Source organism: Bufo gargarizans, chromosome 3 (genome assembly GCF_014858855.1).
Source record: "Bufo gargarizans isolate SCDJY-AF-19 chromosome 3, ASM1485885v1, whole genome shotgun sequence".
NCBI lineage: Eukaryota > Metazoa > Chordata > Amphibia > Anura > Bufonidae > Bufo > Bufo gargarizans.
The window spans coordinates 397,918,900-398,063,078 of NC_058082.1; the positions used below are offsets into that span (position 1 = coordinate 397,918,900).

Genomic DNA, 144,179 nt, shown 5'->3' on the forward strand with positions numbered 1-144,179 from the left:
TGCCAGTGAACTCTCCTGGCCGGAGGAAGCCATAGAAACTTAGGAACATGACCGCTTGAATTACCGTGCTGGTGAGGGGCCCAAAAGGGTTGCCGTCCAGGGCGGAAGACAAGTCCCTGAACAACTCGCTGGATACTGGCTGCCTGCCAGTGGGAGCCTGTTTGGCACTTTTTTGGATTCCCCTAGGAGCCGCCTTGATGGCCTGGTTTGAAAAAATGGAAAAGTGACCTGGGTTACTGAGGATGAAGTGATGTTGGAGACCTGCTAGGTATAATTTGATGGTACTGTGTGAAAGTTTATGTTGGGAGTGACAGAAGGCTATGAACGCCAGAAGGTAGGATATTTCATCCCGGCCGTCCTGAGGATAGCGATGCTTAAATTGATCGAACGCTTTCAACCCCGCTCTGTAGTTGGAGCTATAGACTGGCCCATGAGGTGTTTCGCCATTGAAACCAAAGCTTCCAACCCATGACTAGGGTGTGGTATGCTGGGACTGAGGCTCCCGTGGGATCCGCGGCGGGCATTTTCTGAAAGAAAACCGTAAAATTAAATCTGGACAGTGCGTCTGCTGCTACATTTTTTTGGCCCTGAATGTGTTCACCTGAAAAACGGAAATTGAGGGAAAGGGATAGCCATACTAGCCTGCGCAGCAAAGACATGATCCTGGGTGACTTGGCTCTTTGTTTCTCCAGGATGTCAACCAACGCCTGACTATCCGTGACAAACAAGACGGAGGCGACTATTGGATATAACTCCAGGAGAGGAGATGACTTTAAGGCTTCTGTGTCTGAGCTCAGTTCTAGGGGCCACCCACCTGCCAACCAGTGGTTGCCGAAAATGGCTGCAAACCCGGCTGACCCTGCTGCGTACAAAAAAACTATGGGTGAGAGGGAGGTTCTAGGGGGGATGAATAAAGCAACACCATTCCAGTCCGCTAAAAAAGATTCCCACCTTGACAGGTCTGCTCTGGCATGACTATCTAGGGGAATGGTGCTACCTTGATCTCGAGCTTTGGGGAGAAGCTGAAGCAACCTCGACATGAATGATTTGCCTTGAGGCATGACCCTGGTCTCAAAGTTGAGCATCTCCAGAAGAGACTGGAGCTCCGTTTTGGTGACAGAATTTGCGAGTCTGGCTTTGGTTATGGCTGTTCGGATCTTGGTCAGTTTTTCTGCTGGGAGCCTGGCTTCCATCCGGAGAGTGTCCAGAATGATGCCTAGGAAGGTGACCTGGGTGGCTGGCCCTTCTGTCTTATTTAAGCTATCGGAACCTGTAACTGACTGAAAGTTTCCTTTACCGTGACTAGGCCGGACGGGTGAGGATGTTGTTTTTCGACTATCAGGAAGTCGTCTAAATAGTGGATAACCATTGGCAAGTCACCGTGGTGGACCAAGATCCAGTGGAGCGCTTTTGCCAGCTGGTCATAAATCCAGGGACTGCTTTTGCATCCGAAAGTGAGATGGTTTGCAAAGTAAAATTTGTTGGACCATCTGATGCCGTAGTAGCCCCAAAGCTGCGGCCGAACAGGCAGCAGCTTGAAGGTGTCGGCTATGTCTGCCTTCGTGAGCCAAGAGCCCTTGCCTGAGAGCAAAATGAGTTGTACTGCCTGGTCGATGGAGGAATAACGCATCGAATACTTGTCTGAAGGTATCAGGGAATTCAGGCTTGGGGTGGAAGAAGCATGTGGAGCTGGACAAGTCGTAGATGAGACGTTTTTTATTTGATGACTGTTTAGACACAATGCCGACTGGATTAATGCGCCAGTGCTGGAAGGGAACATCAGAGAAGGGGCCCAACAAAAAACCCTTAGTGACCTCCGCTTGGAGCAGAGATTCGACCGTTTCCGGGTCCTGACTAGCGGATAGTAGGTTACGATCCTCCCAATTGGTTTGTGGAAGGGCAATTATCCCTGTATGAAACCCTTCTTGGAAGCCAGATATCAGGAACTCCACGAAGGCTTGGTCATGGTGGTTTTCGAGGAGCCCCGACAGCAATTCGACATTGATGTTGGTTAGTCATAGCTGTTTGGACTGTCTTCCTAGGGCACGTGGAGCGAGGGTGGGCTCTGAAACATAGTGAACAAATGTGGAGGGCCCTACATGCGTTGAAGGCACAACTTGCCAGATTAAAGTTGTTGCATAGTTGGCTCTTGCCGAGGTACACTATGGGTCTCCCTAGTTTGTCAATTGTGCTGGAGTTCCCCTGGGTTCCAGAGGGGCCGGGCCACGCCCCTTGCGGAGTAGCAGGGTTGGAGTTCGGGCACCATTCGGTGGAGTGGAATATGGATTGGCAGCTTGCGCATGTGGGAGCCCGGAGACCCGCGAAGTGCCGGCAGAAAAGTTCCATGTCCATCTCTGCCCAATTAGTGACAAACTGGAATTGAGCGAGCGCTGCTGCTGCTTTGGCGGAAAAGGACCGGTGGAAATCGTAAAAAGCCGATCCACCATATTTCTGGCCCAGGTCGGTGACCCGATATAGGTATTTGTCCAGTTCCTCCCTCCTGTCTAGCTGGGCTGAACATACCACATCCCTGTATATGCTGAAGGCCAGTACGAATTCGGGGATGGTCAACTTTCTATTCATGCGTGCGTCCTTTGCTTTCAGGACTATTGACACGTCCCCGCAATTAATCACTCACCTTTTTGGGGTGTCTTGGGACGCTATCAGGATCGATGCTAGGTTTATATCCCTCCCTGCCAAGATATCTGTCACGGCCTATGGTGTGTTTTGTGACACTTTCCTTCACTTAGTTGCCCGTGGCAACATGTGGTGTTGTGTGCATGTGGTGGCAGTGTCTCAGCCCTATGACTGATCCCCAGGACATAGTTGCCACGCATGCCGTTGCCCGCGGCAACAGGTGATGTGTGGGTTTATGTGTGTACTTCCCCTTTAAGTGGCCGTCTTCCCTTGCCTTGTGTTTGAAGGGTTAACTCCCTTCTGTGTGTGTGATCACTGGGTGTGTCTGTGTGGGTGTGGCTACATGGGCTATTTAGCCTCTGATGAGAGCAGTAGTCTGTGGGGTACTTCAGCTATGTAAGCTGGAGTCATCCGCCTGTGTGTTACCATCTGCCAGTGGTGTTCACGTATGGTGTTTTGAAGATTGTTTGTTCTCCTTGTTATTTCAGCATATGGTTCCCTGGGTTCCCGTGTGATGTCTGGTGTGTGCTGTGTCCTTTGTGTTGTTTGTGGACAGCAGCACTTGTACATGGGTTCCAGGTTGTGTGTCTGTGGCAGGTAGGTGTGGTACTAGTCTCACTTACCTGTCATTGCCATATGTCTGTTTATGTCCCCCTTTCTATGTGGCTTGGCCAGTGAGACTCTTGTTCCTCCGTGTCTAGGAGGAACAGGTCGTCTTACCCTGCTCCTAGTCCAGGGCCACCCTCCTACCATCAGGGTCGGCTCATACAGGCTAGGAGGCAGGGTCAGAATTAGGGATTGTTAGGAGGTGACCTGCTCCCTGATTCCTGTCCTGGCCATGCTCTGACTATCCATCTGCTGATACTGCACGGCTGAGGGTTTTCCCCATCCTCAGCCGTGATAGTATGACCACAATGGCTCCTCACATGGCATTCCCTCGAAAGAGGGTGCAGCATGTACCGCCATCTGCGGATGGGGTTCATGCGTGTTCTCCAGAGGAAGAGCGTTATGGGGGTTTCACCGTTTACGGCGTGGTGAGTGGCATTCCCCGCCATTCCTTTTTCACCGTTGTCTGTGTTGGTGTCCCCTTGTTTGTCATTCCCCTCCCCCCCCCCCCCCATTGTTTTTTATGCCTCACCAACTTTCCCCTTTTGTTGTTTGGAGGGGCTTTGAGGGGTGGGAGTATCCCGCCTTCGGAAGAGGGCACAGCATGTGCTGCCTGACGCTTTCTGGCACACATGCTTATCCTCCGGAGGGAGGGTGAAAGGGGAACCCTGATACTGTGCAGTTCTCTGTGGCTGCAGTGTGTGTGAACTGGCACTTGTGGTTGGGTTTCTCCTCGTCCACTTCTCAGAGGTTCGCTCACCTGTGTCGGTGTGGCTGGCGGCAGTCCTCGTTGGACTGGCTGGATTGTGTGCTGGGAGTGGATGCATGCTGGCAGCGACTTGGTGGAACCGTTTACTGAGAGTGGACGCAGCGTTCAGTGCGGTCTCTCCGGGCTGTTTCTTTGCTGGTCTCTGGTCCCTGTGTGTTGTTCCAGAGGCTGGCAGTCAGCACCCTGGTCCCTGTGTGTTTGTTCCAGGGGCTGGCAGCAGTCCTGGGGAGACTCGCTGACACTGATTCTGCTACCCTTTTCCCATATCCCTTCCCTGTTTTGGGTCCCACACTGGTTTTCCCTTTTTGTGTTGGTAAGGGGGCTTTGAGGGGTGAGAGTGTCACGGCCTATGGTGTGTTTTGTGACACTTTCCTTCACTTGGTTGCCCGTGGCAACGTGTGTTGTGTGCATGTGGTGGCAGTGTCTTAGCCCTATGGCTGATCCCCAGGACATGGTTGCCACGCATGCCGTTGCCAGCAGCAACAGGTGAAGTGTGGGTTTATGTGTGTACTTCCCTTTAAGTGGCCGTCTTCCCTTGCCTTGTGTTTGAAGGGTTAACTCCCTTCTGTCTGTGTGATCACTGGGTGTGTCTGTGTGGGTGTGGCTACATGGGCTATTTACTGGGGTACTTCAGCTATGTAAGGTGGAGTCATCCGCCTGTGTGTTACCATCTGCCAGTGGGGGCCACTCTTGTGGTCATAAGTTCACGTATGGTGTTTTGAAGATTGTTTGGTCTCCTTGTTATTTCAGCATATGGTTCCCTGGGTTCCCGTGTGATGTCTGGTGTGTGCTGTGTCATTTGTGTTGTTTGTGGACAGCAGCACTTGTAAATGGGTTCCAGGTTATGTGTCTGTGGCAGGTAGGTGTGGTACTAGTCTCACTTACCTGTCATTGCCATATGTCTGTTTTTCCCCCTTTCTATGTGGCTTGGCCAGTGAGACTCCTGTTCCTCCGTGTCTAGGACGAACAGGTCGTCTTACCCTGCTCCTAGTCCAGGGACAAACTGAGGGCTAGCAGGAATATCAGGTTCCGGAGTATGAGCCCTCCTACCATCAGGGTCGGCTCATACAGGCTAGGAGACAGGGTAAGAATTAGGGATTGTTAGGAGGTGACCTGCTCCCTGATTCCTGTCCTGGCCATGCTCTGACCATCCATCTGCTGATACAGCACAGCTGAGGGTTTTCCCTATCCTCAGCCGTGACAATATCCTTTTTGAGGCTATCTGGTAAGAAATGAGATGGGGCAATCTGGGGGGGGGGGGGCATGAGTGTACCTGGAAGAAGCTGTGGGAGAAGCAGGGATGGTGCTGGTGCCTGGGTCTGACCGGACACTGACGTCTAAGATTCCAGGACCCCCACCCTGGACTGGATGTCTGAGATGGAGCTGACTAAGCCATTGATGGAGGACTGGAGTTGGGCCAATGAGAGTTGAATGGACGGAAGGGAGGTTTGTTCCTCTGAGGGCCCGGCCTCTGTTGTCATTAGCCTATAAAGTTCGGCTTTCCTGGCAGAAGCTGGATACCAAATCCCTCTTTTGTTCAGCTCCATGATCAGTCTTGGGATGGTCCAGCTCCGGAGGGACCCGTTGTTGGCTTGGCACAAAATCGAAGAGTCTAGCATGGAACCATTGTCCTCTATGTCGGACACCTGTGACATCGTGGACCAGTCTTTTAACTGGACCAAGACCCGCTCCTGGTTTGCCACTATCAGAAAATCCAACAATAAGAACTAACAAAGTATATACAGACTGGGGTATGCATGGATAGAACCTACCGATGCTTTTACCCTTATTGCGCATTTCTTACCTTGCGGGGCTTTTCCTGAATTGGAGACGATGGTGGTCGGTAGACACTTCTAGGAATCTGAGGGGGAACATTAAGTAGACTGAATAACGTAGCCGTGGAGGCAAGATGCGGACCGTGAGACCCTTCGCCGTACGGGGGGCTCTTAATTAAAGGCGGGTCAGGATAGCGTGCGGGAGTGTGGAGGGCTCCGCCTGACATAGTGTGGTAGCCGGGCGGCTGGAACTGACGGTCTAATTGTCGGCCAAGCGGTTAGTTTGTCTTGGGGAACCCGGGAGACAAAATAAATGACATGGTGCAGTCAATGGTAGCTGAACCTGGACGATCCAAGTGACGTACAACATTTAACGTGGCCTGGACGTTCCAGGTAATGAATAATAACATCACGGGTATCTGTGGAGGCTAGACCTGGGAGAATTAGGTGACATACAAGATTCAAAACTCGGCCTGGACGATCCAGGTAACAAACAACTGACATAGTTGAGGTCTGCAGCAGCTGGCCCGGCGGGGTCCAGGTGACGTGCAACATCGAACTCGGCCTGGACGATCCAGGTGACATGCAACATTAAAACTCGGCCTGGACGATCTAGGTGGCATGCAACATTTGAACTCGGCCTGGACAATCCAGGTGGCATGCAACATTTGAACTCGGCCTGGACGATCCAGGTGGCATGCAACATTTGAACTCGGCCTGGACGATCCAGGTGGCATGCAACATTTGAACTCAGCCTGGACGATCCAGGTGGCATGCAACATTTGAACTCGGCCTGGACGATCCAGGTGGCATGCAACATTTGAACTCGGCCTGGACGATCCAGGTGGCATGCAACATTTGAACTCGGCCTGGACGATCCAGGTGGCATGCAACATTTGAACTCGGCCTGGACGATCCAGGTGGCATGCAACATTTGAACTCGGCCTGGACGATCCAGGTGGCATGCAACATTTGAACTCGGCCTGGACGATCCAGGTGGCATGCAACATTTGAACTCGGCCTGGACGATCCAGGTGGCATGCAACATTTGAACTCGGCCTGGACGATCCAGGTGGCATGCAACATTTGAACTCGGCCTGGACGATCCAGGTGACATGCAACATTGGATTTGGCCTGGACGATCCAGGTGACATGCAACATTTAAAACTCGGCCTGGATGATCCAGGTGACGTGCAACATTGGATTCGGCCTGGGCGATCCAGATAACATGCAATATTACACTTGGCCCGGACGATCCAGGAGCCATGCGACATTGCACATGGCCTGGACGATCCAGGTGACATGCAACATTGGGTTCGGCCTGGACGATCCAGGTAACATGCAACATTTAAACTCGGCCTGGACAATCCAGGTGACATGCAACATTTAAAACTCGGCCTGGACGATCCAGGTGGCATGCAGCATTTGAACTCGGTCTGGACGATCCAGGTGACATGCAACATTGGATTTGGCCTGGACGATCCAGGTGACATGCAACATTTGAACTCGGTCTGGACGATCCAGGTGACATGCAACATTGGATTTGGCCTGGACGATCCAGGTGACATGCAACATTTAAAACTCGGCCTGGACGATCCAGGTGACATGTAACATTGGATTTTGCCTGGGCGATCCAGATAACATGCAATATTACACTTGGCCTGGACGATCCGGGAGCCATGCGATATTGCATATGGCCTGGACGATCCATGTAACAAAACAGCTGATATTTCAAACTTGGCCTGGACGATCCAGGTGGGAGACCTAACGACGTGGCCAGTATCCGCGGGGCTGCATATGGACGGCCCAGATAAGCTATGGGCCTGTTCGACTGTTCGTTCATTGCTGTCCCCTCCGCCTGGCTGGGACATGAGATGAAGCGGTGACGCTTGTGAAGCGCAATCGGGGCCCCCGGTGCCTACTGCTGCCGTGGGGCCCCGCCTCCATGTTATGCGGCAGCCCTGGCCTGTGTGTTTCAAATGGCCTGGACTGACCCGCGACTTGGCAGGGTGATGGGTGTGTGGGTATGCATCCGTTGTGTGGGATGTGCCTCCCGATACCGGTTGGCAGCCGGGCTGCCCGTTGCCGGCTCGCCGGCGGTGCCTGATGTGCCCCTGCTGCCTAAACGTGCCGCCTCTGCTGTATAGCACATGCTCCTATGTTTGGGGAGAGGATCTGGTGGCTGTGCGGGCGGTGCGCGGCGCCCCTGAGTGCTTCAGAGGTGGGTGGGTGGTGGTGGGGGGGACCCTGAACCTGTGCCCTGCTGCGGAATGCTGTCCCCCGTCGCTTGCTCCGTCCCTGAAGGAGTGGGCGGCGGACGTGTGTGTGGGGAGTCGCTCAGCGCTCTGCTCGAAGTGCCTGGAGCGCCGGCGGACATACGTGTGTGCCACCGTGGCCCGCACGCGAGGCGTGCGGACTTCTCGCAGGAAGAGATCCCTGGCAGGGGACGGAGAAGAAGCTGAGGGCTCCGAGCTCCCGGTACTTACTTGGGGCCTGAAGAAATCTGTCCGGAATGGTAGCGCTCTGCGATGCGAGGCTTGCCTGGAGACGAAAGGTGGCTTGCTTGTGACGGCAGCTAGATGTGGCTCCTCCTACTGAAGTAAGTGAGACACACCACTAGAGAACGGGGGAGGCAGGTATATATAGGGTGCCGACGCCCTGCCCACAAATACAGGCTGAGCTCAGCCTTAATACTTGTGTCATGCTCAAAACTTTTGGCCACAACTGTATGCCTGTTCCTGCAGAAAAAAGACACTGTGCAGTACTGGTGTTAAAGGAGCACTATAGTGCCAGGAAAACAAACTCATTTTCCTGGTACTATATAGTTGTTAGGAGTGGGGCACCCTCGTGTCCCCCTCCCACTGGGCTGAAGGCGGCTGAAGGGGTTAAAACTCCCTTCAGCCACTTACCTTTCTCCAGCGCCGGCACTGGAAAATCTTCTCCCCGATCCTCCTCTCAGCTGCGAATGTGCATGCGTACACATTCAAAACTATGTTCCGCGTCTTCCCACTGTAATTTTAACAGTGAGAATCGCGGAAGCGACTCTAGCGGCTGTCAGGGAGACAGCTACAAGAAGCTTGATTAACCCTGAAGCAGGCATTGGCTATTCGTTCAGTCCTATAAGCCTACCCATCCCAAAAACCCCACCCCTCACCCTAACCCATATAAATAAACACACCAGACCACTGCTTGGATTTAATCGGCCACAGCAGCCGTTTATTAAATAAATACAACATAAATATAACATGAGTTAACCCCTGACGAGGGAGGTCCTAGAAGCCCCAATAACTTTATAAACACTGGAACACCTGCGTCTCCATCTTGCCCCCAGCCGTTGAACCGAGCTCGGAGGCAGCAACTGATGGACGCGTAATTAGTTCCTATCAGCTCCTCAATGAGAGTCCAGCCCCTCCCGCGGGGCCCTCCCATCCTCAGGTACCACCATATTTCACCACTTCAAGGACCTCCCCCGCCTCCAAGAACGCGCAGCTTGACTACCTCAACCCTGCGCGTCCCTCCACATCCGCAAAGCTATCTCCACTCCACTCTGGAGCCCCAGAGCCCACAAATCCGCACCCACCGCATTCAGGTGCACTCCATCTGCTCTCCAAAACGCACCCTCACCCTTCTCCAATACCTCATGCCGCACCACCACACCACCATTCCTTGCCATAAAACGGCCCACCGCTCTGTTTACCTTTATCCTAGCCTTATTCAGGCTCTCTACTGACCTCGCACCTCTCCACACCTTCCGCGGCACAATATCAGACCAGACAATGATCACCCCCGGAAACAACGCCCAAATCCTGAGTAAGTCAAACTTGACATCCCGAACCAATTCCCTAAACGGACGCTTCCCTAAATCATTCCCCCCCCCCACGTGCAACGCCAACACATCAGGAGGACGATCTAAACGAACGAAACGATGCACCTCCCTCAACACTCCGCCGCACAACATACCTCTAACGCCTAACCACCTGACCGTAGCCAACTCCGGACTCACACCCAACTGCCGCCCACTCGGCCTCACATCCGCTGTGATCGCACCCCAGAACACATAGGAGTGCCCCAAAATCCACACCAACGCCGCCATCATCCGACCTGTGAACACAAAAGGGACAAAATCAACATCACCTCCCACATCCTTACTCTACAACAATGCAGGCCGCACATACGATTTAAAGCGAACCGACTCCCAACGCCCAATCCGCCTAATCACCTCCTCACTGGCGCCCAACCTGGCTGCCTCAGTTGCCGCACCAATTCTGAATGAATGCCCAGAATAATCCTTGACCGGCACCCCCAAAACCTTCAAACATTTTCTAAAGACCGCCAGAAACTGAAACCTAGACAAAAAGGAACCATCCTCATGCCTCAGAAACGGGACCTCGTCCCTCTGCAGCCTCGCGCCATACGATTCCGCACACCTCACCGGGCACATACTACACCCCGGCACTGCAAACAACGTAAAACGCAGCCCCCTACCCTCCTGATCCGTTTTCGACCTGCGAATCCGAATATGCAACCTATCCCCCACCCACTCCACATCCTCGCTCCTAAGGCCCCCCGCTCTCCTGACACTCTCACACACCAACTCCCCCAAGCGAAAAGCCCCAAAGAACGCCAAAGCAAACGCCGCCTTAAACAGCCCTAGCTCCCACCCTGAACTACAAACACCACTCAACCTATCCCCCATTTGCACCAACAACTCAAAAGACACCGGCCTCCGACAATCCGGCACCCTGCCCGCACCCCTACGCCAACCCTTCAAAACCTGTCGCACAAAAAAACTCTTAGTCAAATCAGGTAGCCCCCGCCACTTAAAACCAAACGCTATACCTGAAACAAGATGATTCACCTTGGACACCGACCACCCCTCACTCTTCAACTGCCCCAACAACATCAACAACCGCACCTCACCATCCACTCCGCCAGGTCCCCAAGTCCCATTCCACGCCTCCCAGGTCGTCCACGCCTTACCATACTCCCTCCAAGTACCCGGACTCAACGAATCCCTCAACAACCCCATCACTTCTCCTCCAGGATCGCCCACAGCCACGCCGGACACTCCAGACCCTCCGCCTCCGCTTCTGGCGCAAAAAGCCGGAACCGCTCCCACTGCAAACGAGAAAGAGAATCCGCCACCAAATTAGCCACTCCAGCCACATGTTCCGCCACCAACCACACGTTAATCGACAAACACCGCAATACCAAAAACTGTAACAGCCTAACCACCGGCGGGGAAGATGCGGACAAACTGTTGATAGCCTGAACCACCCCCAAATTGTCACAATGAAAGCGCACCTTCCTGTTTTCCAATTTCTCGCCCCACAACACCACCGCCATCACAATGGGAAAAAGTTCCAACAAGGCCATGTTTCTTACCCACCCACGACTTACCCACGACTCTGGCCACACACCCGCACACCATTGTCCCTGGCAATAGGCACCAAAACCCACCCCCCCGGACGCGTCTGTATATAACTCAAAATCCACGCTATCACACAACTCCGCCATCACCAAAGACCTACCATTGTACTGACCCAAAAACTCCGCCCACACCCTCAGATCCCCTTTTAACTCTTTACGTAACCTGATAAAATGATACGGCACCGACACCCCCGCCGTAGCCGCGGCCAATCTTCTACAAAAAATTCTACCCATAGGCATAATTTGACACGCAAAATTCTATTTACCTAACAATGACTGCAACTCCCGCAACCTAATCTTCTCCCTCCCAATGGCCCTATCAATCTCCTGATGCAAATCCACCAACTTATCCTGGGGAAGCCTACACTCAGTTCCGTATCTATCACAATCCCCAAAAAACACAATTCCGTCACCGGACCCAACGTCTTCTCCTGCGCCAACGGAACCCCAAAGCGTGCAAAAACCGACTGCACTGTATGCAGCAACAAAGAACAAACCCGTGAATTTGCCGGCCCTAAACATAAAAAATCGTCTAAATAATGGATAACGGATGAACAACCGGAAACTTCCACCACTACCCATTCCAAAAAGGAGCTAAAGGTCTCAAAATATGCACACGAAAGAGAGCAGCCCATCGGCAAGCACCTATCCACAAAATATTCCCCATCCCAAAAACAACCCAATAATCACATGCTCTCCACGTGTACTGGAAGCAGGCGAAAAGCCGCCTCCACATCAACCTTAGCCATCAATGCCCCCTGCCCCAACCGCCTCACCCACTTCACAGCCGCATCAAATGAGGTGTAGACCACCGAACAAAGATCAGGATCTATACCATCATTGACCGACGCACCTTTCGGGTAAGACAAATGATGAATGAGCCGAAACTTGTTCGGCTCTTTCTTCGGCACTACCCCCAGCGGAGACACCCTCAACCCCCCAATCGGCGGCTCTTTAAACGGACCCGCCATCCGCCCCAACTCCACTTCCTTCCTCAACTTCTCCGTCACCACATCCTCATGAACAAGCGCAGACCTGAGATTCTTATGAACCACAGGCCCCGCCGTAACAACCGATGGAATCCGAAAACCAAACCTAAAACCATCCCCCAACAAACCAGCCGCAACCCGATCCGGGTATCTATCTAGGAACCCCTGCATCTCTTCCACCCGCACCGGCGTCCGTCCCTTTTCCAGAACCATCCCCCCCCCCTTATTCCGTCCCCCTTTGAAACAACGGTTAGCTCCATGAGCTCCCCCACACCCCGTGCACTCATGCTTAAACTTGCACTTGGCCCCAAATCTGCAATTTCCTTCGTTGAAAAGGAAACACAACCCTTTTGCCGATGCCGCTGCCAACGCCCCCGGGGAAGATCCCCCGGACTCCCCCCGAAAGGACTGCCCAGCCCTAGGAGGCACCGTCCCCCTTAACCACAACCCAATATCCTTATGATCCCACCGGATATCAGGCCTCACCGCCTTACGCTGCCGGAACTGCTCATCGTACCTGAGCCAGCCCACCCCCCCATAAACTCTATACGCCTCCCCAATAGCGTCCTGGTAGCAAAAAAGCGCCGAACAACATTCTGGAGCCCTTTCCCCAATGACACTTGCTAATATGGCAAACGCCTGAAGCCAATTAGCAAAAGTACGTGGGATCAAACGGTGCCGCCGCTTCTCCTCCTCCTCCTTTTTTCCTTCGTCCTTCTTACCCCTATCCAAATTAAACCTTTCTAACAGGAGCAGCGAGAATATCTCCACGTACTCCCCTTTCCAAATCTTTTCCCTCACCTCTTGCTTCAAATGAGCCCCCATCGGCCCCTCAAAGCACACATACACCTCACCACGAGCCCTATCATCTAACCTCTGCCCCTCCCCTTCTCCACCCGCCTGCGTCTCCACAGACACCGACCCCAACCCCGCCGCAACCCCCTGCGCACCAACCCCCGACCCCGGCACCACTCCCCACCCAGGCGCCGGAGACCCCCCACCAGCTCCCATACCTGACAACCATCCCGCCAATCCCCCCAACAATTGCCCCAAACCCTTACCAAACTCCCCCATGGTCCCCCCCCACCCACCGGGAGACCCTGCCCTAACATGGAGCCCCAAGCAATCTCACCAGGCACCACGGGCGCTGCGACTCCCGCTGCCGAAGGTCCTGACTCCTGCCGCACGGACACTGCTCCATCATAGCTCCTGGACGTCGACGGCTGCTCCTTTTGGACCACTTGCACGACCCTCTGCACCACACTGGCCGGACACCGGGACGAGACCGCGGCCTCCGCCACTGCAAGGGAACCTTCTTCCACGCTGCTCAAATCTTCTCTGGACCTGCGCCGGTATTCGTCCTCCACCATCGCAGTCCGAGGGATCCGATCCTCATCAAACAGCCGAGTGGACCGCCCGCTAAAGGAGGGACTGGGCCGGTCCACCGTACCCAGTCCCGAATCCTGCTGCACCGCCGCAGGGAGCGGGGGAAGGGGCGTCCCACTCCTCAGAGGGCCCCGCCGCATATAGGGATTCCTCCCACGGTGGGAGCGGCTCGCGGAAGGCCTAGCGGCCGCTCCCCGCCGCCGAGGGTCCACAGAGGGGCTCCCTACTCGGCGCCGGGCCCGGGGGGTGACTTCAGGGCTTAGGCGCGCCGGCGGAATACCACGCCGCGGCCGGGCAGCCCGAACATTAGGGGAAGCCACAGGAGCAGGTGAAACTATGCAGGCACCAACCTGCTCCTGCAGCCAGCCAGGCCCCCTCACCTCCGCTTCTCTCCTCAACCTCTCCAACATCTCCTCAACTGACAGTACAGGCGCCGACATGCTGCCGTCCGTCCGATTCCGTCTCCTGGCCAGACTGCTCTCACTTCCGCCTTCTTCCTCCTTCTCTCCTCTGGCCATGCCCCCCGTCGCCCCAGCAACTCGCGCCTCACCTCCGCTCCCGCCCCCACTCCCCACTGACCCTTTCCTCACCAGTCCTGCCCAGCCAAGCCTCTTCATGGACGTCCTCCCCCACCGCTGCGCTCCTTGTCCGGACTGACTTAAGGGAAACATAGCAGTTATTTTCAATTTAAAGAAAGGGGTGGAACATATGTGATGTCATGATATGGGCAGATCATCTGAAGGTGGGGGGGTGGCAATTTTTATCTTGCCTAGGGCTTCAAAAATCCTTGCACCGGCCCTGGGCGCGGATAATTTAACTGTCCGCATCGGCCTATTAAACGCTATTTAGCGCAGGATACGCAAAAATATATATTGCTGATGTCACTAAAAGGACTTTTGGGTCTCTGAAAAGTTTTTCTAATAAAAATCTTCCGGGGGCGGAGCCTAGCAGCAGAGCCGGATGCAGGCGCTTTAGAGAGCTCTGCTGCTAACCGGGTGAAACCGAGCCTTAAACAGCGTCTTTTTCGCTTCAAAATGGGGAAAACTGTACGAGAAAAGTCCAAGGAGACCCCAGGGAAGTTGAAACAAGCCCTGAGTCAGGAAGATTTGAACAAATTTATAAAGAAAGCCGGAGTTCGTTATGATCCCAAGATGGCCGCCGCTCGACAAGCTTCTCTCCCGGTAGGAACAGATGGAGAATCAGAAGCAGAGGAGGACAGTGAAAGAGAAGATTTCACAGCACAAGCGGACTTACCTTTGTCCAGAGGCTTTATGAAGTCCCTGCTAGCTGAAGCGCTGGAACCTATACGCAGCGATCTAGCAGATATCAAGAGAGACATGCATCAGCTAAATGTCCGGATGGACGATTTGGAAACCTCGCAACAGGCCTCACTGGACTTCCATGGCCGGGTCGCAGGTAAGCTAGATAATGCTCAAGCGCATGTAAATTATCTGTATTCACTGGTAGAAGACCAGGATAATAGAGCGCGGCGCAACAACATCCGCATGAAAGGGATCCCAGAAGCGGTCACGGCTGAATCGCTGGAACAAGAGGTACTGCGGGTTTTCATGTGTTTACTCCCGGATTTGCCAGATGAAGGGTTCGAAATGGACAGGGTCCACAGAGCGCTCAGACCGCTTCCAAAACCGCAAGAACCCCCTAGGGACGTTATATGCCGTCTCGCGAATTTTCAAGTGAAAGAACAGCTAATGATTGCGGCGCAAGCAAATCGATCGGCGGAGATAGAAGGTTCCCCTGTAGCCTTATTTCAGGATCTATCACCAATGACATTAGGAAAGCGGAGGCAACTAAAGCCCCTTTTGGAAGTCTTGAACCAGAAGAAAATTACATACCGGTGGCTGCACCCCTTCGGTCTTCTGATTAATACGCCCAACCGAAAGCAAGTGATTAGATCCCATGCAGACTTACCTAGGGTCTGTGAAGTCCTTGGAACACCTAAGATGGACATTCCGGATTGGTGCACCGCTCAGAACATCGGAACGCTGCCGTCCATTCCAACGTATGACTCGTGGCAAACGAGTTATTCTAAGTGCCACAAGAACAAAAGGCATCAAGCGAATACGGTGGCCAGACCTGAAATGTCGGCTAACGGAGTGCCAGACCACTGAAAGATACAAGATGGTAGAATTTGCAGTGCCTTATCGTTATTGTGTGGACTGACAGGTTTTCTTTCATATTTGTCCAACTTTCTTTAATTGTTAGCAATGTTTGCTATTGCACACTGGTTCTCATCTATACCAGGAAGGGTTAAATCTGTCTGTTCATGCCGACTTTTCCCTTGTATTGACATCCTCTGGTATTATGGCGACACCTAGTGGAGATATTAGGTTATTACTTTATGTGAGATAAATGCTCATTAAGCTGATTACCCATACTTGCTGGCTCGGGTGACCACTTGGTCCCTCGGAATAGCTCCCCTCTCCGAGTTAAGGAGTTATTTACTCTTACTACTATTTGATTAGTAACATAGTACATAAGGCCGAAAAAAGACATTTGTCCATCCAGTTCGGCCTGTTATCCCGCAAGTTGATCCAGACGAAGACCCCTCTCTAGTAGCTATAGCCTGTAATATTATTAAGCTCCAGAAATACGTCCAGGCCCCTCTTGAATTCCTTTATTGTACTCACCATCACCACCTCCTCAGGCAGAGAGTTCCATAGTCTCACTGCTCTTACCGTAAAGAATCCTTTTCTATGTTTGTGTACAAACCTTCTTTCCTCCAGGCGCAGAGGATGTCCCCTCGTCACAGTCACAGTCCTGGGGATAAATAGCTGATGGGATAGATCTCTGTACTGACCCTTGATATATTTATACATATTAATTAGATCTCCCCTCAGTCGTCTTTTTTCTAAAGTGAATAACTCTAATTTTGATACTAATGTTTTTCATACCTCATATGATTATCTGTATGAGTCCGTGGAAACGGATCAAATGTTCTCCTCCCCCTCTTTCCTTGCTTTTCCTCCCCCCCCCCCCTCCCTTTAAACATACCCAGTCTCAGGGCTTTTTTCTCAAAGAAAATGTGGTGGAACTCACCCCCCATCCCCTGGCCACGCCCCGACCCACCCCTAGGACCGCCCCCTAAACCCGCCCCTTTAGATAACAGGGATGCAAGTAAAATTTGGGGGGGGGGGGCTATAAAAGTCCAGCCCAGCAAAGAAACCCCCCAGATGGGGATGGCACTGTTAATGGGGGATCTGGGGATGGCACTGTTAATGGGGGATCTGGGGATGGCATCCACAGATCCCCCATCCTATAACAGTGCCATCCACAGACCCCAAACAACCCCATAACAGTGCCATCCACAGACCCCCCCCCCCCCCCACCCCATAACAGTGCCATCCACAGACCCCCCACCCCATAACAGTGCCATCCACAGACCCCCCACCCCATAACAGTGCCATCCACACACCCCCCCACCCCTACTGACCCTTGATATATTTATACATATTAATTAGATCTCCCCTCAGTCGTCTTTTTTCTAAAGTGAATAACTCTAATTTTGATACTAATGTTTTTCATACCTCATATGATTATCTGTATGAGTCCGTGGAAACGGATCAAATGTTCTCCTCCCCCTCTTTCCTTGCTTTTCCTCCCCCCCCCCCTCCCTTTAAACATACCCAGTCTCAGGGCTTTTTTCTCAAAGAAAAGGTGGTGGAACTCACCCCCCATCCCCTGGCCACGCCCCGACCCACCCCTAGGACCGCCCCCTAAACCCGCCCCTTTAGATAACAGGGATGCAAGTAAAATTTGGGGGGGGGGGGGCTATAAAAGTCCAGCCCAGCAAAGAAACCCCCCAGATGGGGATGGCACTGTTAATGGGGGATCTGGGGATGGCACTGTTAATGGGGGATCTGGGGATGGCATCCACAGATCCCCCATCCTATAACAGTGCCCTCCACAGACCCCAAACAACCCCATAACAGTGCCATCCACAGACCCCCCCCCCCCACCCCATAACAGTGCCATCCACAGACCCCCCCACCCCATAACAGTGCCATCCACAGACCCCCCACCCCATAACAGTGCCATCCACACACCCCCCCACCCCTACTGACCCTTGATATATTTATACATATTAATTAGATCTCCCCTCAGTCGTCTTTTTTCTAAAGTGAATAACTCTAATTTTGATACTAATGTTTTTCATACCTCATATGATTATCTGTATGAGTCCGTGGAAACGGATCAAATGTTCTCCTCCCCCTCTTTCCTTGCTTTTCCTCCCCCCCCCCCCTCCCTTTAAACATACCCAGTCTCAGGGCTTTTTTCTCAAAGAAAAGGTGGTGGAACTCACCCCCCATCCCCTGGCCACGCCCCGACCCACCCCTAGGACCGCCCCCTAAACCCGCCCCTTTAGATAACAGGGATGCAAGTAAAATTTGGGGGGGGGGGCTATAAAAGTCCAGCCCAGCAAAGAAACCCCCCAGATGGGGATGGCACTGTTAATGGGGGATCTGGGGATGGCACTGTTAATGGGGGATCTGGGGATGGCATCCACAGATCCCCCATCCTATAACAGTGCCATCCACAGACCCCAAACAACCCCATAACAGTGCCATCCACAGACCCCCCCCCCCCCCACCCCATAACAGTGCCATCCACAGACCCCCCACCCCATAACAGTGCCATCCACAGACCCCCCCACCCCATAACAGTGCCATCCACACACCCCCCCACCCCATAACAGTGCCATCCACACACCCCCCCCCCCCCCATTGCGGCTCCAGTACAGACTAGTTGTAAATGTGTACAATTAATAAGGATTCTATTCATGAGGCCCCCTCTGTAGTAGAACATTCAATGTAGCCATCCTACTCACAGGGCTGTTATCTTAATGCAGGGCGGCCGGGCAGACGAGCGGCAGCGGCACTGACTGACGTCACGTGCCTGCGCCACCTACTTCATTCATAAAGTAGGCCCACAAGACTTATCAGAGGTTGGATTATATATTCCTGAAAGTCCAATATCTCCAGTTTTGCGTCTCTTCAAATATTGGATCTATTTTATTATCTGACCACGCTCCGATTTTTCTGTCATTAGTGATACCTAATATGCCAAAGTCAGAATTCCGTTGGCGACTAAATGAAACACTACTTGGCAGCTCTAATATCCCGAAACTATCTCAGATTTTGCAGGAATTTTTTCAGATAAATAATACTGGTGATATTTCATTTATGTCTCTATGGGGGGCTCATAAACTGGTTATAAGGGGTCACTTAATAGCTTTAGGTGCGTTTACAAAAAAGCAAAAACAAAAGAAAATTGAAGACTTAAATGAGAAGATTGAGCTCCTAGAGAGACGCCATAGGCAATCCCAACAAGAGAGTGTACTAGCACAGTTAAATATTCTCCGCTCAGAAATGAAAAACCTACTAAACGCCAATACGGCAAAGTTATTCCTTTCCACAAGATATAAATTTTACGCCCACGGTAAAAAAAGCCACCAAAGTGCTGTTGTCCCAGATAAAGGAAAAGGAAAGTATCCTCATATATATCTAAGATTAAATCGCCCAATTCTGAGGTTGTGCGCAGGACCGATCTGATTGCTCAACAGTTTTGTGACTTTTATAGCCAGCTATATAACCTTAGGGGCACACTTTGCCCCTCTAGGGATGAACACTTAAAATTAGCAACAAAACGATGGCTAGATAACCTAAACTTACCCGTTTTAACTAAAGAACAGTCAGCTTCTTTGGAAGTCCCCTTTTCATTAAAAGAACTGCAGATAGCACTGAAGGAGTCTCCTGTGCTTAAAAGTCCAGGGCCAGATGGCCTACCAGTCTCATATTACTCTTCCTTCAGAGAGATTCTATTGCCATTTTTTTTTAACGCCTGTAATGAGGCAAGGGAGGGAGGAGCCTTCAACAGTGACAAGCTGCAGGCACAAATTTCCATTATTCCTAAACCAAAGAAGGATCACTCACTTTGCGCAAATTATAGGCCTATATCGTTGCTCAACAACGACCTTAAGCTCCATGCAAAGATGTTAGCTAACCGATTGAAAAAATTCTTGCCAAACCTGATTTCCCCGGAACAAGTGGGTTTTGTTCCAGGCAGAGAAGGCAAAAACAATATCATTAGAGTAATAAACCTTATGCAGCTAGCAAAACGCACATGTACGCCTTTAGTTCTGCTCAGTACGGATGCCGAAAAGGCGTTTGACAGAGTGGACTGGCAATTCATGTCCCAAACATTGGCCCGGTTTGGTGTCCCTCAGTCCTTCATTGATGGAGTAATGGCAATGTATCTGACATTCTACAGCAAGGGTCCTGGTGAATGGTACTCTCTCCCCTGCCTTCAAAATAGCAAATGGTACTAGGCAAGGCTGTCCCTTGTCGCCTTTACTGTTCATATTAACAATTGAAACCTTGCTACAGGCCTTCCGACAGAACGAAGAGATAGCGGGGATGAAGCTAGGGAGGACAGTACACTCAACAGCCGCTTTCGCGGATGATGTTTTACTCATAGTCACAAACCCAAAAGAGGCATTCCCAGTGATTATGTATATACTGGGACAGTTTCATGAAGTCTCAAATTTCTCGGTTAACCTTGCAAAATCGACAGTTTTTAATGTGTCCTTATCGACACAGGAACAAGCTATTTTGCAAAAAAATACGGCCTTTCAATGGACGTCAAAAGCAATTACCTTTCTAGGAATAGAACTTACACCCGAGTTCAGTCAATTATATAGTGAAAACTTTTTATTGATCCCTCGACAGTTGGAGGATCTGATTAGTAGCTGGGATATCCCCTTTGTCTCTTGGTTCGGCTGCAAATCTCTAATAAAAACAATACTTCTCCCTAAAGTGCTTTATTACCTGCAGGCATTGCCGATCCCTATCCCCCTAGAGTTTTTTAAAAGGGTTCAAAAGATCTTTCTCAAATTTTTGTGGGGAGGGAAAAAAGCGAGAATGCCCTCTGCATATGTAAAACGACACCCTTTGAGAGGGGGGTATGGGAGTACCGGACGTTTATACTTACCATAAGGCGATCCTTTGTACCAGAGGCTTAGATTGGCTACGCTCTTCTCCAGGTCGACTGGATATAATGGTGGAAGAAGCGATGTCAAACCTACCATTGAGGTCTCTACTATTAATGGATCTGTCAAGGGTCAACAAGATGCTTATTACATATAGCTCGATTGCCAAACATACAATAACTAAATGGTGTGCGCTGAATATGCTTCAGAAGCTGATGCCAAATTATGCTTTACTAATGCAGGTAAGGGACGTTCTGTGGCAGTCAAATTTATGTTTCTGGACCACGGTTAAAGAAGGCGAAAAGAACAATAGGACACCAATTCTGTCCTTGTGCCAAAACGCTGATTTGCCACCATTGGCAGCACTGCAGATTCACTCTGCTTTAAAACAATGTACTATGTTCCAAATTATACACTGTTACCATACACTTAAGAAATTAACTAGAGCTCCAATATGGTGCACTGATCACACGATGTTTGAGAAGATGGCCTTGCAAAGGCATGAACCTAAAAAGAAGATCTCCCTACTTTATTCCTTGATTAATTCCTCCAGCGATACAAATAGGTGCAGATTTATAGATAAATGGGAAGAGGAACTAGACATTCAATTCGATAACAGGGAGTTACCGAAGCTATTAACAGCTCCAGTGAAGGTTTCTAGGTGTGTAAAATTACAGGAGAATAGTTACAAAGTGCTCACCCACTGGTATTATACGCCACAACGATTACACATTATGTAGGTCAGCTCCGTCTGTTAGAGATGTGAGAAAAATATAGGGACTCAGAGCCATATCTGGTGGTTATGTCCTAAAATCCAACCGTATTGGCAAGGAATTTGTGAAATTTTATCCAAGGTGTGTAAGGTGACAATACGAGCGTCACCAAAATTGTGTTTATTTGGTTTGGTGGGAGAGTTAACAAATATGAAATCGAAAGTAGCCCCTACTTTGTGTAAAACATTATTAGCTGCGGCCCGCCTCCTAGTGGCAGTATACTGGTGGAAGACAGATCCCCCTCCATTGCAACACTGGTTTATGAAAAGTGACCAGATTTATAGATTGGAACAAATAGCACATTGGGATTCTAGGACACCTCAACGTTCCAACGATATATGGGGTCCGTGGAAACAGTTTAGAGGGTTCGCTGAATGATCTAGCAGTCCCTTGGAGAATATTGAGACCAGATACATGCTGTGATAGAGTGTAAGAGTATGAAATGGAATTACCCTTTACCCTCAACCCCTCAGACCCCCCCCCCCCCTCGTTTCTATTCTCCCCCCTCCCCCCTCTTTTTGGAGTTGTTCTCCAAAACATGTTTTATACCAGTTATTGTAATCTACAGATTGTATCTATATCTGTTTCTCTAATATATTGGCTGATGTAAAGGCTTGCCGAGGTATTTTTGCTTTGGAAATTGTTAATTTTGTCATGCCTATCGGTGTATACTCATATGTCTATGAAAGCAATAAAAAACATTTTTAAAATAATAAAAATCTTCCAATAACACTCCTTACACTGTCTGTCCCTTCCTATGCTCAGCTCTCCCTGACTAAGGGCTCATGCACACAAACTTTTTTTGCTTTCCGTAAACGGGCCATATTTTCATTTCGTATACGGAACCATTCATTTCAATGGGTCTGCAAAAGATGCGGACAGTACTCTGTGTGCTGTCTGCATCTGTTGCTTCGTTCCGTGGCCCTGCAAAAATGATGAGGCTTGTTCTATTCATTTCTATAATGGGCCTGTGCCGGCATACATACATAATTCCTCTGGGTAGCCATCTTATATGCTTCTGGCCTATGTAAAAAGCTGTGAACTCTCATCTTTCTGAAGCCTGGGTCGCCTATGATATAGATGGACACTTTTATTACCACTACTCTGTAAGGCCAGCAATAAAAGGTCATAAAGGCTATACCAGGCCCAGCTCATCCTATAAGATAAGATCAGCTCGCTGTCAAGCCTGGCTGGAGCGTGACGTCATTAATTTCCAGGTCTGGTTTGAGGAGAGCTAATAGCCCTTAATTAGCTCTGGGCATAAAACCAGTCCACTTTCATATTTCATTTAGGAATCAACTTATGCCCTTTCTGACACCAGATCCAGGCTCTACAGAGTATTGTGGTTAATTGGGTATCAAATATGACTAGAGGATGTGATTCCTTAGCTGACCTATGGGTGGTAGAAGAACTACAGGTCCCAGCATTACCGTGTGTGGTCTCATTCTGTAGGTAAATAAATAAGGATCGCAAATATGTATTCTGTATAAAAATATGCCGATGTATCAGGGAGATACGGGCTTAAGTATAATCCTCATTGTAGGAACTGAACTTTGATGGGGTCATAAAACACTTGGAGGCCCTAGGATTCACAGTCACTCTGCTGCCATTGGCTGACAGGAGTAAGTCTCCTGCCCATGGGAGAGTTCATAAAAATCCATGCACAAGGACAGAGGAGAGAGACCCATGGAACATCACCAGACACTTAATTGGACATTGACGGCATATCCCTGTATCAGAAGAACTTTGAGGGTCTCCCCTGATACATACTGAAAAGGGGTTTGCAAGGATTCAAAAAGGACATATGAACGACCATCTGAAACCCTCCAGAGAAACTAAGTATTCTTTCATCTTTTTCCCTTTCATTTGAACTGTCGTGATTATTTATATTGTTATTATTATTCTGTAGATTTATAGTCATTTTCCTTAGACTTGTATGCACTGCTTTTTACCTCTTATTAAAGATTATAAATTCTAAGTGGCCAAGTCTTCCATATTCTAAGCTGCTGAACAACGTACCTTGCCTTTGAAGAGACGTTACCAGGTAGTTAGTTAAATTGCATTTAGGAATTGTAGCTGGGGGTGATTGACTGCGGTTGGTCAGTAAGTGATATCCGGTTCATCCACTGATCTGTGTGATAGTGAATGACCCGGATAGTCGGCTCGTGGACCGGGAACCCACGTGGTGGCAGTTACCGAAGTGTAGTGGGGGTGTTAGCCGGATGGTAATACCCCGGTCACGTGAGGTCTCTGTGTGTGCGCAGACTCCGTCACAGACCACTACGTCAGAGCTGTGGGATCCGGAGCGATCGGATCCATAGTTCGTGACATGGCCTCCTGTTCCGTTCCACAAATTGCGGAAGGCACAAGGGTGGCATCCAGTTTTTTGCAGATCCTGCAACTTGCGGACCGCAAAAAATGGCACGGTCGTGTGCATGAGCCCTAAAACTGAGCCGAACACGTGTCATGTGTCATCGTATTCCGGCCAGCCAATCATTGAAATGCCAGTAGCCAACATGGTTACAGCATTACAGTGCATGCCAGTACCACACTGCATGTTTATTGGCTGCACAGCAGCCAAGAAACATGCGGGGAGGAGACTCGAGCACTGCGCTCAAGCACATGCGGTACTCGGCCAAGTACCGCCATGTGCCAAGCATCGAGATGCTCGAGCCGAACTGGTGTTCGGCCAAGTTTGCTCGATCAACACTACTCTTGACCATCTGCTATAGGGCATGGTAGAGTTGTCTTGGCATTTTTTGGGAAAAAGCGAGGCACCTTACTAGGAAGGGGCAGTGAGAGCACTCCAGTAAATTACTTCTCTGGGGGCTGCACGGAGTAGGAGCAAGAGGAATGCTGTGAACCTGGCTCCAAGGCACAGTGTCAAACTCAGAAGTCAATACCACATAATTGCGCTGCGACTAAGAGTAGTAGTGAGTGATCCAATCCACAACCTCATTCTCTTTCTCCTCCATGATAAAGTTATGCCTTTCCAAAGCCATGGACAACTGCAGCCTACTACAACTACTTCTGACCAGATAGAAGTTGCTACTACTACCTACATTCTAGATTTGGTAGAACAAGGCCTGGTCCTGGGTATTTCATTTGGAAATCTTCTGTATTCCTGACATGTTTTGGCCTAATGTATACAGCACACAAAGTATGGAATGGAATTATTTTCTGGAACTTAAAGACAGAGAGGCGCAATAAAATGTCCTTTTCTTTCTACAAATACACTGAAGACTTTGCTGTTTCACTAGCAGATTTTGGCCTAATGTCTTATGTCCGTTCAAATATGCAAATTCTGAAAAAAGCTTTTTTGGAGGTTCTGCTGCAGCTGAGGTATAAGACAGTAATTGTAGCTAGAAGGCACAGCCAGGCACAACCAGCCTCAGCTTCTCACTGATTTCCTGGCTCAAAACTTTTTCTGCCTTTCTCTATTGTACACAATTCTTCTTCTTTCTAGTTTTTGCCTTCACTGTCCTTCACACTAGGATAGAAGCCTGATTATGACTGTACACTGTCACTAAAATTGTTTTCTGTAAGACACTGCTGCAGCCATCCACCTTCCTTCACAGACTAATACAGAATGAGCCTGTCATGGTTTGCCTTTTTATTCTGTGTGTCCCTTCTCTCTTTGTTCTGTCCCCACATGAAGGCGAATGAAGGTGTAACTGATGATGACCTTGTGACTGTCCTACCTTCGTATCCAAGCAGTGGAGCAGACCGGACCGGCAGATGCTCAGGTTAGATGGACCCAGACGTAGACATGAGGATGCAATCAAACGTGGGTTTATTTGATCCAGAGCAGTGACATACAGTGATGCAGTACTGTAATGCGGTAGTAGAGTAGATGCTGTTGTGTAGATGTCTTATTCTGAGGCTAACTGCTGAGGCAACTGCTGGTCAAAAACTGATGCCTTCACAAGCCAAGGTGTGAGTCTCTAGTCACAAGGAGTGCAGCACTTAAAATGGCTACAGGAAGTGACAAGAACCAAGGCTGCTAAAACCACGCCCAGCAGAGAAAAACTTTATAGATAAGGAACAAGGCGTGCAGCATACAAATTCCGGCCAGCAGATGGCAGCAGAGAAACAATACGTAGAAACAACATAGTAAAAGGAGATATAATAATACAGTGCATTAATTAAATTTGAAAGAAACAGCACACTCCCCGTCTGAAATTCACTTTGGGGATTTCACTATGACGAATGTCCATAAAATATAAACAACCTGTAAAAAAAACATGTTAGAATGCAAAACATAGATAGTCCTGTTTTCAACTTGGAATGGAGAAGATCTGCGAAGCTAGATACAGTCCTGTTCACCCGTCAGGGACGTTCTCGATGGGTAGTATTAAGATGAGTTCATTGATTGGTCTTGAGAACGTTTTAAGCTCGCCTTTCCTGAAGATCTTCAACTCCACCTTCCGGACCTTACCATCCTTGCTAGGGAAAACCTTTGAAATTAGCCCAACAGGCCAGTCAATCCTTTCGGTTTGTTGCTCTTTCATCAATACAAGGTCTCCTTCCTTCAAGTTTGGTTTGTGGTGTTGCCATTTTCTTCTTCCTTGAAGAACACTGAGGTACTCCTTTCGCCACCTGTTCCAGAAGTAATCTGCTAGATATTGTACACGTTTCCAGTGTTTTTGATAGATGTTCGCATGAGTGAATTCTCCACTAGGAATAAGCGTACTCTCAGTTTTTTGGGTAAGTAGAATAGCCGGAGTCAATATGGCTGGTGTCTCAGGATCCATAGACACTGGCACAAGGGGTCTTGAATTGATAATGGCTGAAACTTCAGCGAGAAGAGTAACTAGAGTCTCATGTGTGAGTCTAGACGAGTTTACATCCATCAACATAGAATTTAAGATGTTGCGTGAGATGCCGATCATTCTCTCCCAGGAGCCCCCCATGTGGGAACTGTGAGGAGGGTTGAAAATCCAGGTGCAACCCTTTTCCGCCAACTGATCTTGAATGGACTTGGTGTCGATGTTAAGTTCTCTACAGGCTCCGATGAAGTTGCTTCCCTGGTCAGACCTCAATTGTTTTACTGGTCCTCTGATTGCGAAGAACCGTCTTAAGGCATTAATAAGGCTGGATGTGTCCATAGATTCTATCACCTCTATGTGAACTGCTCGCACACTCATGCAAGTAAATAGTACGGCCCAACGCTTACTGTTTGCGTGACCGCCGCGGGTCCTGCGTGCGGATACCATCCATGGCCCAAAGACATCTAGGCCAACATAGGTGAAAGGCGGCTCTGTACATAGTCTATCTGCAGGCAAGTCGGCCATTTGTTGGTGTAGTTGTTTTCCTCTTGCTTTACGACAGTGCACACACTGATGCAGTACTTGGGCCACACGTTTTTTCATACCTATAATCCAAAGGCCTGCAGACCGTAATTTGCCCTCAGTAATTTGCCTGCCTTGGTGTTCGGCCCTTTCGTGGTAGTGTCGGATTAGCAAGATGGTGATATGATGTTTGCTGGGAATGATGAGAGGATTTTGTTCTGCAATTCCCAGGTGGGCTTGATTCAAACGACCACCAACTCTCAGCAAGCCAAAACTGTCGATAACTGGATTTAAGTTGGCGAGAGGACTTTTTAAAGGAATCTGCTGTTTGTTGTACAAGCACTTCCATTCTATGTTGAAATTTTCCTGCTGGACATGACGTATTATGAGGTACTCACTATGAGAGATGTTCTCAGCAGAGAAGGGTTTATGGCAGGCATGCCAACCATGACAATCTTTATCTTGGTGAGTATTATGATAACATCTTGCAATGTGCACTAACCTTGCAATAGTTCTGACGAGTCTCATCCAGCTGGAGAAACGCTCGAAGCGCTGACAACCGAAGCTGGCGGTTTGCTTTGTTCCAGTGACTAACGCACTAACTTCAGCGCGGATTTCTGGATCGTTATCCGGATCCTGGATGCTGAAAGCTTCCTGTACACATTTGTCCGCCTCTCCAAGCAGAAACTCTGGACCTGTAAGCCAAGTAGAGTTAGTAACGGAACCTATAGACATAGGCCTAGTGGCGTGATCTGCTGGATTAAGTTCGGATGGTACATAGTGCCATTGTTCAGGTTTGGAGGATCTCCTGATTCTCTCTATGCGGTTACTAACGTACACATAAAATCGCTTGGTCCGATTGTGGATGTAACCCAAAACGACCTTACTGTCGGTGTAATACTGGACTTCAGCTATGTCGACACCCAGTTCTTGTTGTATGAAATCCGCAATCTCCACTGCCAACACAGTCCCACAAAGTTCCAGTCTGGGAATAGTATGATCAGGCTTGGGGGCTAACTTAGCCTTACCAAAGACGAATCCAACGTGATTTTGGTTGTTGGGTTCTGTCACCTTCAGATAGGCAACCGCTGCGATGGCCTCCGTGGAGGCGTCTGAGAACACGTGGAGTTCTTTCTTTATGCTAGAGGAAAGTGAGGTTTTAACATAGCATCTCGGGATGTGGATCTCATCCAAGGCGCACAAGGATCGCTTCCAGGCTTCCCATTTTTGCTCTTTCTCTGAGGGAAGTGGGGTATCCCAATCCTTGACTGTTTCAGAGAGCTGTCTCAGTAGAGATTTACCTTGTATGGTGATGGGCGCTACAAATCCCAGCGGATCAAATAGGCTGTTTACCACTGATAGGACACCTCGTTTTGTAAATGGCTTGTCTGCGCAACTTATCTGAAAACCGAAGGAGTCAGCAGAGAGATCCCATCTGAGGCCCAAGCTCCTCTGCACAGGTGGACTGTCCAGTCCCAAGTTAATGTCCTTGAATCCTGGTGCATGATCACCTGATTCGAAGGCCCTCATAACGGCCAGGCTGTTCGAAGCAATTTTGTGTAGTCTAAGTTTAGCTTGGTACAACATACTTTGAGTCCTTTTGAGCAGATCGATGGCCGCTTCTTCAGTCGGTAGTGATTTGAGTCCATCGTCTACGTAGAAGTCCTTTTCTACAAAGTCTCTGGCGTCTTTACCGTACTCGGATTCTCCCTCTAATGCAGTGCGCCGAAGGCCTGTAAGTTGCCACGGCAGGTGAAGGGCTGTTTCCAAATACGTGTACCCTCATTCGATATTCTGCCATCTCTGCATTGGTGTCATTATTCTTGTACCACAGAAACCTGAGGAAATTCCGGTGGTCCTCTCGGACTACGAAACAGTGGAACATCTGTTCAATGTCGGCGGTGATGGCAACAAGCTCTTTTCTGAACCTCATCAGCACTCCAACTAGGTTATTCGTCAGATTAGGACCTGTGAGAAGGACATCATTAAGAGATACACCTTGATGTTTGGCGCTTGAGTCGAAAACAACCCTAATTTGATTAGGTTTCCGTGGGTGATACACTCCAAATGAAGGCAAGTACCAGCACTCGTCGTTCTTCCCTAAGGGCTGGAGCTGGTTCTGCATGGTTGTTGCGGAATATTTTGTCGATAAAGGCAACAATGTGTTCTCTCATCTCAGGCTTACTGTTCATGGTACGCTGAAGAGAGTTAAATCTAGACAGAGCTTGTTCTCTATTGTTCGGGAGTCTCACCCTGGTAGCTCGGAAGGGTAATGGAGAAACCCAGTGATTGGTTTCGTCTTTAAGGAACTCATTGTCCATTATCTTGATAAATTCTCTGTCTTCTACTGACAAAGCTACTTTATCATCGTCCTTGCTTGTGTGAAAGACTAATCTTCCCAAGTTGTCGGCAAAGAAGGGAGGAATGTCGTCAGGTGGTTGTATGAGGTCTGGAGGCTTCTCTTTCACCTCGTAGTGATGAGGGCAAGGCTTAATGCAAGTTGTGCGTCCATCTCCACGCACGTACGTTTTGAAAGAGTGGATTCTTGGTTGATCCAAGCATACATTTCCTATGACTACCCATCCCAAGTCCAGTCTCTGGGCGTATGGTGCATAGTCGGGACCATTACACTGTTGACGCACCTTGTGTACCCTTAGATTGTCTCTGCCAAGCAGGAGTAGAATCTCGGCGTTGTTGTCCATAGGTGGGATAACGTTGGCTAGGTGCCTTAGGTGTGGTTGGTGAAATGCAGCTTCCGGGGTAGGAATTTCATCCCTATGGTTGGGTATTTGATCGCATTCGATCAGCGTCGGTAGAGGTATTTCCGTATTTCCACTGACGGAACAAGCGATTAATCCTTGTGCCCTCCTGCCCTAGTCTCTATGCGACCCGAGCAGGTGTTTAAGATGTAGGGTTCTGACGGTCCCATTATTCCAAAGGCTTCAAAGAATTTAGGTCCTGCTAGGGAGCGGTTGCTTTGGTCGTCAATGATGGCATACATTTTTACTGCCTTTTCTGGTAGCCCCTCCAGGTAGAGCTTGATTAGGCATATACGGGCACAACATTTCTCACTCTGGCCCTCCCCACATACGTCCAAGCATGAGCAGGAAACAGCAGTGGCTGTGTTAGCGTTGTTCTGGGGCTCCCCGCCATGACTTGGAGCAGGGACTGGTGGTGACAGCAGCCGGTGAATCCCTTGTGAGTGGAGTTGGGTGCATAGCTGAGGCGTGTCTTTCACTATGACACTCCTCACACTTGATAATGGATTTACAGTCCTTAGCCATGTGCTCCAATGAAGCGCAGCACCTGAAACATACCCCAAGCTCGGTGAGGACTTTCTTGCGCTCCTGTATGGTTTTGGATCTAAATCCTCTGCATTTGTTCAGCGAGTGTGGTTTTTTATGAATGGGACATTCACGATTGAAGGCCTTGTCTCCTGATGAGGTAGTGTACTGTTTACCAGTGGGTACTGCAGATGATGGTAGGTTAGTCTTTCTAACATTCACGCTGCTCTTAAAGTCTCTGTGTTTATGCACAATACTTTCATACCTTGATGATGGCATCACTGAAGCTGTAGTATTGAACTCCAGGAAGTCGAGGCTGGGGTCATTCCTCATCTGGGACTGTTCATCGATGAACCTACAGAAATGAATAAATGGGGGAAAAGTGACGTCATGCACTCTTTTGTACCTTGAGAATGATGCCGCCCACTTCTCTTGCAGCCTGTATGGTAACTTCACGACAATTGGGCTCACCCCATGGGCTGTATCCAGGTAGCACAGCCCGGACAGACGAGGGTCTCTTTTGGCGAGCTCCAGTTCCATGAGCAAATCACTTAAATCCTGAAGCTTGTGGACATCCTTGAGACTGATCTTGGGAACGTTCTGCAGTCTCCTGAATAGTGCCTTCTCTATTGCTTCTGCACTGCCAAAGGTGCGTTCGAGTCTCTGCCAGGCTGCAGCGAGACCTGCTTCTGCTTGTCCCACATAGACAGTTCTAAGGCTCTTGATGCGATTTGTGGAGCCTGGGCCCAGCCAGTTGATCAAGAGGTCGAGCTCCTGCTCTGCGGTTAGGTTGAGGTTGGCGATGGCGGCTTTGAAGGTTGCCTTCCAGGCTCTGTAGCTCTCTGCACGGTCATCAAATTTTGAGAGACTGGTGTTAATTAGCTCTCTGCTCACCATAAACCTGGCAAACTCAGACATATCTGATCTCTCACTGCTTGTTGCCATGACAACTTGTGATGCCCCTGGGGCGTATAGGCTGCGTGGCGTGAAAGGGTGAGATGCTTCCGGGTAGAATGATGTTGCTGCAGGGTTGAGCTGTGGTCTAGCCTCTGTAGATTCTGATGACTGCTGCTTGAGCTGTGGAGGTAGGCCAGGAAACACCTGGTAGCCATCTTGCTGTAATAGCTGTCCTTGAGAGGGCGCATCTGGGCGACTGTTATTGGATTGCTCGGGTGCTGTGGGTGTCACTGGCACTGCTGGGTAGAGCTGGCTTGGAGGTTTCAGTGTTAGTTGGCTTGGACAGTACTGCACACTGGGGGTGGTGCAGATAACTGTTTCAGTACATAGTCGCTGGTGCGATCAACTGGATCGTCTATCTCCTCTGGTGGTAAGCAGACTGAATCAAGGCCTTGGCTCAATGCTTGCTCAAGTAGTCTTACTTTTGCTAATGCAATTTCCTCTTCCCTCTCTGATTCAAGGATCTTTATTCGAGCCTCTGCTTCTGCCCTCTTGGCTTCTGCCTCCGCTTCTGCCCTCTTGGCTTCCGCTTCTGCCCTCTTGGCCACCGCCTCTGCTTCTGCCCTCTTGGCTTCTGCCTCCGCTTCAGCCCTCTTGGCCGCCGTCTGTGCTTCTGCCCTCGCAAGGACTTCTTTTTCGGTGAAGGAACGCCTCACTTTGGATTGCTCTGCGTTTATGCGGGCCTCTAGTAATCTGCCGCTCAGGGCGGAGCTTCTAGAGCATGATGATCTGTAGGACCGCAAGGAATGTTTGGATGAATGCGATCTGTGTGATCTAGTTTCTTGCAAATGAGAGATGCGGAGTTCCACTTTATCTTTAGCATCCAGCACCATGGCGTCTCTTTGTCTGTCTATTGATTCTGCCTTGCACAATTCTGACGGGGCTTCTTCAATATTAGAGTCTTTTAGAAAGGTTATATACCTTGTGGACAGTCTCTTGTATCTTTCGTGGGCTGCGTTCAGCCGCCCGACGGCAACTTGTAGGCTGGTGGCATCGCCTGAGGAGGACTTAATTCCTGATATGAGGGAGGAAACTCGTTCCCATAGCTCTTCCAGGTTGTCACATAGCTCATCTTTCCTGGTGTGATAATTTTCCGTGATCTTTATAGTTGGTTTGAGAGAGCGCCTTGGTCGTGTGACTTGGTCTGCTGGAAGTGTGAGTTCTACCTCCAGCTCTTCATAATGATCAGTATCAGGTTGCATTTGCTTTGTTTCATCACTGGGGAACTGTACGAGGTCATTTTCGGCCATTTTGATTTAAGGTGCGCTGTCTCTTTAAGAAAATGAACTTTCGAATTGGGGGCTGAAAATTGCAGTGCGGCTCAGATGAGGCACCCCAATGAGGTTCCTAAAGTGTTATGAGTAAATTGCGGGGTTTTGGTTTGAGGGAGGGCCCGCGTGCGTGAACAGTTCCTATATCATGCGAGCAAGGGTTAACATAGGATGTAGAAAATGGCTTGGCGAGTAGTGGAGGACTTCCAAGCAAGAGTATATCTACTGCGGACACACCGTGCTTCCCCTTGGGCTTGTGGGACGTGCACTGTTGCCGGGCAGATTTGCTGCGAGTGGGCCTGTTGCAGGGGAGGTTCCTGAGTGTGGCACTGGGCTCTGAGGGAACCTGTAGCCGGGCATTGGACTTGAGACGGGTATTTACTGGGGTATAAGGCTTTAAGGCAGTTTTTGACTGTTCTGTCCCCACATGAAGGCGAATGAAGGTGTAACTGATGATGACCTTGTGACTGTCCTACCTTCGTATCCAAGCAGTGGAGCAGACCGGACCGGCAGATGCTCAGGTTAGATGGACCCAGACGTAGACATGAGGATGCAATCAAACGTGGGTTTATTTGATCCAGAGCAGTGACATACAGTGATGCAGTACTGTAATGCAGTAGTAGAGTAGATGCTGTTGTGTAGATGTCTTATTCTGAGGCTAACTGCTGAGGCAACTGCTGGTCAAAAACTGATGCCTTCACAAGCCAAGGTGTCAGTCTCCAGTCACAAGGAGTGCAGCACTTAAAATGGCTACAGGAAGTGACAAGAACCAAGGCTGCTAAAACCACGCCCAGCAGAGAAAAACTTTATAGATAAGGAACAAGGCGTGCAGCATACAAATTCCGGCCAGCAGAAACAACATAGTAAACAATACGTAGAAACAACATAGTAAAAGGAGATATAATAATACAGTGCATTAATTAAATTTGAAAGAAACAGCACACTCTTCCCCTCTCTCCCTTGCATTATGGCTTCACTCTTCATCTCAGCCACATTTATCCTGTTAGCTGCTCACACCATGATTTTTTTACCTATTTGTTCATCGGCGTATGATCTGCACAGTTTGGAATAAACTTCTTCACGATTTACAAGGTGTTGTTTGCATCAAGTCACTGTCAATTCAGCTAAGATTGATGGCTACCGCTATCTCATCACAGCTGTAAGTTTTAGAGAGCACATTTCAATGCTTAGATTGGAGAGGCAGAACAGTCAAAAATCCAGTGAAAGGATCTTAGAAGATCATCCAAATATCTTTCAAATGATCTTTGCTAGCTATGCATTTATAGTGAGATGTGTATGGACACTGCAATATAGCAGCAAAGCACAGTGCAAGCCACAGCAAGCAAATCTCAGCATAGGATTCATCCATTTTCAGCACAGATTGATCGGAAGGTCTGTTCATGCAACTGTTATATAATCAGCTTCTACACTGTCTGTGTATTGCCACATGCATTTCTACCTGCAAGTGAATCTAAGCTCTGTATTAGTGATGTCCGGATCATGAACGAATCGTTCTTTTGAACCGATTCAGTTCACTGATCCGGAAGAGTCGGTTCCTCTGACTGAGCCGATCCGAATGAAACGGCTCAGTCAGATCAGCATAGAGGCAGCAGCAGGCAGTGAAATAGGAGCCGGCAGTGGACGCTAGCCCCGCCCCTCCCCGCCCTCCAACCAATCAGAGGCAGCCAGCACTGCCTACCAGCACAGGGGGAGTCGCAGGGACTCAGAGAATCGGCTGAGTCTATTAGTTAAAATAATCGAATGAGTCAGAGACTCATTTGATTCTTTTGAGTTAAAAGGACCGTGAGTCACCGAGTCCCTGCCAGGCTCCCTGCTCTGCGGCTCCCTGTAAGTCCGTCCGGGGGGAAGGGGGGGGATTAATCTAGCATGTAGCAGAGCTGTGTGTGTACAGGGTGCATGCAGCAGTGTAGCATCATGCTACACTGCTACATGTACCCTGTACACACACAGCTCTGCTACATGTAGCAGAGCAGGAAGTCTGGTAGGGACTCGGTAGCACGATTCTTTTAACTAAAACTCTCAGACAATTATCACAGTCTGCTTCACAGCAGCAGAGCTGTGTTTGCCAGGAACAAGTCCCTCCTGACCTTCGGTTCACTTGAGAGCCGACTCAGCAAGTGAACCGAAGATTTGATGAGCATGCGCATTGATCTTCAGTTCACTTGCCTCTGCCGACTCATGAAGTGAACCGAAGATCCGATTCATGAATCGGTTCATTTGAATGAGCTGATTCAAATGAACCGATTCATGTGAAAGATCCGAACTTCCCATCACTACTCTGTATGCAAACGAAAGTAACTTTGTAGCAGCCATTACTATACTATTCCTTCTTGCTTCTCTCACCACTGGTGGAAACCCAATCCTCTAGCCAGAACAGTGATACATATCTATGCAAACACATACTTTGTAATGTAACCCTCTGCTTATTATCACAATGCACCAGCAAGGCAATGTACAATCTGAGGAGCCTAATGCACAACAAGAACCTGAACTTCCTTCAGATCAGTAGTTAGATCCTATAAGCCACATAAAACAAAAAAGTTTAGTAAAACCGACTTGGAAAGTTCAACAGAACTATGAGGCTGACAAAGAGGAACTGCTGTGTAACATCTGTCACTTATGGCCTAACCCTGTTGAATGCATGTCAGCTCTGTCTCAACCAACTCATGAGGTATTGCACCTAGAGGACGCTGTTAAGCAATTAAATGCTGCTTATGAGAACTATCAAAGACTGTCTGCCAAATATGCTGATCTCTTAAAGCGGTACAACAGAGAGAATTCCTTACAAGAATTGAAGGAATTGAATGAGCTCAATCTTGTAAGAGACGATTTAGTAATACAAACAAAGACAAAAGCAGAAAGTAAAAATCGCACATCTCCATGAAACCAGATCCCATCTCTCCACAACTTCTAGGTGCTCCACGAGATCTTCCAAATCCTTATGATCAGCATCTTCTACTCTCAGCCAACAACTCATCAAAGCCTGCGCTGATGCAGAAGCTTCTAAAATCCAGGCAGCCTTCGCCCAAGAAAAAGCAGAGATGGAAGCTGAAGCTGCACGGAAGAAAGCAGAGATGGAAGCTGAAGCTGCACGGAAGAAAGCAGAGATGGAAGCTGAAGCTGCAAGGAAGAAAGCACAGATGGAAGTTTTGGAAAAACAATGTGAGCATGCCAAAGACATGGCAAGACTAAAAGTCTTATAGAAGGCTGTAAGTGATAATGAGAGAGGTATCAGTAGCAGTCACTCTGTTACATCTTATACATCAGATTCATCACAGACCTCTTCAGAACTCCAACACTCTGTCATGGCAGCCAAAGCACTCAACCAAGGTATTTTCTCTGCACCTACTGCACTTTCTCAAGCAGCGGAAACTGGTAAGGATAGAAAATACTTTCTACCTTACTATGGCACTAACCAGCTACCTCCTAACAAACCCACTCCTATACAGCTGCAAACCAACACACCCATGGACTGTACGCCAGATCCAGTGTTGAACACCTTAGCACCATCCTATGTGCCCAAGTCACTTAACATCAGTGTACCAGCCACTGCAACTAACTCTATCCCACCTGCAACTGTATACCCAAAGTCTGAAAACACAGACATGTCACAGTTTGCTAAATTCTTGCTTCGCAGTGAACTCACTATGACGGGCATCACTACATTTGATAACAAACCTGAAAATTACAGAGGCGGGAAATTCACCTTTAAAGCCAGAATCAGCGAGCTAGACATTACTGCTGCAAAAAACTGGATCTACTCATCAGGTGGCTAGGTCCCCAGTCTGCCGAACGTATCAAGAGACTCAAAACAGTTTACACTTCCAATCCTGCTGCAGGTCTCGACGCTGCTTGGGACAGACTTGAATGTAACTTTGGCAGCTCTGAGGCCATCGAAGATGCCTTATTCAAAAGGTTGCAAGGCTTTCCAAAGATTACAGCTAAAGACAATCTAAAGCTGCAAGAACTCAGTGATCTACTAGAGCTTCAACTAGCTAAGGCTGACACCCTCCTACCTGGACTTAGTCAACTATTGTCCTTAAGCTACCATATGGCATCCAATAAAAATGGGTTAGTCAGGGATCTACTTACAAGAAAAGGTACGGAGTTGCCTTTCCTCCCTTTTCCTACTTCTGTGACTTCATAAAGGAAATTGCAGACTCTAAGAATGACCCAAGTTTATTCTACGGTGACTGTAACCTTCTCCAGGACTTGCAAACACACGCATAATGCACCGCAGGGGTCCAGCATCAGTAAAGGGAATTGATGTTCTACCTGCCCCTGCTACGGTTCTTCAAAAGACTGGGCAAAACAAGAAACTTGAGGATCCAAATCGCCAATGTCCCATACATAACAAGCCACATCCACTTAAGAAATACATCGGCTTCAGAAAGAAACCTCTACAAGAACATAAGGAACTTTTAAGGGGATTTGGATTTTGTTTTAGATGCTTTGCCTTCACAAAACACCTTGCAAAACACTGTAAGGCTACTTTCACACTAGCGTTCGAGCGGATCCGTTCTGAACGGATCCGCTCATATTAATGCAGACGGTGGCTCCGTTCAGAATGGATCCGTCTGCATTATAACTTAGAAAAATTGTGAAAGTAGCCTGAGCTGATCCGTTCAGACTTTACATTGAAAGTCAATGGGGGACGGATCCGCTTGAAGATTGAGCCATATGGTGTCATCTTCAAGCGGATCCGTCCCCATTGACTTCCATTATAAGTCGGAACGGATCCGCTCGCCTCCGCACGGCCAGGCGGACACCCGAACGCTGCTTTCAGGTGTCCACTCACTGAGCGGAGCGGAGGCTGAGCGCTGGCAGATGGATGCATTCTCAGTGGATCCGCCTCCACTGAGAATGCATTAGGGCCAGACGGCTGCGTTCAAACGGAGCTCACGAGCGAACACCTGAACGCAGGTGTGAAAGTAGCCTAAGGCTGTCATTAAATGCATGGAATGTGGTAGTGACAACCACGTACAAGCCCTTCATCTGTACCAACACAGCTCTACTCCATCCACAGAAATCGCTCCCGGGGAAAAGCGTGGCAGGGAGCACACTGAACAAACAGCTGCCTTCACCCCAGTATTCTCTATATGCACTGAAGTCTGTGGGGAAGGACTTTGTGAGAAATCCTGTGCAAAGATATGCTTTGTTCGTGTATACACAAAGGCCAGCCAGAAAAGACCATAAGACTGTATACCATTCTTGACAATCAGAGTAACCGATCTCATGCAAGTACAAGGTTCTTTGATCTGTTAGGCATAGCAGGAGATGCTCTTCCTTATACCCTAGGTACTTGTGCAGACATTACAGAAGTCTTGGATAGAAGAGCCAGTGGCCTCGTAGTTACTCCTCTCAATAGCAACTTGGAAATACCCTTTGAGTGTAATCAGATCCCAACTAGGAAGGATGAGATCCCCAGTCCTGAAGCTGCCTTGCACTGGTCTCACTTGAAGGACATAGCTAACCAAATACCAGCCTTTCATGAAAATGCTAATATCCTGCTGTTACTCGGGAGAGACATTTTAAGGGTGCACAAGGTTCGCCATCAAATCAAGGGTCCACATGATGCACCTTATGCCCAGCGTCTGGATCTAGGCTACGTCATCATAGGCAATGTCTGCCTTAGCAACGCCAGGAAGCCTTTCTCAGTTTCTTCCTTTAAAACACACGTTCTGCCAAATGGACGCACTACTTGTTTTGCATGACGACAACATCACTATAGTGTGAAAGAAAAGCTGTGTGACAAAGGTACGCAAGAGTAGTAATGGACAAATTTCTGCCGGGATGGTTTGCGAATGCGTTCACGCAAACTCGATCAAATGTTCGCGAACCGCAAGTTCGTGGCGGGTCCAATTCATTTTAATGGCAGGCGAACCTGAAAAACCTTCAGCTCATAATTGCAGCCAAGAAATAATACTAGAAGTGCACAAATAGTCCCACAACATGGACAGTGACATACCAGATGTATTATTCGTATTTGATATCTCCACTTATTATTTTTTCAATGCAAAATATCGGCAATATAATTTTTGTGTACGAGCATGCGCAAATGCACTATGCGGTACCCAAATGCACTATAAAGAAAGTATATTGGTTTATAACACCCCGCTTCAATCAGTTTTTTGGGGGAGGTGACTGGTATATCGCACCAGTAGAAATGATTTGTTCCAATAACGCTTGTCCCTCTATATACCTGCAGTATCACAGCAGAACCGCACGCAACTGCCGCACAATACAAATGCACTATAATATACTTTAAATGTCAGTTCTTGTTCCTCTGTCCATGGCATCTAGGATTGCTCCAAACAACATTTCATTATATTGTACATTGTATTACATTGTATTGTACAGTGACAATAAAGGCATCTTATCTTATCTATAATATACTTTCTAACATAGAAAGTATATTATAACATTGTACAAAGAAGGCAATCCATTGGAATATACATAAAACGTAACCATTAATAATTTTACTATGAGGGTCCATTCACACGTTCGTAAGTGTTTTGCAAATCCACAAAACATGGACACAGGCAATGTGCATTCCGCAATTTGTGGACCGCACATCGTCGGCACTATAATAGAAAATGCCTAATCTTGTCTGCAACTGCGGACAAGAATAGGACAAGTTCTATTTTTTTGAGGAAACGGAAGCACAGATGCAGAAGTGTGGATCCGCAAATGCGGATCCACAAATGCGGATTCGGACAGCACATTCCGGCCCCATTGAACATGAATGGGTCTGCACCCGTTCTGCAAAATTACGGAATGGATGCAGACCCAGCATCTGATCGGCGGGGGTCCGACAGCCGGGACCCCCACCGATCAGCTGTTTGAGAAGGCAGCAGCGCTCCAGCAGCGGTGTGGCCTTCTCACTGTTTACCGCTGGCCCAGTGACGTCACGACCAGTATCAACTAGTGGGGCTAAGCTCCATTCAAGTGAACAGAGCTTAGCCCCACCCACGCTAGTTGATACTAGTCATGACGTCACTGGGCCAGCGGTAAACAGCGAGAAGGCTGCGGCGCTGCCGCTGCCTTCTCATGCAGCTGATTGGCGGGGGTCCCCGGTGTCGGACCCCCGCTGATCAGATGCTGATGATCTATCCAGAGGATAGATCATCAGTTAAAACAAAAGTGCAGAACCCCTTTAAGCAAAAAGCATAGATGTGGTAGGCAATAACAAGTGCTCGGCGGCACCAAATCAGAAACCATATCTCCTACCACAATCCGGGGGGTTCCAGTGCACATCCATGAATCCCGGAGGGAAAGCAAAAACCATCTATCCCTGGGCTAGATGATGATGTGGTATTGAAGGACAGGGTGGGCAAAGAACTGTCCTTGATATTGCCCTACAGGGGGGTGCTATTCTGGACCTGATAGCCTAACCACAGACCACCCACCCTGATAAGAGCAACCCCAGTCCAGAACCTTACCCTATTTAAAAATCGCCCTAGTAACCCCCTAGCCCCTAGGCCCCTGACTTCCAGGTAATCACTATATAGAGCTATGTGTTTTTGACTCGTTATAAAAGTATAAGTATATTGCACCCCTCTGTGTATCACACATATAGATAGCACACCTATACTAGTCCTTAAAATGACTTTTGTGGCCCTATTAGCTAGCGTTTGGTGTCCCTAAGGCCTCTTTCACACGGGCATCATGTTTTTTAGCCGGATGCGTTCAGGGTGCGTTCAGTGAAAAGCTTGCGATTTTTCAGGCGAGTGCTGTCAGTTCATTATGCGATTGCCTCGCGTTCGTGCGTTTTTCCCGTGCGTGTGACATCCGGATGGCATGCGTTTTTTTCCACGCGCGTAAAAAAAAACGGATCAATCCACTACATTCACCTGTAACTGCAAACACCATATAAATACCCCCAGCATGCATTGTTTTGTTGGACAGCTCCATTTTTGGGTGGAGTGGTTTGTGTGTTGATTGGTGTGTGTGTTTGTTACTGGATTATCCTTTGCAGGATGTCCACTTTCACCCTGTCATCCACTGACCATGTGTTTTTGCACTGGCTGGTCTCCCGCTGTTTTGGAGAGCAGCCAGAAATGATTGAGGAGGAGCCGCGGAGGAAGCGCATGTGGGTGCATCCTATACTTTCGCAGTGTGCCAGCAAAGGTATCTTTGTTGGCTTGTACGCTGAGCTCCGTGCGCACCCTCCAAAGTTCTTCAATTATTGCCGCATTTCGGTGTCTACGTTTGATCGTCTGTTGGAGGAGTTGAGGCCTTCCTTAACTTTTCAGGACACCAATATGCGGCGGAGTGTGTCACCTGAAGAACGGCTTATTATTACTTTAAGGTAAGACTATATATATTTTCAAACTAAATACTTTAATGCCACCCTGTTTTCCAATACATAGTTGTTAGGTCAATGGCCTATGTATTATAATTTTTTAATATTATATGCCTGAGTGCGTAAATGAAGTAGACCTGTATTTAAACTCCCTTATTTTTAGTGAGAAACTGTGTGTGGTTAGATTAGTCACACCAGAATCCAGTTCCGCAGGGGTTAATTATTCAAATGCAGCCTGTAATGATGAGGACACTTCACCTGTGTGTATATGTTAATTGTCTTAAACTTTATGAAGCTTTCAATGCTATTCCTTATTTAGTTTTATATCAGAATAGAAATCATATGTTTTAAAAATATACTACTATGTGCTTGTTTCATATATTTATCAGCTACTTTTCCATTAAATAATGTCAAATAATGTGCTAGATTTAAAAACATATGCTATGAAAGTATCTAATTCTATTTTATTTTTTTATTTTCAGATATCTGGCGACTGGTAATTCTTTTTCGTCTTTGCAATTTTTTTTTCGATCGGGCACTTCCACAATTGCTGGCGTGGTACGGGCTACATGTGCCGCCATTTGGTTGACACTGAAGGCTTCAGTGCTGCCACAACCAACCAGGCAGCAGTGGCATGATATATCCTATGGCTTCCAGGAAAGGGCTCAATTTCCTAATTGTCATGGTGCCCTTGACGGGAAGCACATACGGGTTAAGAAGCCACCGAACTCAGGGTCCCAATACTATAATTATAAGCAGTTTTTCTCTGTAGTTTTGTTGGCCTTGGCTGACACAAACTACAGGTTTATAATTGTAGATATTGGGTCCTATGGAAGTTCTGCAGATGCTCGCATCTTCAGGGCTTCCAGAATGGGCCGCTGGCTTCAGTCCAACCAACTGGACGTACCACAGCCAGCAAACCTTCCTGGCTCTACTGGGCCACCTGCGCCTTATGTGGTTGTAGGGGACGAGGGATTTGCCCTTTCTAGCCACCTGATGCGTCCTTATCCTTGACGCGGTTTGGATGCCAAGAAGAGCAATTTTAATTATCAGTTAAGTAGAGCCAGAAGGTTTGTGGAGTGTATATTCGGCATTTTTTCAAATAAATGGCGGGTTTTCCAGTCGTCAATACAGCTGGCACCACAAAATGTCAATGTGGTCATCAAGGCATGTGTAGTGCTGCATAACTACATACGCACCTATGAAGCCACACCTGATGAAGACGCCCAAGTGTACAGTACACCATCACCCAGAGACACTTTACTACTTGGACGATCTGGATATGCTGGACTCAGAGTGCAGGATTTTTTTTCGGATTATTTTATGTCCCCTATCGGTTCTTTTCCTTTTCAACAGTAGTCCTCAATGCATGGACTTTTGTGTTTGCCACTCTATTTTCATAACCAGGATGGTTTGTTTAGTTCAGTTTTGATTTTTTTTTTTTTGTTTAGGGACTCGCAAGATAATGAGGACCCTTGACGTGGGTTGCGAGCTTACATATTTTGCTAATAAATAGTCTAATCTACATGGTATGTGAAATATGTACTAATACCTCATTTCTCTATTACCTACAAGATGTGGCAAAATTACTCAAATTTGTAAAAATGTTTTTCGGTATAATACAGAGTTAAACAAATGTGTTAATATTGATTATATGGTGTTGTAGGAGTATAGATTTGTTGGTCTAACATGTTTTGTATGTATGTGTAATAAAACAAACTCATTTAAATTTATTATGACCTACATTTTGATGTAAGAACCCCTAAAAATAAAAACTATTGAACGTCAGTGTTTGTGTGCAAAATTAACATTTCATATGTGTCCTATGTGGTTACTAATGTCTAGTACAAATGTACTATCTATATATTGTGGTATGTGTATGCACAATAAAATAAAATCAGACACATTAGAAGCTTGAAAACAAAAATCTGTTTTATTGCACACAATAAGAAAATAAAATCTCTGGTATATGAAAATAAATAAATTTTTCTGGCAAAATTACTACAAATTAACATATTGCCTTGATGGCGAAGAAGATCCCTGATAAGGAGGGGCAGAATATTGTGAGGGTCCAGGCTGATTTTGAGCTTGTCCCTCATAAGGACCTCTTGAATATTGGCCCTGTGAAGGGGGGCCGGAATATTGGCCCTGTGAAGGGGGGCCGGAATATTGGCCCTGGGATGGGGGGCCGGAATATTGGCCCTGGGATGGGGGGCCAGAATATTGGCCCTGGGAAGGAGCCCTTGAATATTGTGCCTGGGAAGGGGGGCCAAGGCATTGTGGTGGCCCAGCTCGACTGGGCGAGGGTCCCGGAGGCCCATAGCTGGGTTCACCCAGAATCTGGGGAACATATGGCTCCATTGGTGGCCCATAATGATCCCTTGGGGGGGGCATTTGTGGTTGGTCGGGTAATGGCTGGGAAACAGTGGGGTGTTTGGGGACAATTAGTTGCCCATAGCGGCGTAAATTTTCAAGGGCGTCATGCATGACCAAGGGATCAGGAAGGGAATTCGCTAGCTCCAGAACGATTTCTACGGAAGTTCTTGTCTGTAATAATCGTTCTGGAGGTATGGGCCAGACTACGGGCAAACATATCGTGATGATCCTCCTGCCGAGCCCGAGATAAATAATCCAAAACTTGGACATTCACGTTGGACTCCGCAGGAGGATTTGCCCGTCGTCTGGACCTGATGGGTAGAGCCAGGGGAGGGGGGATCAGCTCCTGATGCTGCCGGAGGCTCGGAAGGTGCTGGTGTTGGTCTCGGAAGAGTCTCCTGCTGCCCAGCTGTCGTCTCCTCCTCACAAGCACTCGACAATTGTGGAGCCGATTCTTCTCCTTCCTCCTCTAGGTTGTCCTCCGTTCTACAAAATGATTAAAATATATAAACATGACGATTCGAAAAATTATATTAACATATTCCTGTCATGAGCTACACAATCTACATTTGTCACATAGTACTAACAGGCCCAGCAAATCGAGGTTTCATTATGGCAAAACATTCAGGGCTTGTGCCCCATATGTTTGGTCCAGTGCCCTGAATGTTATGCTGGATTGCTGATAGAATGTTAAGGAAATATTCAAGTGAATTTTCCATTGATTGGAACTGGGCAACCCCCTGATCACCCCCCTTGTACTAGTTCCGCTACTTATTTGCTGCGATTGAGCACCGATGGCACAGAAGTGACTGAACTCATGCCAGCGCAACAGATAAGTAGCGCTACTAGTACCAGGGTGGATGGGGGGTGATCTGGGGGTTGCCCAGATGGCTAGTCCCTTCGCAGTAGTTATTAAACCATTTTCAGCACTCCCCCATTCACTGAAGGGGGGACTGCTGAAAGGGGTTAATAACTACTGTGAAGCCCCCCTCCCCCCCGGGGGTGGCGACATAGCTTCATGGGTGTAACTTTGATTCACGGGAGCGTTGTACAGTGGCCTTGTGCCCCAGATGTTTTCACACACTAGCAACTCCCCTGCCAACCAAAAATAGACATATGTGGTAATGGGGGTGATCTGGGGGTTGCCCAGATGGCTAGTCCCTTCGCAGTAGTTATTAAACCACTTTCAGCACTCCCCCATTCACTGAAGGGGGGACTGCTGAAAGGGGTTAATAACTACTGTGAAGCCCCCCTCCCCCCGGGGATGGCGACATAGCTTCATGGGTGTAACTTTGATTCACGGGGGTGTTGTACAGTGGCCTTGTGCCCCAGATGTTTTCACACACTAGCAACTCCCCTGCCAACCAAAAATAGACATATGTGGTAATTGTGGTAGTATAGATGTAGCAGGGATAACCCACACACTCAGAAATATAAGGTCTATACTCGTGTATACTATCGTGTTAACTTTAACCAAAACGAGGGGGAAAAAAAAAAATTAACACATTTATTAGACATCTTATGTCCCATAGAGCATGTGGGTTAATCCTGCTACATTATTTACGTACCATCAATCTTTACTCAACTTATCATTTTAATCTCCTACCTTAGGTTAAGAAAGGAGCAATGTAAATGTTTGCTATTGCAAAATATGACATTTCACATTGATCCATTCAAAACATTCACAGTATGTAGAAATTCGACATACCGTGCGTATAGCTTATTGTGTAGAATGTACTTACGGATTCAGATCCATGACAGCGCGAAGGAACATTAGCTGCTCCCGGAAGAGGTACGGCCTTTTCTTGTGGAGACCAGCCCCGCTCCGCCCCTGCTTTCTCATTTCCTTGCGGAATTGGTCACGGCAGCTCCGCCAACGATTCTTGACCTCTTCAACTGGTAATAGAAAGGCAAGAAAGGAACATGGATCAATTTCTAAAGTGATAGGTATAACAAGGCCTATATACTAGGGAGGACAACATAGATCAAACATGTATACATTGTTAACTTACCTAAATTCCTGTGACTTTGGCCTTTGGTCGTTTGCCATATGGCTGCAAACAGATCCTGGGTAACCTCCTCCCAGGCAGCGTCCTTTTTATATCTGTCCTGGTATTCGGAACAACGTAGATCCCAGAGGCAGGGCCTATCCTGCACCAGGACAATCAGCTTTTCCACATCCATGGCACATGGATTTTTGGGCATACTGACAACAATTCGCTCCGCGAGGGCTTGAAAATGCAGCAGAAAACTGATCCCTCATGTGCTGCCACAAACCACATGCAGACAGACACAGAGAAAAAAAACGCCTACTTCCTGTATTATATAGCCCAGGAGTGTTGCTAAGTTACTTCCGTCAAAAAAAACTGAACGCAACGCATGGTATCCGGATGCCATTTCACGCACCCCATTCACTTCTATGGGGCCTGCGTCACGTCAAAATCGGACAATATAGAGCATGCTGCGATTTCAACTGAACGCACAAGTGATGCGTTAAAAACAACGCTCATGTGCACAGCCCCATAGAAATGAATGGGTCAGGATTTAGTGCGGGTGCCATACGTTCGCCGCACGGATCGCACCCGCACGGAAAACTCGCCCGTGTGAAAGGGGCCTAACAGCCTGTCCCTGCTGCACACAGCAACCTCTTCCTACACTGGCAAAACACTGAATGTAAAATGGTGGCAAGATCAGGTTTATTTATAAGGTAGGGGGTATGTCCATGTGCTGAAATGTCTCAATTGGCTGTCCTGTACCACCTGATGGATGTGTCATGGGTCAAAGTTCTTCATAATGTAAAAGAATATGGCGAGCTCAAATTTCTCCATATGTTCGCATGTTCTGCGAATCGCGAAACAACCACCGGGCGGACCGCAAGGCCATCTCTACGCAAGAGCGCATCATACTAGATGATAGGAAAGCATTTATCTTCCAGGATTACAACATTGGCAACACAGGTTTGAGGTAACCACAAGAGACAATGAGTTAGCGGCAACGATGGCAGACAAGGAATTCTTGAGAACCATGAGTAGAGTTCTACCAAGATGATTCTAATAGCTGGGTGGCACCGCTACCATTCCGCACTCCAAGGAAGAGAATTCCAAATAATAGACAACATGCAGATTCACGGTTCATCTCTTTAAAGCGCAACCTGAACCGGAAACCAGAGATGAGGAAACATTTTGTTGACTTTATGCAGAATGCTGAGCCTGCACCCCCTCTTACACAAGGAGAAGAATACCGGTACATCCCGTGTTTTGGTGTTTACCATCCTCGCAAGCCTGACCAGATTAGGGTGGTCTTCGACTCAAGCGCTCATCATGAAGGTGTTTCTCTCAATGACAATCTTCTCACTGGGCATAACCTGAACAACAACCTCCTAGGAGTCTTACTCCGCTATAGACAAGAGCCAATTGCCATTATGGCCGACATCCAACAAATGTTTCATTGTTTCATTGTCCGTGAAGACAACAGAAACTTTCTCCGGTTCCGATGGTATCGCAATAATGATGTCAACGACAAGGTTATAGACTATTGGATGAAAGTGAAAGTTTTTGGTAATAGTCCTTCCCCCACAATTGCCATTAACAGACTGAGAAAAATGGCCCAAGAAGGCGAACAAGAGTTCGGTCTGATGCACGTCAGTTTGTTGAAAAGAACTTCTACGTAGACGACGATCTCTACCTACAGAAGAAGAAGCCATCGACCTTCTGACAAGAACTCAGAACATGCTTGCTACTGCCAACCTCAGACTACACAAAATCATCTTCAACAGCAATGAGGTAATGAGAGCATTTCTTTCTGATGATCATGCTGTCAGTACTAGGGAAATCAGTCTGTGACAAGCCCTTCACAAAACGAGGAGTACTGACTGCCATAAACAGTATCTATGATCCCTTGGGATTTATAGCACTCTTTACTAATCAGGCCAAGATATTACTCAGACAATTTACTTGAGAGAACACTGACTGGGATACCCCTTTACCCAAAGAGAAACAACAAAGGTGGGAATCCTGGAAGCAGTCCCTCCAGGCATTGGAACCTTTTAAGATACCACGATCTTACACTCTTGCGTCCTAAAAGAAGGATGCACCCATGGAAGCCATAGCCGCAGTAGCCTATCTCTGGGTTGTACACCCCAACGGTGAAATAGGTGTAGGACTCAACATGGGCAAGGCCACGATAACTCCAAAGCCCGCACATACCATCCCAAGGCTCAAATAAATTCTGTGCAACCATGTTAGCTGTTGAAATTGCTGAGGTTATAAAGCACGAAACAGACTTCAACATTGGCTCATTTAACTTTTACACAGACAGCAAAATCGTGCTAGAATACATACACAATCAAACAAGACAGTTCTATTGTTTATGTCAGCAATTAACCCTGCCGACTTATGCAGTCGTGCAGTACCTGCTGCTGCTTTTCTGGATACAACATGGATATCTCCACCAGTAATCTTGAATGACAATTTTTCTCAAGCCCTGTAGAGTCTAACTTTGAACTTATCCATCCGGAGTCCGATAAGGAAATCAAGGCCATTGTAGTTACACTTAATTCCTCCGTGGAGGCAAAGGTGAAACTTAAATCTCACCGTTTTGAATGTTTTTCCAAGTGGTCTTCTGCTGTACGAGCGACTGCATCTTATTCACATTGCCCATCACTTTGCAAATAGCGGTGACACTAATCAAGAATGTCGTAAGTGGCACATCTGTAAAGGACCCCCCACAATTGCAGAGGTTGCTCAAGTGGAAAGACTCATCATCCAATGAGTCCAACATGAAGTATATTCGCAAGAGATTCACAATATGTCAAAAGGACTCAACCCCTCTGAAGACAGCCCTTCAAGTCAACTTGATTGAAGGGAGGTAAGAAGGACTGGTGCATGTTGCTGCCTTCCCCTCTGAAGATGGACTCACGGATCTATCTTCCTCCTACCTCTGTCTACACTTTAAAGAGTACATCTACAAGTATTGTAGTAATGTTTTCCTCGTTGATGCTTTTTTGTTTGTTTGTTCTTTTTCATTTTGCAGATGTTCCAGGAGAGAAACATCTATTATACATGGACTTGAACTAAAGTTTATTATTGTTATTAGAAATCATAGATTTCGACCGGGTGTGTCATGTTAGGCTACTTTCACACTAGCGTTCGATCGGATCCGTTCTGAACGGATCCGATCATATTAATGCAGACGGAGGCTCCGTTCAGAACGGATCCGTCTGCATTAAAATGGCAAAAAAAAGCTAAGTGTGAAAATAGCCTCGGACGGATCTGTCCAGACTTTCAATGTAAAGTCAATGGGGGACGGATCCGCTTGAAGATTGAGCCATATTGTGGCATCTTCAAACGGATCCGTCCCCATTGACTTACATTGTAAGTCTGGACGGATCCGCACGCCTCCGCACGGCCAGGAGGACACCCGAACGCTGCAAGCAGCGTTCAGCTGTCCTCCTGTCCGTGCGGAGGCGAGCGGAGCGGAGGCTGAACGCCGCCAGACTGATGCAGTCTGAGCGGATCCGCTCCATTCAGACTGCATCAGGGCTGGACGGCTGCGTTCGGGTCCGCCCGTGAGCCCCTTCAAATGGAGCTCACGAGCGGACACCCGAACGCTAGTGTGAAAGCAGCCTTACACATGCATGGTTTGCCTTTGTATTCTGTGTCCCTTCTCTCTGCCCCTCCTGCTGTGCTCTCTGTAAAGTCTCCTCCCCTCTCTCCCTTGCATTCTGGCTTCACTCTTCATGTCAGCCACATTTATCCTGTTAGCTGCTCACACCGTGATTTTTCGACCTATACATTTGTTCATCGGTGTACGATCTGCACAGTTTGGAATAAACTTCTTCATGATCTACAAGGTGTCGTTTGGATCGAGTCACTATCACACTTTCAATGCTTAGATTGGAGAGGCAAGATGCCCCTGCACTTCCGCTTAAGGTCAGTTGAGCATCCTCCTTCCTCCCTCATGCTTTTTCTGTAAAATGTAGCTGAGCGCTGCTTTACTGGATTCGTCAGAAGCAAAATTTTGAGAATTTCACAACAAACCCGGTTCATTTATGAACTAATTCATAGATAGATAGATAGATATATACACAGTAACGGAACACATGGTCTCCGGTCACTAGAGTTGTTTAAGGTGTTTGGCATGCACATAAACAATAATGGATATATCAGATCCGACAATACTAGATGATGTCAGATGAATCTTGTTAAACCCGTCAGACATTCACCTAATTTTTTTTACCGGATTCAGCACTGTTTCAAATCCAGTATTTTGGGCAGAGAAAATACCGCAGCTTGCTGTGATATTTTGTCCAGTCAAATATCGGCTTTATAACAGAACGAATGCAACATGATGCATCTGGATTGAATTTTAGGCCAACTGGAAATTAATTGGGCTAAAACCTGATGCATTTTATTCCAGTATTCCGAGTCTCTGCCGGATCAGTATACCGGAATTGCAAACGCTAATGTGAACCTAGCCTAACACAGTGAACCAACACCAGCAAATGGCATGGCTCCCCAAACTATCACTGACTGTGGAAACTTCAAACTGGACCTCAAGCAACTGGGGTTGTGTGCCTCTCCACTCTTCCTCCACAGTCTTTGACCTTGATTTCCAAATGAAATGCAAAATTTACTTTCATCTGAAAACAGATTTTTGGACCACTAAGCAACAGTCCAGCCCTTTTTTCTCCTTAGCCCAGGTAAGAAGCTTCCGAAGTTGTTTGTGGGTCATGAGTGGCTTCAGACACGGAATGCAAAAGTTATGGCCTATGATCTGGATACGTGTGTGTGGTGACTCTTGAATTTAGCCGCAGTCCAACTCCTTGTGAATCTCCCTCAAATTCTTGAATGGCCTTTTTTGACAATCCTTTTAAGACTGTGGTTATTCCTGTTGCTTGTGCACCTTTTTCTACCACACTTTCTTTCCACTCAACTTTCCACTAAAGGAAATCTGTCACTAGGATAATCGCTATTGAAGTAAAGCCATAGCCTAATAATACTTAGTACCTAATTTCCAGATGTGTCTTTGTTTCAGCAATAGATGTTTTCTATCTTCTGAAAACCCAGTTTATTTGGTATGCAAATGAGCCAGTAAGGTGCCCAGAGGGGCGTCATTCTTGCCGGAAGGAGCACAGGCATGCCTCCTGCCACAATGTGTCCACCCACCCCTCCTACATCACATTTAAGACATAACTCTGCCCCCCTTTTCCATGCTCCCAGAATGAGGGCGGGCTTGGGCACTACCAGGAGGCATGCCTGGGCTCCTTCCTGCAAGAGTGACGGCCCTCTGGGCACCTTACTGCCTTATTTGCATACTAAATAAACTGGATTTTCAGAACATAGAAAACATCCATCTATTGCTAAAACAAAGGCACATCTGGAAATAAGGTACTAAGTGCTATTAGGCCATGGCTTTACTTCAATAGCGATTATCCTGGTGACAGATTCCCTTTAATATGCTTGGATACAGAACTCTGTGAACAGCCAGCTTCTTTTGTGGCTTGGCCTACTTGTAGAGGGGGTGAATGGCATTAAAATAAATAAATGCTTGAAATAGATCACTTTTTATGTAATTAAAGGGGTTGTCCAGGTTCAGAGCTGAACCTGGACAGCCCTCCATTTTCACCCAGGCAGCCCCCCTGACATGAGCATCGGAGCAGTTCATGCTCCGATGCTCTCCTTTGCCCTGCGCTAAATTGCACAGGGCAAAGGCATTTTTCTGAGTTCCGGTGACATACCGGGCTCTCTATGGGGCTGACAGGCAGCCCGGTGACTTCACCGGCACTGATGGGCGGGATTTGGCTCTGCCCTAGCCAGTAAAACGGCTAGGGCAGAGCTAAAGCCCGCCCCTCAGAGCCGGTGACGTCACCGAACACACTGCTGGGCGGAAGTTACCGCCCGGCAGTGTGTTATTGAAAACACAAGAGCCTGTGCCCTGCGCGATCTAGCGCAGGGCACGGGAGCGCATCGGAGCATGAGATGCTCCGATGCCAGGCTCAGGAGGGCTGCCGGGGTGAAAATATGGGTATGTCCGGGTTCAGCTCTGAACCCGGACAACCCCTTTAATCTATATGAGTTTCCCTTTGTGAATTCAATTACTGAAATAAATTAACTTTTTGATGATATTTTAATTTATTGAGATGCACCTGTATATGCAGTATGTATGAATGATACAGCAGTAACTTTTTTTTATTTAGAAAAAATATTTTTACACCAAACATAGATGTAATACTTGTTTTAGCACAACAGACATAAGTTGAAACATACATTGGTGTATCGTCCAGAGTCATAGGAGGAGATTTCTCATCTCCTAATGTCAGTTTTATGCCATTTACGAAGAAAGAAATATAACATGGGTCGGCAACTAACTGCTGTAAATTTCAGTCTAGGCACACTGAGTGCCAGACGAAGAAGCTCATTTACTGTATTTTTCGCTTTATAAGATGAACCTGATGATAAGGCGCACCTAGGATTTAGAGGAGGAAAACAAGAAGAAATATATTTTTCATCAGACCTCAGAACAGACCCCCAATTTTAATCAGACCTCAGAACAGACCCGATATCAGACCCCTATGTCAGACCCTCATTAGAGATAAAAATAAATAACTTTACTTACCTCTACTGCTCCACCATCACTCACCGCTCCTTGGTCTTCTCTGAGTCTGCACTGCGATCTGACAGGTACAACGTCAGGTCATAGTGCACGCACTACTTCTTGATGCTACAGCAGTCAGGACACTTGCAGTGCAGTGCCTAGAGGACGACCAGGGAGCAGTGAATACAGGCAGCACTAGCAGTGCTTCACTTACTGCATCCCACGCCTACTGCAAACTGCTTGTTGCCTAGGGACTGCTTATACAAACTGCAATGCCATTTGTTAATTGCCTAGGAGTTATGGGGACCTGAGTGGGCTTTCCATATAGAATGCAGGGCAATATGCTCATTGCATAAGGATTATGAGGACCTGGGTGGGCTTCCCATATAGAATTCAGGTCCATATGCGTATTGCTTAGAGTTTATGTGGACCTTGGTGAGCTTCCCATATAGATTGCATGGCCATATCGTTTTCTAGGTGCTATGGAAACCTCAGTGGGATTTTCATACAGAATGCATGGCCTTTTGCTCATTGCTTAGAGGTTATGGAGGCTGCTTATACATACTGTAAGCTCATATGCTCTCTGCTAGGGGTTATGGGTGACTACTTATTTAAACTGCAAGCCTATATGCTCATTGTCTAGGTGTTATGGGGACCTGGGTGGGCTGCTTATACAAACAGCAAGCCCAAATGCTCATTGCCTAGGGGTTATGGGGACCTTGGTGAGCTTTCCATATAGACTGCAGAGCCATATGCTGGTTTTCTAGGTGCTATGGAAACCTCAGTGGGATTCTCATACAGAATACATGGCCTTATGCTTGTTTCGTAGAGGTTATGGAGGCTGCTTATGCATACTGTAAGCTCATATGCTCTTTGCCTAGGGGTTATGGGGGACTGCTTATTTAAACTGCAAGCCCATATGCTCATTGCCTAGGTGTTATGGGGACCTGGGTGAGCTTCCCATATAGAATGCAGGGCCATATGCTTGCTGCCTATGGGTTAGGGGGACCTGGGTGGGCTGATTATACAAACTGCAAGCCCAAATGCTCATTGCCTAGGGGTTATGGGGGTCCCTCTTTTGGACCTGGGGAATGAATAATGTATAAATGTGCATTAATAAATTTACTAAATTGCTTCTTCCTAAAGTGTCTGTATGGTTTCTACCTGTATACCTAACCATAACTTCATTATTTTGTGCCATTTGGATATTCTATAATCAGATGATTTATATGCTATTTAAATTGATTTTGAAGCGCAAGAAACAAATTGTCCCAGGGGCTCCACATGCTACGAATAAAATAAAGGAACTTACCGATCCCCAATTGCTGCAGTTGTGACAGTCAGTAATTTTGCTTTGGGCGGAGTTAGAGGACATGATTCCCACCAAACATATTGTTCCTCTTTGCAATTTTAAAAAGTTGGGAGGTATGCCTTTACTGCACATTTAGGCTATCTTTACACTAGAGCTGGGGATCTGGCAGGCTGTTCCAGCATTCCAGCACTGCCAGAAGCTTTAATGTCTCAGCATATCTGCCTGCTCCCTTTGTAAATAATTGGGCCGGACTGAAACGTCCAAACTCCTGACAATGCCAGAATGTAGAGAGATCAGTCAGGCTGTACCCTGCGAGAGCAGCCCGCCAGATCCCTGGCACTAGTGTGAAACTAGCCTTAGATATCAGGAGCAATAATGGAAGGGGGCCATAGTGGGAGAACAGAAGAGCCAACTGAAAAGAAAAAAAAAACGCTGGGATCTGGGCAGAAACATTAACACCTACAGGTTTTGCTCAGGTTCCAAGAAAGCCTGCGAAGCTGGTTTGTGCTTGCTGCATATGACCAGCAGGGGGAGCCAAAACTAAACACAATCATAAACTCAACCTGTGTGACCATAACAACTGAATGTACACAAGCTGGAAGAAAGCATGGAGCATGAACCAGGTAATGCTGGATGAAGACGACTATAGCAAATATTGAAAGGTCTGAAGATAAAATACCCACAAATAAAATATATAACAGACATTAAGAAAATTAGAAATTCTTCCATAGGTTAGCTGAATAGTTTTGGGTACTCCAGGGAACCTGGGAGCTTTGCTCACAGAATTTTCCATTTTACTGTACATTATATATTGGTGCTTTTTTCTATGATTGATTCTGTCTTTGACACTTCAGAAGTCTTGAAGAGGATCTGCTTTGGCAGTACACAGGAGAGAAAACACTTCCCTTATTACTGTGCCCCAGACCGCCTGGGCAATGATCTTTCCCCTATCAGGGGAGCTCCAAACCGTGGACCTGGATCTTACAAGTATGAGGAGGTGGGTAAATGTAATATTTTATTATTTTATATTTCGTGTTCACACGCAGCATAGTTCTGTTTTTTTTTTTTTTTTTTCAGCAGCATATTAGTGTAGTGGAATAAATTCAGAATTCAGATGATATATGTGAGTAGGATTTTAAAACACATTTACACTTTTTACTGGAAACTGCAGCAGCTTATACAGCATGCATATGGTTTGTATGGCAAATATTCACATGTAATGAGGATGAGGTGCAGTTAAAACCATATTAAAATGGCATTGGAAAAACAGCATGCATTTTTGCCCCATGTGAATATACTTCAAATACAAAGACATCTAACAATAAAATGTATTTCACACGGTATAATTTTTTTATTGCATAATTGCGCCGCTGTATGGCATAGACTTGTATACATGGGTAGAGTTTTCCAGCATATATGTTGGTACATAAGTTACATACATGTTGCATTATTACCACAGATTGTCTATTTTCTAACTTTAGTGGAGACAACCTCAGCACTAGAAAACTAAGTAAAATTTGAAATTTAAGGTGTTGTAGGATAATTTCATAGCACTACTTCTTAACATCTAGAGTCAGTATACAGCCATTACGCTTTATTCACATTCCTGTGTCTGTGGAAAATCCATCTGTTTCATCTGTGAAGATGTTGATCACAAATCCATGTTTGCTCTATGTGTCTGTTTCTTGCACTCCGTGTGTCATCCATATTCCACATACACTGCTCAGCTAAAAATGTACTTTCAGAGCATCTACTACCAGTGGTCAGTGGAAAATGGACCAAACATGCATTCCATCTGTGTTGTATTAGAGATTGTTCATGGACCCATATTCTTCTATTGGGTGTTTAGTCCGCACCATGGACCCTCTGATCTATGGTCAGTGGAAAACTACTGACGTGTAAACAGACACATTAAAAGTCAATGGTTACATGTACTGTCTGTGAAGAACACATCACAGGTCCATGATTCCCTGAAGTGTAAACAAGGCCTCAAAGGGTTTCTTTTGAATTTCATGTTTTTAGTTAGTTGAAGAATAGAGGACCATGTCATGTACCATCCTTATTGGCTGTTTTCTCACCATCACTGTGAGGACTATAAGGTTCTGTTCACATCATATTTGAACCTTTCTCCAAAGGTATATGTACATAAGGAGAATTTTCCGACACATTCTTCTGATGGAAGATTCTGATCCACCACTTTCAAATGTTTCAATACTCGGTGTAAGTCAATAGCACACCTTCTGAGCTACAGTATATTCATAAATACACAGGACCACTCACATTTCTGCAGTCCACTTAGGAAATTCCTTTATTCCAAAGATACATGTGCAGTCTATGCAACATTTTGGGGGACCACACTCCCTTCCTCATGCGCTTCCCCCCTCCTTGAAATGTCATGTGACAGGATCAAGAAAGCTAGGTGCTTCAGCATTGTCACATGGTGAATGGACTGTAAAGAATTTCCTATGTAGACTGCAGAAACATGAGTAGTTCTTTGTATTAGTGACTATAGCCCAGAAGGTGTGCTATCACTGAAACTCCAATGTATGCCACTGTACAGGCATACAGTGACATATATTGGCCATAGTCTCCCATGGTAAAAAATAAAAATAAAATGGACAATATATTTTTTGGGGATACCTCTGGATGCTTTCCTATACAGTTAAAAATGGATGCGTTAGAAGCATTTTCCAAACATGCAATGTAATAAAAATCATATATATATATATATATAGATTAAGATAGTTGACTCCCCAACTACTCAATATTTTATGCTTAGATACAGATCTTTTGATTGATTCACATTCTCAAGGCTACATTCCCAATTCTCCTAACTATACTTGGGGGCAAAAAAGAGGTTTAGTTTAACTGATATGTCCCAGCAGTCCCAATTTATGTTTTATCTATGTTTATGTATGTGCCACAGTTTTAGATTAAAAGTATGCACTATCCTGTCAGATATTAAGCTAAAGCCTCATGCACACAGCCTTTCCGTGCATTGGGGACCGCAATTTTCAGTCCGCAAAGCATGGGCAACATCCATGCGGTGGCTGGGACAGATCGAGACCATTCAACTTGAATGGGTCCGTGACACGTCCGCACCGTAAAAAAATAGAATATGTTTTATTTTTTTGCAGTGCGGAGGCACGGATAGTAACACCGATGCGTGCTTCTGTTCTGCACCGCATCTCCCGGATTGCGGACCCATGTGAATGGGCTCGCATCCGTGATGCAGGGTGCACACGGCTTGTGGCCGTGTATTGCAGACCCGCTGTATGAGGGCCACAATACGGCAACGGCCGTGTGCATGAGGCCTTAATCTGACAAGTTAGCTCTAAAGCTCACGGACAGCAAAACTATTGGGATCATTTATTAAACAGGTGTAAATTAGAACTGGCTTAGTTGCCCACAGCAATCAACCAGATCCCCCCTTTCATTTTCCAAAGGAGCTGTCAAAAATGAAATGTGGAATCTGATTCTATGGGCAACTAAGCCAGTTCTACTTTACACCAGTTTGATAAATGACCCCATATATCTGTCAGCTAGGTTGGTTCATGCTAGAACAACGCTCTTTGTGAACTCCTCGCTGCAGTCATGTGTGAGGAGGAATGGGGACTCCATACCCCATTATGTTGCTCAGTGGGGGTTTACCAATTCAATAGTCCTGTGGAAAGATGATGAATGTACTTTGTGGGTAAACTCTTTATTTCATTTCAATATTTCCTTTTTGACTCAATTATAGTTATATAATTATATGTTACCAGGTTACCAGCTTAGAATATCTTCAAGAAAGAAGACCTACAAGTAAGAAAGGTTACATAATGGGAGCCAGGACAGCGCCACGCTTTCCAAAAAACAATAAGGTAGTAGTTCATTCTGATCCTAAAAAGAGTTAAAGGGTTATCCGAGACAAAAAAAATGTAGCCCATATGCCCAGGCCCCTCGCACTGAATCTACATACCTGGCTCCCCACTCCCTGCGCTGCGGCTGGTCCCCGCACTGCATGGTGAGGGGTATGGTGAGTTCATGTACTCATTGGAATTTGGGCCCCTTTGTGCACCTAGGCTGCAAAAAAGTGTCAATGTGGTATCGCCGTACTCAGAAGAAGTCAGGCAATGTGTTTTGGGGTGTATTTTTACATATACCCATATTGTGTGTGAGAAATATCTCTGTAAATGACAACTTAAAAAAAAAAATGTATACAAAGTTGTCAATTTACAGAGATATTTCTCTCACCCAGCATGGGTATATGTAAAAATACACCCCAATACACATTGCCCTACTTCTTCTGAGTACGGCGATACCACACGTGTGACACTTTTTGCAGCCTAGGTGCGCAAAGGGGCCCAAATTCCAATGAGTACTTTTAGGATTTTACAGGGCATTTTTACGCATTTGGATTCCAAACTACTTCTCACGCTTTAGGGCCCCTAAAATGCCAGGGCAGTATAAATACCCCACATGTGACCCCATTGTGGAAAGAAGACACCCCAAGGTATTCCGTGAGGGGTATGGTGAGTTCATGTAAGATTTTATTTTTTGTCACAAGTTAGTGGAATATGAGACTTTGTACGAAAAAAAAAAAACATTTCCGCTAACTTGTGCCCAAAAAAAAAATCTTCTATGAATTCGCCATGCCCCTCACAGAATACCTTGGGGTGTCTTCTTTCCAAAATGGAGTCACTTGTGGGGTATTTATACTGCCCTGGCATTTTAGGGGCCCTAAAGCGTAAGAAGTAGTTTGGAATCCAAATGCGTAAAAATGCCCTGTGGAATCCTAAAGGTACTCATTGGAATTTGGGCCCCTTTGTGCACCTAGGTTGCAAAAAAGTGTCACACATGTGGTATCGCCGTATTTAGAAGAAGTAGGGCAGGGCAATGTGTTTTGGGGTGTATTTTTACATATACCCATACTGTGTGTGAGAAATATCTCTGTAAATGACAACTTTAAAAAAAAAATTATACAAAGTTGTCAATTTACAGAGACATTTCTCTCATTTAGCATGGGTATATGTAAAAAAGACAAAATTACTTTCAGATTAAGAACTAAGGATATATGTAGACGGTACATATTATAGGTGGATTTCTGTGCAGATTTTCATGCAGAAACTCTGTAGCATAATAAAATACCAATAATTAGATGCATTTTTCAAAATTTCATCTACAGTGTGGAAATTTTTTGTGCAGAAATTGAACTGTTGTAAAACACAGCATGTAATTTTTTTTTTGTGCCGATTTTCTGTGACGATTTCACCCATTGCAATGCAAAGGGTGAGATTTGGGCAAATCCACATCACAATCTGCAAGTAAGGCCTCATGCACACCACCGTTGTGTGCATTCGTGGCCGTTGTGCCATTTTCCGTTTTTTTTTTCGCGGACCCATTGACTTTCAATGGGTCCGTGGAAAAATCGGAAAATGCACCGTGATCCGTGTATCCTGTCCGTCAAAAAAATAAGACCTGTCCTATTTTTTTGACGGACAACGGTTCACGGACCCATTCAAGTCAATGGGTCCGTGAAAGAACACGGATGCACACAAGATTGGCATCCGTTTCCGTGATCCGTGGCCGTAGGTTACTTTCATACAGACGGATCCGAAGATCCGTCTGCATAAAAGCTTTTTCAGATCTAAGTTTTCACTTCGTGAAAACTCATATCCAACAGTATATTCTAATACAGAGGCGTTCCCATGGTGATGGGGACGCTTCTAGTTAGAATACACTACAAACTGTGTACAAGACTGCCCCCTGCTGCCTGGCAGCACCCGATCTCTTACAGGGGGCCTTGATCAGCACAATTAACCCCTTCAGGTGCGGCACCTGAAGGGGTTAATTGTACTATCATATCCCCCTGTAAGAGATCAGGGCTGCCAGGCAGCAGGAGGCAGACCCCTCCCCAGTTTGAATATCATTGGTGGCCAGTGCGGCCCCCCCCTCCCTCCCTCTATTGTAATAATTTGTTGGTGGCACAGTGTGTGCCCCCCATCGGCCCCTCCTTCCTCCCTGTATTGTAATAATTATTAGTTGGTGGCACAGTGTGCGCCCCCCATCGCCCCCCCCCTTCCTCCCTGTATTGTAATAATTTTTCGTTGGTTGCACAGTGTGCGCCCCCCAACGGCCCCCCTCCCTCTATAGCATATAGCATTAACAACATTGGTGGCCAGTGTGCGGCCTCCCATCTCCCCCCCCCACCCCCGATCATTGGTGGCAGTGGAGTTCCGATCGGAGACCCAGTTTAATCGCTGGGGCTCCGATCGGTAACCATGGCAACCAGGAGGCTACTGCAGCCCTGGTTGCCATGGTTACTTAGCAATAGTACAATAGTAAAAGATTCATACTTACCTGGGAGCTGCGATGTCTGTGTCCGGCCGGGAGCTCCACCTACTGGTAAGTGACAGTTCATTTAGCAATGCGCCGCACAGACCTGTCACTTACCAGTAGGAGAAGCTCCCGGCCGGACACAGACATCGCAGCTTGCAACGAATAATTATTACAATACAGGGAGGAAGGGGGGGGGCGATGGGGGGCGCACACTGTGCCACCAACGAATTATTACAATAGAGGGAGGAAGGGGGGGGCCGGGGGGGCGCACACTGTGCCACCAACAAATTATTACAATAGAGGGAGGGAGGGAGGGAGGGAGGGGGGCCGCACTGGCCACCAATGATATTCAAACTGGGGAGGGGGGGGTCTGCCCCCTGCTGCTTGGCAGCCCTGATCTCTTACAGGGGGATATGATAGTACAATTAACCCCTTCAGGTGCCGCACCTGAGGGGTTAATTGTGCTGATCACGGCCCCCTGTAAGAGATCGGGTGCTGCCAGGCAGCAGGGGGCAGTCATGTACACAGTTTGTAGTATATTCTAACTAGAAGCGTCCCCATCACCATGGGAACGCCTCTGTGTTAGAATATACTGTCGGAAATGAGTTTTCACGATCTAACTCATATCCAACAGTATATTCTAATATAGAGGCATTCCCATGGTGATGGGGACGCTTCAAGTTAAAATATACCATCGGATTGGAGAAAACTCCGATCAGATGGTATAAAAGGGACTCCAGACTTTACATTGAAAGTCAATGGGGACGGATCCGTTTGAAATGGCACCATATTGTGTCAACGTCAAACGGATCCGTCCCCATTGACTTGCATTGTAATTCAGGACGGATCCGTTTGGCACCGCACGGCCAGGCGGACACCAAAACAACTTTTTTTTCATGTCCGTGGATCCTCCAAAAATCAAGGAAGACCCACGGACGAAAAAATGGTCACGGATCACGGACCCCGTTTTTGCGGACCGTGAAAAAATACTGTCGTGTGCATGAGGCCTCACACATATTCACCTGTGAATTTGGTGCACAAAATCCACATAAACTATACTGCTGTGTGCATATACCTTAAGGATGCTGTTATATGTTCCCAGATTTTATTCATGCGCTTAGTAAATCTGTTGTATTTTCTAGCTGCAAACGCCTAGTCCAGCAGAGTATCAGGCATTCTGGTCCAGAGAACATGCATTCTCACCAAGCTATGCGCCTTTTAACATCAAAGCTGTACGATTTCCAGAGAAGAAGACGAATATCATTTTAAACCCTAGGTAATATCTTTTTGTGACTAGAAGAAATGTGTGCCATAAATACTACAAAAAGAAAATATTCTAGGTGATACAAATTAGGTATTAATTGGCTTCTGCTGTAAACTAATAAGAATATGTTCACACATGGCAGGTACATTTGAGGACAGAAAATCCACAGTGTATTATTGTAGCAATTAAGTTGATGAAATTTTAAGAAAAATCCACATAGAAATTGACATGATGCAGATTTCAAGAGGCTCTGTCAGCATGATCAACCCCATTAAACTGGGCATACTACCTGGTAGGGCTCATCATGTTGATTAAAACTATACTTTTCTTATATGCCTTTATGCTAAATAGCTGCAGACAAATATGTGTGCTATTCATATGCAAATGAGCAAGGAGGTGGGTCTGAACCCTTGAAGCACTGCTTTGTAACACCCCCTGTGCTCTGTGCACTCTATCTACCCCTTTATTGACAGGGCTAGACATGAGAATGCTGGGAGCAGAACTGTATCCTAGAGCTGTGTCCTAGCATGTGCAATGGGCGCCTCACACCATGGCCCTCTATATCACATCCCAGGTGTAGTAGGAATGCCGAGTGGAGTAGTGCGGCCTAAATGTCTCTTTATGTGTGTCACGGTGCTCCTACATGGATACTGCTGGACTCCAGGCTTTGGCTCCAAAGAAGTAAATAGGGGAAATAATTGAGGGATTTGAAGAAATAACTTGAGTCCAGACTTTGAGATGAAGTCCAACAGCAGCTTTACTTTGAATAAATGTTTCTTCCAACAGCTTACAAGATTTGTCTTGGTTCCAGCAGGCTTTAGCACTAAACTGGCAGGCAAACTCAACTCTACTATCATCATTATCTTTCTCTCACTCTGCTGTACTGATAAGCTGACTTAGTAACTTTGATTCTTCTTTATGCTGCACTTCTCTCCGTGATCGGAGTTATGTTTCAGCCGAGGAACTAATCTCCTGGCTTCTGAGGCTTCTATGCTTCAGCCTCCCTGGACAGCAGAGCCTAAGGTGCTCTGGCTGGCGTGGGCACATCCAGCAGAGATTTGCCCCTGCACACTGTTCCACTTGCAGGGGGAAAAGTAAACTCTAAATCGAACTGGTCCCCACCCTTCCTTCAGGAAATAGGACTAGCTGTCACAGATGGTGTTGCAGAAAGCTGGAACTTATAAATAAACATCCGACTGGCTTGATCCCAAACTAAGGAGCATATAGGTGAGCCCTATAAAACCCCTAGAGCTCTCCCTGACTGCTATGCCCATGCAAAGGTTTTTATGGTAGACGATTGCATGTCCATGTACCTAATACTATGTGACACCTGAAAACCCTATAATAGTGAGGGGACAACAAGGAAATACAAATAAAGGAAACAGACTTATCTGAGGAATCAGCAGAAGCAGCATCCAGCAGTGAATACAATCCAGGAAGAAGTATAAACCGCAAAGTGAGGCAGTATGGGAGGGAATATAAAGGGAGACAATTAGTGTAAATAGGTGACAGCTGGGAGAAGGAAAGGAGATGACAAAGTGAAACCAAAACAAAGAACGTCATGCAGGTAGAGAAGAACATCTAACAGATCTTCTCACAGAAGTGGCGGTGACACTAGCCCACTTTCCTACAGAGGGGGGTTAGAAGGGAGAGTTTTAATTCTATCTAAGATAGCTGTGCCATGAACCAGGCACATAACATGAACAGTTACATAACATTATTATAAATGCAGTGTTGAGGGACCTGGAAATAAATATATAGGTGACATACAGGTTGGACAATAAAAGATAGAAGCAAGGTGCAGAAGTGGTAATACCACTCACATACCCCCTTACTTAAAACTAAGCCACCCGTGGCTATTGCTTAGGGTCTGCTTTAAGGGTACCCAAGGGGAAATTAGAGTGCTGCATGAGACTATTTTCTATTACATGCATACATAGACTAACATAACAATGGCTACCACTAGGTTCCTGCCCGAATGAGTAGGGTGTCCATTCACAGTTGTCCCTCTCGGTAATAACCAGAGAACCAAAAAGACTGCATAAAGCGCTCAAATACTCCCAATGTCGATACTGAGCCCCTAGTACCACCAGAAACATGGGAGTGTCATGTACTGTAATCCCTCCATGATACTATTAAATGCTCCCAAATAGAAGGATGACTTCATCCTGTAATCCCTTCGCAGCACCAAGGTCTAGAAAAAGCTTTTTGCACAGTCACCTAGATGACTAAACTGGTAGCTAAACATATTTCCTTAAGGCTGCACACAAGGCCTTCGGACATCTAGGCATACATAAACACACATTTATCAGCAGCGGGGTTACCTTTGACGTTGTTAGACCTTGTGACTTACCACTTGGTCCCCCTTGTGTAGCAATAATATAGTACCATGCCTAGGCTTTCTAAGCTTACACAAGGTAACATAAGACCATTAGTATTAACGTCCTCAGAGGCAGTCCATAAGATCATATAAGTAAGGTGCTAACTATCTGGCTAACAATATTATTGTACCAAAGTCCATTTAAAAGTGCATCATAGGTCACATTACGGTACCCAAAATAGAGTCCGGACAATGGGCTAAAACGTGCTTAAACGTTGCTAAAATTTTAAAACATCAGTGCAAAAATATAGTGCAAATATAGAAAGCAGATAATTTTCACATCAGAGACTGCAAAAAGCTCAGGTATGAGTTTGAGTCTATTCTTTGGATGCTGGCTTGTTAAAGGATAACTGTCACATTTGGACCCTAATTTCAATTTTCATATATGTAGTTACTAATAACATGATATTCCAGAATCAGTTACTATTAGACTGACTTACCCCATATTTAATAAGATTCAGCCCTTAGCAACCAGTCTGTAAAAAACTGCAATTACACTATTCAGTTAAGATGGCTGCCACTGCCCTTACCCTGAGGCTAATCCCGCCTGCCCTCACTAGCCAGTAACAATAGCCCCCCAAAAGTGTCAGTAACCAGAGCCCTCCCCCTAAAGGGTTAATCTCCTGCAGCACAAAGGGGTCCTCTTACCACATTTATACACTGAACAGATGGCAGATTTCCCTTCCCTGTTGTGCGCTTGTTCAACTCTGCTGAGTGAGGGAGTGTCTGCCAAGTGCAGGGACAGGGAGAAGTACACACAGCCCAGGCACTGTTATCAGCTGCTGGGGAGGACCTGGCTTTAATCATTTACTTACAGTCCCTGGCTGTCAGTAATGTGAGCCTGCACGCTGCGTGCTCCGTCCTTCAACAGATAGACGGACCATGCCTAGCAACCCTATTTTAAGCACAGGTAAAAGTAGGCAGTACAGGGAGCAAAAATGTGGAATTAAGGGGTAATTGAATACACAGTGAAAAGTTGAAATTATTATTATTATTATTTATTATTAAAGCGCCATTCATTCCATAGCACTGTACAAATGATAAGGGGTGCACATACATAATAAAGACAATTGCACTAATCATAAACAAGATGAGTTACAAACTGGTACAGAAGGAGAGAGGGCTTACAATCTACATGGTATGGGAGAAGGACACAGTAGGTGCGGGTTAAGTTGGTCATGGCGGTATAGAGGCAGCAGGGTCACTGGTTGTAGGCTTGTCTGAAGAGGTGGGTTTTCAGGTTTCTTTTGAAGGATTCCACTGTAGGTGAGAGTCTGATATGTTGGGGTAGCGAGTTCCAGAGTATGGGGGATGCCCGGGAGAAATCTTGGAGTCGATTGTGGGAAGAGGCGATAAGAGGAGAGAAGGAGGTCTTGTGAGGATCGGAGAGTGCGTGTGGGGGTGTATCAGGGAAAGTAGCTCAGAGATGTAGGGAGGGGACAGGTTATGGACGGCCTTGTATGTGTTTGTTACTACTTTGAAGTGGATTCGTTGGGCAATGGGGAGCCAGTGAAGGTATTGGCAGAGAGGAGAGGCAGAGGAGTAATAGAGTGAGAGGTGGATTAGTCGGGCAGCAGAGTTGAGGATAGATTGGAGGGGTGCGAGAGTGCTAGATGGAAGGCCACAGAGGAGAATGTTAATGTAGTGGGACCGCGCTGCTCCTTGTTCACACAAGGCATTTTTCCAGGAATGCAGGTAATCACTTTCTCTGGCTCAAGACAGACACCCTTTAGTTGGATAGTGGTGTGCTTCAACCCAGATTGAAACTCAGCAAATCTATGCTGGATCGTTAAAGGCTTTTCTGCAAGATGTCATAAATCACACAATAGTGAGAGTACCTCCGGCACAGTAAAAACTTTCTGTTTTATTATACTCACAGAAGTAAGAAGGTTATTCAGCATATCAATATGATAGTATTCTTTCTGCACAGCCCGACCCCGGTTTCACATAAAGCTTCGTCAGGGGCGAATCAGATTCTCGCCCCTGACGAAGCTGTGAGTATAATAAAACAGAAAGTTTTTACTGTGCCGGAGGTACTCTCACTATTGTGTGATTTATGACATCTTGCAGAAAAGCCTTTAACGATCCAGCATAGATTTGCTGAGCTTCAATCTGGGTTGAAGCACACCACTATCCAACTAAAGGGTGTCTGTCTTGAGCCAGAGAAAGTGATTACCTGCATTCCTGGAAAAACGCCTTGTGTGAACAAGGAGCAGCGCGGTCCCACTACATTAAAACTTTGCATTTGTGAAGAACCCACTTCATTTCAGGAGACCAGCAGCGCAAGTACCGTTGAAACCTAGTGACTCATTTTATTTCATTTTATCACAGAGGAGAATGTTGCAGTAGTCTAGGCGGGAAATAATGAGGGCATGTACAAGCATTTTCGCAGATTCAAAGTTAAGGAAAGCACGGATGCGGGAGATGTTTTTGAGTTGGAGGCGGCAGGTGGTGGAAAGGGCTTGGATGTGCGGTCGGAAGGAAAGGGCAGAATCTAAGGTCACTCCAAGTCAGCGGGCTTTGTTGACTGGGGAGAGTGTGCAGCCATTGATCGTGATAGATAGGTCTGTTGGGGGGGTTGAACAAGATGGGGAAAAGATTATGAATTCTGTCTTATCCATGTTAAGTTTAAGAAAGCTAGAGGCGAAGAAGGATGATATAGAAGATAGACATTGTGGGATTCTTGATAGTAAGGTGGTGATGTCTGGACCAGAGAGGTAGATTTGTGTGTCGTCAGCATAGGAGTGATACTGAAAGCCATGGGACTCTATGAGCTGTCCCAGGCCAAAAGTGTAGATTGAGAAGAGCAGGGGTCCTAGGACAGAGCCTTGCGGGACACCAACAGAGAGGGAATGAGACGAGGAGGTGGTGCGGGAGTGGGAGACGCTAAACATCCGGTCTGTGAGGTATGATGTGATCCAGGAGAGGGCCAGGTCAGTGATGCCAAGAGATGAGAGAGTTTGCAACAGAAGGGAGTGGTCAACAGTGTTGAAGGCAGAGGACAGGTCAAGGAGAAGGAGGACAGAGTATTGTTTCTTGGTTTTGGCTGTCAGTAGGTCATTGGTGACTTTGGTAAGGGCAGTCTCGGTCGAGTGGTGGGTTCAGAAGCCAGATTGTAGGCGGTCAAAGAGGGAGCAGTAGGAGAGATGGGAGGACAGTTCTGAATGGACATGTTGTTCAAATAGCTTTGAGGCATACAGAAGAAGTGATATGGGGCGATAACTGGACAAGGAAGATGGGTCAAGTGAAGGCTTTTTGAGGATGGGTGTAATAGTAGCATGTTTAAAAGCAGAGGGGAAGACACCAGAGTTTAGTGATAGATTGAATAGATGAGTTAGGGCTGGGATAAACACTGCATTGAGGTTAGGGATGAGGTGGGATGGGATTGGGTCAAGTGCACAGGTGGTCAGATGAGATTTGGAGAGTAGAGTGGAGAGTTTTTCTTCTGTAATGGTGGAGAAGCGGGTTTTGGGGGGAGAGGAGCGAGCAGTTGTAGAGAGGGTCTGTGGGGACTGTGTAGTAAAGCTTTCTCTGATGTGGACTATCTTTTGTTTGAAATATTTGGCAATGTCCTCAGCTGAGAAGAGAGGAGAGGGTGGGGGCGCTGGGGGGCGGAGAAGGGAGTTAAAAGTGCTAAAAAGATGTTTAGGGCTATGTGACGGGGAAGATATGAGAGATGAGAAGTAGGCCTGTTTTGCATCAGCGAGTGAGGATTTGAATATGAGAAGGGATTGCTTGTATGCAGTGAAATGATCTTTAGAAGGGGATTTTTTCCATCGCCGCTCAGAAGCCCTGGAAGCTTGTCTGAGTTTTTTGGTCAGGTTGGTGTGCCAGGGTTGTCTGTTGATTTTCCGGATTTTGTTGTGTGTGAGGGGGGCAACAGTGTCCAGAGCTGTACTTATTGTGGTGTTATATAGGGTGGTAGCAGCTTCTGGGTCTTGGAGGCAGCAGATGGTAGAGAGTGGGAGAAGAGAGTCAGAAAGCAAGCGAAAGTCGAGATGTTTAAGGTTCCTGCGGGGGTGTGCTGGTTTGTGGACCAAGGGGGGGCTACAGAAGAGACCAGTGAAGAGAAGGTGAGTAGGTTGTGGTCAGATAGGGGGAGAGGTGAATTAGAAAGGTTAGATAGGGAGCAAAAGCGGGTAAAGATCAGATCCAGAGTGTGACCATCTCTGTGGGTGGGAGCTGAAGACCACTGTGATAGGCCAAAGGAGGAAGAGAGTGACAGGAGTTTAGAGGCGGCCGAGTGGCATGTGTCAATAGAGATGTTGAAGTCACCCATGATGATAGTGGGGATGTCGGCAGAAAGAAAGTGTAGTAGCCAGGTGTTAAAGTGGTCAAGAAAGATGGTGGCTGGGCCTGGAGGGCGGTAAATGACTGCTACTTGAAGGTTGGAGGGAGAGTAGATGCGAACAGAGTGTACTTCAAATGAGGTGAGCGTAATGGAGGGTGGCAGTGGAGTTGGGCTGTAGGAGCAGGTGTCTGATAGGAGAAGACCAACTCCTCCACCATGTTTGCAGCCGGGGCGGGGGGTGTGAGTGAATTGAAATCCACTGTAAGAGAGTGCAGCAGGGGAGGAGGTGTCTGAGGGTGTCAGCCATGTATCTGTGAGACCCAGAAAGGAAAGGTTTTGAGAGATAAACAGTTCATGAATGTACGACAGTTTGTTACGGACAGAGCGCGCGTTCCATAATGCTCCTGCAAGAGGAACCAAAGGGGCAGGGGTCAGGGGAATGGTAATTAGGTTTAAGGGATTGCAGAAATTCGTAGAAAAAGATTTGTAGTGGGACATGGAGGTGATAGTGGGGATTTGCTGAGGGGGTCCTGGATTTGGAGAGATATTACCAGCAGTAAGGAGAAGCAGAGAAAGTGTTAATAGATGAAAATAGGAGAGGGCATGAGGTGTCTGTGTGTGTTTGGGAAGGAAGTGTTTTATGTTTGCAAACAGGTTTGTGCAGGCGGTCAGATGAGAAGGTAAGATGGAAGAAGAGATGAATAGTTCCTTGCTGGGTGAATGGATGTGGGAGTATTTCAGGAGGTTGTGGAAAAGTAGGAGGACTAAGAGGAAAAATGTATACATTGTTTGCATTGACTATGTCTGTAATTACCTGTGGTCGCCTTCTGGTCCAATTCTGGTATAATTCAGTCTGTGCACTTAAGAGTTGCACTTGAGAGATGTTGCAAGTGGAAAGACCAAGGTCTGAAAAGACCTAAGACCTTAGATTTATACCACTCAGTGATCAATCATGTGTGACCAAGAGGGGAGGAGGCTACATATGTTCTAATCAAGGAGGACCAGATACAGGGGTGAAATAGTCAGTGTAAACAAATACTCAATAAATCCAGCAGGAATAGAGACATTAATAGTTTAGACAAGACATACCAGGATTTAGAAGGAGAGATGAGAGGGGGTGGACAATATCAGACTGGAAAAGCTGGGTGTAGCAGTAAGGTTCAATGCAGACATACCAGGATTTAGAAGGAGAGATGAAATAGGGCCAAACTGGTGAGTGGACCAAACTGGAACAAATAGTGCAAGAGTAATTTGTAATCCACATAAGGTATGATATCAAATAGCAGAACTCTAAGCAAAAGGGGTTCCCACTTAACATGAGAAGGGGGAAAAGGAATTGGCGCTGTTAGATAGGCGCAGTCCTAACAAGAACAGAACAAAAAGATGACCAACACGTCGTCACCCTTTAGGAACAGTTCATGATGTGGCTCCGGTTAGTCCATGATGTTTCATTATCTTTATTTTCAGAAGGGAAGCTCCTTAGAGGAGGTATCTGAAGTCCTCTTCGCTGCTAGAACTGCTAAAGCTCATCAGAGGGAACACCTGCCTTTTGTAAGTGAGACAGGCTGCGCTGGTTGAGCTCTACTGCCCTCTAGTGGCGGCATCTGGTTTTGACTGGCTGATCACACTGACAATGGCGGCAGCCACTTCTTTCTTTAAATAACCGGAACCTCCTGCCGAGACAGGGAAACTAAGGATGCAGGGGCTGTGGTAGTTGGGCCTCAGCTCATGGTGTCAGGGAACCGGGGACCTTTTGCTGCCGCCGACACCATCTTCCAGGGCAATTGGTAGTTGACAACCGTGGGGTTGTAGGAAAAAGCTGTGGTCACTTGGTACCCCAGCTGGAAGGTAGATGGCGGTGGCAGACCCAGGATGAGTGGCTCTTGCTGGGGCTGCGGCTTCTCTTGAAATCGGAGGACCCCCTCCGCGGTCTCCTGGAGGAGCAGCCTGTGGCTGCTGGATCCTCCTGTCAGCGCTGAGCTACTGGCATAGGGACCAGGGGCTTGGACAACAGTGTCACCCCAGTAGCAAATGTTCCCTTAAGAGAGCTTATAGGGGTGTACTCGACATAATCCCCCTTGTACAGACTATGGCGGGCCTGGGGCAGGTAGGAGCATTTTACAGACCTTCGGCCTTTGAACAGCTCCTCGCCGTCTTTATTGTCCGTTAGGAAGCCACTGCCACGCTCGATGGAGAACGATAGGACGGTCCCCGGCATCTCTCCAGTTGCAGCTCCTCCGTGGTTGGTCGAGGACTTGCACAACCCAATCCTCGACAGCCTTCTTTTAATCCCACATCGTCTGAGCATGGACTGTGACCTCCGGTGGAACCATGGGGTTCAGCTGGGCAGCAGGCTTGCTCTTCCTGGGTGGCGGAGTGGACGCTCGAGCCGCCTACGCCGTGGCACCTCACTTCTTCCAAGGCAGCTTGCACTTAGGGCTCATCGCCCCATACCATCTAGGCCTGAGAGGACGAGCCGCTCTTGTGGTACAAGAAGAACATACTGCAAAGAAAAAAAAGGGGTTAGTCAGCACATCCCAATGCACAGGTGCAAGTTGCTATGGCTGAAAACATAACATAAAACCTACAATGCAACAGCACTCTTCAAACCAAATAAAGTACAAAAATGTAATATATTGCTAATGCTATGCTTATAAATTAGAGATGCTTGGCAAATACATTTTATACAAAGTTATCTGTGCCCATCTGCCACACGTCAAGGCGATCTCTATAAGACGGGAACCTAACACTAAGTTCACCTGTTATGTGCCATGACAGCGACCATGAAGTTTAGTGGGTGTAGGTTCCGCATGCATGCTGGACCCCCTTTGGATTTTATCATTTTGGTGCCAAATGGCCTCCATTGAATCCAGGGACTACAAGTACCAACATGCAGGTGAACTTAGTGTTAGGTTCACGTCTTACAGAGATCGCCTTGACATGTTTCAAATCTGACGTGTGTCACTTTATATGGTAATAGCTTTGGAACACTTTTACTTATCCAAGCCATTCTTTTCTCAGTGACACATTGTACTTCATGATAGTCACAAATTTGAGTCAATATATTTCACCTTTATTTATGAAAAAATCCAAAATTTACCAAATCTTTTGAATAATTCCCAAATTTTCATTGCTCTACTTCCTGCATGGAATAGCCTTCCTGCAGAAGTGGTAGCTGCAAATACAGTGAAGGAGTTTAAGCATGCATGGGATAGGCATAAGGCTATCCTTCATATAAGATAGGGCCAGGGACTATTCATAGGATTCAGATATATTGGGCAGACTAGATGGGCCAAATGGTTCTTATCTGCCGACACATTCTATGTTTCTATGTTTATAATAGATAGCCATATCTCGTATAATAGTTATTACTTTACATTTCCCATATGTCTACTTTATGTTTGGATCACTTTGTAAATGACATTTCATTTTTTGGGGACGTTAGAAGGCTTAGAAGTTTAGAAGCAAATCTTTACATTTTTTAGAAAATTTCCAAAACACACTTTTTAAGGACCAGTTGAGGTCTGAAGTCACTTTTTGGGGCTTACATAATAGAAACAACACAAAAATTACCCCATTTTAGAAATTACACCACTCAAGTTATTCAAAGCTGATTTTACAAACTTTGTTAACCCTTTAGGTGTTGCATAAGAAATGGAAAGTGAAAATGGAATTTCCGAATTTCACTTTTTTGGCAGATTTTACATATCAATCCATTTTTCCAGTAGCAAAGCAAGGGTTAACAGCCAAACAAAACTCAATATTTATTACCCCGATTCTGCGGTTTACAGAAACACCACACATGTGGTCATAAACTGCTGTATGGCCACACGGCAGGGCGCAGAAGGAAAGGAACGCCATATGGTTTTTGGAAGGCAGATTTTGCTGAACTGGTTTTTAGATGCCATGTCCCATTTGAAGCCCCCCTGATGCACCCCTAGAGTAGAAACTCAAAAAAGTGTCAACATTTTGGAAACTATGAGATAAGGTGCCAGTTTTATTGGTACTATTTGGTGTACATATGCTTTTTTATTGCTCTATATTGTGTTTTTTATGAGGCAAGGTCACCAAATAATGGATGTTTTTGCACAGTTTTTATTTTTAACAACATTCATCTGACAGGTTATATCATGTGGTATTTTTATAGAGCAGGTTGTTATGGACGCAATGATATCAAATATGTCTACTTTCTATGTTTGTTTTAGTTTTATATAATTTTTGTTTTCAAAAATGCTTAATTATGTTTTTGTATCTCCATTTTCTGAACGCCCTATTTTTTTTATTTTTCTGTCGATCTTCTTGTACAGGGGCTTATTTTTTGCAGGAAGAGTTGACGTTTTTATTAGTACCATTTTTGGGTACATATACATTTTTGATCATTCATTATTACACTTTATAGGGCAAGGTGACCCAAAAATTGGTTGTTTTGGCGCAGTTTTTATTTATTTATTTTTACAGCGTTTACCTGAGGGATTAGGTTATGTGACTTTTTTATAGAGCAGATCGCTAAGGATGTGGCAATACCTAATATGTCTACTTTTTCTTATTTATTTAAGTTTTACACAATAATAGCATTTTTCAAACCGAAATAATGATGTTTTAATGTATCCATAGTCTGAGAGCCATAGCTATTTATTTTTTTGACCGATTGTCTTAGGTAAGGTTTCTTTTTTGCAGGTTGAGGTGATGGTTTGATTGGTACTATTTTGGGGGGTATATGCCTTTTTGATCGCATTGGTGTTGCAATTTCTGTGATGAAAAGGTGACAAAAATAGCTTTTTATTTACACAGTTTTTATTTTTTTTAAATTACGGTGTTCATCTGAGGGGTTAGGTCATGTGATATTTTTATACAGCAGGTTGTTATGGATGCGGCGATACCTAATATGTGTATTTTTTTTTATGTATTTCACTTTAGCACAATAATAGCAGTTTTGAAACAAAAAAATGATGTTTTAGTGTCTCCATGTTCTGAGAGCTATATATTTTTTTTTTTTAGTGATTTCTTAGGTATGGGCTCATTTTTTGCAGGATGAGGTGACAGTTTTATTGATACCATTTTGTGGGACATATGCCTTTTTGATCGCTTGGTGTTGCACTTTTTGTGATGTAAGGTGACAAAAATAGCTTTTTTACACCGTTTTTTTTAATGGTGTTTATCGGACAGGGTAGATCAAATGTGATATATTTATAGAGCCAGTCTTTATGGATGCGGTGATACCTAATATATGTGTTTTTTTTCTTCTGTTTTTTATTATAAAATAAGGGGAAAGGTGCGTTTTTTTTTTTCTTTTTTTGCTTAAACTTTATAAATTTTATTAAAACACATTTTTTACATTTTTTTTCTTTACTTTATTTCTGAAGTTCACTTTTGGGGGTCTGAGCCCCTCTGCAATGCATTACAATACATCTGTATTGTAATGCATTGCCTGTTCGTGTACTAAAGTGAATAGTACACTAACAGGTTGCCTAGGACACCCAGCCTGAGGCTGGATCTCCTAGGCACCCGTAGAAGGCATGTCCCGATGCCGTGCAGGGCATTGGGCAGCCTTTGCATGGCAGCGGGCTGCCTTCTGACACATCGAGTCCCCGCGACAGCAGTGCGGGGACTCGATGCGCTCCCTCATTCGACACAAACCCCTTCTATGTCGCGGTCAGCGCGGACCGCGGCATAGAAGGGGTTAATCCACCAGCTTTTACAATGATGCTGGTGGATGCAGCAGGGGCTACCAGGGACTGTTAGGCCCCTGCAGTGATCGGACGCGCACCGCTCCATTGCCCGGCCGATCACCATGACGTACTATTACGTTAAATTGCGGGAACGCAGTGGCTTCTTTGACATAATAGTACATCATGTGTCGGGAACGGGTTGTCACGGCTGAGGATGGGGAGAACCCTCAGCCGTGCGATGCCGGAAGATGTTAGTGGCTGCTCGGCCAGGGACGACAGAATTAGGGAGCAGGTCACCTCCTAACGCATCCCTAATCCAACCCTGACTCCTAGCTGCATGAGCCGACCTTGAAGGTAGGAGGGCCCATGCTCAGGAACCTCGGATCCCTAATCACCCTCCGCCGATCCCTGAACTAGGAGCTGGGTAGACCACCTGTTCCTCCTGGATGTGGAGAAACAGGAGTCTAAACTGGCCGAGCTGCAATGGGATGTAACCATAAACAGACTATGGATATGGCAGGAGAGTGAAAGACTTCCACCTCTACCTGCCACAGACACACTGACTGGATCCCTGGACACAAGTGCTGGCTGTCCACACACAAACATAAAAGGACACAGCACACATAAACACACAGGGACCAGAACCATAGCTGCAATAATAACACCACATACACATAAACTTAACATCACATAAACATATAGTATCACAATTTATGACCACAAGGGTGGTCCTCACTGGCAGATGGTATGTGGGACCAGGAGAGTGCCTACAGCTTACTACAAGGCTGGAGTACCCCTCAGAACTCAGGTTTCAACTGAGGTTAAATATCCCATGTAGCCACACCCACGCAGACACACCCAGTGCTCACAGACTAGGAAGGGAATTAACCCTTCACACACCAGGGAAGGGAAGACAGCAACTAAAAGGGGAATACACACAATAAACCCCGTGCACACCAGACAAGGAAAGTGCACACATAAACACACGTTGCCAAAGACAACCGCATGCATGGACAGCGAGCCGCCCAGCAAACAGCTCAGGCTGCTCCACTGCCCAACAACCACAAGTTGCCAGCGGAAACCACACATGAGGCAAGATACTAGCCCTCACCTGTGGTTGACAACAATACCAGACCGTGGGCAAATGCATGCAGGTCCCAAGGAGTCACGACCATGACCATGGTCGTGACAGGGGTAAATTAGCATGAGTATAAAGCTTAGTTTGCTCTGCATGCATGTTGGTACTTGTAGTCCCTGGATTCAATGGAGGCCATTTCACACCAAAATGATAAAAACCAAAGGGGGTCCAGCATGCATGCGGAACCTACACTTCCTGAATTTCATGGTTGCTGTCATGGCACATAACAGGTGAACTTAGTGTTAGGTTCCCGTCTTACAGAGATTGTCTTGACGTGTGGCAGACGGGCTCAGATAATTTTGTACAAAATGTATTTGCCAAGCATCTCTAATACAGTTGCAAGAAAAAGTATGTGAACCCTTTGGAATGATATGGATTTCTGCGCAAATTGGTCATAAAATGTGATCTGATCTTCATCTAAGTCACAACAATAGACAATCACAGTCTGCTTAAACTAATAACACACAAAGAATTAAATGTTACCATGTTTTTATTGAACACACCATGTAAACATTCACAGTGCGGGTGGAAAAAGTATGTGAACTCCTAGACTAATTACATCTCCAAGAGCTAATTGGAGTGAGGTGTCAGCTAACCAGAGTCCAATCAATGAGATGAGATTGGAGGTGTTGGTTACAGCTGCCCTGCCCTATAAAAAACACACACCAGTTCTGGGTTTGCTATTCACAAGTGATGTGAATGATACCTCGCACAAAAGAACTCTCAGAAGACCTACGATTAAGAATTGTTGACTTGCATAAAGCTGGAAAGGGTTATAAAAGTATCCCCAAAAGCCTTGCTGTTCATCAGTCCATGGTAAGACAAATTGTCTATAAATGGAGAAAGTTCAGCACTGCTGCTAGTCTCTCTAGGAGTGGCCGTCCTGTAAAGATGACTGCAAGAGCACAGCGCAAACTGCTTAATGAGGTGAAGAAGAATCCTAGAGTGTCAGCTAAAGACTTACAAAATTCTCTGGCATATGCTAACATCCCTGTTAGCGAATCTATGATACGTAAAACACTAAACAAGAATGGATTTCATGGGAGGATACCACAGAGGAAGCCACTGCTGTCCAAAAAAAACATGCTGCATGTTTACAGTTTGCCAAGAGCACCTGGATGTTCCACAGCAGTACTGGCAAAAATATTCTGTGGACAGATAAAACCAAATTTGATTTGTTTGGAAGAAACACACAACACTATGTGTGGAGAAAAAAAGGCACTGCACACCAACATCAAAACCTCATCCCAACTGTGAAGTATGGTGGTGGGGGCATCATGGTTTCGGGCTGCTGCGGATTCCCCCCTCGGTTGCCGGCGCACACAATCCGGCGCATGTTAATCCAGAACAAATGCAGCAAAGTCATTTTTTATAGGGTTTTATGCTAAATCTGTAGGCCTGTAGCATAAAGACACAAAAGTAAATCCTGTCTGTGAGGCCAAAATTGCAACGGGCCGCCCCCCAGGGCCCCATCCATCACAACCCAGGTTTAGTAGAAATGCTGAGTAGTGTATTGCGGCCTAAATGTCTCTTTATGTGTGTCACGGTGCTCCTACCTGGATACCGCTGGACCCCAGGCTTTGGCTCCAAAGCAATAAATAGGGGGAATAATTAAGGGATTTGAAGAAATAACTTGAGTCCAGACTTTGAGATGAAGTTCAGCAGCTTTCCTTTGAATAAACGTGTTTTCCAACAGCTTACATGCTTTGTCTTGGTTCCAGCAGGCTTTAGCATTAAACTAGCAGGCAAACTCAATTCTGCTATATCTTTCTCTGCTGTACTGACAAGCTGACTTAGTAACTTTGATTCTTCTTTATGCTGCACTTCTCTCTGTAGTCAGACTTATGTTTCAGCGAGGAACTAATCTCCTGGTTTCTGAGGCTTCTATGCTTCAGCCTCCCTGGCCAGCAGAGCTTAAATGGGTATTCTCATCTTTAAGATCATATCTTAAAAAATTCCCCTAGTGCCATAGACTATTTTTGCAATTAGGTTCTATTATTTATAATGCAGCCATTCTGCAGCATTGTTTACATTTGGAAACCCATAGATACGGCCACCGCTCCATGGCCGCATCTATAGGGCCGCGCTTGCGCAGACCGCACTTACTGTTCACCCAGGCGGCCAGCCATTCTCACAGGAACGCGCACGCTAGCCGCGCATGCGCTGATCTAATTTCTTCTCTGCCGTGTCTGATACAGAGCCGCTTGCTCTGTATGCAGCGCGGCCTTCCAGGCGAGCGGCGGAGAAAGAGAGAGGACGTGCCCATAGGAGCGAGCGGCAGTACCGAGGAGGTGCACAGACAGGATATGTAAGTGCCAGGAGAACCTCAACCACTTATCCACTAACGATTTTATTTATTAGAACCATCAAAGGGGGTAAAATATATAGACCAGGGAAGTTGGGCACAATGTTATTTAGGGCAGGGACGCTGGGCACAATGTAATTTAGTTTAGAAAAGCCGGGCACAATGTGATTTATTGCGGGGACGCTGGGCACAATGCGATTTATTGCAGGGACGCTGGGCACAAATCGATTTATTGCAGGGACAGTAGGCACAATGTGATTTATTGCAGGGATGCCGTGCTTAATTTCATGTTTTGCAGGGACGCTGGGCACAATGTTATGTAGTGCAGGGACGCTGGGGACAATACTATACTATCCACATGAACGAGCTCTCAGTGTGATGTTATAAGGAGGCTGTCACGGACGGTGTACAGGAAACAAGGGAAAGCAACATGCATAAATGACTCGCTGGATCCAAGAGCTAAGGAACCAAAGGGAGACCCCTGCAGAAGACCTGGCACTTTCCCTGGCTGCTCAGCCTATGCAAAGATCCGAATGGTGGAAGTTTGCATATCCACGTACCTTGACTATATAACCCCTGAGCACCCTACAATAGTGAGGGGACACGACCACCGGCTCCCTACACAAGATACGGAGGGAGTCAGGGTCACCTGGGATCCAGCAAACAGAAAATAACAGATAAATGTTCAAACCTTAACTTTGTAGCAGACAGGAGCACAAGATCAGCATGCACACACACTCCAGGAAGAAGTATAAGCCGCCCAGAAAAGCATTCTGGGGAGGAATTTAAAGGGAAGCAATTAGTCCAACACATGACAGCTGAGAGAGGCTAACGAGATGAGGAACTGAATACCACAACAAAGAAACTCAAGGGGGAGGTTCTGAAAGGCCTCTGTCAGAGCTTCTCAGCTGTCTGGTTGTGACAGTACCCCTCCCTCTACGAGTGGACTCCGGACACTCAGAACCCACCTTCTCAGGATGGGACCTATGGAAAGCCCTGATGAGACGAGAGGCCTTAATGTCCGTCACTGGGACCCACATCCTCTCCTCAGGACCATACCCCTCCCAATGAACAAGGTACTGAAGAGAACCGCGGACAAGACGAGAATCCACAATCCTAGAGACCTGAAATTCAAGATTCCCATCAACCATAATCGGAGGAGGAGGCAAAGGCGAGGGTACAATGGGTTGAACATAAGGTTTCAATAAGGACTTATGAAAAACATTATGGATCTTCCAAGTCTGAGGAAGATCAAGACGGTATGCAACAGGATTGATGACAGACAGGATTTTGTAAGGCCCAATAAACCTAGGACCCAACTTCCAGGAGGGAACCTTCAATTTGATATTCTTGGTAGACAACCACACCAGATCACCAACATTCAGGTCCGGACCAAGCACACGTCTCTTATCTGCCACACGCTTATATCTCTCACTCATGGTCTTTAGATTATCTTGAATCTTTTGCCAAATAGATGACAAAGACGAGGAGAATCTGTCCTCATCAGGTAAACCAGAAGACCCCTCTCCCGAGAAAGTCCCAAACTGCGGGTGAAACCCATATGCACCAAAAAATGCTGACTTATCAGAGGACTCCTGACGACGGTTATTTAAAGCAAACTCAGCAAGGGACAAAAAAGAACACCAATCCTCCTTGATTCTCCGCCACAAAACAGCGCAGATATGTCTCCAGATTCTGATTGACGCGCTCTGTCTGGCCATTCGACTGCGGGTGGAAAGCAGAAGAGAATGACAACCGAACCCCCAAGCGAGAACAGAAAGCCTTCCAGAATCTGGAAACAAACTGCGTGCCCCTATCAGAGACTATGTCTGAAGGAATACCGTGCAATTTGACAATGTGATCAATAAATGCCTGCGCCAGCGTCTTAGCATTGGGCAAACCAGGAAAAGGGATGAAATGCACCATTTTGCTAAAATGGTCCACCACCACCAGAATCACAGTCTTCCCCGAGGAACGAGGCAGGTCCGTTATGAAGTCCATGGACAGATGTGTCCAAGGACGGGAAGGAATGGGTAAGGGAAGGAGAGGACCTGATGGCCGTGAATGAGGGACTTTGGCACGAGCGCAAGTCTCGCAGGCTGCCACAAAACCCTCAACCGACTTACGAAGCGCAGGCCGCCAGAATCTCCGAGCGATGAGATCCAGTGTGGCTCTTACCCCCGGGTGCCGAGCAAGGACCGTATCGTGGTGTTCCTTAAAAATCTTGTGTCTTAAAGCGAGAGGCACAAACAACCTCCCAGGAGGACAAATATCAGGAGCCTCTGACTGGGCTGCCTGCACCTCTGCCTCCAATTCAGGAAAATGAGCAGAGACCACCACACCTTCAGCCAAAATGGGACCCGGGTCTTCAAAATTCCCGCCTCCCGGAAAACAACGTGACAGGGCATCTGCCTTCACATTCTTAACTCCAGGACGGAACGTGACAACAAAATTAAACCTAGAAAAGAACAAAGACCATCTGGCCTGTCTCGGGTTCAGACGCTTGGCTGACTCCAAGTAGGCCAGATTTTTATGGTCAGTAAATACGGTAATAGGGTGTCTGGCTCCCTCTAGCCAATGGCGCCATTCCTCAAAAGCCAACTTGATGGCCAACAACTCCCTATCTCCCACATCGTAATTTCTCTCTGCGGAGGAGAGTTTTCTTGAGAAAAAGGCACACGGTCGCCAATTGGCAGGAGAGGAACCCTGAGACAAGACCGCCCCCACACCCACCTCAGAAGCATCAACCTCAACTATGAAGGGTAAAGAAACATCAGGTTGCACCAAGATGGGAGCGGAAGCAAAACTCTCCTTGATATCAGAAAAAGCCTTACGCGCCTCTACTGACCAAGAAGAAAAATCTACCCCCTTTCTGGTCATATCAGTGAGTGGTTTAACAATAGAAGAATAATTCAAAATGAACTTCCTGTAATAATTGGCAAAGCCCAAAAAACGCATCAGCGCCTTCTGATTCTCAGGAAGCTCCCACTCAAGCACAGCGCGGACCTTCTCGGGGTCCATGCGAAAACCAGAAGCGGAGAGAAGAAACCCCAGAAATTGAATTTCTGGAACCGCAAACACACATTTTTCCAGTTTTGCATATAATTTATTCTCCCGCAGGATGAGCAAGACCTGACGTAAATGTTCCTTATGAGTTTTGAAATCGGGAGAAAAAATCAAAATGTCATCCAAATACACCAATACAAATTTTCCCATCAAATGATAAAAAATGCTGTTCACGAAATGCTGAAAAACGGCTGGGGCATTCATCAAACCAAAAGGCATAACCAAATTTTCAAAATGGCCCTCAGGTGTATTGAAGGCCATCTTCCATTCGTCCCCTTCTCTGACCCTGACCAGGTTGTATGCCCCTCTTAGATCTAATTTGGAAAAGACTTTAGCCCCAACAACCTGGTTAAACAGGTCCGGAATCAGAGGAAGCGGATAAGGGTCACGAATTGTGATACTGTTCAGCTCCCTGAAATCCAGACAAGGTCTTAAAGAACCATCTTTTTTCTTAACAAAGAAAAAACCAGCGGCAACAGGTGACTTCGAGGGTCGTATGTGTCCTTTTCTCAGACTCTCATAGATATAAGCACGCATAGCGATCCTCTCAGGTTGGGAAAGATTGTATAAACGAGATTTAGGCAGCTTGGCGTCTGGGATGAGATTAATAGGGCAATCGTACTCCCTGTGCGGGGGCAAATCCTGAACTCCACTCTCAGAGAAGACATCCGAAAATTCAGAGAGAAAAGATGGTACAGTCTTAGTAGCAACCTCAGAAACAGATGTCATGAGGCAATTCTCTCTGCAAAAGTCACTCCAACCATTTATTTGCCTCGCTTGCCAATCAATGGTGGGGTTATGTTTAGTGAGCCACGGTAGCCCCAACACTAGAGGGGTAGGCAAACCGCTAAGGACGAAACATGACACATCCTCAACATGAGCATCACTCACAATTAAACGGATATTGTGAACTATGCCCTTTAATGATTTCTGAGAAAGTGGAGCGGAATCAATCGCAAAAACCGGAATATCCTTTCCCAAAGTGCACACCTGGAAACCATGAGCTATTGCGAATTGACTATCAATGAGATTGACCGCTGCTCCACTATCCACAAAAATCTCACAAAAAATGCTCTTGCTCTCTAGCTGCCACCCTAGCAGGCAGGACAAAACGGGAACTACAAGCAAACGGAAAACCTTCAATTTCCGCCTCAACCCTGCCAATAGTAACAGACGGAACATTTTTAAAAGATTTTTTCCTCTTTGTTTCTTTATTATTCCCAGAGAACTGCCTGAATCTCCTAGAGGGACAAATATTTGCCAAATGATTAATACCTCCACAACAAAAACAAACCCTCCCATGCGGGCTGAATCTTCTATTGTCAGAAGCAACAACCCCAGCTGCATGGGCTCCTGCTCAGAAGGGGCTGACAGCGACTGAGACCCCTGCGCACAGAATGGGACCGCTGCACAGTCCTGGGACCGAGTATGACAGGAAGGAGAGATCTCTCCTCTCTCTCTAAGACGCCTGTCAATACGAACGGCCATGAGACATAGCAGAGTCCAAAGAAATAGGCCTTTCATGAAAGGCAAATGCATCTTTCAATCCCTCTGAAAGACCATGGCAAAATTGACTTCGGAGTGCAGCATCATTCCAACCAGTATCAGCTGCCCATCTCCGAAATTCTGAGCAGTATATTTCTGCGGATTGTTTACCCTGGCATAATAGACTGTAGTCTAGACTCCGCCAGAGCAATACGATCCGGATCATCATATATCTGACCCAGGGCTAAAAAGAATTCATCCACTGAACGGAGGGGCCGTGCCCCCTCCGGCAGCGAAAAGGCCCAGGACTGAGCGTTACCCCTGAGCAGCGATATAATGATCCCCACCCTCCGTTCCTCATCACCAGAGGAATGGGGAAGAAGGCGAAAATGGAGTTTGCAAGCCTCTCTAAAACGCACAAAATTCTCACTACCCCCGGAAAACGTATCCGGGAGCGAGATCTTAGGCTCAGAACAAACTCCATGAACGCAAGCTGAACCGGTCACTTGAAGCTGAGAAAAAGTCTTACAGAGATCAGCTACCTCCAATGAAAGACCCTGGAAGCGTTCAGCCAAATGTGAAACCGGATCCATGCTTGAGACGGTTCGGGCGGCTTATAATGTCACGGACGGTGTACAGGAAACAAGGCAAAGCAACATGCATAAATGACTCGCTGGATCCAAGAGCTAAGGAACCAAAGGGAGACCCCTGCAGAAGACCTAGCACTTTCCCTGGCTGCTCAGCCTATGCAAAGATCCGAATGGTGGAAGTTTTCATATCCACGTACCTTGACTATATAACCCCTGAGCACCCTACAATAGTGAGGGGACACGACCACTGGCTCCCTACACAAGATACGGAGGGAGTCAGGGTCACCTGGGATCCAGCAAACAGAAAATAACAGATAAATGTTCAAACCTTAACTTTGTAGCAGACAGGAGCACAAGATCAGCATGCACACACACTCCAGGAAGAAGTATAAGCCGCCCAGAAAAGCATTCTGGGGAGGAATTTAAAGGGAAGCAATTAGTCCAACACATGACAGCTGAGAGAGGCTAACGAGATGAGGAACTGAATACCACAACAAAGAAACTCAAGGGGGTGGTTCTGAAAGGCCTCTGTCAGATCTTCTCAGCTGTCTGGTTGTGACAGAGGCGTGACCAGCCTTCACTCTAGCTGCCTAAGCCCGCCCAGCCTTAGAAGCCTCAAACCAGGAAGTGAGTTCTGCTGTAACTGCAACTCTGGCTGATTTAGCAAGATGAGAATACCCCTTTAAGGTACTCTGGCTGTTATACCCCCGAACGACCCTGACACATGTCCCATCGATTAATACACGAGCGGGAGGCTCTGTATATAACCTTGTAGACATAACCGCAGAATTCCGGTCCTACTATGCCTCCTTATATAACCTCCCAGAACCTGATGACTTGAGGGGATCCTAGCATGGTGATGAGGCCCGCAGCTATCTAACCCAATTTGGCCCCACCCCTATCCCTGGCGCAGATGCGACCGCATTGGAGGATGATTTTACACCCTCAGAGTTGGAAGTGGTGATCAAAAATCTTAAAAATGGGAAGTCCCCAGGCCCTGATAGGATGACCTCTCGGTTTTATAAAATCCTTTGTGAGGACCTTACTCTTCTACTGGTTGAAACCTTTAATTCCATTTCACCGGATTGCTCGTTTACACGTCAAGCCTTACAAGCACACACCACAGTCATTCCTAAACCAGGGAGGGACCCTGCATCTTGCTCCAATTACAGGCCTATCTCCTTGCTCAATGTGGATCTCAAGATGTATGCCAAACTTTTGGCCTTGCGGTTACACCCCCTCATCCCAGGTTGTATCCACAAGTGGGATTTGTCCCAGGACGGGAAGCTCGCGATAATACTCTTAAAACGTTAGGGCTGATAGCGAGATCACAACAACTCAAAATCCCATTATGCCTTCTTACTGTAGACGCAGAGAAGGCATTCAACAGGGTAAACTGGCAGAGACTCTGTGTCATATTGGCCTAGGAGAGAGAATGATTCATAGGATATTAGCTCTTTATTCCTCCCCCTCGGCCTGTGTTCGTGTTAATGGGCTGCTGTCCGCCCCTTTTGAGATTCGGAACGGCACATGTCAGGGGTGCCCCCTGTCGCCTTTTTTATACACACTTGCGATGGAATCCCTGGCGAATGCCCTCCGTGCAAATCCCTCTATCTCGGGTCTCAGATTAGGTAATACGGAACACAAACTGTCATTGTTCGCGGATGACCTGCTTGTATATTTGACCTCCCCCAGGATAGGCCTACCCGCGATTCTACGTGAATTTGACCTTTTTGGTTACCTTCGCAATTTTAAAGTCAATGGGCAAAAATCCGAGCTATTGAATGTTAGCATTCCCCACAGAGAAGCAGATTCTCTTAGGGGTTCTTTCTCCTTTCGATGGACCTCTCAACACATTAAATATTTAGGAGTGTACATTCCCGCAATCCTGACGCATGTGTTCAGGCTTAATTATCTACCCCTTCTCAAATCCATTGAAGCTAGTTTTCATAAATGGACCCCGCTCCTGATATCCTGGTTTGGGCGGATCAACGCGGTGAAAATGGACATTTTACCGCGCCTTCTTTATTTTTTTCAAGCGATCCCGTGTAAAATTCCCTTGACTTATTTTGCCAGGCTCAGGAGAATGGTGTCGGTCTTTGTGTGGAAGGCGCCCAGGGCTAGACTTAGCTACAGGCTGATATCCCGTTCCAAGGCCTCAGGAGGTACGGGATTGCCGAATTTCGTCTTGTATTTTAGAGCAACAGTCATGAACTGTGTTCTTGACCTGTGTCATAACCGCTCTACCAAACTTTGGGTGGAAATTGAACATGAAGTGGCTCCACATTTGTCCACCAGTATTTTTTGGCTGTCTCTTACCTCCTTGAATGCATTACCGGACTCGCAATCCTCGATGCTTCTCCACACTTTAGCTAGAATCTGGTCTAAATTTGCTGTCAAACTAGAACTTATACAATCCCCTGGGTCCCTCACGGTAATCTCAGGCCACTCAGACCTTCCCGTAGGTTTGAATCAGCTTTCAGCCCTGGGATGCCACAGCAGGCATCCAATTAAACTGATGGACGTTGATAAACAGTCTGGATTGCTTCCTCTGGAAGACCTTTCCCATATCATACCTTCTAGTCCTGGTCGTTGGTTCCTTTACTTCCAGTTACGGAGCTTCATTAATTCCCTGATACCTGGATTGCAGACAGGTCCCACCTTGACTGAATTTGAGAAGATGTGTACAGCGAGCTCAGCTCCTGACCATGCTATATCACTGTTGTATGCCATGTTGAACTCTGGGGAGAAAGGGGACCCCTCCGTGGGTACTCACGGAGCTAAGCCTAAATTCATGTCTGACTGGGAATCGGAACTGGGATCCACCTTCTCAGCTGACCAATGGTCTAGATCTCTCCTCTTTACTCATAAGTTAACTATATCCTGTAATTTACAGGCGCTTAGTTATAAAATCCTAACTAGATGGTATAGGACCCCAGTGCGATTACACCAGTTTTACCCACAGGTATCTGATGTGTGTTGGAGGTGTATTGTTGCAAAAGGCACAATGGCACATATCTGGTGGGATTGTCCAGGTGTGGCCCCCCTGTGGCGGGATGTTTTCATTTTGTACAACCACTTATGCAAAGCTACTGTGGTGCCCTCACCAGCGATAGCTCTCTTATCCATGTTCTCAGGGCGGATTTCTCAGACTAAGAAAGGTACGTTGCATCTCTTTATTATAGCCATGAGACAGATAATCCCCCGCCAATGGAGGTCTACTGAGAGTCTGTTGAGAGTGACCTGGTCTAACGCTTTAGATGCCTTAGTGCATATGGAGGAGATGAGTGCTTCAGACAATGAATCGACTTCGGCCTTTTGGGTGGTGTGGGATCCATGGAACCAATTCCGCGCTTCCACATCTTTTCATAGCTGGTTGTCAACTGGTACCATTCAGAATAGTGGTTTCTAAAAGTGTTATTCACAGTAGGGCTAACCCATTCTCTACCCTCTCTCCCCCTTCTTTGTGTTTGTGCCATGTCTTAGTTTGTCGAGTCTTGTCATGTTCGTTTTTGTTCCTTGTTTTTGAGTGTAAGGAAATAGGAGAATGTATACCCTATTATCTCTCACTCTTAATTCTGGTAGTTTTTAATGGTTTGTCAATTATCAACCATGTTATATCTGGATGTATCTGGATTGTACTACTTTTAAACTACTTGTGAGGCCAGTGTTGGCCATTATATATTTCCTTTGTATAGGTATTTTTATGTGCTTATTATATCACTTACTTATATGCTTCAATAAAATACTGATTGAACCGTAAGATACTCTGGCTGGCGTGGGCACGTCCAGTGGAGACATGACCCTGTACACCCTTCCCCTTGCAGGGAGTAAACTAAACTCCAACTCTAACTGGTCCCCACCCTTCCTTCAGGAAATAGGACTAGCCCACTTCCCTACAGAGAGGGTTAGAATGGAAAGGAAAGTTCCATTCTATCTAAGATAGCTCTGCTCTGTTTGCTGCCACCTGCTGGTCAACCAGGCACATCACATGAACAGTTACATAACATTATTATAAATGCACAGTGTTGAGGGACATGGAAATAAATATATAGGTGACATACAGATTAGACCATAAAAGATAGAAGCAAGGTGCAGAAGTGGTAACACCACTGTGGGGTGTTACACATGTACATTTCATATACACTGATTACTGTAGCATTACCACATTGAGATATACTTAGAAAGCCAATATACATATTACTGCTTTATTCACAGGCACAATATGTGATTATTAAGACACCAGTAATATGGGTTAGGTTTCTGAGCATAGAAAAACTCCTCTTTTTATTTGCTAAAGTTCTTACTGCTAAGTTCTCAGACTTGTGTGTAGAGATCCCAGTTTTGAATTTTGGGAGATACTTTCAGATTTTTTTTCTCCTTCATTTAACCCATGACAAAAGTCTATATCCTTAGCATATTGAGAATAATCTTTTTTTTTTTTTTTTTCTTTAGAAATCTAATACATATTGCTGGTTTCTTTATAATTATATATTGTGTTTGTGAATAAACCAGTAATAGTTTTTAGACCGTTTATTATTATTGTATATAATTTATTATAGTATATCCTTTTATTATGGGTTAAATGAGAGAGAAATAAATAACAGAAAAAAAATATATGTGTCTTTTCTGGGACTTGAACTTAAGATCTCAACATACAAAGCTGACCACCTATTACTAAGCTATAGGACTTTCACATAGAAAATAATGTTTTTTTTCTATGCTCGGAAAGCTAACACATATTAACCACTTCAGCCCCGCTAGCTAAAACCCCCTTCATGACCAGAGCACTTTTTACACTTCGGCACTACACTACTTTCACCGTTTATCGCTCGGTCATGCAACTTACCACCCAAATGAATTTTACCTCCTTTTCTTCTCACTAATAGAGCTTTCATTTGGTGGTATTTCGTTGTTGCTGGCATTTTTACTTTTTTTGTTATTAATTAAAATGTAACAATTTTTTTGCAAAAAAATGACATTTTTCACTTTCAGCTGTAAAATTTTGCAAAAAAAACGACATCCATATATAAATTTTTCGCCAAATTTATTGTTCTACATGTCTTTGATAAAAAAAAATGTTTGGGCAAAAAAAAATGGTTTGGGTAAAAGTTATAGCGTTTACACACTATGGTACAAAAATGTGAATTTCCGCTTTTTGAAACAGCTCTGACTTTCTGAGCACCTGTCATGATTCCTGAGGTTCTACAATGCCCAAACAGTAGAAAAACCCCACAAATGACCCCATTTCGGAAAGTAGACACCCTAAGGTATTCGCTGATGGGCATAGTGAGTTCATAGAACTTTTTATTTTTTGTCACAAGTTAGCGGAAAATGATGATTATTTTTATTTTTTATTTTTTTCTTACAAAGTCTCATATTCCACTAACTTGCGACAAAAAATAAAAAATTCTAGGAACTCGCCATGCCCCTCACGGAATACCTTGGGGTGTCTTCTTTCCAAAATGGGGTCACTTGTGGCGTAGTTATACTGTGTAACGTAGTTATAAATCTTTCATGGACTCAATATGCCCCTCAGCAAATACCTTGGGGTGTCTTCTTTCCAAAATGGGGTCAGTTGTGGGGTGTTTGTACTGCCCTGGCATTTGAGGGTCTCCGCAATCATTACATATATGGCCAGCATTAGGAGTTTCTGCTATTCTCCTTATATTGAGCATACAGGTAATGAGATTTTTTTTTCCGTTCAGCCTCTGGGCTGAAAGAAAAAAATGAACGGCACAGATTTCTTCATTCGCATCGATCAATGTGGATGAAAAAATCTCTGCCCCAAAAAAAGGAGGGGAAAGGCGTCTGCCAGGACATAGGAGCTCCGCCCAACATCCATACCCACTTAGCTCGTATGCCCTGGCAAACCAGATTTCTCCATTCACATCAATCGATGTGGATGAATAAATCATTGCCGGGATTTTTTATTTATTTTTTTACATACAAAGTGTTTGCTAAAGCATAGGAACGCCGCCTCCTCCTCAGCTTGTATGCCTTGGCAAACGTATCTGTCACGGCAGAGGAGAAAATCTCGTCTTGCAGCGCCGCATACACCGACTTGCGTGTAATCTGACAGCAGCGCAATGCTTCTGTCAGAATGCACATCGGTGCTGCAGCTAGTCGATCGGTTGGTCCACCTGGAAGGTAAAAAAAGAAAAAAAAAAAAAAAACAGGCCGCAACGCAATAATTTTATTAACTTTGCAACAGAACATATAAACTTTAACTATTTGAACTAAACATTAACCTTTTTGCTTACTGGTGTTTTTTTTTTTTTTTTTTTTTTACCTTTATAGAACAAACCTCTCCTTCCCCATGGGTCAATGTGCAAAGCGCAAATCGCCCAAAGATGTGGCGAAGTGCGTTATGCACTTTGTCCCAGGTGAAAGGAGACGTTTGCAGCAGCAGTGAGTGAATGGGCCCTAATAGCCCTGTGTGCCTGTCCTGGTGAGATGATCCCTATGCTAGGTGTACCTGTGTGTGGTACTTCCGGAAACACTCCCCTAAGCATAGGGCAGGGTGGTCAGGACAGTCAGGACAGAAATAGCGGGTGTCACGCCTTATTCCACTCCTGCTACAGACACGACATTTTTTTCGGGGTGGCGGTCGGTTTGAGGTACCAGCAACGACACTGGGGAAATGTCGCTCGTGTAGACGGCTAACTACACTGGTGGATGGGGCCACGGAACCTCCTGGAATTTGAGGAAGGATCCAGTTCTCCCAGCCTTACTGTAGAGAACAAAACTATTATACAGAGCCAATTGAATCAAATATACAGACACCTTCTTATACCAGCGTCTGGTTCTGCGGGAAACTAAATACGGAGACAACATCTGGTCATTGAAGTCCACCCCTCCCATGTGAAGGTTATAGTCGTGGACTGAGAGGGGCTTTTCAATGACACGGGTTGCTCGCTCAATTTGTATTGTCGTGTCTGCGTGAATGGAGGAGAGCATGTAAACGTCACGCTTGTCTCTCCATTTCACCGCGAGCAGTTCTTCGTTACACAGTGCGGCCCTCTGCCCCCTTGCAAGACGGGTGCTAACGAGCCGTTGGGGGAAGCCCGCGCGACTAGTTCGCGCTGGTACCACAGGCGCCAATCCGTTCTAGAAACAAATGCCTAAAGAGGGCCACACTTGTGTAGAAATTGTCCACATAAAGATGGTACCCCTTGCCGAATAAGGGTGACACCAAGTCCCAAACTGTCTTCCCACTGCTCCCCAGGTAGTCAGGGCAACCGACCGGCTCCAGGGTCTGATCTTTTCCCTCATAGATCCGAAATTTGTGGGTATAGCCTGTGGCCCTTTCACAGAGCTTATACAATTTGACCCCATACCGGGCGCGCTTGCTTGGGATGTATTGTTTGAAGCCAAGGCGCCCGGTAAAATGTATCAGGGACTCGTCTACGCAGATGTTTTGCTCTGGGGTATACAAATCTGCAAATTTCAGGTTGAAATGGTCTATGAGGGGCCGAATTTTGTGGAGCCGGTCAAAAGCAGGGTGGCCCTCTGGGACGGGAGGCGGTGTTGTCACTAAAGTGCAGGAAACACAGGATGTCTCAAATCGTGTCCTGGACATAGCAGCAGAGAACATGGGCATGTGATGAATCGGGTTCGTGGACCAATATGACCGCAATTCATGCTTTTTAGTCAGGCCCATGTTGAGGAGGAGGCCCAGAAAAGATTTTAAGTTCGGAAACTTGGACTGGTTTCCACCGGAAAGGCTGGGCATAAAAGCTTCCCGGGTTAGCGGTTATAAATTGTGTGGCATACCGGTTTGTCTCTGCCACAACTAAGTCTAAGAGCTCCGCAGTCAAGAACAGCTCAAAAAATCCCAGGGCCGAATCGATCTGAGCTGTCTCAACCCGAACTCCAGACTGGGCGTTGAAAGGTGGAAACTACAGGTGCTGGCTGAAGTTGGGGACTGCCAATCAGGGTTTGCCAGCACCTCAGGGACTCTAGGGGCTCTACGGGCACGTCTTTGCGGTTGCTGCGACGGGGTCACTACTGCACGTGCCACCGTACCAGCTTCAACTGCCCTTCTGGTGCTCGCTACTTCACCATGTTCTACGGCAGTGCTGGTACTAGGTCCAGGAAGGGCTGAGCTGCTGGTGTATGCCTCACCACGTAATCCGACAGCATCAGCCCCACTCTGCTGCTCTTGAAGCGGATCCTGCGCAACCTGCGGTCTAGCGACACGGGGCCGGGTACGCCTGGTGGCTATCAGGGACCTCAGCCTCCTCGTCCGAACTTTGGGTCAGAGAGCCACTGCTTTCTACAGGTTCGTATTCTGACCCGCTAGATTCGTCAGATGAGGGTTCCCATTCCTCATCCGACTGGGTCAGAAGCCTGTAGGCCTCTTCAGAGGAATACCCCCTGTTTGACATGTGGGCAACTAAATTTAGGGGTATTCCCTGAGACTACCCAAGAAAAAAAAGCAAGCCTGTCTTACAAATGGGAGGCTAGCGAAGTACCGGAGGCCGCTGCGGTTGATAAAAAATATCAAAACTGATTTTTTTATCGCCGCAGTGCATGTAAAGTGAATGTGCAGTGATCAAAAAAATAATATTTTTCGTCACTGCGGTGGGGCGGGCGTGGGTGAACGCACGTGTGGGCGACCGATCAGGCCTGATCGGGCAAACACTGCGTTTTGGGTGGAGGGCGAACCTAAAGTGACACTAATACAATTATAGATCTGACCGTGATCAGTTTTGATCACTTCCAGACACTATAAAAGTACAAATGCTGATTAGCTAATACCCTGATACGCTAATCAGGGAATAACGGACTGCGGTGCGGTGGGCTGGGCGCTAACCGATCCCTAAACTACCTAACCAAGGGGCCTAAACTATACTGAAACCTAACTGTCAATACCAGTGAAAAAACAAAAAAGTGACAGTTTGCACTGATCACTTTTTTCCTTTCACTAGTGATTGACAGGGGCGATCAAAGGGGTGATCAAAGGGTTAATTGGGGTTCAGGGGGGGTGATCTGGGGCTAGTATGTGATGTTTGGTGTACTCACTGTGTAGCCTGCTCCTCTGCTGGATCCAACCGACGAAAAGAACCAGCAGAGGAGCAGGCAGCCATATAACAGATCATATTTACAAATATGATCTGTTATCTGGCCTTTGATTGGATTTTTTAAAAATCAGCAACCTGCCAGCCACGATCATTGGCCGGCAGGTTGCTGACGAAATACTTCTCGACGAGATGCCGGCCCGCGATGCGCATGCGCGGGCCGGCTGTGACGAAATCTCGCGTCTCGTGAGATGACGCGCCGATGCGTCCAGGAGGAATAAATCAACCACCTCCAGGACGCATCGGTGCGTACAGCGGTCGGGAGGAGGTTAATGGTGTACAGAACTGGAATGGGTGCAGAGATGGGCTACAAAAATGGTGGAATGTCTTAACCCCTTAGGGACACAGCCTTTTTACACCTTAGGACCAGGCCATTTTTTGCAAATCTGACCAGTGTCACTTTAAGTGCTCATAACTTTAAAACGCTTTGACTTATCCAGGCCGTTCTGAGATTGTTTTTTCGTCACATATTGTACTTCATGACACTGGTGAAATGAAGTCAAAAAAATATTTTTTTTTGCACCAAAAAATACCTAATTTAACAAATTTTTGGAAAAATTAGCAAATTTCAAAGTTTCAGTTTCTCTACTTCTGTAATACATAGTAATACCCCCAAAAATTGTGATGACTTTACATTCCCCATATGTCTACTTTATGTTTGAATTGTTTTGGGAATGATATTTTATTTTTTGGGGATGTTATAAGGCTTAGAAGTTTAGAAGCAAATTTTGAAATTTTTCAGAAATCTTCAAAATCCCACTTTTTATGGACCAGTTCAGGTTTGAAGTCATATTGTGAGGCTTAGATAATAGAAACCTCCCAAAAATGACCCCATCTAAGAAACTACACCCCTCAAGGTATTCAAAACTGATTTTACATACGTCGTTAACCCTTTAGGTGTTGCACAAGAGTTATTGGCAAATGGGGAAGAAATTTGAGAATTTCATTTTTTTTGTCTAATTTTCCATTTTAATCCATTTTTTCCACTAACAAAGCAAGGGTTAACAGCCAAACAAGACTGTATCTTTATTGCCCTGACTCTGCCGTTTACAGAAACACCCAATATGTGGCCGTAAACTACTGTACGGCCGCACAGCGGGGCGTAGAGTGAAAGGTGCGCCGTATGGTTTTTGGAAGGCTGATTTTTATGGACTGGTTTATTTACACCATGTCCCATTTGAAGACCCCTGATGCACCCCTAGAGTAGAAACTCCCTAAAAGTGACCCCATCTAAGAAACTACACCCCTCAAGGTATTCAAAACTGATTTTACATTCGTCGTTAACCCTTTAGGTGTTGCGCAAGAGTTATTGGCAAATGGGGATGAAATTGGAAAATTTCATTTTTTTGTCTAATTTTCCATTTTAACCCATTTTTTCCACTAACAAATCAAGGGTTAACAGCCAAACAAGACTGTATCTTTATTACCCTGACTCTGCCGTTTACAGAAATACCCAATATGTGGCCGTAAACTACTGTACGGCCACACAGCGGGGCGTAGAGTGAAAGGTGCGCCGTTTGGTTTTTGGAGGGCTGATTTTTATGGACTGGTTTATTTACACCATGTCCCATTTGAAGACCCCTGATGCACCCCTAGAGTAGAAACTCCCTAAAAGTGACCCCATCTAAGAAACTACACCCCTCAAGGTATTCAAAACTGATTTTACATTCGTCGTTAACCCTTTAGGTGTTGCGCAAGAGTTATTGGCAAATGGGGATGAAATTTGCAAATTTCATTTTTTTGTCTAATTTTCCATTTTAACCCATTTTTTCCACTAACAAATCAAGGGTTAACAGCCAAACAAGACTGTATCTTTATTACCCTGACTCTGCCGTTTACAGAAACACCCAATATGTGGCCGTAAACTACTGTACGGCCACACAGCGGGGCATAGAGTGAAAGGTGCGCCGTTTGGTTTTTGGAGGGCTGATTTTTATGGACTGGTTTATTTACACCATGTCCCATTTGAAGACCCCTGATGCACCCCTAGAGTAGAAACTCCCTAAAAGTGACCCCATCTAAGAAACTACACCCCTCAAGGTATTCAAAACTGATTTTACATTCGTCGTTAACCCTTTAGGTGTTGCGCAAGAGTTATTGGCAAATGGGGATGAAATTGGAAAATTTCATTTTTTTGCCTTATTTTCCATTTTAACCCATGTTTTCTACTAACAAAGCAAGGGTTAACAGCCAAACAAGACTGTATCTTTATTACCCTGACTCTGCCGTTTACAGAAATACCCAATATGTGGCCGTACACTACTGTACGGCCACACAGCGGGGCGTAGAGTGAAAGGTGCGCCGTTTGGTTTTTGGAGGGCTGATTTTTATGGACCGGTTTATTTACACCGTGTCCTGTTTCAACCCCCCTGATGCACCCCTGGAGTCGAAACTCCCTAAAAGTGACCCCATTTTGGAAACTACGGGATAAGGTGGCATTTTTTGGGGGAGTATTTTTAGGGTAAATATAATTTTTGGTTGCTCTATATTACATTTTTGTGAGGTAAGGTTACCAAAAATTGAAATTCTGATATTTCATCTCCATTTGCCATTAACTGTTGAGGAACACCTAAAGGGTTAATAAAGTTTGTATAATCATTTTTGAATACCTTGAGGGGTGTAGTTTCTTAGATGGGGTCAATTTTAGGGAGTTTTTACTCTAGGGGGGCATCAGGGGGGCTTCAAAAGGGATATGGTGTCAATAAAAAAGGCCATCAAAATCGGCCTTCCAGAAACCATGTCGGTCCTTTCCTTTTGCAGCCTCCCTTTTACGGATACAGCAGTTTACGACCACAAATGTGGCGTTTCTGTAAACTGCAGTATCAGGGTAATAAATTTTAACTTTTGTTTGGTTGTTAACCCTTGTTTTCTTACCGGAAAAAACGGACTGAAATGGAAAAGTGCCAAAAATAGCGGTTTTGGCACCGTTTTTTTGTTTTTTTTTAACCGTGTTAATCTGGGTAGTTAGGTCATGGGATATTGTTATAGAGGAGATTCTTACGGACACGGCAATATCTAATAAGTCTACTTTTTTTTACAATTATTTAGGTTTTTGACTATATTATCTTTTTTGATACAACTTTTTTTTTGGGTATCTCTAAAGTCTAAGTGTAATTTTTTTAATTTTCTTTTAGCCAATTATCTTATATGGGGGCTCATTTTTTGCGGGATGAGCGGACGGTTTTATTGGCACTATTTTGGGGGCTATATGACTTTTTGATCGCTTGCTATGAAACTTTTTGTTATGTAAGGTGACAAAAAAAAAATTTTTGCACCTATTTTTTATTTTATTTTTTTACTGTGTTAATCTGGGGGGTTGGGTCATGGGGTATTTTTATAGAGGAGATTCTTACGGACGTGGCGATACCTAATAAGTCAACTTTTTTTTTACAATAATTTAGGTTTTAGACTATATTATCCTTTTTGATACCCTAAAAAAAAATTGTATCTCTAAAGTCTAAGAGTCATTTTCAATTATTTTTTTTATCTGATTATCTTATGTGGGGGCTCATTTTTTGCGGGATGAGATGACGGTTGTATTGGCACTAATTTGGGGGCTATATGACTTTTTGATGGCTTGCTATTAAACTTTTTATTATGTAAGGTGACAAAAAAAAACTTTTTTTGCACCTTTTTTTTTTTTCTGGACCGTGTTAATCTGGGGGGTTAGGTCATGGGGCATTTTTATAGAGGAGATTATTACAGACGCGGCAATACCTATGTCTACTTTTAATAAATTATTTTAGTTTTTTTGGGTGTCTCAAGTCTGAGAACCATTTTTTTTTTATCCCATGTCAGTCCTAAATTGGGATATAAATTTAGTACTCCATGGAAGTGTGATACTCCCTGAAGCAACCGTCAATGCAGAGGCCCGGATGATCGGGGCATGTGTCGCACTGAGTAGTCGTGTCCTTCCGTATCCCCCTCCTGCGACACACTCTGCACTTTTTTTGGGTTCGTCCCTTCTTTCCAGTATGGGGGACCACACCTGGAAAGTGTTGGCCAGGGACGATCCGGGCGCCTACAGTTCCCGAGGTACTCCGGCCTGCTCTTTCCCGGTCCGAAAAGATCAGGGCCTTGAGGACTGCCTCATAGAACTGCAGGAATGTCCCTGTGCTGCCAGCGCTTCGGGATAGTACAAAAGAGTTGTACATGGCAACCTGCACCAAGTAGACCGCAACTTTTTTGTACCATGCCCGGGTTTTGCGCATGGCGTTATATGGCTTGAGGACTTGATCCGAGAGATCAACTCCTCCCATATACCGATTGTAGGCGACGATACAATCGGGCTTGAGGACCGTTGCCGCGGTACCTCGCACAGGGACAGGGGTGATGCCGTTACCATGAATTGTGGACAGCATAAGGACATCCCTCTTGTCCTTATACCTGACCAGCAACAGGTTTCCAGTGGTAAGGGCACGGGTCTCACCCCTGGGGATGGGTACCTGGAGGGGGTGGGCAGGGAGGCCGCGTTGATTTTTCCGCACGGTCCCACAAGCGGACGTGGATCTGGCGGCAAGGGACTGGAACAAGGGGATACTGGTATAAAAGTTATCCACGTACAAGTGGTAACCCTTATCCAGCAGTGGGTACATAAGGTCCCACACGAGTTTCCCGGTAACACCCAGAGTGGGGGGACATTCTGGTGGTTGAATCCGGGAATCTCGCCCCTCGTACACACGAAATTTGTAAGTGTACCCTGAGGTACTCTCACAAATTTTGTATAGCTTCACGCCATACCTCGCCCGCTTGGAAGGCACATACTGGCGGAAAATGAGTCTCCCCTTGAACGCAATGAGAGACTCATCAACCACGACCTCCCTTCCAGGTACATAGGCCTCCATGAATTTGGCCCCAAAGTGATCGATGACCGGCCGTATCTTGTACAGACGGTCATGGGCAGGATCACCTCGGGGTGGACATGCTGCATTATCGGAATAATGCAGACATTTCCTGATGGCCTCAAACCGGGAGCGTGTCATAACCGTACTGTAAAGTGGGGTCTGATATAGGACGTCCCCACTCCAGTACAGCCTGGCACTGGGTTTCTTGACCAGGCCCATATGCAGCACGAGGCCCCAAAATGTCCTCATTTCGGCTGCACTGACCGGCGTCCAGCCACCGGGCCTGGCCAAAAAGGAGCCCGGGTGTTGAGCGACGAACTGTTGGGCGTACAGATTCGTCTGCTCCACCATCAGATTTACCAGTGAGTCACTGAAAAAATGACAAAAAAAGTCATATTCAGTGTAGCCCACTGTGGAAATCTGGATTCCTGATTGGCCTACAAAATCAGGAATCACGGGCTCGTATCGCTCTGGGCTACACCAGACAAGTTCACCGGCAGGGTGCTCCGGTGGATTTAACTGGTGGGCCGGGAAACCAGTACGAGCCCCAGAGCTGCTCGTACTAGTGTGGGCCACAGGGTCCCTAACATGGCGGTCCCCTTGCTCCGCCTGGCGGCGTCTCCGCCGCCTTGGGGGCTCATCATCATCGCTAGATGATGAGGAGGATGCGGATGACAACAGGAATGTGGGGTCATCCTCATCCTCACTGGGACTCTCGGACTCGGAGGCAAGCTGGGCGTATGCCTCCTCGGCCGAGAACGTCCGGCGGGCCATAGGGGAGTGTGTGTCTGCGTGTATATGTGCGTGTGTGTAACTCTTTATTTGGTGTGCGTGTGTGAGGGGGCACGGGTGTTCACGAACTCACCCTAAAACTAACAGAAAAAATAAAATAAAACTAACTAAAAAAAGGGCAAAAAAGTGAGGAAAAAAAATTCAAAACTGCTGATCAACCGTCCGAAGTTGATCAGCGGTGGGGTGTGCGATGCGCTTACAGTGGCCGGACGCTAAGTGCCGGTCACAGTCAGCGAACTCAAAAAAAAAAAAAAAAAAAAAAAGCACCCCAAAAAAGGTGGGGGGGGGGGGCAAGTGGCAGGGGGAGGGGGGCAAGTGGCAGCACCCCTGGGGGGTCTAGGGTCACACAGCTGTGCTGTGGACCCCAGACACCCTAACTAGGGTGATGCAATAAAAAGTAAAAAAAAACTAACTTTCCCTTTTTTTTCCCTGCCTAACCCAAACTTTCCCTATGCTGTCCCTATGTACCTGATGGGGTGCTGGGGCACAGATCGGGTCCTGGGGGCACAGATCAGGGGTGCTGGCAGCGATGGCGGACACAAGCAGGCAGCTCCTCTCTCCTCCGGCGCTGGAACACAAAAGGAGGAGGAGAGGGGCGCCTGCCTCTTTTGAATCTGCCGCCGCACCGCCCCCTGACCAATCAGAAAGCGATCCTGAGTGGTGATGTCACCATCACCACTCAGGATCGCTGGATGGTGATTGGTGGAGTGAAATCACACCACCATCACCATCCTGTTCCGGGTTATCGGGTCTTCAGAGACCCGAATAACCCGGAAACGCAGAAAACCGCAGGTCTGAATTGACCTGCGGTTTTTTTGCGATCGCATACATGGGGGGGTCACCGGACCCCCCGACGCATTTGCCCCAAGTGCCTGCTCAATGATTTGAGCAGGCACGGGGTTCCGATCGCCGCCGGCCGCGCGGCGGTGATTGAAAATGCACAGGGCGTACATGTACGCCCTGTGTCCTTAAGTACCAGGGCACAAGGGCGTACCTGTACGCCCTGTGTCCTTAAGGGGTTAAGCATAAAACATACCAGCATATATCTGATCGATTAGCTATTGGAGAAGTCACCGGCGCTCCTGTTAGCGCAGTGACCTTCTCTAATACAGCACCATACATTATATAGCAGCTGTGCTTGGTATCACATTCACTTCAATGGAGCTGAGCTGTGCCTAAGCCATGTGGCCGATGAATGTGTCATCACTGGCCTAGGAAAAGTTGTGAGAAGGCCATGGCGCTACTACGAGCACCGGTGTCATCTCAAACAGCTGATCGTCAGGGGTCCCAAGTGTTGGACCCCAAACCAATCAGATACTGATGACCTTTACAGAGTATAGGTCATCAGTTGTAAAGTCTCAGAAAACCCCTTTAAAGCAGTGTTCCTCAACCCCAGTCCTCAGGGCCCACCTAACGATCATGATTTGAGAATATCCAAAAGAATGAATACCTGTGGTAAGTCCTGATGCACTGACGCTAATTGTATCACCTGCTTAATACTAAGGAAATCCAGAAAACTTGACCGGTAGGTGGGCCCTGAGGACCGGAGTTGAGGAATAGTTATGTCCCGAACTATTCGCCGGCGAACAGTTCATAGCGAACATAGCTTGTTCGCGTTCACCGCGGCGGGCGAACATATGCGATGTTCGGTCCGCCCCCTATACATCATCATTGAGCAAACTTTGACCTTGTACCTCACAGTCAGCAGACACATTCAAGCCAATCAGAAGCAGACCCTCCCTTCCAGACCCTCCCACCTCCTGGACAGCATCCATTTTAGATTCATTCTGAAGCTGCTTTCTTAGTGAGAGGAGGGAGAGTGTAGCGGCTGCTGATCTAATAGGGAAAGCGTTAGCTAGGGCAGTGTTCTGAACTTCTGTGTCCACAGACTCATCTGCTGTAAGGACAGCGTCCTGACAGCACCCCAAAAAGCCCTTTTTAGGGCTGGTACATCAGTCTTTTTTTTTTTTTTTTTTTTTTTTTTTTTTTTTTACATATACATATATATATATATATATATATATATATGTATATGTACAGGGAGTGCAGAATTATTTGGCAAATGAGTATTTTGACCACATCATATTCTTTATGCATGTTGTCTTACTCCAAGCTGTATAGGCTCGAAAGCCTACTACCAATTAAGCATATTAGGTGATGTGCATCTCTGTAATGAGAAGGGGTGTGGTCTAATGACATCAACACCCTATATCAGGTGTGCATAATTATTAGGCAACTTCCTTTCCTTTGGCAAAATGGGTCAAAAGAAGGACTTGACAGGCTCAGAAAAGTCAAAAATAGTGAGATATCTTGCAGAGGGATGCAGCACTCTTAAAATTGCAAAGCTTCTGAAGCGTGATCATCGAACAATCAAGCGTTTCATTCAAAATAGTCAACAGGGTCGCAAGAAGCGTGTGGAAAAACCAAGGCGCAAAATAACTGCCCATGAACTGAGAAAAGTCAAGCGTGCAGCTGCCAAGATGCCACTTGCCACCAGTTTGGCCATATTTCAGAGCTGCAACATCACTGGAGTGCCCAAAAGTACAAGGTGTGTAATACTCAGAGACATGGCCAAGGTAAGAAAGGCTGAAAGACGACCACCACTGAACAAGACACACAAGCTGAAACGTCAAGACTGGGCTAAGAAATATCTCAAGACTGATTTTTCTAAGGTTTTATAGACTGATGAAATGAGAGTGAGTCTTGATGGGCCAGATGGATGGGCCCGTGGCTGGATTGGTAAAGGGCAGAGAGCTCCAGTCCGACTCAGACACCAGCAAGGTGGAGGTGGAGTACTGGTTTGGGCTGGTATCATCAAAGATGAGCTTGTGGGGCCTTTTCGGGTTGAGGATGGAGTCAAGCTCAACTCCCAGTCCTACTGCCAGTTTCTGGAAGACACCTTCTTCAAGCAGTGGTACAGGAAGAAGTCTTCATCCTTAAAGAAAAACATGATTTTCATGCAGGACAATGCTCCATCACACGCGTCCAAGTACTCCACAGCGTGGCTGGCAAGAAAGGGTATAAAAGAAGAAAATCGAATGACATGGCCTCCTTGTTCACCAGATCTGAACCCCATTGAGAACCTGTGGTCCATCATCAAATGTGAGATTTACAAGGAGGGAAAACAGTACACCTCTCTGAACAGTGTCTGGTAGGCTGTGGTTGCTGCTGCACGCAATGTTGATAGTGAACAGATCAAAACACTGACAGAATCCATGGATGGCAGGCTTTTGAGTGTCCTTGCAAAGAAAGGTGGCTATATTGGTCACTGATTTGTTTTTGTTTTGTTTTTGAATGTCAGAAATTTATATTTGTGAATGTTGAGATGTTATATTGGTTTCACTGGTAAAAATAAATAATTGAAATGGGTATATATTTGTTTTTTGTTAAGTTGCCTAATAATTATGCACAGTAATAGTCACCTGCACACACAGATATCCCCCTAATATAGCTCAAAACAAACTAAAAACTACTTCCAAAAATATTCAGCTTTGATATTAATGAGTTTTTTGGGTTCATTGAGAACATGGTTGTTGTTCAGTAATAAAATTAATCCTCAAAAATACAACTTGCCTAATAATTCTGCACTCCCTGTATATTGCAGTTGCCTGCCCGTGTGTGAGAGGCTGCAGGCTCAGTCACAGACAGTACTGTGTGCACACCATTCATACAGGGTGTCACAGACAATACTTTGCAGATAAAAAAAAATCTATTTATATTATTTCTCTGTGATATAATCGCAGTTGCAAGCCAGTGAGTGACTGTGTGGCCCACAGACAGTACTGTGTGCACACCATCCATACAGGGTGTCACAGACAATACCTTGCAGATAAAAATAAGTCAATTTATTATTTTTCTGTGATATAATCCCAGTTGCAAGCCAGTGTGTGTTTGGCCCACAGACTGTACTGTGGCCACTTGCTGCAAGGCCACCACTGATACCGTTACAGGGTGTCACTCACAAATACCGTGCAGATAAAAAAAAATCTATTTATTATTTTTCTGTGATATAATCCCAGTTGCAAGCCAGTGTGTGTCTGGCCCACAGACTGTACTGTGGCCACTGGCTAGGCCACCACTCATACTGTTACAGGGTGTCACTCACAAATACCTTGCAGATAAAAACAAATCAATTTATTATTTTTCTGTGATATAATCCCAGTTGCAAGCCAGTGTGTGTCTGACCCACAGACTGTACTGTGGCCACTGGCTAGGCCACCACTCATACCGTTACAGGGTGTCACTCACAAATACCTTGCAGATAAAAAAAATCAATTTATTATTTTTCTGTGATATAATCCCAGTTGCAAGCCAGTGTGTGTCTGGCCCACAGACTGTACTGTGGCCAGTTGCTGCTAGGCCACCACTGATACCGTTACAGGGTGTCACTCACAAATACCTTGCAGATTTAAAAAAGTCAATTTATTATTTTTCTGTGATATAATCCCAGTTGCAAGCCAGTGTGTGTCTGGACCACAGACTGTACTGTAGCCACTGGCTAGGCCACCACTCATACCGTTACAGGGTGTCACTCACAAATACCTTGCAGATAAAAAATATATTATTTTTTTTGCCACGTTACTGGACACTCATGCGCAATGCCTGTAGGCTCATGCGTCCTTTTAAGGAGGTGACAAACCTAGTCAGTCGCACCGAAGGCACCATCAGTGACCTCATCCCATTTGTTTTCTTCCCGGAGTGTGCCCTGCGAAGAGTGCTGGATCAGGCTGTAGATGAGCATGAAGAGAAAGAGTTGTGGTCACCATCACCACCAGAAACAGCCTTATCATCGCTTGCCGAACCTGCATGAGGAAGAGGAGTCAGAGGAGGAATGTGGCTTTGAGGAGGACGAAGACCAACCACAGCAGGCATCGTTGTTGTCACCTATCTGGTACCCGTGGTGTTGTACGTGGCTGGGGGGGGGGAGAACATTGACATCAGTGAGGAGGAGGAACGGGAAAGTAATCCTCCTCCTACCACGACCACGGCTTCAGTGCAGCAGGAGGCATTGTCACTGACAAAAGAAGTCGCCTCGGTCTAAAAAGTGTTGATTACCTCACCTTCATTAAGATGAATGAGGCATGGATCCCGAAGGGACTGACAGTGGGGGATACATTTGACTAATAAAAGGCCTGATGACATGTTTTGGCCTCTAAATGGTCCCCACGCTGCTATATTTAATGTCTGCATACCGGATGACTTTCGTGAATTTTCCGCCACCAACTAGGGTTCAAGCCGCAATATTTTTGTCACCTTTCTGCCTAAAAAACATCAATTTTTCTGTCCGCTGGTGCTGCACTGTGGTGCAAAAACAAAAAAAGGCACATATATGTGTCAATTCCCCTTCGTGATCGGTACCTTGTTGTGGTGAAGGGGCTTGTGTATCACAATGAAGCGATCATCACCTCTATGAGTGTGTTGGCAATGTTGCCACACCCCAGATGAAAAGGCCGTTGCTTCATTATTATCAGACTAAAAGCGATCGGCTGGATAATTTTTCATAGAAGAAAACATTTTTTTTTTTTTTTAAGTTGTATGGGTTTTTAATACATAAAATAAAAAAATCATAATAAAGTCTCTTAATAGTTCATTAGAAATAATGCAGACAATTTAAAAAATCCCCATTAATTCCAATACAAAGCAAGTACAGAGCTCAGAACTACATTATTTCAGGATGTCGTAATGGTTCGTTAATTCGACAATGGTTAATCAATTAGACACACGTCCCCGGATAGGGGACGTAACAGGGATTAAACTGATAGGAATAGTACTAGTTAAGACACCACTCATATAGGGTCAGGGTGTCACAGCACATTGCTCCGTGCACGCGCAGTGCCCCAACTTGGGAGTAAGAGGACCGACCAAGCTGATTTTTCCATCTCCTGGTTCCTAAAATCAATTCAGTTTGGTGTATCAGAGTTTGGTCTGTCACTGTGAAGGCAGTCGAAGGTACCCGGCCTAATTTTTTTTTCACAAAAGGCAATCCCTGATATGGGACGTAACAGGGATTAAACTGATGAGAAGAGAACTACAGAAAATACCACTCATATCGGGTGTGACCACTGAGAAAGGGGATACCCTAAGCCCGAAACGCGTCTGGTCAGACCCCCCATTTATATGTGAGTGCACCACATCGACCATTCTAAGGAACAGTGCTAAACTGCTTGAAAGGTGAAAAAACAGACGGAGTGCAGAGTTGAACAAACAGGTTTACGTGCAGTGATTAAACAACGCCGTGGACACATCACCTGCCCGACTGGAGGAAGATACCTGAGCAAAGTTTGCTGGACTGCAGAGGCTTTTAACATCGGACAGCATCAGCCTTCAGTACCGGTAAGACCGTTCCAATACAAAAGCCGGTAGTATCGATATATGCGCTAACACTGAACTGAAGCGGGACGCCGCCAGGTCAGTAAGATAGTGAGCGCTGCCGTCTTTAACTGCAATTGTATACTGACTTAACAAGCCCAATCTGAGGATTGAAAACTATATGCTGTTTCTTACCATTGGGGATAATTGTTAAATACCTCGTTCCTGAACTAACTGTACTCGAGCCATTTTAAACAGTCACTTCCAAACTTGCACAGTTTACTGCTGACTTTTACTGTCAAACTTTATTGCTACTTTAAAGAACTGTTGCCATCATCATTATTACTGCTGCTACCACTGAAGCATGCTGCTACAATGAATTCATTTTGTTATTGCTAAGTGGAAATTTATTTATGAATTATGCTGTCATAATTAATTTATTCTATATCTATTTTATCGCTAAGGCCTCTTTCACACTTGCGTTGTCCGGATCCGGCGTGTACGCCACTTGCCGGAATTACACGCCGGATCCGGAAAAACGCAAGTGTACTGAAAGCATTTGAAGACGGATCCGTCTTCAAAATGCTTTCAGTGTTACTATGGCACCCAGGACGCTATTAAAGTCCTGGTTGCCATAGTAGTAGTGGGGAGCGGGGGAGCAGCATACTTACCATCCGTGCGGCTCCCGGGGCGCTCCAGAATGACGTCAGAGCGCCCCATGTGCATGGATCATGTGATCCATGCGATCACGTCATCCATGCGCCTGGGGCGCCCTGACGTCACTCTGGAGCGCCCCGGGAGCCGCACGGACGGTAAGTATGCTGCTCCCCGCTCCCCACTACAGTTTACCATGGCTGCCAGGACTTTAGCGTCCCGGCAGCCATGGTAACCATTGAGAAAAAGCTAAACGTCGCATCCGGCAATGCGCCGAAACGACGTTTAGCTTAAGGCCGGATCCGGATCAATGCCTTTCAATGGGCATTCATTCCGGATCCGGCCTTGCGGCAAGTGTTCCGGATTTTTGGCCAGAGCAAAAAGCGCAGCATGCTGCGCTATTTGCTGCGGCCAAAAAAGGTTCCGTTCCGGAACGGAAGACATCCTGATGCATCCTGAAGGACGGACTGTCCATTCAGAATGCATTAGGATAATCCTGATCAGTATTTTTCCGGCATAGAGCCCCGACGACGGAACTCTATGCCGGAAGACTATAACGCAGGTGTGAAAGGGCCCTAAATTGATGCCATATTTTATTGTATTTATATAATATCAGTTAGGACTATGTGCCTGCTTATGGATTTAATGCAACAGATATAGTGCTGCCTGTTTGGTACATTTCCAGTGGTGACAGTCACATGGGATACAACAACTTAATCACCTCTGTTGTGCGACTGCCCGTTGGAACTATTAGTAATACTGTGTCAGTTATCTTATTTTATTATACTTAAAGGGAACCTGTCACCGGGATTTTGGGTATAGAGCTGAGGACATGGGTTGCTAGATGGCCGCTAGCACATCCGCAATACCCAGTCCCCATAGCTCTGTGTGCTTTTGTTGTGTAAAAAACCCTTTTATATATATGCAAATTAACCTGAGATGAGGACTCATCTCAGGTTAATTTTTATATGTATCAAATAGTTTTTTTTACCCAATAAAAGCACACAGAGCTATGGGGACTGGGTATTGCAGATGTGCTAGCGGCCATCTAGCAACCCATGTCCTCAGCTCTATACCCAAAATCCCGGTGACAGGTTCCCTTTAATGATATATTTTAATTGTATTTAAAAAAGTTAGTGACCCAATGCCCTAGGTGTGCCCAGTCCTTCTATATACAATTATTTTGGTCTTTATTTCAGCAGTGGGGAGACACTGCGGGACTGTGAGCACCCTGTTTGGTGGACCAGCTATCCTGTGCATCCCACTACTACATTATACAGAAAAAATACATTCAATAAATGGATTCAAACAAAGGGGAGGGAGCCAGCGTTTTTTTTAACCATCTCCCCGTTCGAAAAATCAATTCAATAAATGGACCCCAGATTGGGGACGTAACCGGGATTAAACGCATGAGAATAGAACTACAGAAAATACCACTCATATCGGGTGTGACAGTAAATTGCACGGCGCAGACGCAGTGACCGTGGATTAAAACAAAGGGGAGGGAGCCAGCATTTTTTAACCATCTCCCTGTTCGAAAAATCTATTCAATTCACCTTTCGGGGACCCTTGGTGTTGTACGTGGCTGGGTGGAGGAAGAAACCTTCAATGACATCAACGGGACATGGCTAGCTTGGTATCCAACCTTGTGCAAATGGGGAGTTTGCGGTTGGGCAAATGAACTGTTTGCGGTTGTTTGCGGTGCATTAAAAGGGGAGTTTGGTCTGTCAATGTCTGTGAAGCGGACGTAACCCTTACACTACCTGATCGATACAACATCATACCTGATCGTATACACACACTGGATGTTTTGAACCACGTTGTTCAAAAAAATGTAGGATTGTTAGGTGATTTATGCCCTTTATGGATTAAAACCCAACTCTGAGTCAACTATGTAATTTTCCATGGGAGTTTTGCCATGGATCCCCCTCCGGCATGCCACAGTCCAGGTGTTAGTCCCCTTGAAACAACTTTTCCATCACTACTATGGCTAGAAAGAGTCCCTGTGGGTTTTAAAATTTGCCTGCTTATTAAAGTCAATGGCGGTTCGCCCGTTCGCGATCATTTGCGCTCGCCGTTCGCGAACGGAAAATTTAATGTTTGCGACATCTCTATTGAGGAACCCTGCTTTAAAGAATGTAATTTGTATAACCTTGAGGAAAGAAGGGAAAGGGGGAATATGCTCAACCTTTAAATGTGTTAAAGGTTTAAAGAAGATTTAGGGTAGAAGTGTTGTCAATAAGAAGTTAAACACTAGAACAAGGGGGCACAGTCTGAAATAAGCTGGGGGTTAGGTCAGGAGCAATGTCAGGAAATATTATTTTACTGAAAGAGTGATTGAAGCTTGGAACAAACTTCCAGCAGATGTGGTTGGGAATAGTATTGAGCAGCAGGGGCAATATTCGAATTCAAATATTCACCATATATTCGCGAATTCGTGAATTCATTATCTCCAGTCATTGTTTTCTTGATTGCGGAAATCGGCAATTGAACAATTTGCTATAAAAATTTGCATTACGAATATATGCATTACGAAAATCAATCAGCACTACTCCTAAAGTCAAAGATATTGCAGCCTTCTCATTGGCCCACAAGCTATAAGCAGGGAGGGATCATGTGTACTGATTTAAAAAAAAACTTGAATATTCGAAATTACGAATTAATATACGAATATATATCACTATATTCTAAATATTCACGAATTCTCAAAGTGCCGATATTCACAATAAAAATTTGCAATTCGAATATTCGTGATCAACACTAGTTGGGAAATCTACTAGTAAGTGAAATTAAGCATGCCTGGAATAAACACATGTCTATCCTAAGATAAAAAATAAATAACATGAGGGTAGACTAGATGGATCAGGTGGTCTTTTTGTGCCATTAATCCAGGGCCGGTGCAAAGATTTTTGCCGCCTTAGGCAAAGATCCATTTTGCTGCCCCCTCATGTCACTCATTCACTGACAGACACACACACACTGACCGACACGCACTCAGACACTCACTGAATGACGTACACATACACTCACTGATAGACACACATACATTCACTGACAGATAGACACACAAGCAGACATTTACTGAATGACATACACAGAAACTCACTGACAGACATACTCACAGACAGACACACATACACTCACTGACAGACAGACAGACACACACTCACTCACTGACAGACATACACCTACCCACTGAAACACACGGAAACTCACTGACAGACACTCACTCACTGGCAGACAAACACACACATATACTCACTGACAAACATACACATACTCACTGACAAACACACAGACACTTACTGACCGACAGACATCCACACTCACTGACATACACACACAGACACTCAATGACAGACACAGATACATTTACTGACAGAAAGATAGACATACATACACTCACTCACTGACATAAATACACTAGCAGACACTCACTCAGTCAAACACTTAAACACTCACCTCCCTGTGGTGCAGCTCCTTAGTCCTCCAGCACGCCGTTTAGTATGACGGGGCCAGAATGACATCATATTATGGCATCACAGAGGGCGCGCGAGGGAGGAATGGGGAGCTGCTAGAACAGCCTCCCTTGCCGCCCGCCTCCTCTCTTCCGATAATTTACTGGCAGAGCAGGCACCTGCCATCAGGTTAAGGAGATGCCTGCTCTGCCATATTTAGGAAGGACCTCAACCTCCTGGCCCCCCTGTAACGGCGCTGGGGGAGGCTCAAGAGCTGATCGCCCTTTCGCCCAGGGCTGCAGCCCCAGTCAGGGGGAGCCCACCAGGGCACCCCCAGCAGGCCGGCGCCCTAGGCCAACGCCTAGTTCGCCTATATGGTTGCGCCAGCCCTGCATCAATCTTATATGTTTCTTAATTTTTATGTCTTTATAATCATATATTGTGCCTGCGAATAAAGCAGTAATATGTATATTAGCTTTATAATCATAAAAATCCACTCAGCATGCTGATGTCTAGCCCTGTCAATCAAGGGGTTGGGGAAGTATGCAGAGGATAGGGGGTGTTACAAAGCAGTGCTCCAAGGATTCAGCACCGCCCTCTGATGCTTGAACTTGTTAATTTGCATATGAATAAAATGCAGATATCTCTGCAGCTGTTTAGCATGCAGACAAAAGAAAGATATCATTTTAATCAACATGATGATCCCTACCAGGCAGTGTGCCTGTTTTAATAGGGTTGATCATGCTGTCAGAGCCTCTTTAAATGCACAAAATATAATTTGTGTCCCTGTGAATGTACCCTAAAGCATTGCCTCATGTTATATCCCCCTGCATAACTGTTAGAGCAGCCTCTGCTGTAACTGAGCCAATACCAATATTGTAACATATATAGTAATATACAGTGGCGTAGGGATCGCCATAGCAACCATAGCAGTGGCTATGGGGCCCTACGCCACTGGCGGCCCGTCCGGACCGCATTATATATATTTTTTTATTAACACACACAGGCAGCGAGGCCCGACCGCCCGCCCAGTATAGTGGGCGGGGTGTGGGGGTGGTCCACGTCTCGGGCCTGGCTGGGGGGAAGCCAAGGAGTAGTCAGGACTGGAGCAGGCGGCCCGGGGTGCACTGGCGCACGAGCAGAAGATGAGGTAGGCGGTGGAGGGGGCCGGAACGGGGGCGTACCTGTGGGTTGGCCACTCTGTGAGGTCTGCTGTAGTGTGAAGGACCTGCGAGGATGTCACAGTCATGTGATCAATTACAAGAGGGGCGGAGTTTAGTGTGGAGGGGATACTAAAGAGTGAGTGGAGGACCTGTGGTGATGTCACCCGGAGGCGGAGCCAGGCACCAGCGCCACAGCACAGGAAAGATTTCCTCCTAGTAACTAGAGGGAGGAGGCAGACTCAGGCATTGGAGGGGGCCAGGCCGGGAGTGTACCTGTTGTGGAGGCCTGGAGGGACTAGGGAGGGAGTGGTCCCGCCAGCCGCACTGGCGCCAGTCAGATTTGCGCTATCTGACTGCCCGAAACCAGTCTGAGGCTGAGCAGAGCAGGCTGAGCAGCTCAGACTCAGAGTGAGAGAGAGGAACCTCAGTCACAGTCACTCCAGTCCAGTCCTTAGTGGTCTCTAGTCTCCAGTGACAGTCCTGCCGTGTCACTCCAGTCTGTGCCTGCTGTCTGTGTGACTGTAAAAGTAAGTGATGTGATTCATTTGAATTTAAAGAGGACCTTTCACCAGAATTAAACTTCTAAACTAACTTTACAGGCATGTAGAGAGGCGCCCAGGGACCCCCCTGCACTTACTCTTATACCTGGGCGCCGCTCCGTTCTCCCGTAATTGCCTCCGTTATCTTTACAGTTAGGCTCCACCCAGGGGAACCTGCCGTCGGCTTATTCTCCCATGCTGTAGCGCTGGCCAATCACAGCGCTCAGCTCATAGCCTGAGAGAGAAAAAAGCCTCTCAGGCTATGAGCTGAGCGCTGTGATTGGCCAGCGCTGCAGCATGGGAGAATGAGGCGCCGGCAGGTTCCCCTGGGTGGAGCCTTACTGTAAAGATACCGGAGGCAATTACGGGAGAACGGAGCGGCGCCCAGGTATAACAGTAAGTGCAAGGGGGTCCCTGGGTGCCGCTCTACATGCCTGTATAGTTACTTTAGAAGTTTAATTCTGGTGAAAGGTCCTCTTTAAGGAAGTGAGATTGAGAACTTATGATTTCTGAGATAATCTAAGTTCTTAAGTTAAAAAGAGCTGCCTGCAGACTCAGAGTGGGGCCCACAAGTCCTCAGGATTCTCTTGGGGCCCAAGAGAAGCAAGGGGCGCCCTCCTTATCCTTGCAGGTCTGCAGGCAGTTCTTTTTAACTTCAGAATTCAGATCATCAGACTCTCACTAATTACTAATTACAGCACACACCCTGCGCCCTGACCTGTAGTGTCCACCATCAGAAAGGGGAGGGAAGAAACCCCAGAACTAGAGTGTGCCCCCCAACTTGGGGAGCACACTGACACTCTATTTCTGGGGTTTCTTTTCTTCCCTCCCCTGTCTGATGGTGGACACTACAGGGGTGTGTGCTGTAATTAGTGAGAGTCTGATGATCTGAAGTTAAAAAGAGATGCCAGCAGTGATAAGGAGGGTGCCCCTTCCTTCTTTTGGGGGGCACACTCTTATATTACAGACATAAAGGTACTTTTACACTTGCGGCAGGACGGATCTGGCAGGCTGTTCACCCTGTCTGATCCGTCCTGCCGCTATTTCGCTGGACCGCTGCTCCATCCCCATTGATGACACTGCGCCGTGAGAGGCCACCGGAGGAAAAAGTCGGACTTGTAGTACTTTTCGTCCACCAGCTGTCCCCGTTCCCATTATAGTCAATAGGGATGGAGTGACGGCAAAGCGAAATAGCGGCAGGATGGATCCAACAGGCTGAACAGCCTGTCGGATCCGTCCTGCCGCAAGTGTGAAACTACCCTAAGTTCTTCTCCTTATTGAAGGTTGCTGTACTCGCAGTAGATGGTTCCAGTTCCACTGTGGGCGGGCTCAGGGCTGGTGGTCTGGTGGTGGCAGAGGCACTACTGTGGCAGGCACCAGGCTAGTCTGGACTGGGAGTCTGATGGGACTGACTCAGACTTTTCTCTCTCATCTAACTGAAGACGCATGGTAAGGCCCCATTCACACATCCGTAAGTGTTTTGTGGATCCACGGGCCCGTGGATCCGCAAAACACTGACATCGGTAATGTGCGATCCGTAATTTGCAGTTGTGGACAAGAGTAGGACAGGTTTTATTTTTTTCGGGAACAGAATTGCGGACCCGGAAGTGCCATAGAAATGAATGGGTCCGCAATTCCGTTTCGCAAAATGCAGAACAGAATTGCGGACGTGTGAATGGGGCCTTATTGGTAGGTGCCAGACCAGATGTGACAACTCCAGAATCTGCTCTGCACCCCTATAGTATATGAAGTAGCACTGCCTAGGGGTGCCCCATTACAGGACCAATGATCCAGCTTCCAGCCCGTTACTCTCCTGGGGCAGAGGGTTGGTCTGGTGGTAGCAGGCAGTACTGTGGGACTTTTCTATGGTCATGGCGGTGGGAGATCTAGGATGGGTGTTTGGATGGGAGCTCTGGAAGGGGTGGTGGGAGGCCTGATAGATATGTGGGGGCTGGGGGGACCCATCAAATTTTTTTTGCTATAGGGCCCATGCATTTCTAGCTACACCCCTGGTAATATGGTTTGTTGGGTCAAAAAAAGACATCCATAGAGTCCAGTCTGTTATCCTGCAAGTTGATCCAGAGGAAGACAAAAAACACCCATGAGGTAGAAGCCAATTTTCCTCATTTAAGGGGAAAAATTCCTTCCTGACTCCAATCAGGCAATTAGAATAACTCCCTGAATCAACGACCCTTTTCTAGAAATCTAATGACTATAACCTGTAATATTATTACACTCCAGAAATACAAAAACGAAATGGCTGCATCAACGACCTTTTCTAGAAATCTAATGACTATAACCTGTAATATTATTACACTCCAGAAATACAAAAGCGAAATGGCTGCACACCGTTATATATACAAACAATAGAGCTAAGAAATAGGGGTCAGTCTAGATGCAAGTACAATACCAACTATAAATGAATAATGGAAGCTCTTAGCGCACATACGCGTCGAGGGCCCATCTACCAGGCATCAAGGTGGCTTCCGCAGATGGGTTCCTATCACTATATGTACTGCCTCACTTTGGACTTACTTAAGACTACAATATTCAGGGCAGTGTAGGAACCAGCTTCAAACGTACTCTGCTCAGAAGTCCCAGGTAGAGAGGCGTGTTCAGTCTAAAAGAGGTGCTACCTTCAATATATTGCAAGAAAATTTAGACTAGAACCTTAAGAATCACAGGTGCATATCCATGAAGCAAACATAATTACAAAAAACAAAATGGCTGCACACCGTTATATATACAAACAATAGAGTTAAGAAATGGGGGTCATTCTAGATAAAAGTGTGCAGCCTAGGAGAAGGAGACGCCCACAGGAGAAAGGGCAGACACCGCCTACTATAACTTAGAGAGTGAACATACCAGAGGGCATAACGGGAGAACGGAGCGGCGCCCAGGGATATTAGTGAGTGCAGTGAAATCCCCGGCCGCCGCTCTCCATGGCAGCATACTTCGTTCACAATGTTTTTCAAGGTGAAAGGTCCTCTTTAAGCCTACAATATTCAGGGTAGTGTAGGAACCATCCACAAGGATACTCTGCTCAGAAGTCCCAGGTAGATGGGCGTGTTCAATCTGAAAGAGGTGCTACCCCCAATATATTACTTAATATACTGCCTCACTTTGGACTTACTTAAGCCTACAATATTCAGGGCAGTGTAGGAACCAGCTACAAACGTACTCTGCTCAGAAGTCCCAGGTAGATGGGCGTGACTAAATATACTGCCTCACTCCAGAAATACATTCAGGCCCCTCAAATTATTTTAGCGAATTCACCTTCACCACCTCTGATTCCTCATGATACCATGTTATGCATTTATTTTTATTGAAGTACTACAAGATAGCATCCCCTGGAAAACCTTCAAACAGTTTACCCACAACAGATGCTAAACTTACAAGCCTATAGCTTCCGGGCTCTGCTGTTGACCCTTTTTGAATATTGTCACCACATTTGCTAAGTGCCAATCCTGTGGAACGCTCCCTGTCAATATAGAGTCCTTAAATATCAGAAATAAGGGTTGTCTATGACATAACTTAATTATCTTAGGATACATTGGTGTATGCCATCTGATTCCGGTGATTTGTCTATTTTAATCTTTTTAAGACGCCCCTGCACTTCTTTCTGGGTCAGGCAGGGCACTTTTAATGGGGAATATACTTTTACATACTGCATTTCATCTGACAGTTTATTTTCCTCAGTGAATACAGTGGTGAAAAATGATTTAATAGAGTTGCTTTGTCCTCATCATTTTCTATAACTTCTCCCTCACCACTCTGTAAAGGGACAACACTTTCAGGTTTAAGTTTTTTACCATTTATAAAATTAAAGAACATTTTAGGGTTAGTTTTATTGTCTCTGGCAAGGAATCTCTCCGTCTCCAGCTTGGCTGCTTTTATTTATTTATTTTTCCTTATATTTTTTCAATACTTCCTTGGTACCTTCCTGTTTTAGTGATTTAACAGCTTTTCTACATTTTTATTTATCCACATAGTTAGTTTTTTTTTGTCTGGTTCCTTATTCTTTTATTTCTATAAGGTATGTACCTCTCACAATTTTGTGGCTGTATTTTTATTTTAGAGGACGTTGTCCCAGGTAGTGAGGCTAATGTCCTCTCTTACCTGGTAAAATTTAGCTTTTTTGAAGTTTGGTATTTTGCGCCTTCCAGAAAAAAACACTCTTTTGAATTACAGTCGGAAGGTTACTATTTTATGATCACTATTTCCCCAGTGTCACCCAACCTGCACATCTGTTGTTCTGTCAGGTCTATTGGTTAATACTAAGTCCAGTATGGCGGTCCCTCTAGTCAGATCCTAAACCACTTGGGCAAGGTAATTGTCTAGTGGGGGGCACACTCTAGTTCTGGGGTTTCTTCCCTCCCCTGTCTGATGGTGGACACTACAGGTCAGGGCGCAGGGTTTGTGCTGTAATTAGCAATTAGTGAGAGTCTGATGATCTGAATTCTGAAATTAAAAAGAGCTGCCTGCATACCTGCAAGGATAAGGAGGGCGCCCCTTGCTTCTCTTAGGCCCCACACAGACAGCAGGCACAGACTGGAGTGACACGGCAGGACTGTCACTGGAGACCACTGAGGACTGGACTTAAGTGACTGTGACTGAGGTTCCTCTCTCTCACTCTGAGTCTGAGCTGCTCAGCCTGCTCTGCTCAGCCTCAGACTGGTTTCGGGCAGTCAGATAGCGCAAATCTGACTGGTGCCAGTGCGGCCGGCGGGACCACTCCCTCCCTAGTCCCTCCAGGCCTCCACAACAGGTACACTCCCAGCCCAGCCCGGCCCCCTCCAACGCCTGAGTCCGCCTCCTCCCTCTAGTTACTAGGAGGAAATCTTTCCTGTGCTGCGGCGCTGGTGCCTGGCTTCGCCTCCGGGTGACATGACCACAGATCCTCCACTCACTCTTTAGTATCCCCTCCACACTAAACTCCGCCCCTCTTGTAATTGATCACATGACTGTGACATCCTCGCAGGTCCTTCACACTACAGCAGACCTCACAGAGTGGCCAACCCACAGGTACGCCCCCGTTCCGGCCCCCCTCCACCACCTACCTCATCTTCTGCTCGTGCGCTAGTGTGCCCCGGGCCGCCTGCTCCAGTCCTGACCTGACTACTCCTTGGCTTCCCCCCAGCAAGGCACAAGCCACGGACCGCCTGTGCCCTGCCCACTATACTGGACGGGCAGTCGGGCCTGGCTGCCTGTGTGTTAATAAAAAATAAAATAAAATGCGGTCTGGACGGGCCGCCAGTGGCGTAGGGCCCCATAGCCACTGCTATGGTTGCTATGGCGATCCCTACGCCACTGCTGTCTAGGATGCTGTAATTGTGGTAACTTAATAAAAGGGGAAAACCTTTTTTCACCCATATAGTGGGAAAACATATAATATCAGGGGTCATTTTACTTGTAAATCTAGAGATGTGATCATGATACAATGCCCCTGTAGTTTGATCTACATCGGCGAAACCACTATGGAAATCAGGGAAAGAATAAATAAACATTAAAGTACGAGTAGGAAAAAAATGTTGGAGAAACCGGTTGGCAAACATTTTGCGGAGTGTGGCCATTCTGTCAACCAGTTGAGATTCAGAGTGATAGATTCAGTGGGTATATTGAGAGGAGGTGGTGATAAAGAACAAATCCTTAGGAAGATGGAACTTAAATGGATCTTTACCTTGAAATCACTGCAACCACATGGACTCAATATTGAGTTCAACATAAGTGGCATAAATTAATTTAGGTGAGCTGGTGGTTATAAAGTATAAATGAATATGATCTGACTCCTTTTATACAGCATCTATGTTTTTAGCCTTGTTTTAACTAGTCACTTTTTTCTCGCTTCCTTTTTATAGATTCTGGGTATAATGTGATGGTGTGGACTGAGATACCTGGACTCCACTGTTGACTGACCATTGGGTAGGATTTTGTGGCCAATTAGCCATGGGGGTAGATATGCCATCTATAGATAACATTGGGTCCCGTGATCGGGCGTTAATTTACTCCAGCTATTATATACTTTTTGACGCAATGGCCATATATGTTATGCCCGCATTGAATATATGCAAGGTGGTGCGGGAGATCTCTATTTTAATTAAATTATTCCTTGCACGCTATATATGATTTGGGGAAATGCATAGGTAATGTGCGACATGGAGATAATTCGCCTGTGACAACGTTGGTATCTATGACAACAGGATGCTTTCCTGTTGTACACGTCAGCTTGACTAGGCAGAGTTAAACAATCATGTCATTACCATGTGACCGTGGCTGATGACGCGATGTTTCGCGTCATCCGCATTTTGGCCAATTACTAACATTATGGACATGCGCAGTGAACATCGGGAGACGTGATCATGGAGTCCAGGTGATCGATGTATTCACCATCGCAAGTTTCACCCCTTCCTTTACTTGACAATACAGGTATTTTTAATGATATATAATGCTATGTAAATGAGGACTTGAATATACCTGGTTGTATATTGGCTAGCTTAAATGAATTGGGTGTTGTGTTGTTTAATGGATTGGCTACCCTACAAGTGAGGGAGGTTCTTTTTTTCCCCACTATATTAGATTGGGCATTTATATGTGTTATTATGCCTGACAAAGGCTACCATGTAGCCGAAACGTTGCATTTGTCGCTGTGTGTGCACATTCACTGAAGTACTATCAATAAAGAAGAGACCCGAGATGCTGCCGTCGCCTTTTACTTATTTATCTATCTAGAAGATAGGTCATCAGTATAAAAGTATCAGAAAACCCCTTTCATTCCCGTTTTTACTATGTATATTGCTGTAGACATTTTTCCATAAATAAAACAAGCTTTTATAAAAATGTTTACATGATCATGTGAGCAATATTAGGACTGTCATTGCAATTTTTACTATTTACATCCAGAGATAACTATTATCCAGTATTGTGTTTTGAATTCAAATTTATGTTAGGGTTATTAGCTAGATTTATTGAAACTGGTGCAAAGCAGAACTGGCTTAGTTGCCTCAAGCAATCGATCAGATTGATCCTTCCATTTTCCAAATGAACTCCGAAATGTGAAAGGTGGAATCTGATGCTATGGGCAATTGTCAGTTTTCCTTGATAAACCTCGTATGTGTTTAGTTTGAAAACATCCTCAGCCTTATTACAAAATGACAAACATCAATCTATATCTTCGTAGTCCTGGGACATACAAACATGATACAAAGCAGGGCAGGAAGGTGTCTTGGCCAGGAAGATTTGGATCACCTGAGTGGACAGGAGTGCCATCTCTGGAAAAGAGAACCCTGAGGTCAGAGGTAAGAGTCACAGAGTACTATAAGCAGGGGAATTTAGCACATTGTAGGGGCATGTAAAAGTTTTTGGAGTGGGTCGCCTTTAAATAATCCATTATATAAGCAATTCTTTCTATTTAAGGATGATATTTTAGACTCTAATTGGCACATTTTGACTGATACGTGAGGCCTTTTCTGTTTAGAGTCATTCACTTTCCCTTTTCTTCTCTACCTGGCCTATACCCACCGTAACTTATCTATACCGACCGTAACTTCCCCACTCTCTTCGCAAGCTCCCCCATTCTTCAGGCACCTTCAATATAATGCATGTTGATGCCTCTATACTGTACCTCCTGTGTTGCAATATGCCCTCAAAGTATGCAGTTCCAAAATAAATAATAGCACCATACAGATAGTGAGCTGAAAAATAATAGTGTCAGGTAATATCCCAAAATAAAACAGATTCTGCAGACAGTAATACTGTCCCAGATTGTGCTCCAGACAGAATGGTAATAGAGCCTAAATGATGTTTCACATAGTCGAATTGCCCTCCTTTGTATATCAAATGCTAAATATGGTTGTCCATTAATGGCTAAGATAGGAATATGGCCATAGTGCCAATTCACATCAATAGATTGTCTGTGCAATACAGGAGAGGATAGGTCCTCCAGAGCAAGAGAGGATCTTTGTATCCAACAGAAAGACCCTGTCTAATAACTCAGAATTCCTTGATATGGTGCATGAAAATCGGTTTTATGAACAGGAGAACCCCTTTAGGTGTATGGCCGGCCTAAGGTGTACTTCTTATCACAGACTTGCTGTCATACAACTTCCATGCGAAGAATGAGTGAAAGTCACATAACAGAAAGTCCAGGCACATAGGCCTGTTGACGGCAACCCCAGAGCAAGCACAAGAAATATATTACTGCTGGAGTGGAGCTGCTATACTCCATCAGATGACTATGCTATAGGTGAAAAATCATCATGTTTTATTTTGCCACTATCTATCTGCTATGTTTCCAAGTAGTAAGAGTAATATTTATTCAATACTTTACAATGGTTATTATTAGTGACTTTGTTTCACATTGTTTCCTCTACTTCCATTACAGCTTCTAACGGACAAAGAATTTCGTAAGACTAGAAATCGTGTGGCATATCTGAGTCTGTATTACAATTAAATGAATCTGAACTAAAGTCACAGTCTTGTTTCATGATTATTAAATGTTGATACAACAGCTCAACATTACACAGAATTTCCAAAGAACTCTTTCTTTCTATTTCTATTTAATTACACTTTGTAAGGGCTCTTTCACACCTGCGTTATTGTCTTCCGGCATAGAGTTCCGTCGTCGGGGCTCTATGCCGGAAGAATCCTGATCAGTTTTATCCTAATGCATTCTGAATGGAGAGAAATCCGTTCAGGATGCATCAGGATGTCTTCAGTTCAGGACCGGAATGTTTTTTTGCCGGAGAAAATACCGCAGCATGCTGCGCTTTTTGCTCCGGCCAAAAATCCTGAACACTTGCCGCAAAGCCGGATCCGGAATTAATGCCCATTGAAAGGCATTAATCCGGATCCGGCCTTAAGCTAAACGTTGTTTCGGCGCATTGCCGGATCCGACGTTTAGCTTTTTCTGAATGGTTACCATGGCTGCCGGGACGCTAAGGTCCTGGCAGCCATGGTAAAGTGTAGTGGAGAGCGGGGGAGCAGCATACTTACCGTCCGTGTGGCTCCCGGGGCGTTCCAGAGTGACGCCAGGGCGCCCCACGCGCATGGATGACGTGATCGCATGGCACGTCATCCATGTGCATGGGGCGCTCTGACGTCATTCTGGAGCGCCCCAGGAGCCGCATGGACGGTAATTATACCGCTCCACCGCTCCCCACTACTACTATGGCAACTAGGACTTTAATAGCGTCCTGGCTGCCATAGTAACACTGAAAGCATTTTGAAGACGGATCCGTCTTCAAATGTTTTCAGTTCACTTGCGTTTTTCCGGATCCGGCGTGTAATTCCGGCAAATGGAGTACACGACGGATCCGGACAACGCAAGTGTGAAAGAGCCCTTAGATTCAATAAAGCTGATAAATGAGCATTCACATTCATGGCTGTGTATATGTGTATAAAGTACAATTGAAATTCTCATCAGTGGCACACAATATCCCGTCATTCTTTTTTACAGCTTTCTGTTAACATGCCATTTGGGGTACATTCACACACCCGTATGTATTTTGCGGTCTGCAAAATGTGGAACCTCAAAATACAGATACTATCCGTGTGACGCCTGCATTCCAAAGTCTTCGGTATGTTCTTAACCAAAAAAATAGAACATGTCCTATTCTTGGCCGCAAATGTAAACCATGGACCCATTTAAGTCAATGGATCCACCAAAAATATTGTGTCTGTATTTTGCAGATCCATGTTTTGAGCACAGTAAAATACATATGGTTATATGCAGGGGTGCACCAAGCCTGTCTGCTGCCTGAAGCGAAAATTGAAATGGGGTCCTTTCCCCCCCAATCCCTCCATGGGGCTACTTCTTATTCTAACTCCTCTCCTTAGCCCTAATGTTAAAGACATTTATGGACATTACATACAGAGCAACAAAACATACAAGCGAGAACAGCACTACATACCTCTTACATCCAGTGATGTCTCCTCTGATGTAGACATTCTCTTTCTTCTTCTCCATTCAGACCAGGAAGCCATGATGATTTCTTTCAGTCGCATCTCGTCTCTGCAGAGTTTTTCACACAGACATCTTAGATTCTTCGCTTTTCTATAATTCTCCCAACCTAGTCCCCTAATAATATTATCCTGCTGCTACTCTCAATACTGTACCAGCTGTGCTACCAAATGCCCCTAAATATTACACTTCAGAAATAACAGTGCTCTCTAACAGCATATAGTAGTATACGGCAGTATACAGTATATATATATAAATATATATATATATATATATATATATATATATACAGGGCTTTTTTTCTGGCGGAACGCACCGGAACGGCGTTCCACCACCTTTTGACATCGCAGCCTGCCATGCTCCAGCATGGCAGGCTGCGATGTATCAGCGGGGAGGGACTGGGAGAAGGAGCTGGGGGCCGGTGCGTTCTCTGTGCTCCGGCCCAGCCGCTCCAGTACAGTTATAAAATGTGTAATTCAATTAATAATGATTCATGGTGCCCCCTCTGTAGTATAACATTCAATATATCCTACTCACAGCGCTACTGTTATATCGTAATGCAGGCCGGCCTACTTTATGAATGAAGCAGGCGGCGCAGGCACGTGACGTCAGTCAGTCACGCTGCCGCTCGTCTGCCCGGCCAGCCTGCATTACGATATAACAGTAGCGCTGTGAGTAGGATATATTGAATGTTATACTACAGAGGGGGCAGCATTAATCATTATTAATTGAATTACACATTGTATAACTGTACTGGAGCGGCAATGGGGGGTCTGTGGATGACACTGTTAAGGGGTGGGGGGGTGGGTTCTGTGGATGGCACTGTTATGGGGTGGGGGGGGTCTGTGGATGGCACTGTTAAGGGGGGGGTCTGTGGATGGCACTGTTATAGGATGGGGGGGTCTGTGGATGGCACTGTTATAGGATGGGGGGGTCTGTGGATGGCACTGTTATAGGATGGGGGGGTCTGTGGATGGCACTGTTATAGGATGGGGGGTTTGTGGATGGCACTGTTATAGGATGGGAGATCTGTGGATGCCATCCACAGATCCCCCATAACAGTGCCATCTACAGATCCTCCACCCCATAACACTGCCATCCCCAGATCCCCCATTAACAGTGCAATCCCCATCTGGGGGGTTTCTTTGCTGGGCTGGACTTTTATAGCCCACCCAAATTTTACTTGCATTCCTGTTCTCTAAAAGGGGCAGTTTTAGGGAACGGTCCTAGGGGTGGGTAGGGGCGTGGCCAGGGGAGGGGGGGTGAGTTCCACCACATTTTCTCTGAGAAAAAAAGCCCTGTATATATATATATATTTATCTCTTATATATATAAAAATGAGTTTGTCTGTCTGTCTAGACATTCTTTATGCGCGACCAAACGACTAGACCGATCTTAACCACATTTGGCACACAGGTACATCAGGTGTACATCAGCTCTCTGGGACTTACCGTTCCAGAGATATTCCCAAAAAATGACCCCCGCCAAATACAAGCCTGGGGGGTCACTGTGATAGTCACAGTTAAAGAGCCAGTCACTGTGAAAGTCACTGTTAAAGGTGCGGCCACTGTGAAAGTCACTGTTAAAGGTGCGGCCACTGTGAAAGTCACTGTTAAAGGTGCGGCCACTGTGAAAGTCACTGTTAAAGGTGCGGCCACTGTGAAAGTCACTGTTAAAGGTGCGGCCACTGTGAAAGTCACAGTTAAAGGGGCGGTCACTGTTATGGGGGAAACTGTTGATATCTTTTTACAACACGCGGATACATAAAATTAAATAGATGACATATACCCGTGCAAAGCCGGGTCCTTCTGCTAGTATATATATATATATGTATATGTATATATATACACTGCTATCCGCTGTTATATACTGCTGTATAATACTATACGCAGTTATATACATGAAACAAACATAGGCAGCTCTCACCTGCAAATCCTTGTCTTGAGCCAGGACATAGCGTCTGGGTGCGCTATAAGTGAAACTTGAAAAACTAGGCAGTCCAGCTCCAGATGAACAAGGTATAAATCTTTATTGAAGTGGTTAAAAATATTCCATACAGGTACACTGTGTTATGCGTTTCAGACCGTATTCAATATAGGTCCTTCCTCATGAGGAAGGACCTATATTGAATACGGTCTGAAATGCGTAACACAGTGTACCTGTATGGAATATTTTTTACCGCTTTAATAAAGATTTATTCCTTGTTCATCTGAAGCTGGACTGCCTAGTTTTTGCAGATATATATACATATATATGTACAGACATATGCACAGACACATACAGTTTCAAGCAAAAGTATGTGAACCCTTTGGAATGATATGGATTTCTGCACAAATTGGTCATAAAATGTGATCTGATCTTCATCTAAGTCACAACAATAGACAATCACCGTCTGCTTAAACTAATAACACACAAAGTATTAAATGTTACCATGTTTTTATTGAACACACCACACCATGTAAACATTCACAGTGCAGGTGGAAGTATGTGAACCCCTAGACTAATGACATCTCCAAAGCTAATTGAGTAAGGTGTCAGCCAACTGGAGTCCAATCAATGAGATGAGATTGGAGGTGTTGGTTACAGCTGCCCCTGCCCTATAAAAAACACACACCAGTTCTGGGTTTGCTTTTCACAAGAAGCATTGCCTGATGTGAATGATGCCTCTCACAAAAGAGCTCTCAGAAGACCTACGATTAAAAATTGCTGACTTGCATAAAACTGTAAAGGGTTATAAAAGTATCTCCAAAAGCCTTGCTGTTCATCAGTCCATGGTAAGACAAATTGTCTATAAATTGAGAAAGTTCAGCACTGCTGCTACTCTCCCTAGGAGTAGCCGTCCTGTAAAGATGACTGCAAGAGCACAGCGCAGACTGCTCAATGAAGTGAAGAAGAATCCTAGAGAGTCAGCGAAAGACTTACAAAAGTCTCTGGCATAAGCTAGCATCCCAGTTAGTGAGTCTACGATACGTAAAACACTAAACAAGAATGGATTTCATGGGAGGATACCACAGAGGAAGCCGCTGCTGTCCAAAAAAAACATTGCCTTAACTTTTACAGTGCATCTGGATTTTCCACAGCAGTACTGGCAAAATATTCTGTGGACAGATGAAACCAAAGTCGAGTTGTTTGGAAGAAACACACAACACTATGTGTGGAGAAAAAGAGGTATAGCACACCAACATCAAAACCTCATCCCAACTGTGAAGTATGGTGGTGGGGTCATCATGGTTTGGGGCTGCTTTGCTGTGTCAGGGCCTGGAGGTATTGCTATCATCGAAGGAAAAATGAATTCCCAAGTTTGTCAAGGACATTTTGCAGGAGAACTTAAAGCCATCTGTCCACCAGCTGAAGCTTAACAGAAGATGGGACAACGACCCAAAGCATAGAAGTAAATCAACAACAGAATGGTTTAAACAGAAGAAAATAAGCCCAGTCAGAGTCCTGACCTCAACCCGATTGATATGCTGTAACATGACCTCAAGAAAGCGATTCACACCAGACATCCCAAGAATATTGCTGAACTGAAACAGTTCTGTAAAGAGGAATGGTCAACGTCAGCCATTTTGGAGATAAGGAGGAGCATGAGCGCGAGCTGATGACGTGCGCACCCCCGGCCGGACGTTGAGCTCCCAGCCCATGTGAGACGCCGCTTCTCTGCCTGCCGAAGCCCGGCCCTGCTCTGACCCGCCGTAGATGCCGCTGTTGATATTCGGCTGCCCTGACTATCGGTGAGATGCCGACCCGCCATAGTTTAGAGGAGCCCTGCCCTGGACGGTGATCGGGATTGGGATCCAGCAGTACAGCATGGGAGTAGAGGTGATACAACAATACAGCGATATCAGGAATACTAGCGTGTCGGTCTGAAGCTGGTCGCCCCCCTCCCCATTGACCTAAAAATGGGAAACAGGTGAAGGTTTCAGAATCTATGTTGGACTGGAATCTACTGAGGCAAGCTGATTCTGGTAGCAATATATTGAGGGGTATTGAGGTTGCTTAAAACGGTATTGAAAGCCCTGTGCTGGGACCGGTGGTGCCCCCCTAGTAGAGTATACCTGTTTGGGTGAGGGGGAGGGGGCTGTGGAAGGATTAGATGGATTGATGGCTGGTCTGTAAAAAAAAAAAGGGGGGGGGGGCGAATATCGGGTGGTGTGGACTTTTTTCCTAAGTCAGTGGGCCAGAGAAATATTGGAGACTAGCTGCTGGCTGAATAAATGCAGAAGCCCCCTTTATTTCCCCCCTTGTGTGGCTGGAATGCGAGAATATAGCAGGAAGCTGGGAGCCATACAGCTATGCGAGAAATAGTATATTAGCTGTAAGGATTGGGTGGAAGATTGCGTATCAGTACTACTTTGACTACCTGGTCACCTGCTAAATTACTATATAAGCCTGCTATTTCACACAAGTTATGAAGACGTGGAAAGTGTGTAATGGAGATAACTATACTAATTGACTGACAGTTAATCGCTCTGTCCCTCTTGCAACTGTTTGTCTACTAAATAACTATACAAGCTGGTTATCCCACACAAGTTATAGAAACGTTGGAAGTGTGTAATGGAGTTAACTGTACTAACCGATTAATCTAATTGACTGTTTGGTCTACCCTGCAATTGAACTGCTCTACCACTGTACGCTCTTTCGGGGTGATTAACTCTTTAACTGTGTTATCTACTCTAAACGGCTTGAGACCTTAATTGGACTAACCGTTAACAGTGCTAACCATATCAGGGGGGAGATATTTGAGACGGTCTGTTTCTATTAACCAGATTTACTTGGGCTTCTACTAAATGGATGGTGGGCGCAAATGCGCCAAATACAGTTAAAAGACTGGGAACAGGGCTACTACCAAAACATACATGTACATATAGCATTGTTCCTTGTGGACGGGTTGTGGTCAGGTTGTCCCTTTTTGTGGCTGGCTGCCCAACAATCGAAAAGAGTGTTTTTCTTTATTAATTTAGAGGTATAATTCTTAAATATAGCTATGGGTTGGGGGCCGGCTAGCCATAAATGGGATGCACAAGGAATGCAATGTAAAGATTAAAGGGATGCGGGTTGAACAATAATGACCATTATGATAAGCTATATACCCTTAATGTGAGTGGGGCTTTCCTGATTCTTGTTTTGCTAAGGAGTTCCAGATTGGTCTAATTACGGAACAAAGCAATGGCTAGACAGGGGGCGGGAAAGAGGGGGAGGGGGCGGGGGCAATTAGAGTTGAATACTTCAATTTCTCCAATGTTTAAAAAAGCAGAAAAGTTTAAGCAGCAATTTCTGACCAATATGCGAGGCCAGAAGAAAAAGGATAATATACTCAGGAGGGAGAGCCCTCTGGTTCAGCCGAGAATAGTATACTGAAGATAGTAGATGAGGATTTCCAGATTGAAGAGAGGGGTAGTAAGCAGCCAGATGAGGTAGAGGGAAGTGTCCCCAATGTAGGCAAAAAAGGTACCTAACTTGCAAGATATATTTAGAGAAATAAAGAACTGTAGTTCGGCAATAAAAGACCTCTCTCTCCAGACTGAAAATATCAAGGAGACGGTTGGCCTCCTCAGACTAGATTTACATAAAATTCGAAGATAGGCTGACAGAAGTAGAGAAAAGAATATCCGACTCGGAGGACCTTCTACAGACAACGGTTAAGGAAAAAACTATATTAAAGGATAAGAACAGAGAATTAAAAAATAAATTATTAGATCTAGAAAATAGGTCTAGAAGGGCCAATTTGAGATGTCTGGGGGTCCCAGAGGGGGTGGAAGGACGAGACCTCTGTGGCTTTATACAAACCTGGCTAAGGCAACAACTCGGCCAGGATATCTCAGAATATAACTAAACAAACTATGTCGAACAAGCCTATGGGGTGCTGGCAAAAGGGTGGGTATTTGGCTGTACCGCTTGTTCTTGTTGTATGGGTGTTTTTCTTCTCCCCCCCCCCCCCTCCAAAACGGGCTGATTATAAAAAAAATCTTATGAGAATTGTCTCATGGAACATTAGGAGACTGAGTAAGGGTATAAAGAGAGCGGCTGTTTTTGATACCATACATAGGTTTCTCCCTGCCATAGTTTGCCTGCAAGAAACACATCTGATAGATGAGACTGTGGTTGGGGTTTCCAGACCGTGGATGCAGTACTCCTTTCACTCAGTATTTTCATCATATGCGAGAGGCGTCAGTATATTAATACATAGGGATATCGATATCAAAATAGTGAAAGTAGCTATTGATAGGGTGGGTCGCTATGTACTGTTGGATTGTATATTGGAAGGAAGAGAATGGATAATAGCAGGTGTTTATATACCGTCACCCTTAACCACCTCCGGACCGCCTAACGCACATGTGCGTTCCGGAGGTGGCAGCGCTGCGCACAGTCACGCATATACGCGTCATCTCGCGAGACGCGAGATGACGCGAGTATGCGCCCGCGCATGCGCAGTTCGCGCCGGCATTTCGTTCAGGACCATTTCGTCAGCAACCTGCCAGCCAATGATCGTGGCTGGCAGGTTGCTGATTTTTAAAAAAGCCAATCACAGAGCCATATAGCAGATCATATTTGTAAATATGATCTGTTATATGGCTGCCTGCTCCTCTGCTGGTTCTTTTCGTCGGTTGGATCCAGCAGAGGAGCAGGCTTCACAGTGAGTACACCAAACACTACACTATAGCCCCTGATCACCCCCCTGAACCCCAATTAACCCTTTGATCACCCCTGTCAATCACAAGTGAAAAGAAAAAAGTGATCAGTGCAAACTGTCACTTTTTTTTTTCACTGTTATTGACCGTTAGGTTTTAGGTATAGTTTAGGTCCCTTGGTTAGGTAGTTAGCGATCAGTTAGCGCCCAGCCCACCGCACCGCAGTCCGTTATTCGCTGATTAGCGTATCGCTAATCAGCATTTGTACTTTTATAGTATCTGGAAGTGATCAAAACTGATCACGGTCAGATCTATAATAGTACTAGTGTCACTTTAGTTCGCCCTCCACCCAAAACGCAGTGTTTGCCCGATCAGGCCTGATCGGTCGCCCACACGTGCGTTCGCCCACACCCGCCCCACCGCAGTGACAAAAAAAAAATTTTTTTTTGATCACTGCACATTAACTTTACACGCACTGCGGCGATAAAAAAATCAGTTTTGATATTTTTTATCAACCGCAGCGGCCTCCGGTACTTCGCAGGCTTGCTTTTTTTTTCTTGGGTAGTCTCAGGGAATACCCCTAAATTTAGTTGCCCACATGTCTAACAGGGGGTATTCCTCTGAAGAGGCCTACAGGCTTCTGACCCAGTCGGATGAGGAGTGGGAACCCTCATCTGATGAATCCAGCGGGTCAGAATACGAACCTGTAGAAAGCAGTGGCTCTCTGACCCAAAGTTCGGACGAGGAGGCTGAGGTCCCTGATACCACCAGGCGTACCCGGCCCCGTGTCGCTAGACCACAGGTTGCGCAGGATCCGCTTCAAGAGCAGCAGAGTGGGGCTGGTGCTGTCGGATTACGTGGTGAGGCATACACCAGCAGCCCAGCCCTCCCTGGACCTAGTACCAGCACTGCCGTACAACCTGGTGAAGTAGCGAGCACCAGAAGGGCAGTTGAAGCTGGTACGGTGGCACGTGCAGTAGTGACCCCGTCGCAGCCACCGCAAAGACGTGCCCGTAGAGCCCCTAGAATCCCAGAGGTGCTGGCAAACCCTGATTGGCAGTCCCCAACTTCAGCCGCACCTGTAGTTTTCCCTTTCACTGCCCAGTCTGGAGTTCGGGTTGAGACGGCTCAGATCGGTTCGGCCCTGGGATTTTTTGAGCTGTTCTTGACTGCGGAGCTTTTAGACATAGTTGTGGCCGAAACAAACAGGTATGCCACACAATTTATCACCGCTAACCCGGGAAGCTTTTATGCCCAGCCTTTCCGGTGGAAACCAGTCCAAGTTTCCGAACTTAAAACTTTTCTGGGCCTCCTCCTCAACATGGGCCTGACAAAAAAGCATGAATTGCGGTCATATTGGTCCACGAACCCGATTCATCACATGCCCATGTTCTCTGCTGCCATGTCCAGGGCACGTTTTGAGGCCATCCTGCGGTTCCTGCACTTTAGTGACAACACCGCCTCCCGTCCCAGGGGCCACCCTGCTTTTGACCGGCTCCACAAAATTCGGCCCCTCATAGACCATTTCAACCAGAAATTTGCAGATATTTATACCCCAGAGCAAAACATCTGCATAGACGAGTCCCTGATACATTTTACCGGGCGCCTTGGCTTCAAACAATACATCCCAAGCAAGCGCGCCCGGTATGGGGTCAAATTGTATAAGCTCTGTGAAAGGGCCACAGGCTATACCCACAAATTTCGGGTCTATGAGGGAAAAGATCAGACCCTGGAGCCGGTCGGTTGCCCTGACTACCTGGGGAGCAGTGGGAAGACAGTTTGGGACTTGGTGTCACCCTTATTCGGCAAGGGGTACCATCTTTATGTGGACAATTTTTACACAAGTGTGGCCCTCTTTAGGCATTTGTTTCTAGAACGGATTGGCGCCTGTGGTACCGCGCGAACTAGTCGCGCGGGCTTCCCCCAACGGCTCGTTACCACCCGTCTTGCAAGGGGGCAGAGGGCCGCACTGTGTAACGAAGAACTGCTCGCGGTGAAATGGAGAGACAAGCGTGACGTTTACATGCTCTCCTCCATTCACGCAGACACGACAATACAAATTGAGCGAGCAACCCGTGTCATTGAAAAGCCCCTCTCAGTCCACGACTATAACCTCCACATGGGAGGGGTCGACTTCAATGACCAGATGTTGTCTCCGTATTTAGTTTCCCGACGCACCAGACGCTGGTATAAGAAGGTGTCTGTATATTTAATTCAATTGGCTCTGTACAATAGTTTTGTTCTCTACAGTAAGGCTGGGAGAACTGGATCCTTCCTCAAATTTCAGGAAGAGATCATCGAGAACCTCCTGTATCCAGGAGGTTCCGTGGCCCCAACCACCAGTGTAGTTAGCCGTCTACACGAGCGACATTTCCCCAATGTCGTTCCTGGTACCTCAACCCAACCGTCACCCCGAAAAAGATGTCGTGTCTGTAGCAGGAGTGGAATAAGGCGTGACACCCGCTATTTCTGTCCTGACTGTCCGGACCACCCTGCCCTATGCTTTGGAGAGTGTTTCCGGAAGTACCACTCACAGGTACACTATTAGCATAGGGATCATCTCACCAGGATAGGCACACAGGGCTATTAGGGCCCATTCACTCACTGCTGCTGCAAACGTCTCCTTTCACATGGGACAAAGTGCATAACGCACTTCGCCACATCTTTGGGCGATTTGCGCTTTGCACATTGTCCCATGGGGAAGGAGAGGTTTGTTCTATAAAGGTAAAAAAACAAAAAAAAGAACAAAAAAAAAAAACAGGTAAGCAAACAGGTTAATGTTTAGTTCCAAAAGTTAAAGTTACATGTTCTGTTCCAAAGTTAATAAAATTATTGCGTTGTGGCCTGGTTTTTTCTTTTTTTTTTTACCTTCCAGGTGGACCAACCGATCGACCAGCTGCAGCACCGATGTGCATTCTGACAGAAGCATTGCGCTGCTGTCAGATTACACGCAAGTCGGTGTATGCGGCGCTGCAAGACGGGATTTTCTCCTCTGCAGTGACAGATACGTTTGCCGAGGCATACGAGCTGAGGAGGAGGCGGCGTTCCTATGCTTTGGCAAGCACTTTGTATATATATATAAAAAAAAAAATCCCGGCAATGATTTATTCATCCACATCGATTGATGTGAATGGAGAAATCTGGTTTGCCAGGGCATACGAGCTAAGTGGGTATGGATGTAGGGCGGAGCTCCTATGTCCTGGCAGACGCCTTTCCCCTCCATTTTTTTTTTTTGGCAGAGATTTTTTCATCCACATTGATCGATGCGAATGAAGAAATCTGTGCCGTTCATTTTTTTCTTTCAGCCCTAGAGGCTGAACGGAAAAAAAAATCTCATTACCTGTATGCTCAATATAAGGAGAATAGCAGAAACTCCTAATGCTGGCCATACATGTAATGATTGCGGAGACCCTCAAATGCCAGGGCAGTACAAACACCCCACAACTGACCCCATTTTGGAAAGAAGACACCCCAAGGTATTTGCTGAGGGGCATATTGAGTCCATGAAAGATTTAAATTTTTGTCCTAAGTTAGCGGAAAGTGAGACTTTGTGAGAAAAAAAGAAAATAATAAATTTCCGCTAACTTATGCAAAAAAAAAAATATTCTATGAACTTGCCAGGCCCCTCATTGGATACCTTGGGGTGTCTTCTTTCCAAAGTGGGGTCACATGTGGGGTATTTATACTGCCCTGGCTTTTTAGGGGCCCTAAAGCGTGAGAAGAAGTCTGGGATCCAAATGTCTAAAAATGCCCTCCTAAAAGGAATTTGGGCCCCTTTGCGCATCTAGGCTGCAAAAAAGTGTCACACATCTGGTATCACCGTACTCAGGAGAAGTTGGGGAATGTGTTTCGGGGTGTCATTTTACATATACCCATGCTGGGTGAGAAAAATATCTTGGTCAAATGCCAACTTTGTATAAAAAAATGGGAAAAGTTGTCTTTTGCCAAGATATTTCTCTCACCCAGCATGGGTATATGTAAAATGACACCCCAAAACACATTCCCCAACTTCTCCTGAGTACGGCGATACCAGATGTGTGACACTTTTTTGATGCCAAGGTGGGCAAAGGGGCACATATTCCAAAGTGCACCTTTCGGATTTCACCGGTCATTTTTTACAGATTTTGATTGCAAAGTACTTCTCACACATATGGGCCCCTAAATTGCCAGGGCAGTATAACTACGCCACAAGTGACCCCATTTTGGAAAGAAGACACCCCAAGGTATTCCGTGAGGGGCATGGCGAGTTCCTAGAATTTTTTATTTTTTGTCGCAAGTTAGTGGAATATGAGACTTTGTAAGGAAAAAAGAGAAAAAAAAAAAATCATCATTTTCCGCTAACTTGTGACAAAAAATAAAAAATTCTAGGAACTCGCAGTGCCCCTCACGGAATACCTTGGGGTGTCTTCTTTCCAAAATGGGGTCACTTGTGGCGTAGTTATACTGCCCTGGCAATTTAGGGGCCCAAATGTGTGAGAAGTACCTTGCAATCAAAATGTGTAAAAAATGGCCTGCAAAATCTGAAAGGTGCACTTTGGAATATGTGCCCCTTTGCCCACCTTGGCAGCAAAAAAGTGCGACACATCTGGTATCGCCGTACTCAGGAGAAGTTGGGGAATGTGTTTTGGGGTGTCATTTTACATATACCCATGCTGGATGAGAGAAATATCTTGGCAAAAGACAACTTTTCCCATTTTTTTATACAAAGTTGGCATTTGACCAAGATATTTTTCTCACCCAGCATGGGTATATGTAAAATGACACCCCAAAACACATTCCCCAACTTCTCCTGAGTACGGCGATACCAGATGTGTCACACTTTTTTGCTGCCAAGGTGGGCAAAGGGGCACATATTCCAAAGTGCACCTTTTGGATTTCACCGGTCATTTTTTACACATTTTGATTGCAAAGTTCTTCTCACACATTTGGGCCCCTAAATTGCCAGGGCAGTATAACTACCCCACAAGTGACCCCATTTTGGAAAGAAGACACCCCAAGGTATTCCGTGAGGGGCATGGCGAGTTCCTAGAATTTTTTATTTTTTGTCGCAAGTTAGTGGAATATGAGACTTTGTAAGAAAAAAATAAAAAATAAAATCATCATCATTTTCCGCTAACTTGTGACAAAAAATAAAAAGTTCTATGAACTCACTATGCCCATCAGCGAATACCTTAGGGTGTCTACTTTCCGAAATGGGGTCATTTGTGGGGGTTTTCTACTGTTTGGGCATTGTAGAACCTCAGGAATCATGACAGGTGCTCAGAAAGTCAGAGCTGTTTCAAAAAGCGGAAATTCACATTTTTGTACCATAGTTTGTAAATGCTATAACTTTTACCCAAACCATTTTTTTTTTTGCCCAAACATTTTTTTTTTATCAAAGACATGTAGAACAATAAATTTGGCGAAAAATTTATATATGGATGTCGTTTTTTTTGCAAAATTTTACAGCTGAAAGTGAAAAATGTCATTTTTTTGCAAAAAAATCGTTACATTTTGATTAATAACAAAAAAAGTAAAAATGCCAGCAGCAATGAAATACCACCAAATGAAAGCTCTATTAGTGAGAAGAAAAGGAGGTAAAATTCATTTGTATGGTAAGTTGCATGACCGAGCGATAAATGGTGAAAGTAGTGTAGTGCCGAAGTGTAAAAAGTGCTCTGGTCATGAAGGGGGTTTCACCTAGCGGGGCTGAAGTGGTTAAAGAATGACGTCCTATAAAAAATACACGATTTTGCACTTAATGCGGGGGATAAATCACTTTTAGTTATGGGAGATTTTAATAATAGTAGAATAGATAGATGTAGAATAGGTAACACTCAAGTCTTGTCAGGATCAAATTTAGAAAATATCACAGAGGTAATGGGTTGGATTGATATTTGGAGGATAAAACATCCAAGATTAAGGAAATATTCATGTTTTTCAAAAACTCATGGATTGATTTAGTTTTTTCAAATAATAAAAGTTCACTTGAGATTGAAGACATTAAATACGGACAGCGTGGTATTTAGGATCATAATCAAATTATTATAAATCTTAAAAATAACAACAACAAAAAAAGAACAGGAATGAATATAAATATAGGATGAATAAACTTAATGGGTGCACATAAGAAGATCCTAAAAGAGATACCGCATTTTTCGCCCTATAAGACGCACCGGCCTATAAGACGCACCTAGGTTTTTGGGGAGGAAAATAAGAAAAAAATATTTTTAACCAAAAGGTGTGCTTTTGGTGGGTTTGGAACTAATGGCGGTCTGTGGATGACTGTGTAACGGTCACGTACACACACACACACACACAAACAGGGGGGAGGATAGTGACCACTGCGCTCCACCCTCACCCCTGGCCCTGCCTACTTGCCTCACGAGTCCTGATGACAGGGGACAACTGGACGGCAGTCCCTAACTTAGGATACGTGCGGGAAAGACAGACAAGACAATAACGGATAGTGAACGGACCGGGTCAAAACCAAGAGGACAAAGCAGTACAGAGAGATAAGCAAAGAATGGTCAGGAGAAGCTGGGGTCATAAATACCAGGAGAGTCGAGAAGTACCAAAGGAGTCCGCAAAGAATAGTCAGGTAGAAGCCGAGGTCAATATACCAGGAAGGATGCGCAGTACAGGAGGAGCAGGCAAAGGATCGTCAGGGAACAGGATCAGGTAAGTACACAGGTATCCAACAACTGCCAGGAACCTAAATTAACAGGCAACCTGTGGCCAGCAGGCTGCATGTATTTATAGTGGAGAGTGAGGGTCATGTGACGTGGCCAGCGTCACATGACCGACAGACCGACCAGTCGAGCACTGAGTGATCAGCTCGGCGCTCAAGGCAGACCTAGGAGCAGGGAGCCTCCCAGCTAGCAAAGCCGCCCTGGGAACGAGGTCAAACACAGATCCTCGCTCCCGAAGCTAAGCAGCAGGTCTGCGGCTGATGGGAGACAGAGTGCGCTTTTGGCACCCCGTTACAGACGGACACTGTTATGGGGGATCTGTGGATGACGGACACTTATGTCGGGATCTGTGGATGACGGACACTGTTATTGGGGGATCTGTGTATGACGGACACTGTTATTGGGGGATCTGTGTATGACGGACACTGTTATTGGGGGATCTGTGGATGACGGACACTGTTATTGGGGGATCTGTGGATGACGGACACTTATGGGGGATCTGTGGATGACGGACACTTATGGGGGGGATCTGTGGATGACAGACACTTATGGGGGGGATCTGTGGATGACAGACACTTATGGGGGGGATCTGTGGATGACAGACACTTATGGGGGATCTGTGGATGACAGACATTTATGGGGGGATCTGTGGATGACAGACACTTATGGGGGGATCTGTGGATGACAGACACTTATGGGGGGATCTGTGGATGACAGACACTTGTTGCAGGGGGGAACTGTGGCTGGCACTGTTACAGGGGGGATCTGTGGATGGCACTGTTATATATGTGCCATCCACAGACCCCCCACCCCATAACAGTGCCATCCACAGACCCCCCCAGCCCGTAACCGTGCCATCCTTAGACCCCCACCCCTTAACTGTGCCATCCACAGATTCCGTGTGTGCCCCCCCCCCCCCCGCCGCCGCCCCCCCCCCCCCCCGCCGCCGCCCCCGCCCCCCCAGTATACAAATATAAAATGTATTATTCAATTAAAAGTTATTAAACATGTCCCCCCTTACTCCTAATAGTACCGTATATCCTAATTGCTTCTGTATAATGCCGGCAGGCGGGCCGGGCGGCCGGCGCATCACTCACTGATGTCACTTGCCTGCGCCGCCTACTTCATTCATAAAGTAGGCGGCGCAGGCACGTGACATCAGGGAGTTACTCTGCCACCCGCCCGGCCTCCCTGCCGGCATTATACAGAAGCAATTAGGATATACGGTACTATATGGAGTGAGGGGGGCATGTTTAATAACTTTTAATTGAATAATACATTCGAGGAAGGTTGGAAAACTGCCAGACTCCCTGCAAGAAGCCCTAATCACACTTATTCTAAAACCTGGAAAGAATCCAGGCTTTCTGGATTCATACCACCCCATCTCCTAAATTAATACCGATAATAAAATATTAGTGTAACGAGGTGCCGAAGGCACACTCGGTCACCCATCAGCCGCAGACCTGCTGCTTAGCTTCGGGAGTGAGGATCTGTGTTTGACCTCGTTCCCAGGGCGGCTTTGCTAGCTGGGAGGCTCCCTGCTCCTAGGTCTGCCTTGAGCGCCGAGCTGATCATTCGGTGCTCGACTGGTCGGTCTGTTGGTCATGTGACGCTGGCCACGTCACATGACCCTCACTCCCCACTATAAATACAGGCAGCCTGCTGGCCACAGGTTGCCTGTTAATTTAGGTTCCTGGCAGTTGTTGGATACCTGTACTAACCTGATCCTGTTCCCTGACGATCCTTTGCCTGCTCCTCCTGTACTGTGCATCCTTCCTGGTATATTGACCTCGGCTTCCACTTGACTATTCTTTGCGGACTCCTTTGGTACTTCTCGACTCTCCTGGTATTTATGACCCCAGCTTCTCCTGCCTGACCATTCTTTGCTTATCTCTCTGTACTGCGTTGACCTCTTGGTTTTGACCCGGTCCGTTCACTATCCGTTATTTGTCTTGTCTGTCTTTCCCGCACGTATCCTAGGTTAGGGACTGCCATCCAGTTGTCCCCTGTCATCAGGACTCGTGAGGCAAGTAGGCAGGGCCAGGGGTGAGGGTGGAGCGCAGTGGTCACTATCCTCCCCCCTGTTTGTGTGTGTACGTGACCGTTACAGATTAACAGGCCCAATAACCACTGTATAATGAATCCTCTGGTGACCCTGACTGACCATGTCTCTAATCTGACGCAGATGGTGCAGGAGCTAGGGGAGAAACTCTGTTCTATTGAGTTAGGGCAAGGTTCTTCCACTCCTCAGGCCTCCAGTCCGCATTTTGAGCCCCAGATTAAGCTCTCAGATCCCTTTTCTGGAGATCGGAAGAAGTTTCTCTCTTTTAAGGAGAGTTGCAGATTTTATTTCCGTTTGCGCCCCGTGTCCTCTGGCCCCGAGAGTCAACGTGTGGGCATTATCATTTCCCGACTACAGGGTGATCCCCAGGACTGGGCGTTCTCTTTACTTGCTGGCGCCAGTTGTTTAACTTCTGTGGAGGTTTTTTTTCAGGCCCTGGGTACCCACTATGATGAACCAGACAGGGCTCTACTAGCCGAGACGGCTCGAAAGGCACTGGTTCAGGGCAATATACCTGCGGAGGATTATTGCACCCAATTCAGAAGGTGGTGTGTCCCCTCAGAATGGAACAAACCAGCCCTGAAGAGTCAGTTCAGGTCAGGTCTGTCTGATAATTGAAAGGATCTTCTGGTCAGTTATCAACTTCCAGAGACCTTAGAGGAGATGATGACCCTTGTTGTCCGACGGGTTAGAGAGAGACGACAGGAACAACAGTTCTCTTCCCAGATGGTGGTCCAGCCAGAGGCCTATCCCAGAGACAATGCTGAGGTCTCCACCGAGGAACCCATGCAGGTTGGCATGACCCGAGGGAATCTTCGTCGCAGACGTGGAGAATGCGTTTACTGTAGAGATCCTGTCCATTGGATCAACCAGTGTCCTAAGAAGGTCCTCTCTATCAAGTCTCCTAAGGCAAGGCAACCTAAAGACCAGGTACACCCTGATTTTTCTAAATGTAAGCTTTTGGTACCCATTACGATTTCTCTGGGGGTAGATAAATGGCCGGGTAAGGCCTTCATTGATTCTGGCTCAGTGGCCAGCTTTATTGACTCTGAGTACGCTGTAAGATTGGGTATTCCAATGTTTGCTTTACCAACTCCTATCCATGTCAAGGCTATTGATGTTACTCTTCTTATTGGTGGTACGGTGAGCTCATGTACCTCAGAGATTTCTCTAACTGTGGGTGTGTGCCACTCAGAGAGATGTTTCCTTTTAGTCCTGGTGAACCTACCGGCTGAGGTGGTACTAGGGTTGCCTTGGCTCTGACTACGTAACCCCACTATAGATTGGTCCAAGGGGGAGTTGGTGAGATAGGGACCTAAGTGTGACTCGTGCTTGTCATTGGTACAGGCTGGGGTCTCAGTAAAGCCTGATACTTTACCCACTGTTAGGGAATATTCTGATGTATTCTCATCATTAACCCCGGAGGTTCTACCCCCCCCCCCCCCCCATAGACCTTATGATTGTACTATAGAGCTAGTAGAGGGGGCCAAGTTTCCTAAGGGGCAAATTTATAATCTTTCTAAGCCCGAACGTAAGGCCATGGAATATTATGTTAAGGAGAGCCTTGGTAAAGGGCATATTAGACCTTCTGTCTCTCCTATGGGGGCGGGGTTTTTCTTTGTTGAGAAAAAAGATGGTGGTCTTAGGCCATGGATCGATTACCGGAGATTAAATAAAATCACTGTCCAGAATAGATACTCCCTCCCATTGATTCCGGATTTATTTAACCAGGTTCTGGGGGCAACCTGGTTTTCCAAGATTGACCTGAAAGGGGCATACAATCTAATCCGAATCAAGGAGGGAGACGAATGGAAGACGGCGTTTAATACTCCGGCAGGACACTTTGAATATCAGGTGATGCCTTTTGGACTCAGCAATGCCCCAGCTGTGTTCCAAAACTTAATGAATGACATTCTTAGGGAGTTCTTAGGTAAATTTGTTATTGTCTATCTTGACGACATTTTGATATTCTCTCCTGACTTCGAATCCCATGTGTCTCATGTTAAACAATTATTAGAGGTGTTGAGGGAGAATCAGCTATCTGCTAAGCAAGAGAAATGTGTCTTTGGTGTACAGGAGATTCTGTTTCTAGGGCATGTTCTGACTCCTCACGCCTTCAAGATGGATCCTGGTAATGTACTAGCAATTAAGGAATGGGTAAGACCTTCATCCTTAAAGGCCTTACAACGGTTCTTAGGTTTCGCCAATTACTATCGTAAATTTATTATGAATTTTTCCGTAATTGCTAAACCGTTGACCGACCTTACTAAGAAAGGGGCGGATTTGGAGAATTGGTCTACTGAGGCCATTTCTTCATTTGAAAAATTAAAAAAGGCATTCAGTAGTACTCACATTCTGATCCAGCCTGATCAGGAGAGACATTTTATTGTGGAGGTGGATGCGTCTGAGGACGGCGCAGGAGCAGTCCTTTCACAAGGTCCTGCTAGCCTTACTAACCTGAGACCATGTGCCTTCTTTTCCAGGAAATTCTCTCCCACGGAGAGAAACTACGACATAGGGAATAGGGAGCTGCTGGCCATTAAAGGGCATTTGAGGAGTGGAGGCATTTTCTGGAGGGGGCAAGGCATTGTGTAACTGTCACTGACCATAAAAACCTTATGTTTCTCGAGTCTGCTAAGAGGTTGAATCCCCGTCAAGCCAGATGGGCTCTGTTTTTTACTCGTTTTGATTTTTCCATTACGTTCAGGCTGGGAAGTAAAAATGTGAAGGCGGATGCATTATCTCAGAGCTTCCATGCTTTTCAACCTACTGAGGTACCACCTGAATCCATCCTACCAGCAAAAATCTTCATAGCAGCTCTAACCCAGGATATCTCGGCTCACATTAGGTCTGAACAACATCTGGCACCGGTATCCACCCCAACAGATAAGTTGTTTGTTCCCGTACAATTTCGTCTCCAGCTGTTGGGTGAGTGTCACGATTCTGCCTTTTGTGGACATCCGGGTGTTGAGGGCACTACGGATCTGTTTTCTAGATCTTATTGGTGGCCCACTCTAACTAGGGATGTCAAGTCCTACGTGTCAGCCTGTGAGGTTTGTGCCAGGTCCAAGACACCTAGGACTTACCCTGCTGGTAACCTGCGACCCCTACCCATTCCGAGTAGACCCTGGTCCCATATCTCAATGGACTTTATAACTGACCTACCGCCAGCGGAGGGTAAGACTGTAGTTGGGGTAGTGGTCGATAGGTTTAGCAAGATGGTCCATTTCATTCTGTCTAAACTTCCGAATGCCAAAACCCTGGCATCTATTTTTGTGAAAGAAATTGTTCGATTGCATGGTATCCCAGAAAATATTGTTTCTGACAGGGATGTGCAGTTTGTGTCCAAATTCTGGAGGACCTTCTGTCAAAAATGTCAAATTTCATTGCCTTTTTCCTCTGCCAACCACCCTGAGAGTAATGGGCAGACTGAACGCCTTAATCAGTCTGTGGAACAATTTTTGAGGTTGTATGTTGCTGATGACCAGCAATTATGGGTGAAATTTCTTCCATTGGCTTAATTTGCTTTGAATAACCATGTCAATTCTTCTGCTGGGGTTTCACCTTTCTTTTGTAACCATGGTTTCCATCCCTGTTTTCATTCTGGGTCATCCGTCTCCTCCTCTAACTCTGAGGCGGATAGGCTCTCCTCCGAACTGTGCACAGTTTGGGCCCGGGTTCAATCGAACTTAGGCCTCTTTCACACTTGCGTTGTCCGGATCCGGCGTATACTCCACTTGCCGGAATTACACGCCGGATCCGGAAAAACGCAAGTGTACTGATCCGTCTTGAAAATGCTTTCAGTCTTACTATGGCAGCCAGGACGCTATTAAAGTCCTGGTTGCCATAGTAGGAGCGGGGAGCGGGGGAGCGGTATACTTACAGTCCACGCGGCTCCCGGGGCGCTCCAGAGTGACGTCAGAGCGCCCCATGCGCATGGATGACGTGCCATGCGATCACGTGATCCATGCGCTTGGGGCGCCCTGACGTCACTCTGGAGCGCCCAGGGAGCCGCACGGACGGTAAGTATACTGCTCCCCGCTACACTTTACCATGGCTGCCAGGACTTTAGCGTCCCGGCAGCCATGGTAACCACTCTAAAAAAGCTAAACGTCGGATCCGGCAATGCGCCGAAACGACGTTTAGCTTAAGGCCGGATCCGGATCAATGCCTTTCAATAGGCATTAATTCCGGATCCGGCCTTGCGGCAAGTGTTCAGGATTTTTGGCCGGAGCAAAAAGAGCAGCATGCTGCGGTATTTTCTCCGGCCAAAAAACGTTCCGTTCCGGAACTGAATACATCCTGATGCATCCTGAACGGATTTCACTCCATTCAGAATGCATGGGGATAATCCTGATCAGGATTCTTCCGGCATAGAGCCCCGATGACGGAATTCTATGCCGGAAGACAAGAACGCAGGTGTGAAAGAGCCCTTAGAAAAGGCTCAAAGTTCTCAGAAACTCAAGGCCGATAGGAGACGTTCAAGGGGGGTGAATTTTCAGGTTGGGGATAAGGTATGGTTGTCCTCCAAGAATCTCTCTCTTAAGGTAGATTCTAAAAAGATTGCTCCTCGTTATATTGGACCATATAAGATCACGGAGGTGATTAACTCGGTATCATTTAGGTTGGAGCTGCCCGAGTCATTCCACATTCATAATGTGTTCCATAAACACCGGTAGTACCATCGAAAGCCTCGCCTCTGCCGGTTCTTGTTAATGATGCTGTCGAGTATGTGGTGTCTAAAATAGTGGATGTCAGGAAGGTGCGTAATTCCTTGCAGTACCTGATTCACTGGAAGGAGTATGGACCTGAAGAGAGATCTTGGGTACCTGCCAGAGAGGTTCATGCTCCTAGACTTGTTCGAAAATAACATTTAGAACACCCTGAAAGGCCATCGCCTGAAGTCTTGGGTCCGGTGGCCCCTCGTAAAAGGGGGGATACTTTAACAGGGTACCGAAGGCACACTCGGTCTCCCATCAGCCGCAGACCTACTGCTTAGCTTCGGGAAGCGAGGATCTGTGGTGACCTCGTTCCCAGGGCGACTTTGCTAGCTGGGAGGCTTCCTGCTCCTAGGACTGCCTTGAGCGCCGAGCTGATCACTTGGTGCTCGAATGGTCGGTCTGTCGGTCGTGTGATGTTGGCCACGTCACATGACCCTCACTCCCCACAATAAATACAGGCAGCCTGCTGGCCACAGGTTGCCTGTTAATTTAGGTTCCTGGCAGTTGTTGGATACCTGTGTACTTACCTGATCCTGTTCCCTGACGATCCTTTGCCTGCTGCTCCTTTACTGCACATCCTGCATTTGCGGACTCCTTTGGTACTTCTCGAGTCTCCTGGTATTTATGACCCCGGCTTCTCCTGACTATTCTTTGCTTATCCCTCTGTACTGCGTTGACCTCTTGGTTTTGACCCGGTCCGTTCACTATCCGTTATTTGTCTGTCTTTCCCGCACGTATCCTAAGTTAGGGACTGCCGTCCAGTTGTCCCCTGTCATCAGGACTCGTGAGGCAAGTAGGCAGGGCCAGGGGTGAGGGTGGAGTGCAGTGGGCACTATCCTCCCCCCTGTTTGTGTGTGTGTACATGACCGTTACAATTAGCCAGGGTATTGGCAGCTAGACTGTGAAGTGTGGTCTTGGGGCTTATTCATGAGGATCAAACGGGATTCATGGCAGGAAAGACCACGACCGACAATATTATGTGATATTTTGTGAACACTCAACTTGAACCTACAAACTGCGGGGAACGAATGATTGTAACAATAGATGCTTCTAAGTCCTTTGACACTGCAGAATGGCCCTTCTTAATTAATATGCTGAGAAAAATGGGATTTGGTGAAAATTTTGTTTCCTGGGTAAAGTTATTGTATACTGACATCTCGGCAAGGTTGTTAGTAAATGGAGAACATTCCGATAATATATGTATAGACAGGGTTGCCCTCTCTCTCCTCTGCTTTTTGCTATAGCGATGGAACCTCTTGCAGATATGATCAGGCAAGATAAAGAAATTGTAGGGTTTAAGTTTGGTAGACATGAGGAAAAAATTGCTCTTTATGCAGATGACATCATGCTGTTTGTCAGTTCACATGGTACACTAACTAAGATTTTGCAAATAAAAAAAAAAAATTGTAAATTCTTTATTTTTCAATATTTTTTTATTTTTTAAATCAAGCTCGAAAAACATTTCCATTACAATCAGGTATTCATCTCTAAGACATAATAGGGCTAGGAAAGCCTAAAATAACAGCAGATGCACAGTATAAATGATGTACATACACTCACCTAAAGAATTATTAGGAACACCTGTTCTATTTCTCATTAATGCGATTATCTAGTCAACCAATCACATGGCAGTTGCTTCAATGCATGTAGGGTTGTGGTCCTGGTCAACACAATCTCCTGAACTCCAAACTGAAAGGGTTTCTACCACATCGTTTTGACAAATTTAGCTGTCAGACACTAGCGATCCGCTAGTGTCTGCTCTACCAAACAATGCTATTATAATAGCTTTTTGTGCAGCCGTTTCCATAAAAAACTAACTTTTATTGATATGCTAATGAGCCTCTAGGTGCTATGGGGGCGTCTTTTCAGCACCTAGAGGCTCGGTCTACCTTCACAAAATGCCGCCCAGTGCATCCCTCCAGCCCGCCCATCTCCTCTGGAATGCGATCCTACCTCTGAGTCAGCGGACGAATTCTCGCGCCTGCGCCGTGCACGGCTAATATCTGACAGCTAAATTTGTCAAAACTATGTGGTAGAAACCCTTGAATGTCAGAATGGGAAAGAAAGGTGGGCTACAACAGCAGAAGACCCCACCGGGAACCACTCATCTCCACTACAAATAGGAAAAAGAGGCTTCAATTTGCACAAGCTCACCAAAATTGGACTGTTGAAGACTGGAAAAATATTGCCTGGTCTGATGAGTCTCGATTTTTGTTGAGACATTCAAGTGGTAGAGTTCGAATTTGGCATAAACAGAATGAGAACATGTATCCATCATGCCTTGTTACCCCTGTGCTGGCTGGTGGTGGTGGTGTAATGGTGTGGGGGATGTTTTCTGTGCACACTTTAGGCCCCTTAGTACCAATTGGCCATCGTTTAAATGCCACGGGCTACCTGAGCATTGTTTCTGACCATGTCCAAGTCTCCCGTATCATTTCAAAGTATATATGATTCACTTTTCCGTTTTTTTTTTACTTAATTTCATATTAACACATTGAGTCGCCACTTTACAACCCGCCCGCTCCTATGTGGAGCTCTATCCATCGGATTTTACTATTTCCCAGAATTTACAGACTTTTAGGAAGCTATCATGACTTCTATTTACCCAGATTTTTCAAGTTTTTGACCAGTATGTTAAATATGCTGGACTTAGAATAAACTGGTCCAAATCGGCTGAATGACTTCAGATCGGGACCAGTGGAAATTAAGAGGACCAATGAACCGGTTAAGTATTTAGGTATTTATATCACCCCAGATGAACGTGTCCAGATGAACGTGGCCCCAAAATTAAAGGAAATCAAGAAAAAAATAGAGATATGGAAAAAACTATATATCTCGATGGCAAGTCGTATCTCACTGGTAAAGATGTACTTATTAGCCGGCTTAAATTACATTTTGTGGAATTTGCCAGTGATAATTCCAAAAAGAGTTTTCAAAATAATAACTAGCTTATTAACGGATTTAATATGGCGAGGGAAAAAGCGAGGATAAAGGCTTAAATACTCCGCATCAGCGAGAAGGAGGGCGGGTTATCAGTACCAGATTTGGAACTCTACTTTATTTCCAGCCATATAAAAAATATGTTAAAATGGAGTAGTACGCAAAGAAATAAGAATATGATAGCGGAGACTAATAAAAGACTGGAAAAATTTAACATCTTCCAAATATTGGAGGCAGGTATTCTGCTGTAACAGCGAGACAAAAAGCTACCATTATTTGAGCTGATGTTTAAAGTATGGAAGGAAGCTAAGTGTGGTCGCAGACTGGGCCCCATAACGGTACCATACTGTGGGATAACATTGATCTTATAGAACTAAAGTCTATTGAACAGAGAAGTTGGTGGAAACACCGGATATTCAAACTGGGACAGGTATGGAACGAGGGGGACATATTTCCTTACAAAGACCTCAATGATAAGTATCAACTGAACAATATAGAGATGAGATTTTATTATATGCAATTAAAACAAGCATTGAGAAAAACGATAGGGAAAGGCACACAAATTGCCACGTTACCGCCACCACTAGTTAAAATTATGCAATTGACATCAGGCAAGAAACTAGTTTCCAAAATATATACGAAGGCTTGTTACACCAAAAAACCAAGAGTAAAGCAATTGGCAGTTTAATGCATAAATGGCAAATGTTTTGCTGTCAAAAATGTGGAGAGAAAGAAGTAGACGATATACATATACTTTGGACATGTGTAAGAATTCAAGACTTTTGGGCAAAGGTTAATAATAAAAAATTGAGGAATATCATCGGTTTAAAGTACCTAGCCAATTTGAAAACTGTATTTTGGGGGTGATGGAAGGAGTGGATACCCCTCAACACAGAGAGATAGCATCTAAATTACTATTCTATGCCAGGAGATGCATTGTTCGTCACTGGAAGGGGGGGGGGAGTGCTGCTCCCACGGTTAACGAATGGGATAGTTCCACCAGAGTCTTGCTGGCCAATGAGGAATTTCACTTGGTAAATAAAATAAAAAAATCTAGATTTGCCAGAACATGGCAGAATTGGCTAAAATAAAAAATAGATGATTTTGGGTGGATGGGCTGGGGAGATGTGGGGGTAGGGGGAGAGATATTATAGAAGAGGAAAGAAAAAGAAAATGTTTTATTATTTTTTTTATGGAACAAGTGGCTGGTTAGGGAAGGGGGGGTGGTTTTATTGTATGTAAACTGTCTGTAAAAAAGAAATATTAATGTTTGCAAAAAAGTTATAAAGATAATTTAAAATAAAGTGGAATGGTAAAGAATTACTCCTGACCGTTGTGCACTTCTGATCTGCAACTACAGGAAACGTTTCGTTGAAGTTATTGCTGCCAAAAGGAGGTTCAACCAGTTATTAAATCCAAGGGGTGACATACTTTTTCCAACTGTACTGTGAATGTTTACATGGTGTGTTCAATAAAAACATGGTAACATTTAATTCTTTGTGTGTTATTAGTTTAACCCCTTAAGGCTCATTTTCACCTTCAGGACCAGGCCATTTTTTGCAAATCTAACCAGTTTCACTTTATGTGCTGAAAACTTTAAAACGCTTTGACTTATCCAGGCCATTCTGAGATAGTTTTTCGTCACATATTGTACTTCATGACACTGGTAAAATGGAGTCAAAAAAATTCATTTTTATTTATAAAAAATACCAAATTTGCCAAGTATTTTGAAAAATTAGCAAATTTCCAAGTTTCAATTTCTCTACTTCTATAATATATATTAATACCTATAAACATAGTTATTACTTTACATTTCCCATATGTCTTCTTCATGTTAGGATCATTTTGGGAATGACATTTTATTTTTGGGGGATGTTACAAGGCTTAGAAGTTTAGAAGTAAATCTTGAAATTTCTCAGAAATTTTCAAAAACCAACTTTTTAAAGGACCAGTTCAGGTCTGAAGTCACTTAGTGAAGCTTACATGATAGAAACCACCCAAAAATTACCCCATCTAAGAAACTACACCCCTCAAGGTATTCAAAACTGATTTTACAAACGTCGTTAACCCTTTAGGTGTTCCACAAGAATTAATGGAAAATAGAGATACAATTTAAAAATTTCACTTTTTTGGCAGATTTTCCATTTTAATATTTTTTTTTCAGTTACAAAGCAAGGGTTAACAGCCAAACAAAACTCAATATTTATGGCCCTGATTCTGTAGTTTACAGAAAAACCCCATATGTGGTTGTAAATTGCTGTACGGGCACACGGCAGGGTGCAGAAGGAAAGGAATGCCATATGGTTTTTGGAAGGCAGATTTTGCTAGACTGTTTTTTTCGACACCATGTCCCATTTGAAGCCCCCCTGATGCAACCCTAGATTAGAAACGCAATAAAAGTGACCCCATCTAATAAATTACACCCCTCAAGGTATTCAAAACTGATTTTACAAACGTTGTTAACCCTTTAGGTGTTCCACAAGAGTTATTGGCAAATAGAGATGACCTTTCAGAATTTTCAATTTTGATCCCTTTTTTCTAGTAACAAAGCAAGGGAAACAGTCAAACAAAACTCAATATTTATGGCCCCGATTCTGTAGTTTACAGAAACACCCCATATGTGGTCGTAATCTGCTGTGCGGGCACATGGTTGGGCGCAGAAGGAAAGGAATGCTATACGGTTTTTGGAAGGCAGATTTTGCTAGACAGTTTTTTTTTGAAACCATGTCCCATTTGAAGCCCCCCTGATGCACCCCTAGAGTAGAAACTCCAAAAAAGTGACCCCATTTTAGAAACTACGGGATAGGGTGGAAGTTTTGTTGGTACTAGTTTAGGGTACATATGATTTTTGGTTGCTCTATATTAGAATATTTGTGATGCAAGGTAACAAGAAATAGATTTTTTGGCACAGTTTTTTTTATTATTTTCAACATTCATCTGACAGGTTAGATCATGTGGTATTTTTATGGAGCAGGTTGTCACGGATGCGGCGATACCTAATATGTATACAATTTTTTTTATTTATGTAAGTTTTACACAATTATTTCATTTTTGAAACCAAAAA

General features: G+C 46.0%; 1 protein-coding gene across 1 annotated transcript; it reads left to right on the forward strand.

Moving 5' to 3' along the window:
* The first annotated feature begins 53,318 nt into the window (after positions 1 to 53,318).
* PIFO (primary cilia formation) lies at positions 53,319 to 116,657 on the forward strand. Its single transcript, XM_044288033.1, has 6 exons — positions 53,319 to 53,406; positions 53,638 to 53,780; positions 56,548 to 56,646; positions 60,247 to 60,380; positions 115,312 to 115,429; positions 116,515 to 116,657. Exons 1-6 carry the CDS (start codon positions 53,391 to 53,393, stop codon positions 116,581 to 116,583), a joined length of 579 nt encoding a protein of 192 aa, XP_044143968.1. The 5' UTR covers positions 53,319 to 53,390; the 3' UTR covers positions 116,584 to 116,657.
* Positions 116,658 to 144,179: the final 27,522 nt, after the last annotated feature.

Bases quoted from the DNA above. Each gene is read 5' to 3' on its own strand.
- PIFO (XM_044288033.1), top strand. The intron at 60,381-115,311 runs GTAATATCTTTT...ATATCTTCGTAG, and splicing joins AATATCATTTTAAACCCTAG to TCCTGGGACATACAAACATG. The intron at 115,430-116,514 runs GTAAGAGTCACA...CTTCCATTACAG, and splicing joins AGAGAACCCTGAGGTCAGAG to CTTCTAACGGACAAAGAATT.